Source organism: Mugil cephalus, chromosome 7 (assembly GCF_022458985.1).
Source record: "Mugil cephalus isolate CIBA_MC_2020 chromosome 7, CIBA_Mcephalus_1.1, whole genome shotgun sequence".
Taxonomy (NCBI): Eukaryota; Metazoa; Chordata; class Actinopteri; order Mugiliformes; family Mugilidae; genus Mugil; species Mugil cephalus.
Window position 1 is genome coordinate 1,578,897 of NC_061776.1, and position 139,678 is coordinate 1,718,574.

General features: G+C 43.0%; 7 protein-coding genes, 2 long non-coding RNA genes, 2 other non-coding genes and 1 pseudogene across 11 annotated transcripts in view; 7 read left to right on the top strand and 5 right to left on the bottom strand.

Annotated features, from left to right (window-relative positions):
• Positions 1-2,911: 2,911 nt before the first annotated feature.
• Positions 2,912-69,238, top strand: tmeff1a (transmembrane protein with EGF-like and two follistatin-like domains 1a). The gene is made up of 10 exons (XM_047589987.1): positions 2,912-3,635; positions 35,752-35,861; positions 40,675-40,804; positions 48,797-48,826; positions 57,041-57,137; positions 57,254-57,402; positions 62,856-62,915; positions 66,941-67,064; positions 67,685-67,846; positions 68,516-69,238. The coding sequence occupies exons 1-10, from the start codon at positions 3,482-3,484 to the stop codon at positions 68,598-68,600; spliced, it is 1,101 nt and encodes a 366-aa protein (XP_047445943.1). The 5' UTR covers positions 2,912-3,481; the 3' UTR covers positions 68,601-69,238.
• trnap-agg lies at positions 54,422-54,493 on the top strand. The gene has a single exon. It is a non-coding gene; the product is annotated as a tRNA-Pro (tRNA).
• Positions 66,425-66,496, bottom strand: trnap-agg. Its single transcript has one exon. It is a non-coding gene; the product is annotated as a tRNA-Pro (tRNA).
• A 7,048-nt stretch (positions 69,239-76,286) lies between the features above and the next one.
• Positions 76,287-85,343, top strand: cavin4a (caveolae associated protein 4a). The gene is made up of 2 exons (XM_047590001.1): positions 76,287-76,897; positions 83,481-85,343. Exons 1-2 carry the CDS (start codon positions 76,490-76,492, stop codon positions 84,063-84,065), a joined length of 993 nt encoding a protein of 330 aa, XP_047445957.1. The 5' UTR covers positions 76,287-76,489; the 3' UTR covers positions 84,066-85,343.
• A 7,093-nt stretch (positions 85,344-92,436) lies between these two features.
• ift57 (intraflagellar transport 57 homolog (Chlamydomonas)) lies at positions 92,437-97,725 on the top strand. The gene is made up of 11 exons (XM_047589974.1): positions 92,437-92,962; positions 93,814-93,988; positions 94,641-94,759; positions 94,845-94,935; positions 95,082-95,150; positions 95,651-95,773; positions 96,058-96,129; positions 96,235-96,366; positions 96,507-96,569; positions 96,910-96,976; positions 97,114-97,725. The coding sequence occupies exons 1-11, from the start codon at positions 92,808-92,810 to the stop codon at positions 97,302-97,304; spliced, it is 1,257 nt and encodes a 418-aa protein (XP_047445930.1). The 5' UTR covers positions 92,437-92,807; the 3' UTR covers positions 97,305-97,725.
• Positions 97,726-98,741: 1,016 nt separating this feature from the next.
• On the bottom strand, positions 98,742-99,727 carry LOC125011067. Its single transcript, XR_007113119.1, has 3 exons — positions 99,625-99,727; positions 98,990-99,065; positions 98,742-98,887 (listed from the first exon to the last, which is right to left on the bottom strand). It is a non-coding gene; the product is annotated as an uncharacterized LOC125011067 (long non-coding RNA).
• LOC125011069 lies at positions 98,867-100,293 on the top strand. Its single transcript, XR_007113121.1, has 2 exons — positions 98,867-99,007; positions 99,638-100,293. It is a non-coding gene; the product is annotated as an uncharacterized LOC125011069 (long non-coding RNA).
• A 752-nt stretch (positions 100,294-101,045) lies between these two features.
• Positions 101,046-115,903, top strand: tmem71 (transmembrane protein 71). The gene is made up of 10 exons (XM_047589996.1): positions 101,046-101,603; positions 102,134-102,198; positions 103,141-103,186; positions 103,432-103,641; positions 108,031-108,380; positions 109,787-109,999; positions 110,701-110,767; positions 111,051-111,112; positions 111,211-111,260; positions 112,304-115,903. Exons 2-10 carry the CDS (start codon positions 102,168-102,170, stop codon positions 112,325-112,327), a joined length of 1,053 nt encoding a protein of 350 aa, XP_047445952.1. The 5' UTR covers positions 101,046-101,603; positions 102,134-102,167; the 3' UTR covers positions 112,328-115,903.
• Positions 115,904-117,176: 1,273 nt separating this feature from the next.
• Positions 117,177-119,706, bottom strand: LOC125010995 (zinc finger protein 324B-like). Its single transcript, XM_047589979.1, has 4 exons — positions 118,917-119,706; positions 118,447-118,520; positions 118,280-118,364; positions 117,177-118,017 (listed from the first exon to the last, which is right to left on the bottom strand). The coding sequence occupies exons 1-4, from the start codon at positions 119,224-119,226 to the stop codon at positions 117,278-117,280; spliced, it is 1,209 nt and encodes a 402-aa protein (XP_047445935.1). The 5' UTR covers positions 119,227-119,706; the 3' UTR covers positions 117,177-117,277.
• A 667-nt stretch (positions 119,707-120,373) lies between these two features.
• Positions 120,374-127,273, bottom strand: LOC125010983 (protein sister of odd and bowel-like). Its single transcript, XM_047589961.1, has 3 exons — positions 126,671-127,273; positions 124,344-124,392; positions 120,374-122,730 (listed from the first exon to the last, which is right to left on the bottom strand). The coding sequence occupies exons 1-3, from the start codon at positions 127,046-127,048 to the stop codon at positions 121,835-121,837; spliced, it is 1,323 nt and encodes a 440-aa protein (XP_047445917.1). The 5' UTR covers positions 127,049-127,273; the 3' UTR covers positions 120,374-121,834.
• Positions 127,274-129,773: 2,500 nt separating this feature from the next.
• On the bottom strand, positions 129,774-133,633 carry LOC125011061 (annotated as a pseudogene).
• Positions 133,517-139,678, top strand: part of dnaaf11 (dynein axonemal assembly factor 11) — a 32,295-nt gene continuing 26,133 nt past the window's right edge. The window contains exons 1-6 of the mRNA XM_047589947.1: positions 133,517-133,648; positions 134,206-134,294; positions 135,150-135,317; positions 136,807-136,884; positions 137,630-137,802; positions 138,766-138,971. Of these exons, the coding sequence (XP_047445903.1) occupies positions 134,285-134,294; positions 135,150-135,317; positions 136,807-136,884; positions 137,630-137,802; positions 138,766-138,971 (635 nt within the window). The 5' untranslated portion in view covers positions 133,517-133,648; positions 134,206-134,284. The remainder of the gene's footprint in view (positions 133,649-134,205; positions 134,295-135,149; positions 135,318-136,806; positions 136,885-137,629; positions 137,803-138,765; positions 138,972-139,678) is intronic.

Here is a 139,678-nt window from a genome sequence, read left to right on the forward strand (position 1 = left end):
CAGTATGTCCTTTAAAAGTTTCCATAAAGCTCTTATGAAACTCATCTGCTCTGTGTCGAGGACTGGTTTTTATTTTGGTCTGTTGAAGGAGCAGAGGGGAGGGGGGTTCAGTTTATAAAGGTGTTTCTTAACCTCTCCTTCGGTTCGTCTCAGTTCTGAACTTCCTCATCCTTCTCTTTATTTCACTTCCTCTTCCATCTTTCAGGAACTTTGAGGAAAAGAACCAACGCTTTCTGAGATGTGCCCCCGGGCTCCTCTACCATCATTCACCTACGCATTCCTCTCATCCCTCCATCCATTTCCTTCACGTCCTGTCTGCCAATAAACATCTTTGCCTACATCAAGGTGTGGTCTTTGTTGCTTCTTTGTGTGAACGTCATGTCAGAACTGGTTTCCACGTGAACAGAAAGTAACAAAGTCTGGGTCTTATTTTTCGTCTTCTCCAAGTGCCTTGCTCAGGAGCATCATCATAGCCGGGTGGGGCTTTAAACTGGTGGAAGTCTGCTGCAGAGAGCTCCGGCTCATCGTCGGTCGGACGTGAAATAAATCAGGGAAGACTTCTCTATCTCAGCCGTGGCCTCTGTTTCCACACCTTCTGGAAGGTCTTTAACCTCGTCCAAGGAGCTAATCATAGGAGCCGTGAGTGATTTAGAACAGGCTTGCTCCACTTTACCGTCTGGCAGGCGGTGATAGCGCCCGGGAGAGCTGTTACAGCCGCCGGTGTGGAACCAGCCATGTCCAACAGCACCGCAGAGGACTCCCCACCGCCACCGCCGCTTCCACCATGTCAGGAAGTCTGAGTGTGATGGAGAGGCGACAAACTAACGGCAGCTGGATAAAGGCCCCGAGCCAAATGAGTCCAGTCCGTCTTGGAGGAGAGCCAGCGGCAGCCAGAACGGAGCCGCGAGCCAATGTGAGCTGTGTAAATATTAATCCAGTCAACGCGGAGGGTTTAATGAATCGTGTTCAGTCCTGTTTGCACAATCGGTTCAGGTATCAGCGCTGATGAAAATCCTTTCTGTAAACCGCCAGCGAACAAAAGATCCTTCAGTCAAACGTTGTTGGTTCTGGTTATAAACAAGGATCACGTCAGGACAAACTCATCAGAACCACAGAAAAGATCTGGTGTAGAAAGTAATTTAGTATTTTAACGACGAACTTGTCGGCATGACCAACGTTTTAAGCCGGAGGCGAGAACAAAACAGTGACAAGGGTTTAAATGAATACAGGTGCGTAACTGGATGGAGTGGGTGTCTCTGAGCTGAAGGCTCAACGTTCTTCAGACACAAAAACTTTCAGTAGGTTGGACAAAAGTTAATGTCTGCATCAAGGTGTAATGTTAAACCCCAACAGGTCGGCCTTCCTGGTGCAGGTAGAGGTTCTCTGATGAGGATATTTAAGGCAGGTAGAAGACTGTTACAGACAGGGTGTTACTCAATGCTTAGAGAGCATCTCCAGATCTGCACCACCCGACATGCAGGGCGTCTACATCAGGACCAGCCTCTGTTAGACACAAATCCACTTCGAGGCCTCGTCTCACCTGTGTTTTTTTAGGACACATCATGACCTGAATGACTGAAAACCTCCCCGACAAATCACAATAACAACAACAGAAGGAGTTCATGACTGAAAAGGAGCTTCTTCCTCCAGGCCCTCCAGACCGTGAAATCCATTTCAACTAGGACAGTTACCATTTGCAAAAAGGCGAACGAGCAACATGCAGGACACAAATGAGGAGGGAAGAGGCAGGCTGCAGTGATAGAAGCACATTTAATTTGGCTCAAAAAATGGAGAGAGAAGCTTCTTTGGTTCCTGGTCTGCTTCTGTTATTCTGATCAGTGTCTGGTTCCTGAGGTGGAGCTGAGCATCTCTGGGTTGTTCTCTTGTTTTGGTTGAAAGTTTGGGCCTTAAGAGGTGATTTAGTCGTGCACTTTAGACTCTGATCATTGGTTTTCTAAGAGAAAAACCAGAAACTGAAAACAGTGGAAAATGTGAGGTACACAGATCTGAAGACATGATGAAAACCCCAATAACAGCAGGATTGCAATTGTGCAGAAATACCACATGAATTTCATACATTTAAATCACGTGTGACCCCGCGTCCATGTGTTTTGTGTAATTGTGAAATTCAGTGTGAGGAAACATGTTAAAAGCAAACACATGTTAAATATGTGGAACATGCGTGAAACGTGTATGAGGAAAAGTTTAATGGTTCAGATACTGTGTGTGGATCCCGTGTATCTGTGAAACCGCGCAAAACCCCATGAATGAAAGGTGTATAATTTCTCTACCCAGGCCAAAAATTTTTCCATATTTTAGTATGAAACTTGAGTATTGAGTCAGCAGTGACTCACGGCACCAACGAACCTGTGCCTGAAATAAAACAGTGATGATAGAAACTCGATGTTTAACCCGGAGGAAGTAAAATAAATTAGAAAAAACAAACTCAGTGTTTATGTGCAAACATGCAAAGCAGCTCAGAGGGAAACGAGATGAGAAGTGTGTGCTGCACCTGAGAAAAGAGCAAATGTTCCTGCAGAGAATGAGACGATGAACGTTTACTGCCTCTTATTGATGAGCTGTCCAGAGGATGTGTGTGGTGGCTTAGCAGAGGGGGGGCTGCTGCTTATCTGCTTCCTCAACAGTTACTCGGTTCATACGTATTTTAAACACATCTGGACACATGTTTGGAGAAATCTCACACTTTGAGACTAAGTGCTGGTTATTCAGTCATGCGTGTTGTGTGAGGGCTGCGCTCAGGCGGAGGAGGGTCTGTTAAACGTGATCAGCAGGTTTGTGGTTCTCTCCTCTGACTGCGGCCTTGCTGCGTTTTGTAGGTTACGTTGGTGTTGAGGGTGTGCGTGCGTGTGCGTTGGGGTGGGGGTGGGGGGGAGAGAAGGGGGGGAATGTTGCATCCTCCTCCCACGTGACCAGCCTGCCTCTCTTCTCCTCGCTCCTGCTCTCCACTCCTCTCCTGCTCAGTCCGGATCTCTTTGTTGTGGTTGCAGCAGCTCCTCTCTTTACGCGCCGCGTCGCCTCGGAGCGCAGCGGCGAGCCAGGACGCGGAGGATCCAGACGCGAGCGGCAGCTGATCGACCAGGCCTGGAGGGGGAGAGAAGCCTAGTGTCGGTGCGGAGGAAGGTACGCATGGCGAGGATGCAGCCGCTGTCTCCCCTGCTCGCCCCCTGGACGAACCACCGGAGCGCCTCCGACGCTTCTTGAATCCGTCGCGGAGCTCTCCTCTGTCTTCGCCGCCGCCGCCGCGCCTGCTCCGTCCTCTCCGGCCTCTGGAGACCCTCTCTGCAGCGGGACGCAGCGTGAGGCAGCGTGGGGTGTTTTCTGTTGCTTCGCGCAGGATTACGGCAAAAACCGTTCGCACGCCCTTTTCCCACCTGAACCGAGACCAGAGACCAGGGACCAGAGACCAGAGACCAGAGCCTGGGTTTGTCTGCCGGCGCCTGGAGGTCGCATCGTCTCCATCATGCTGTCAGCCCCTGGGAGGTGTCACCCCGGCGGGGTTGTCCGGTGCCTGGTGTCCGCCTGCCTGCTGTCTGTGCTGCTGTACCTGCCGGAGGCTCAGGCGTCTTATTACCCACAGAGCGGGGAGTGCAAAGGCAAAGGGAAGGACTGCACAGGTAAGACACGCTGCTGCTGCTGCTGCTGCTGTGGTGACGGTGATGGGTCTTTAAAATGATATGCAAGAAAATGCCATTAGTCTTGATTTGAGGCTGACCCAGCTGTAGCGTCCCCCCCGGGACTCCTCTGGTCCCTGATGACTCTGCTGCTCGGTGTTGACTCCACACTGACCTTTGCGTGTCACTTAATGTTGAGGCTTATATTTAACGTGGCCACTCGTTCCTGACTGAAACATGAAGATGACACTCGTGCATGTTGGGTGTTGTGGTCCTGGGTCGACTGTGGTGCGTTTGGGTTCAAATGTGTCCATGAAGAAAAAAAAGAATGAATTCTAAGTAATTAATTTTCCAGCTTCTTCTTCTTGAGCTCAATAATAATTGTGTCAATAGATTAATTGACAGGAGGTGAACGAATAAGAACCATTTCTATTTTGATTGAAGAGTTGAAAATGTTCAACAGTAACTCTCTGGTTTCCACATTTGAGCTGAGCTTGGTTGATTCTTTAAAGTCTCGTCACTAATGAACAGATTAGTCTGGTTCAGGTTCATTTCGACCAGTGGATGAATGGATGAGGTCAGTATCTGGTCTTTAATGGGACCAGGACTCATCGTGTGTCCCAGAACCACCTCCACATGTGGACCGACACCAGATCAGTGTCCACACCAGGACTTTACCGGGTCCACACTGCATCCCCTGTCCCCTGACTCTAACCTTACTGCATCATTTGCCCTAAAAACAAGTCTAAAAAACTTAGGAGGCCCAGAAAATGGCACCACGACACTGGTGAGAGTTTGTCCCTCATAAATTTATAAAACCACACACGGAGACACTGAGATGAAACAGACAACTGGACGTCTTGAAGTCTTCTTTCTTGAAGACGTCTCATCTCAGGTCAGAGTCGGAGGAACAAGCTTCAGATCTGATCACTGTTTGAATACTTCACATTTCTTTGATTAAAACACATTTTCACTCAATTTTTGCATCATTTTCTTGTTGTGCTCTTAAAAAACTGATATTTAGAGTCTAAAACGTACTAAACCTCGTCCTGAGGCCCAAAGTGAGGAACATCTGAGTGCGATCCCCCTGAAACACGAATAAAACGCCATCAGTTATTTACAGCTGAAGATTTGGATGAAACATCTTCTAGAAACCCAACAAGTTGTCCGTGTCTCAGGGTTTTTGTGTTTTATAATATAAACTATGACCTGGACGACTGAGAACCTTTAGTTTGACAGCAACAACAACACAACACATCCAGTAAAACAGTTGAAGACGTCGCTGCGGCTGTGACGGATGCGTGATGACAGCCTCCGTGAGTCATCTGCAAACATCTGGATGTGAGGAGGTCAAGCAGAGACCTGGGTTCCTTTGGTTCCTGGTCTGCTGCTGTTATTCCCATCACTCATCTCTGGGTTGTTTTGGTTGTGGTTTGGCCTCAGGAGGTGATTTACTACAACAACAACAAGAGAAAAACAAGGAAACGACAAAAACAACTAAATGAAAAAGGTGTGAGATACACAGACAGTGATAGTGGAGATGATGAACCAGTGATCAGATGTGAAGTCCTAGTAGATCCTCCACCTCCTGATCCAATACAACGACATTAAAGTCGTAAAAAATGGGTCCATATTTCATCTTTGCTTTTGTTTTAGCTACTAAATTGTTGAACTTAAAGAAAGAAAACCTGAGGAATAAAGCTGAGTTGAGCTGCTGAGCTTCTCCAGAGACTCATCAGCTGCTCTTAATGTGATGGATTGTGACGGGGATGATATCCGCGTTCATGTTTGCACCCCGCCGCTTTAATATCTGACATTCATAAATTCATTATACTGTTATTCTGCTCTTCCTCCTCCTCTATGAAATATGTACAGGAAAAGAACAGCAGTCGTGTAAATGAGTGTTCGCTGTCAGTCCGGTGCAATAACCCTCCTCCCTCCCTCGTCTTTTATTCATGAAGCACCGGGTTATCGTCACGTTTGCGTTGAGAAATGGAGCGTTTCCCCTCGCGGAGCAGAAGGCCGTGCTCTGCACAGGCAAATGAAAGCGTTCCAAGTCACTCAACAAACCAAATACCTCGATTTCTTCCCTTCTTCCTTTTTTATTAGCACAGAAAAATCTAATTCACACGCTCGGCGCCCCATGCATGGCAGCAATAATAATAACGACAACAGATAATCAGCGAGCGCTCTGCAGAATGTGCGTTTGACTCTTTGTTGGGGGCGGGTCGGCCGCTGTGTTCAGGGTTTGGAGGGAATAATGGAGCCCCGGAGAAAACATGAAAACACGTTTATGGCAAACCTCCGCTCACTGGTATTAAGACTGAGCCGTAAAACACCGAGCGTGGAAAAGGAGGAAGAGTTCCCGAGGGACTGGAGAAGTGAGAAGTCTATTTTTTTTTTTTTTTGGAGAAAGAAATTCACACGGGTGCACGTTAAAGTAGCACATGAAGAATGCGACCGGCTGCAGAAACCGTATTTGAAAAAACTACTCGGAGCCTGTTGGGTCCGACTGAGGATGTGCACAAAACACCTCAGAATGGTTCAAGTGTCGACGATGCTGTGACGCAGAGCAGAGAGCTGTGATTGGTCCTTCTGGTAGTAGCGTGTTTCCGGTTGCTTCTCCATCTCCACAGTGTTTGAATTGTATCAATAAAGAATGGGTGAAAGAAGGTTTACTGAGGAGGTTAACCCAGGTTGCTTCAGTGGCCATCTTTGAAAGTGAAACAAAAATTAACCGAGTGGCAAAAAAAAACACAGCGCCACCTAGTGTTTGGGTGGTGTTTTTACAGAATGAGCCCGACTGATGAGGTGAAAGTAGAAATGACTCCCTCCTGTTTCAGTGTTAGCCCTGTGGTAGACGGATGTACTCCACCTCTCAGCCAGTGATGCTAGAACAGGCAAAGCGTTGGATTCCAGGGTTCAGTTCTACACTTTCCATCTTGTTTCCTAAATCTGGATCATGTCTCCAAGTCAACAACCATCCTGTCCCTGGTTCTGGTCCAGTGGAAGGTAGAGATCCAATAGAGGCAGCAGCTGATACAATGTTCTACTGACCACATGGTGGCGCTGCTGCTGATTCACACGCAGACCAGTTCTGTCTGGGGACAAGTTAATGGACACACATTTAAATGAATGAAGACCAGGTGTGAACCAATGGAACTACTTTCAGCGGTGGATTAATCAGCATTTCTAACTTTTGCTCATATCACTTATTGCTGTTGCAGACGTGAGGTCGTTGAGCCCTTAAACTCCTTATTTTACTAAAATGCAGGAAGCATTTTGTTGGTTGGAACATGTACAGTATGTGCCTGTAGCCTTTAGCTTTGTGTCATCCTATTGATTATTTATGTCATGATTAGTAAGACATGTTCAGTGAACCTTGCAGGATTATGAATCCTGCAAAGATCTGCCTGACCAATCAGATCATTTGGGGCGGGGCTTAATGTATTGATGGACAGAAGAGCAGCGGTAGCCATGAGAGACGTGGAGCTAAATTAGCTTACGACTAAATGTCTGGTGTAAACGTAGCGACTGACTGACGTGCAGGATATCGGTTTATTTGTGTGTGTGTGTGTGTGTGTGTGTGTGTGTGTGTGTGTGTGTGTGTGTGTGTGTGTGTGTGTGGCGCTATCATTCCATCAGTCATGACCTCCAGCCTCCACCGCTGGAAACAATCGGATGAAATGATCCCGACCCTTTCAGTCACATGTCAGTGAGGCGTCAGCTGTTTGAGCATTAGCATGCTAACAGCAGCGGCGCGCGGTTACACCAGGGACCAGACAGAAGTCGTCTACGGAGGGAAACCTTATTGATGTCCTGTCCTGCTCTCGTGTCCGTCATCACCCTGAACACTGGGAACAAATGAGAGTCTGAAGCTCCGACTGTGACGTGACTTTAGCCGCGAGCACGTGTTCAAGCTGCAGCTCCGTCCTCCACGTGTTTGTGATTTCGCGGCGTTCTGAGGTTTTCATTCGGGACGTTTGTTCTTCCGGAGGCACATGTGTTCAGCAGAGCCCTCTCTGTATGTGAGGATGTGGTTTGGCTGTTGTTTGGCTCCTTACTGAGCTTTGAGCCTAAAATAAAAGCTTCTTGTAATCTTCTGCGTGGAGATGTTATTACAGGGCCCCTCTTTCATTAAAGAATTTCTCAGGTTTGATTTCTTGGTGAGATTCACTGAGACCCAAATCTGTCTGACTTCTCTCCAGCATGTCTTAGATCTGTGGACGCAGAATAAACTCGAAGCAGTTCTTTGATTTTGAATGGTTTACGTTTTAGTTTCATATTTTGGGGCTAAAACACGGTCTAAACATTCGTTAATCGATGGATAAAATACTCGGAGAACCAGAACACGACAGTAAATCCAGTTCTGAGAGCAGCATCAGGACTTTTCAGAAAAGTTTGGAGCTGGTCTCTCACAACTAGTGATTCACGATAACCGTTTTTGATCCACCGATAAGATAAGCGGTAACTTTTAACATTTTAAGTCTTCATATGCACCTGATGGTAAGAAAGACTGGATGGGACGTAGTGTGCAAAGATTCATTCCCTTGAACATGGTTTAAATCCCTTGTGTGTGACCTGGTTAACTCTTGTGAATGTGTTCGCGTTTTTTTTTTTTTCACTTAGAATTGAGATCACGATTCTTTGGCGCAATTTTTTTTTTACAAAATGTTTATTGCCTCTACCACCTTCACCATCCATTTAACTTTCTTTACCGCTGACTTCTCTCTGCTTCTCTCCGTCACTGTTTCCACACACTCACACATTCTTCCACTGACGGAGTCACGTGTTGTAAAGACGCTTTTCCACAGGTCGAGGGAGGAGTCAGCGGCAGTGCTGCTTTCAGGGGCGCTTTAAAAAATCCAGGAAGAAATGGGAACATTTGTTTGTGATGCTGCTCGTAAAATAAAATGCTTAAGAATCGTTGTGTTTGGAAATGAGATCATGTGTACGTGTGAATCAAGATCGTGATTTTTTTTTTTAACGATTCATCGTGCGGCCCTAGTGCAGTGTATGTCTTTGGGATGTCTTCCACAAAGTTAGCAAGCTCACTGGGTCCGAATGTCTGTGGTAAAACTGATCTCCTGTGCGCTGTTGTCCATCGGACCATGAACGCTAGCTCATTGTACAGTTCTGGTAAACATTTGTCTGCAGAGTCTTGGCACAAGACCAGCCTCAGGCGCGTTCCTGGTGGCTGTTGGTCGATCGGTAGCTTTGGCCGCATGCAGATTTAGCCTTTTCGTATTCCCTCTGTCATAGTGATGATTAAACTTCAGGTGATGCTATCGCACGATGACCAGAATCATAGCAATTTTTTCCAATATCATAATTATCTGCGCTGATAGTTGTCGTGCATCACTGCCCACAGTGTTTATTGGGACACATCGTGACGAGCAGATGCAGGAAATGGCGCGTATTTAAAAAAAATAAAACAAAAAATTGAGCCAAGGGTTTTAATGATTCTCGTCAAATGTTTGAAATCAAGGTCAATTTGAATCTGAGAATAGATTTTTCTCCTTTAAACCCTGAAGCCAACAGAAATGTTTTCATCATGCCTCATGTATTTTTCAGCGTTTGAGTTTGGACCAGAGCTCTCTCAGCGATGCTCTGTGATCTCCTGGTACTCGGGTCAGCTCTTTTTACAAACTTGAGTTAAAACGTTAGCATGCAGTGGAGCGTGGGACTTCCTTCCAACCTCTGTTCACAGGGTCTGTTTTTGTGAAGGCGCCTGGACAGACATGTACAGCTGATTCACACGTCCGTGTAGAAATTTGAGTTTGAGTCCCGTGATTCATGAGCCGAGGAGCTGGATGAAATAAACAGGTCGGTTCAGTAGATTTGAACAGATTCCCACCGCTCCACTGTAGCCGCAGCTCCTGCAGTAAATCTCCTAAAACGACAGATGTTGGCCGAGTGCCCGGATGAGCAGGAACAGTGTGCGGCCCTGAAGAGAAATAAGTCCGGAGCCCAACTCTCTCTCCGCCATGTTGCTTTAGCTGTAGAGTCACCTGAAAACAAGCAAAGCTCGTAGCTCAGGAGGACGTGACACAGGTGACGGTTTGTGATTAAGAGCAGTCGTCTGTTTCTTCGCTTCGGTTCGGTTCGGTCCGGAGCAGCTTCTCTCGTCCGAGCTGAGTCAGGTTGTTCTCCAGGATGGAGCTCGCTCGGCCTCGCCAAGATAAATGAAATCACACCGTCTAATGTGGCCCTCAGCGAATCCTTTAAACGCTCGCCTCCCGGGACGTCCTTCCAGAGTCCTCTCACCCGCCCGCTTGCTGTTTGCTGCTGAGCTCAAACGCGCCAAATATACTCAGGGAAAAAGTGTAACAGCCGTGATTAAATTTGCATCAGGAGCTTTGACGTTAATAGCGGATGAATATTGATGTTCCGTTGATGCTGTTTACACCTCATACTCGTTTAGTCGTTAGAGCTGGAGCCATCATCCACCTGTCACTGGCCGAGGCTGGAGGCAGGAGGATGGAGGATGGAGGCAGGAGGATGGAGGATGGAGGCAGGAGGATGGAGGATGGAGGCAGGAGGATGGAGTCGGGGAGGCCTCAGATACGTTCCGACTGCCTTGAATGGCTCACAACAAAGCCATCGGGCAAAAGCAGAAGTTGCTTTAAACTGTAATTTACCGTGATTAAACAGCTTAAACACTCTCAAAAACACTCAAAGGAACCTCCAGACGCTGAACCGAAGCCTAATCAGACCTAGAGACCAAACCCATCGAACAGAATAAAGAGTAAAACAAACGCTACATAAATAATAGCTCCTTCTCCTGCTCTGGCCTGATTACCACCATTAGCTTCACCTCAGGACATTTAAGCCGTCTTTACCACTTCGACCAACGCAGAGAAACACCTGTAACAGATGTGACCTGCTTTTAAGAAGACGTTGAGGACATCTGTCCCCCAATTAAATATGAACGTGCTTTTTTGACAACCAGACTGAAAACAGGATGTTACTGAATGAGTCTCTATGAGTCAGTTCTTCTAGTTGGACAGAGGGACGTTGTCTCTAGCCGTATAAATGACATCACTCATGTGTTTCCTGAAGGTTTGAAGCTCAGTGTGGCGTCTCCGGTCGTCTCCACCCCAACCCCCAGGTGGAGCTTGAGTGTAGCTGAGGCTAACCACAGCTAGCAAGGTGTGGACACTCAAAGCAGCTAACCGCACCCTAAATTCAGGCAAATGAAGCAAACGCAGTGGAGCTTCAACAAAAAGTCAAAACATTTACTTAAACATCTTTTTTTACTAACTTTGATTGAACAGTAGCAATCAATTGATTGATAAATTGATTGATTGATTGATTGATTGACTTATTGATTGGTCGATTGGTCAGGTGGAGTAGTTGTGTGGTAGTGATAGTTTGATTGATTCATTCATTGACTGGTTGGTCGGTTGGTTGATTAATTGGTCCAGTGGTTGGTTGGTTGGTTGGTTGGTTGATTGATTGATTGATTGATTGATTGATTGATTGATTGATTCACTTGATTGGTTCAGTTGTTGGTTGTTTGGCCAAATGATTGCTTATGTGGTCGTGTGGTTGAGTCATTGGTTGATTGATTGGTCAAGTGGTTGATTGATTGATTCATTGATTCATTGGTTGGTAGGTACACTAGTTTATTGATTGATTGATTGATTGGTCGAGTGGTTGGTTGGTTGTACATTGTTCGTCCTGATGAGACTAGTTTTTCTTGCTTGTTTAAAGAGTCTGAGCTTGGATCTTGTACTAAATACTGGCTGTGGTTGTAGAAATAAATGGCAGGAAATGTTTCAGTATTTTCTGTCATTACTGGACGTCCTTGGACGAGCAGCAGGCGGAGGGGTGGTGTGAAAAACAAACAGAAAGCTGGATTTCGGTTGAAGCTGTGTGGGTTTTTTGTTTTTTTTGGCGATTTAACAAGCGTTGTACGACTACATAATGAAGCCGAAACAAACAGATGATGAACGACAGGATGTTCCTTCTGCTTTCTAAAATATCAATTTATTCACAGGCCAGCAGACAACAGCAGAAACAACAACATTAATCATGTTTCTGGCACGGACACAACCTCCTCCAGGATTTTTACATATCAGGCCCGTTTAAGTGTTTCCATGCAGATCCTGCTGATGGATGACGAGTCCTCGCCGTCGTTGTTTCATAAACACACGGACAGGCGGCGGCGGTGGGAGTCTCTCAGATTATTACACTCAAGTTTTGTTGTTTTGCTGTTTGCACCTCAGAAAAAAAAAATTGTGAGTGACTCACGAGTGTTCATCACCTCCCTCCACAGTCACATTCAGGAAAAGCTGCAGAGACTAAAGTTTGTTTTTTCTTTTTTAAAGTAAGTGATTCCCGAGATTTGTGGCATTTCGACAAACTTTTCTTCCCTCTTTGCTTCGGTCCAGCTCTTCTCTGACCAGACCAGCAAACTCCTTCTAACTAAATGTTTGTGGTAACAGCTGATCAGTGTCCACAGCAGCTCGGAGGAATCTGATCCCATTTCTTCAGTTCTGAGATGTTGGTGGTTTCTTCTCATGAACTGATGCTTCAGGTCCTTCCACTACATTTCTATTGGTTTATCTCCTTTCAGGACTTGTGTGAACATCTTCTGAACCTATTTTTGCAGAAATGTAGAAACTTATCAGTACTGTTCAACATTTCCCAAAGGATGTTTTTGCAAATGTTAATATTTTTCTTAGACTCCAAAAGAAGGACATGTTGTTGCACTGAAAACAAGAAAAGAAATCAAACTTTCTCTCCTTAATTGGACAGCAGTAATTGCTTAATATTTCCATTTTCTCCATCATTTTCTGCGTCATAGTCTTTATTTTAAGATCCCAAATTTCAGTGACAGCAGCAGTTGGAGAGCCGCCAACCTGGATCATGTCTTTTGTGTTTTAAGAGCTGAGGCCTGATTAATAAACGCGAATAAGAACCGAGTCAGCAGTCTTTAACTGCACAACAACGCAAAAGCGACACAGAATAACCCAGATTAATCAGAAATGCACATAATTATTATTCATCACTAAAGTGCTGCTGCTGATTCATAGAACAGTTGGTTAAAATGTTCTATTTTTGAAAACGTTGAAAGTTAAATGAAGCGATCAGGTGAATATATGCACTAATATAAGTGTCCAGATGTTGAAGTGTTCAACTGAAGAACTCAAACCACTTATGAGTTAACGTTTTTTTCTTCCTTTTCTGTTTTGCATCACGATACGAATATTTTTAGACTCTTCATTAGACCTTCAAAGATCCTGAGAAGCTGTGACAAGCATGCCTGCACATCCTATAAACCCAACTTAAATGACAACTGAGGAAAATCATGTACAGTTCTTCCAGTAATGACCGTAATTAGCGGAGGGAGGATTTTGTCTGAGGTCTCAGAGGATGCATTTCAAAGCCTCGTGAGAGCTGCCACTTTCAGAAGATCTGCTCCAAAGTGTGAAACACGGTTTAACACTCTCAGGGTCTTTACATAATGGAGTCTGGAGGGAGACACTGAGCATGCTCACACAGACCTCAGATTGTTGCTTTTGCTTTCCCTATGACTTCTTATTTCTAGAAAGGGTCTGATTAACCACGATGGTGAAGACGAATGTCTAAAAGATGGAAACTCATAGAACGTGGTGTCCACATTCTTTTGTCTGTTGAGCATGTGGTGGACGGGACAGGATGCCAGCTGTGTGGAGTCAGATGGAGTCAGGCTCTGACAAGATGGAGACGTCACTGAGGGTTCATCCACCTTGTAGATACAGCCACAACATTACCACCGCTGACAGGAGGAGTGAATAACATTTAAACCATTTTGTGACAACTCTGGGAAACGTTTGGACCTGGTATTCATTCATGTGCATTTTCCTTAGAGATGTATCACCCAGCTAGACCGGACCAGCCCCCCCCCCATCCCTAAGCAATGACACTCCTTGATGGCAGCATCCATGTCCATGGTCATAATGTTATGCCTGATTGATGGAGGCATTAAGGACGCTGAAGATCCAGCCTTCCCTGTCATTCAAACAGCACTACAACGTTTTATTTTTCATTTCTCTTGTGACATATTTGGGACTCTACAGATATTCAAGTTCCCCAGAGGACGGTTTCTACTAACTGCCATGGTTTCAGCTTCGCCCTGGGGTCTCCATGACTAACACGATTCTCCCCTTCTTTTCTTTAATGTCTGGGTAAACTTCAGCCTCAGGTCATTGTAAAACCCTGACTGAGATAAACCTGTGTTGAGATGTCGGGGTTTGTGGGATGAATTAGAGGCTGAGGTGAAGGTGATCCGTCCTAACTCGGCCTGTAACTAAAGTGCCGGGACAGGCTGCTGGAGTGATTATATTTGCGGAGGACATATTGGATCAAGCTGCGCGTCGTTGTCGTCTTTCACTTTCTGCTCCCCAGCCGAGAGCGAATTATCCACCGATCGGTTTTGAGGGCCGAGTTTAGGGCAAACCAATTACCCGCCGCGCTACAGGGTGACAGACGCTTTTAATTGTCTTTCACGAGGCAATAAAAAGGTGTTTGTCAACTGGCTGGATGTGGACTGTCTAAAGCTTGTTGTGGCTCCGGGAGTTTAATTAAGCCTGGGGGATAAATCTTGTCGTAAAGTCAAGGTGCTCTTTGGGTGAAGCACAGTTGTCTGTCAGGAGCTGACGTCCAACTGTCTGAGATGAAAAACGAAATAATAACAGCACGCGGAGACGCTTTCTAAGCATCATCCTCTGTGTTTAATAGTTCACAAAGTGAAAGAGGTTTGTTTTGCTTTCAGGAAAGAAAAGAAATCCATGAAGTGGCTGTTGAGATATTTCCTCCCTGCAGCTCTGCCAGTAGGGCGGATAAGAAGTGCTCCAGCAGTGTGGGTTTCCTCTGCTTGTTTTTTTCCAAATCCATCATTTTGGCAGCCAGTCGAGGAATTAAGGAGCTTCTTGTTTCTTGGTGTCACAGTTGTTTGTCAGCGGTGTCGCTTCTGTGGCGAGAAAAGGAAAGAGAAACCTCTCGGAAGCGCCGCGAGAGCCGCAGAGCCGACAGGACTTCCATCAACCTGTGCCTGGGCGGAGGCGGCTCCACGTAACGTGATCCTGAAGCTCTGCAGGTGTGCTGTAGCCCCGCGGGCCCTTCAGGTGCTCACAGAGCCGACACCACGTCTCCTTGTAACCCTGCAGCGTGAAACACTGAGGTTTGCACTTCAAACGGGGGCTAATCTCACCCAGCCGACGCCTCAGATCAAGTTCAGTCCCAGTAAATCTTAACGCTGCATGACCGCAGGTGTGACGTTCAGGAGCGGCGGGTTGATCCGCCTCTTTGATCTCGCTCTCGTTAGCTGCGATTATTCTCAGGCAGCTGGAACGGGACGCTCCTGCTTCCCGTGGGTTTGTTTTTCCCCCTGCGTCACCTCGCTGTGAGGTCAGGGGTGAAAGGTCAGGGTCGGCTTCAGGAGAGCGTCACCTCCTCCTCCACACTCGTTCTCATTGATCTGATCACAAGTGACCGTGCAACTTGAGATCCTACCATGTGGTCAGTCTCTGATGGATCTCTACCCACCACTGGACCAGGACCAGGGACAGCTGGTTGTTGACTTGGGGAGATGATGCAGATTTAGGAACAAAACGGAACAGAAATGAAGACTTTGCCTCCTCGCGGAGAAAATGATTTTATGATGCTGGCTGAACGTGTGGGCCGTCGGTTACGGGAGGTAATGCTGAATGCGTGGACGGCTTCACTAGATTAGGTGTGAGTGGCAGGTTTATGAAGCTGGTGGAATTACAGAGACCTCATTTGTCAGATTCAGAGCTGCTCTATATCAGCAGCACTGACGCTCTGTGGGGAATGAAGGCAGGATTCATTTTTCATGGAGCAACTTGCTCAATATTCCACAAGTACCCTCACAGAGTTCATTAAGCATCTCAACAATGCTTCAGTACCTTAATGTGTGAGTAAGGGCTTAAACCATGTGTTTGGATGTTGGTTCTGTTGGTCGTCCATCGCTGATGTTGGCGTCCCTGATGCCTCTGGAAGGTTAAATCTAAATGTGGCCAAATGTAAACCTGGCGTTAATTTGTCAGCACGTATGAACTGTAAGTGTTTAATTTATAGATTGTTATGTGTTATATTCTGAAGTGTTTCCTCCGAGGCAGATGGAAGCGTGTGGCGGTGGAGGAGATGATGATGATGACGATGGTTTATCATCCGAACAGCTGACGTGCCGCTCGGTTTCCTCTCAGAGCTCAGAGTCCCTGGAGGGAAGTTTACAGCTCCGAACGCGTTTACACCAGAGAGCATCTGGGTGCGTCGCACTCACATTAGCCAGGTGTTTGTCTTCTCTGCTGGCGGTTACTCTACGTCTCCATGTTCTGAGAGCAGTTTCTCCAACAACGGACAGAAAAATCAGATATTAGATTCAAATTTTAGAGGTCTCGCATATTTATTAGTTGTCCTGACATTAATAAGTTCACAACCTGCTTGAGGATTCAGTGATAGCTGTCAGGAGCTCCTAATACATCACGTCTTACTGATTACATTTGATTGTAGGCAACATTACGTCTGGTTCATGCAGCCATTTTTAACATTTCACATGTGAGATTTAAGATATTTTGCATCAAAAAACGAAGCGAAATGTTTTGTAAGCGGTAAAAGTTCCTTTAACGTCCACTAGAGGCTCCACCAGCATCTCAGTCACCATTTACCCCCATGTTAAGACTTGTTATCTGCCCCCTGGTGGATTTATCCCGGCTCTGCAGTCAGTAACAGGCTTCTGGCAGCCATTTCCAAAATGGCCGTCTTCACAGACTTTCAGTTTCCTGCAGGAAATTTCTTGGTCATTTTGAAAAGATTACGTTGAACAATGTAATTGAATCATGAATATTACTATATTCACTTCATACTTTATATATCGTGCTCTAATGAAATCATCAGTGGATCAAATATCACACACCAGGTGTATACGTGGCTGTTTTTCTGATTTAGTCAATAATACTGGATTTTTTAAATCCTTCAGAGCGATTCTTCTGTTAAACCTTATGTTGTGACTAGTTATTGTTCTTTGTCATCCTCAGTTTTCACCAAAACAACCTCATAACCTATAATAAACTATATTCACCTTTTCAGAGCAGAACTTCAGAGACACAAACAAATATTTTTTTACTTCATCTTTGCCTGAATAACGACAGAAACTGACAAAAGGCAAATTATCTAATTATAATTTTATTTTCTGTTCCATTTCAATTAAAAACTTGAAGTATTTGAGAAGTATTTGAGTCACTATAACTCACCGATAAATAAAAAAATTCTGAACATTTCAAGTCTTCCAGTGTTCAGCCACACTTTGAATGTGAGTTAACGGTAACTCAGAACCCACAGGCTGTTCGGTTCTAAAGGGTTCAAGTCAAACAAAGATGGAGAAGCTGCACTGAGCTTCAAAACCCTCAGGAAACGTTGACGTTGTTCATCTTCATATATGGTCAATGGAAAAAACAAAACCAGGAGCTATAAGAGGCTGAAACCCTCCTCAGAGTGGATGTGAGTAGCATTAGATGTTTATTATTAGTCATCCATTCCATTTTTCTCAAAATATTATATATAAAACTGCTCTTTGTACGTGTTTCCATTGAAATTCCCTTAAATTCTCGTCACTTTGAGGAAGATGGACTTCAGATCTGAAAAAACGCCTCATGAGAGAGTACGAATGTTTTAGTGATGTTTTTTCCAAATGTGGGCGTTTCCATCACCAGTTTTTTTTTTTTATTATTGAGATATTTGGGTTTTGTGCATTTGTAGGAGAAATGGAAACGCAGCAACTGATGAAGGCGTCTTAAAATGAGAATACCTCGGTCCCTTTGGGATTCATCTATCCAGACGCTCGCCTTCCACCGACAGGCTCGGCATTGTGGGAATCGCCATGGCAACGGAGGGTTCCTGACACTCTTTCCAGCGTGTTGTGTCTGCATTAGAGGAGCTCGTCGTCTTTGTTTGTTCCGTTTTTTTTTGTCCTCCCAGCTCAACAGAAAAAACAAAAAACCTCGACAGCACGTTCAGCCGCTGCAGCTCGGCACATTCCTGGTTTTTTCATTTTCTTTGTGATGCTTTCCACGTCAAGCTGTGGAAATAAATGTCTTTCTGTCCCCTGAAAACCTGAAAAAGGAACAATGAAGGCCTGAGTCTGTGTCTGAGGAAATGGAAAATAAGGAGGAGAGTGACTTCATCAAGTAAACGACTTCGTGTTTGTTCAGTTAAATCTTCATATGACGGAATAAATTCATGGATTTATTTATGTTTATTGACATTTTTCCTCAAAGAAAATACCATTAAATTCTCCCAAACAACATTAGAGCCTTTAATTTTTAATGATGTTTCCCATTCGGTGGCAGCTTTATTGTTTTTAATGGGACGATATTTTCCCCAAAGCATTAGAATTCTTTTAAATGTTATAATCCATTTATTGGTTTGTGAACTTTTTCTCCCAAACATCTAATGAAGACGCTTTGAGGGCGACCACATTCAGAAAACCCTCTATTAGGCACCGATCCATAAATTAATCTACACTTATTTATTAATCCTGGGTTAATTGAACACTTTATTTTCCGCTTTAAATCTTTTTTTCTTTTCGAAGTCTGGCTCAGATTTACTTCATTTTAACGTATTTCTCTCTATGAAATCTTTAAAGCGCGAGGAAAGCCAATTAAACTACAGTATTATAATAAAATTAGAGACGAAGAAACCCCGTGATTAATTGGATTCTTAGTCTTAGGTTTTAATCCCTCAAACAAGGCGATTAATGAACAATTATCCACTAAGGTCCCCATTGAAAACTTTCACCAGATGTTCTAAAAAAAGACATTTTAAAAGCATCACACTGAAATAAAACTGTATTCAAACTGATTTACATAAAGGCTTCAAAGGCTTCTCCGGTTTATTTCATGTGCAGATGCAGCGTCGGTGTCGTCACTGGTGAAATCTGAGCGATAAATATGATCCATTAATAAAAATAATCAAATCATTTAAACTATCAATAATCCGTTATTTATAGGTTTAACTTTGTAATATTATCTGATCAGCAGTTAATTAAGAAATTCTTAAAACTTTCTATATTTCTATCTATAATGCTTATACACCGATCAGCCACAACATTATGACCACAGACATGGAGAAGTGAAGAACGTTTAAACCATCTTGTGACAATTCAGTGTTTCTGCTGGGAAACTTTAGGACCTGGTATTAATTTATGAGGATGTTATTAAGACATGTAGCCCCCACCTAGACCAGACCAGACCACCCCCCCAACCCCATAGCAACGACACTCCCTGATGCCTGTGAAGGTTCTCCAGGTCATCCAGGTCATAGTAATCCAAAAGGTGTTTTAAAAAAGGCAATTGGACAAAAAACTTCAACAAACTCTACAAGTCCAGTTGCCTCTTTTAAAAGCCTTGTGGACACTGTTTGATGGCAGCAGCCTCCCCAGCAGGATGCAGCCTGACACAGACACACAAAACACAAAACCAAAACCAAATCTCTGGCCTCCACCTTCACTAGATCCCAAACTGATCATGTATCTGTGGGATGATCCACTGAGCCCCCCTTCATCCACTAACAGGACCCATGTCCATTCTCTGAAGAGTCACCACAAAGGAGGTGGTCATAATGTTATGCCTGATTGGCTCGGACACCTTTAAAATGTCAAGAAAACCAGAAAACGAAAAAATGTTACAATCAATTAACCTTCTGGTTCCCCCCGTCCTAACTCGGAACCTGCTCAGGAAATGAGTTTATTAAAAACATGCAGGTGTATTTAAGACCAGTTTGAGCCGATTCGTTCTGCTTTTCTCCTTCACAGTGAACTCGTCCTCCAGACTGAGCGCTGTCTTCATGTGCCGTCGCTCCGGTTATTAGCTGGGGGGTAAAGAGCAGCCTCTCGCTGATGGTGATGAATTCCTCGTGACAAACTAAGCCACGGAGGCCCGGTCATACATTTATTTATTCTGCACCAATTGATTGGACCAATACTTCCATGCCAGAGGTGATTCATAATTCAGTGCTTCTGCGTTTTTAATTCTGCAGCCGTCGTACATCATCCTGCCTGTGGTTTGTTGGTATGAGTGTGTATGTGTGCAGCCTTCAGCTCCTCCACTTCTTCCTCTTCAGGGTCTGTTGTGGAGCCATTAGCCACCGCGGCGCGCTGGGTTAGCTGCCCCCGCCATTGATTGTTAGAGAGACCCTCCGGCCCCGAGCCGGGCTTCTTTAAACCCAGAGCTGAAGGCTCCTGTTACCTCAGAGCCAGACGCTGCACGAGGAGGAGGGGGGGGGATGCATTTCACAACCCAAAACACACTCCCAGCTCTGGATCTCTTTGTGCACCAATTAAAATGCATCAAGTGCAAATCACCTGCTGGTTTACGGTTTGAGCTCGGGGGGCCGAGGTCTGGTGTCCTCTGCTGTGCCCAGAATTGGAATGGGGCCTGATTAGTCTCGCTTCACCGGCTCTTTGGGCGAATCCATTCAGCGCAGCGATGGGGGAGTAGGGGGAGGTAAAGGGGGGGGAGGAGATACTGTGAGGCTGAAAAAGTCCTTCACATATAAATCTGCCAGGGAGTTGGCTCGGGGTTTGGGACCAGGATGATTCAGGCCTCACCAGCCTGGAAGCTGCTTTGGTTTTCATTTAAAGAGAAACCGGATATTTCATGGTTTTCAGGGTTTTTTTTAGGGGGGAAACCACATCGCTGTGATCGAGAGTCTGGAAAGTGATGTTGTACGTCCTGGTTGGTGCTAATCAAACAGCTTAATTTCAGCAAATACGTAAAGAATGGGATCAAAGGAGTTCACGAGCTGGGATTTAATCAAATAGAGTATTTATTTTATAACATGTCAGAGGAAAGTCATTTTATTATGACTGAACGTTCTCTTCATTAAGTTTGCTCGCTAAAGGTTAGCCTCTGTGATTTATCGCTGCTAACCGTCGGCCAGACTGACGCGGCCTCTTCAACGTATTGAACTGGAAAACTTGAAATCCCACTCTTCATTTTGAAGAGTGGGATTAGCTGCAGCTAACGGTTATTTTCAGCGTTGATTAATCTGCTAATTATTGGTCGTGAACTCCTCCTGCGCTGGACGCCACAGGTCGGCTCGGTTCCTCCAGCCGTGGTGACTTTGCAGCAGCTTCTCACTGAGACTTTGTTCTGTCAGGATCTCAGAAAACATTTAAACCGGGTCTGACGTTCTGGTTGTCACTGGGAGGACGTTAGCGTTCAGAACTTAGCAGCTAGCCCTCAGAGCAGCCTCACGCAGCAGCTGACACGTCCGTTTAACAAAGACAGACATTTGTCCGACACTAATCTCGTGATCCGGTGCTGCTTTCCATCATAACCGCTCTCTTTGTGTCCCGTCACGCATTGTTTCCGGAGGATGAACTCGTGTTAGTTTAGGAAGTTTGAGGCTGTTCCTCCACAGACCGTGTCCAGATCAGCTGTGATTCGCCTGCAATAAATCTGATTTGTTTATGTGGTGAAGTGCTGCCTTTACTGAGGAAAGCTCTTCAGAGAGATCACACGGAGCCGATCCAGGCCTGAGAGGGGCTTTTGTCTCCTCCAGGCGTTTCTCACAGACTGTTTACGGCCCCTCTGCATGTTGGGACTGTTTATGAGCTCGACGCCAGCCGCGAATCTGTCGCAGGCTGAAGCCCGAACAAAGAGTCCGGCCTCACGTCAGGAACAATACATTTAGAGACCTTCATTATAAAAGAGGTTTGTTTAACGCAGCTGTCAGGAAGTCAAAGAGACCTGACAGGATCTGGCACCGAGGGTCGTCCTGGTTTTTCTGGATCTCGTCTCACATTTGCATTTTCAATTTCCAGCCCTCAGGATGTTTTTATCTTCCTCTCAGCCTCTAACCTCCTCCTCTCCCGAGCCCAAACCAATCACATAAATCTAACAGTGGCCGCGTTAGCGATGCCGCTCGGATACAACGCTGGTGTTGATTCTGAGGTGGCGTCACGTGACATGAGACGCGATCCTTCTCCTCTGGAAGACGAGAGAGTCAGAACATCTTCACAGTCCTTTAAGGAAACTGTTTGACACTAAGTGACAGAACAATACAAACAGAAAGAAAAATAACAGTATTTCTGTGAGATGCTGGAGGTAGAAACTCTACCGCTGCTCCACCGCGTCACGTAAACCATCAACACACAGAAATCTGGTGAGAGAGATTCACAGCCTCCACCGGCAGCAAACGAGAGGAGATTTTAATTCAGACATGCTGCGTTTAAGATGAAGAACAGCTGAGCTGATGGTGCTGTCGTTAGTTTTCTCGCATTTGCTGAAAATGAAAATAAGTCGACAAGTTAAAGTGTTTATCTGACGATGGAGCCGCGGGAAAAGCCTCCAGGATTAATCCTCTGTGCAGAATTTCACGTGTTTTCAGACGTGCTCATTCTAAATGGGACGTCTACATCACCCACGATGCAACGTGTCCACCGTCACCGTCACCTGTTCATTTGAAGATGTTATTTTGAGAGTTTTTAGTTTCAGGTTTGATTCACGTCTGGTTCTGGTTCTCCTGCTTCAGGTTTCACTTCTCTCCAGACGTGATCAGATCCTGTGCAGGTTGAGAAAAGGGCAATGAAACTTTAAATATGTAAAGAAATGGAAATCACATGTGTGGTGTTCAATGATTTATAAACCTGTACCAGGACTTTGGACGGGGCCTTGAGGTTTGTGTTGGACCTGTGGCGGCTGAAGGCTCCATCTCCACTGACTGAACCCAGACCAGAGGCTCTTTCTCAGCTCGTCTGCTCAGCGTCTCCTCGGCTGCTGCTGATTCCTTCCATAAAAGACGGACCGGTCCAGTCCAGTTTCTGGTTCTCTCGTTCATGTACTTATAAGTCCACTGACTCAGTTCCCTGGTTTCCCTCACGACCGGCCGCAGCCAGTGGAACGATAGAATCAGCTCAGCTGATCGTGGAGGAAATGGAAGTCGGATGCAGATGTGCAACGCTGATAATTCAAAATGAAAGTTTTTTTTTATTATTCTTCTCTGTCTGAATGAAGCTCTTTGTGATTTCAGATAGAAACCAGAGCGGTTTGAGGTTGAAGTGTTTTTCTTTTCGAGACAAAAGGAAGGTACAATTAAACTCCTCCACCGCGGTCCGACTAAAGCCTCCACACCAACGCAGCGTGAGCCGCTCTCGCCGCAGCGCTAATTCACCGCCCGTCTTTGTATTGAGACAAACGTGGAACGCCGCGGCGCTGTAATTATGCTAATCACACGGGCGGCCTGCGGTGGGATGGAGACGAGCTGCAGGAGCACGGTGACGAAGCTGCACCTCCGGGACGGAAACATCTGGAGGAAGAGAGAGGAGTCAGCTTAAACATTTACCCCGAACATCTACGATCAGTGGAGCAGAGGCGTCTGTTGCTCTGGTGTCGTGTTCACACTCTGGTTTTATTTGGACTCGGTCCCACCAGAGCAGCCGAGTGCCAGATGAATCCGCCGCTGAAAATAGTTTCCAACAAATGAGCCTGTGATGACGTAGGAGCTTTCACAGGTTCTCCGGTAAGAATCCGTGCAGCCAAAACACGGAAACCGATCACATGGTTTATCTGAGGCCACTTTATTCGGACTCGTTTCCGGGCGGCACAGCTGTGCTGGTTCTCTCTCCGGGTTCCCGGGTTCCTCCCACCGGCCAAACACATGGGCTTCATCGGTGAATCTAAATTGGCTGTAGGTGTGAGTCTCTGTTGGACCTGAGACAGACTGGAGGCCTGTCCGGGGTTGACACCACGTCTCGCCCGGTAACAGCTCAGACAGGCTCCACCCCCCCAACCCTGACCCTCCAGAGGACAAACCGAATGTAGTGCACATCTGGAACAAGTTTGAAAATAATTCAGATGATATTGAACCTTGACTGAAGAAACTAAACCGCGTCTTCTTCTCTGAAAAGTCTGTCCACTCTGAGGGACGACTGGCTCCGACAGACATGTTCATCTGCCATGAAGCTCGGCTGCTGACTTTTATAGTATCGGCTCATTTTCCCGTATAAACAGACGCACGCGTCTAAATCTTATGTCGGCGCAAAGCAGAAGAGACGTCGGCTCTCAGCTTTCCTCCGGAATAAAATAAATACTTTTTAAAAAGTGAAAACGTGTGCAGATGTAAATGAGACGGTCATCCAGGACGTATTTACTGCAGCTCCCGCTGACGGCGCTGTTGTTGTTAATAAAACATTAATAAAACATTACAGCGCTGTGAGAGGTTTATATGTGTGTTTGTAGCTTATAAAGCGGCGCCGCTGTCAAAACGCAGGGATTTTAAGGGATAGCTGAGGGAAAAAGAATCTCATCACAGACACACGGAGAGCTTTAAAATCTCCACATTAAAGACGAATCCCGTCCCGTTCCCGCTTGCGGCCCCCCCCCCCCCCCCCCCCCCCCGCGGGCTCCAGTCAAATCATCTGAAAGGTGCTCACCATCCTTCAGCTTTTACTGCGCATAATGTGAGCCCGCATAATGGCAGGCGAAGCAGACCCTCGCCTGCAAAATAAAAGAGACACAGATTTATAGTGGGAAGTGCTTTATGTCTGCAAATAGCTTTTCCATTAACAGTAACAACAGAAACACGGGGGCCAGTGAATCAGAACATCAGCAGCATTTTGTCGTTATAAGGACGTCTCTTTATTTTCCTCTGTCCTCTTTTTTTTTTTTTTTCCATGAGCAGCGTTTTAAAAATAGAGCTTTAAAATGTCTTTTAAAATACGCCTTCAATGGAGGTGAAACGAAACTGACCCTTTTTTTTTTGTTGTTTTTTCCCCGCGAAACAAATAGAGTCTAATTAAAAAAAGCTCAGAAAGACGCAGTGTTGTCATTTCTGTAACGACTGAAACATTCAGTTCATTTACATCCACAGTTTAATGGAGCTATGCCTGAAATTCAGCCTTCTGAATGTGTTCCTTGTCCTCCTCCTCTACACTAGGTGGCGATATGTGTCTTTTCAGGGGGTTAAATCGACCTATAGTATCATATAATAAACGAGTCGTTGATGCAGGAGACCAGATGGATAATAGTTCAGCTTCTTTAATCTTGTACATAATGTAACATAATGTGTGCGCTACTTCTGGTGCAGATAGATGGCGCTATCTCTCAGACAGTTCTTCTACCGACTCTGTTTATCTTCTTCTGTGACCGGCTTTCTTGGATGTTTTTGTTCCGGGGTCACACGCCTGTGCAGCAGTTGAGTAGCATGTGGACCACGTGTTGTCCAGTTAAAGTCTGATTAAGGTGTATACATGTATGAAAACGATGAAAATCACATTATCTCAACGTCTCAGTTGGAGAAGTCGGAGTAACGTGTTTACATGCACTTGAGTTGTCCAGTTAAAGTCGCATTAAGGCAATAATTAGTTTTTTCATGTGCATGTGAATGTACTGAGTGTTTACCGTCCTGATGAGGATGAGCGGCATCATTAGGTTTGTGAATAGAAGCTTTCATAAGGGGGGGGGGGGGTATAATTAAAGCATCATCGGAGCGAAGCGACAGGAAGCAGATAGAGAGTTTTACTTTGCTGGGTAACGAGCACCTTCAGTGGTCTCGTTTAACGCCTCCGTCTGAAGTCTGTCACACCTCAGCGACTGATTCTCACCTCAGCAGCAACGACACCGAGGAGGAGGAGGAAGAGGAGGAAGAGGAGGAGGAGGAAGAGGAGGAGGAGGAGGGGGAGGAGGAGGAGGAGGAGGAGGAAGAGGAGGAAGAGGAGGAGGAGGCAGGAGGAAGCGAGGAGAGATAGAGAGATGTGGAAGAGATGGGGAAAGCCGTCTAAATCTGTAACAGGATTTGCAAGGAGGAGGACGGAGGTAGGGGAAGAGGAAGTAAGGCAGGAAGGAGGATGCAGATGAGAGGTAGAGGAGTCCAGGGCTCAATAATCACGGCTGTGAGAGACATACGGGGACATGCATCTTCTAAATTTACTTCGTCCTTAGTTTCTGGTCTGATTCCTCGGTTTCAGGCTGAAAGAAGCCTCAGTCAGGTTCTCGATGGACGGTTAAAGAAGTCAGATTCATAACGACATCACCAGGGCGCTTTACATCAGGTGACGTCTAGTGTCGCTGCGTGTTTAGGAGGACGTCAGCGTTGTGACATCATGAAGCAGGTCCTCCCTGGCTTTATCTGCAGGTGACGTTAGTGTCTGTGTATTAAATCAGACGATGGAATACTTTGAAGCTGAGTTTTATGTCAGCGTGTCGTTCACGGCTCTCATCCTGTCACAGGCTTAAATAATCTGCCACGACAACAAGTGAATAAAACAGAACTGAGGCTGGTTTTACTGCGACAGTCACTGTTTACACATATTTACTCTGATACTAGAGCTAACACAGCCTGGAAGGTCCAGGAATGTGCACCTAGATCTTATTTAGTGTAACACAGTGAATGAATGTCACTTAGTTATTTGCAAAGGATTAATTCATTTAGTCAAAAAACTTTTACGAAAGTGTGTTGATTTTCTTTCCCACAGTTGTTAGTGATGGAACAGGTGGACAGTTTAACTTTTATCTTTTTAAGGATCCATTTGTTAAAGATTCCACAATTTTTTAGAGATTTTAAGTATCAGGTGAAATAAACCTGACGTTAGAGATGGTGATAGAATAGAATAGAATAGAATAGAAAAACCTTTATTTGTCCGTCAGTGGGGAAATTGCAGTTTGCAACAGAAACATCGGAGCAGAAAAGTAACAAGAATAAAGAGTGGATGAAAAAATAATGAGATAAAAAAAGTAGAATAGAATAAACAACATACAGTTATTGTCATATATAGAAAAGTAGTGAATTGCAGCACAAAGTAATTGGATCGTGAAACAAAGTGTTGCATGACAAACCCAAAGTGTTGTATTGTTCAACAGAGAGATGCTGCAGAATATTGCACAGTGTTGGACAATACGTAAGTAATGAACTGCAACAAAAAGGAACAGGATTGTAACAAAAAGTATTGAATTACAAACAGATTTATAACAGATATTGTACAGGACTGAACACAGAGAGCAGTGAAATGATGAGAGTATTTAAAACCTTGAGGAGTAATAATATTGTAATAAGTAATGATATTGCAGGTTTTATGAATGTTCGTTGTGGAGCCGAACAGCAGCAACGTTAGTGTTCAAGGGTTAACGAACAAAATCTAAAGCTAAGAGGAGGAGGCTCTGTTACTCAACATCTAATGACTACAAGGACCCCGAGCCCCCGACTCAACGCTCTGATGGAAACTCTTCTAACAACCAGACGGACCAGAACCAGGATCTGAAGCAGGTGTCCTGGTGACGGGCCGGAGGCTGGAGGAGGAACCAGGAAGTCAGACTGACACCGAGCAGAACATCCCACCATGAGCTGAAACATGTCGTCTCCACGTCCTGACCCGTTCATCCTCCTCCTCCCTGCACCTTGTGAGCAGGTGAAGCCAAAGTAACAGAAATGACACGAGTATCAAACACAGACTCCGACTTTCTCTGCAGAGCAGATGAAAAGACTCGGGATGATTAATGAGTAATTAGTTGCATCCTGTTTTCTCAGGAGGAGCCTCTTCCTTCAGAGCATCACGCAGCCAATCTGAGGATTTATCGCCTTGTTAGTAACAAAGTGAAGTGTACTCCGGCCTCGCTGACCCCACTCGTCAGAGCGACCTTCCCCGGAGGTCAATTACTCGGTGGCGCCCGTGCGTCAGACTCTAAGATGAGCCTGGAAGGAGTTTCTTTGTGTCGCTGGAAATCTGTTGAACATGAATAAAACATCAAAGCTGTTATCTCCGCGCTGCACTCCCGCCGCTTCCCAGGTGAAGATTAGTCTGCAACGAGCCGAGAGGCTGTCGCTCCTCCAGGCCACTCGCAGCTCGCTCGGCCCTCCAGGAAGTAACGGGAAAAAAAACATCGGGGGAGGGGGGGGGCGTAATTAGACAGCAGGTCTTTCTGCAGCATCTGCTCCGTGTCAGCGCTGAGGTGGAACATTCAGACTCTGGCGTTTTCACATCAGCAGTGGACGGTTTCACGTTTAGAAATAACTGGTTATGATCAGAAAAACTCGAATGATTCATTTCCTCCAGGTGAAAAACACGTGTCTGGTCCGAGTCGATCTGAAAACCAGCGACAACGAGGAGAAACGAAGACGTTTCATCCCAGTAACGTCTCCGATTTCAGATAAAGACAGATGTTTATCTACATATACACAATATAACACAACATACACTAACATTGTGCAGGGCTCCTTTGTGGTGACTCTTCAGAGGATGGACATGGGTCTTCTGAGGGTGCTGAGTGTGGTTAGTGGGGGGGTCTTTGAGGGGAGGGGCCTCTGTGGATGTGGTGAATGGAGGCCAGGTCAACACCTTGAGATGTTCTTCAGGTTTTTTCGAGCTGTTCCTAAAGTGTTGTGTCATTGCTATGGTGTGGGAGGGGGGGGGGGGGCTACGTGTCTAAGTAACATCCACATGAATGAAGTTTCCCAGCAGAAACACTGAATTGTCAGAAGATGGTTTGAATGTCATTCACTTCTCCTGTCAGTGGTCATAATGTTGTGGCTGATCGGTGTATCTCAGGCCCACTTCATATTTTATGCTCTTACATAGTTTGTATGTAATTTTCTATGTGTTTTGCTTTTCTCTAGATTTGTACATAATTATGTCCAGTACACCATGTTTATCGAGTGTTTTATAGACTCTTAAACTTTTCTCCTTTTCTATAGTTTGATTTCCAAAAACCTAAATCCATCTTTCTACAGCCAGTTCATACTTTTCCTCTCTGCTTCCACGAAGACTTTTCTGGTTGCATCATAAAAACCCACCTCACTAAAACGTCCTGAAGGCCAGTGACACCATGAAAAACATGCAAAATATTCAGGTTAAAGACGTCAGCGTCCGTGCGTCGCCCGTGGCAACAAGGAGGAGGAGGAGGAGGAGGAGGAGGAGGAGGAGGAGGAGGCAGCCAAGGTTTCATGTTTTATTCAGAGAACAGGAGAAGAAGAAGAGAGGAAAAGCTCTTCTTCTCTTCATGCAGCTGATGAGGGAACAACACGAGTGTTTAGTGTTAGAACGAACGGAGCTTCACATCCTTCATCACTTCATCCCACCGCTACCTCCTCGCCTCCTCACCTCCTCGCCTCCTCGCCTCCTCACCTCCTCTTTCATTCTTATTTCATTTAGGACGGTATCTTTAAAAATATAAAAAGGATGAAAACGAGCGGACGCTTTGTTCCAGTCTGAATTTCCAAGGTTTGATTGTAAAGACGAGACAAACCATCACATCGCTGGTCTCTGGACGGTCCAGGCTCTGGTTGCCGTGGTAACCCTCCTTGTGTATTTTCCACCACAGCAGTTCCTGAGTGAAACGGTCTGTGGGGACGGTGGACGCCGGAACAGCTGCTCAGACCGAATCCAGAACCATCATTTACTTTATTTATACGACCGGAGTGTTGGAGGAACTCTGGGGCGGCACGGTGGCGCAGCGTTTAGCACAGCTAGAAGGTTCTGGGTTCGGATCTGGGTTTGGGTCATAGGTTCAGTGGTGATTCTGAGGCCACGTCCACGATCGATTTTTTTCTCTGGTTTTCTTGGCGCTGGTTTGAGAATTTCTCCGTAAAGACGGATCCATCACAAAACCTCCTCAAGTTGTATCAGGGCTCACTATGTGATGCAGTACCGTCACCAGCCTGTAGGCCGCCGCTGATGAGGGTGTTGTTATGAGTTGTCGGGGGCCAGAGGGGCGATGATATCGTTGTCTTTCTATCAGGCGTCCACACGAATGAAAACATAAACCCTCCGTGGATCCATCGATGCACCGCGAGCTGCAGATATTTCAGAGCCGTGGACGAGGCCGTGGATCCGAGCAGCACGATCAATGAGTCAGGCAGACTCATCCATCCTGTTACCCCCCCTCTCTCTACTACCAGGGAGCGGGGGGGTGTCAGGTTAACAAGGGGAATGTGTTTAACAAGGAGGATGACCCCCCCACCCCACCCCACTCCACTCCTCTCCGAATCACCTGCTGGTCAGACTCTTTGGTTTCTTCCATCTGCAGAGCCGCGATAGTAGAAAGTAGCATCAACGTGAGATTAGACTTCGAGTTAGATCGACTTTAATGATCCACGAGGGAAAATGTCTGGTCACAGTAGCTCCACATAAAAGAAACGCTCTTAAGAACCATATAATAAAGTAGAAAACAGTGTAAGCAAAGAGGAAATGTACAGAATTAGCATATGAACAAATGTACAAGAAACAGAGAAGGAAGGATACACAGTGTATTTATATATATAAGTAGGAAAATAGTATCTATGAACTCACTTTAATATGTTCTAACACGTCTGTGTTAGTTTATCCAAATAAAACCAGCTCAAACAAGAGCGACTACAGCTTCGTGAACATGTTTCATCCAAGTGTTCGCTTCTAAAAGTTCTGGTATAAATAGTGAAGAAAACTGCAGCTGTGACCAGACTCTACTGTCCTGGAGGAGGAGGCGTCTGGTTTGGTGGGAGGACACATCTGTGGAGACGCTCAGTCCTCCAGGTCACGGTTCATCCAAACAGGACTGGGACAGTTTCTTCAAGACGTTTCAACCTGGTCTTCAAGTGTCGTCAGTGACCAGACGGATAAAATGTGGAAAAGCAGAAATGCTAAACGTGCCTTTGGTTTGGTCCTTTAATGTTTCAACCAGGAAGCACAAAGAGAAGTAAAGGAGAGAACAGCAGATATTAGATTCAGATGAAAGGAGAAGTTTTTGAAAGTGAAAGAAGAAGAAGAAGAAGAAGAAGAAGGAGACGACGACGCTGGAACAATACTCAGATGTAATTTTAGACCTGGACCAGTCGTCACCGTGGTGCAGACTACTTCCTGGACCAGAGAGATCTGAACCAGTGAAGTTCACCACAGGATAAACAACATTAAGAATAAGATTAACTTTACCTTCACTTTGAAATTAAATAAAAGAAAAGAATGTATTTAAAATTTAAAATCAAATAAAAGTTGTTTTTCTGGTTTATAATCCTGAAAAAGGAGCGAGTCCTGAGTCTCGGCCTCCAGCGTAAAGTGTCTTTACTGTCGTTAAAGTTCATTAAACCAGAATCAGACTGACATTAGTCAGAGTTTATTTCTAGCAGCTAATATTTTACATTCGTTCTGTCACGTGACGTCTTCAGAGTTAAAATGTAGAAACTAATAAACTGAGAAGGTGCTGATCATACCGAACCGACCTGAAGTTTCTTCAGAGACGTTTGTGTGTCTGAGCGTGATGGAGGTTTGAGGTCCCATCATGCATCACTGGCGCTGATATTTTACATGAATGTCACGCCTCCTCCAGGACTCGGCTCAGAGTAACTTCTCCGCTCTCAGGGAAGCGAATCGATTCGCCTCAGTCCTTGAGAAGGTTGCTCTTCTCTGTGAAACCAAAGCTCTGTCTGGAGATACCGGCCTCTCTCTGTTTATCGGACGCTCCGGTTTGTGTGAAACTATCGAGGTCTGGTTTCTTTGAAATGATCTGTTGTCGGGGTAGAAAGGAGGAGAGAGTATTCAGCAGCGCTCAGATGTTTTTTTTTTTCCAGACGCTATGATCTGAAACCTGAAGCATCGATTATCTGGTCCTCTCAGTCTGTTACTCTAAATTTAAATGGAGACATCAGAGACATTTATGGACATTTAAAGTCCTACCGACGCAGGACTAGTTTAACCAGAGGACGTCTAGTAACTTATAATAATCTCGTCTTTATTGGCACAGAACTAGTTTCATTTAGAAATGACTTCGCTGTTTCTATCCGTGGTTGTGACTCTGCTACTTCCCTACTTTTTTTTTTTTTTTAAATAAAACATGATGTGATGATGCTTTTGATCCTTACGAAGAAATAACCAAGAGTCTGTCAGTATTTAAATCAGCTCTGCTCCCTAACATCTGTCCACACTTTGATTTATTGAACATCCTTCATGATTCTTAAGAGACAAGAGGCAGAAAAATAAGAGACGCTGATTCACTCTGGATTAGTTTTATCTCGGGACCTTTGTGTTAGGAGAAATACACCAGGTCATTTATGGTGCAATCTTTATTATTAGAAACTACTAGAGGTCTTTGTGTTGGTCTGTGGTTTGGACAATGACATGTTTCTCCAAACACAGATGAACTGAAATAAAAAATAACTGTGTGTTTTCTAAAGAGTTTTGTTTGATTCGCACCTTTTTTTTTTGCCTCTATCATAAAATCTGTTCTAAATCAAAGTTTGGACAGATGTCCAGCGTTCAGCCCGTCAGGAGGAGGAGGAGGAGGAGGAGGAGGATGTGATGGTTTTATGTAGCTGAAGTAACTGAATCTGTCAGAAAGAGTAGAGGGATGAAAGGTTTAATATTAATCTGTCGTGTGGAGGAGACGTCAGATAAAGAGTTTCAGTCAGTAAATAGTTCATATTAGTTCCTGGATATTATTAGTTTCTAGATCCAGATAAAACTGAGCGTAGTCGTACGGGTTATTTTTTATTTTTGTGTTGTTGTTGCTACTGAAAATCAGCTCCATGTGTCGCAGCTGGTGGAGGTGTTGATTTTAAAACGTAGTGTGTAGTTATGTACAAATTCTGTTTCCACTTTCATGTAAGGAATAAATAAATAAATAAAAACTTTATCGAGCTATCGCTTCAAAACATGTTGTGAGAAATAAATGAAACTCATGTCGTGTAAACACGATGGATTCGAACCCATAGTCGACGTCATCTAGAAGCAGAAACTCAGCGACAGATCTGGTTCCTACGACTCAGAGCTGTAGAGACGAGGACTGATATCAGCTGATTAGTATTATTATTATTAGTTCCCTCATCGTAACTTCTGCTCAATGATTCAGATTAATCTCAAAGTTCTCCATACGAGGCGCGTACACATCCAGGTACAGGACGGTGCTTTGAACCTGAATAAATCTGAATGATGACTCTGAGGCCTTGAGGGAATCAGAAAGAGTCTAAAGTCGTAAAATAAAAAGCGCGTCTGAGTCGAGAGGCTTCAGAGACCGGGGGAAGATGAGGTATCGACGTCGGCCTCTCGGAGTCGGGGCTGCGGTGGAGGAGGTGGAGGGAACGAAGGGGAGGGTGGGGCAGGCGTGCGTGGGGGGGTAGATAAGGACTGGGTGGCCATGACGACCGGGTCCAGCTCGGGGGATTTGCTCGGTGGTGGATGCTGCTGCTACGCTCCGTCAGCTTCTTTAGTTCTGCTCCGGACCAAAAGAGGGAATTATGTGCATCTGAAAATCCCTGTTTCTGTTGTGACATGGATGAAGGGACCTGAACGCAACACGCACACACACACACACACACACACACACACACACACTGAAAACAGACGTCTGCGTCTCATGTCGTCGGCGTGATTCCTAAATTGTCCCGGTTCTAAATCGTGCGTAAACCTGCAGACAGGAAGCAGCTCCGCGCTCATTCAGCTGATGGAGGCGTCCGTCGGCCTCCGGGCTCCACTTCATTAGTTAGTAAACGAGCTGCAGATCCGCACAGAGCTTCTAGTGACGACGCTCTACCTTATCAGTTAATACCTGATTAGAAGAAGAAGAAGAAGAAGAGCTTGAATTTCTGTATCGTCTTTCAAAGTACCCAAGATGCTTCACATTGAGCGTGAGGAAACAATGAGTTTCTGTTTCCTCCGCTTCGTCCCTCATGGTTCCACCACAGTCTTCTTCTGCTGCATAACAAACTGATTAACTAGTTCATTACATGCGTTAGCGCCTCCCGTGGAGACGGGTGGTATTACACGTGTCGCTGTGTCGCAGATTGAACCAGGCCTGAGAGCGTTGGGTCTTCAGAGAGGACTTGGAGACGTCCGGGGTTGGAGCGCTGCAGGTATCAGGAGGGAGGGAGTTCCACAAGCTCCATGAACAGAAGAAACCATCAGACACAAAATCAGAACCATCTTTACCGACGTCATGTTCATGACTCATTTCTACTCATTTCTACTGGCTTTAACAAGTCAAGGTTTCATAAACGTGTCCAGACCGACAGCACAACTAATGAATTAATCCTGAGCTTCGTGTCATGTCTTCGACCTTTAACGTCTTTTTAAACCATTTCTCGCTTCATTTTCAAATAGAAAATCAAAATATTTAGGATTTTGAGTTTTTTTTTTATCAGTTGATGTCCTGTTGCTATGGGTTGTGGTTTGGGAAATCAGGAAGTGATCAAGCAGCAGCAGGAATGTGAGCCTGTAGCGTCTAAAGCGGTGAAAATCCAAAAAGAGGCAGAAGAAGGAAAGGAGGAAAGAGAAGATAGAAATGTGACTTTATACGGACGAGTTCAGCTTGTAGTTCCTGTGGGATGTTTCTCTGCGTTTAAACTCGATGTGACTGAGTCATGATGCGTTCAGGGAGCTTTCTGATCCGAGGAGACGTTGATAAGACGTAACACAAACATGAGTAACATCCCTTCCAGGTCCGTACGTAACAGTGAGATTAATGCGCATGAATCAAATAAAATGACACAGCATGAAATAAATTTAGTTTACACTGCGAGAAGAATGAAGCAACAACCGTAAAGCAGCATCGGTCTGTTTTGAATGGTGCTGTTGATGCGTTTAAGGAGCCTCGTCTTTTCTTTGAATCTGAAGGTCGGTCTCCTCGTTTGAAGCCTCAGCTGCAGCTTCGCGTCTCTGCGTTTCCTCCTCGGCCGCGGAGCTTCAGGGTTTTGGCCGCGGCGGTTGTTGTTGCCGCGGTCAGCGGCGGCCATTTTTAGGGTCGGGGAGGTTTGCAGAGCCTAATTACAGGCCATTATGAATCTCCTCACCACCACATGTGTGCGGTGGCGGAGGCCTGTTATTATCAGAGTCGGTCCTCCAGATGAGAAAACAACCATCAATAATCTCCTCATGACATTTTATTAACTGATCAGCTGTAGAACGTTAAAGGCCAGAACTGATTCGGGATAAGAAGCGGCTCCGAGATTAAAAACCTCAGCAGGATCCGGCCTGGAAGGAATCCTCTGGCATTTAGTTCTCTATTTAATACTTTGTGAAAAGAACTTTTCTTTTACTGAGTGATTGGACAAGTTTGACTTGAAATCAATGTTTGACTCTTATAAGAGGTGTCACAATGAGTGCAGCATCTCCTGAGACCCTGCGTCCTCATATGGGGACATTAAGTTTTAGGTTTGTGGCAGCTTATTCTAAACATGTCGCTCCTATAAGTGGACTCTTAGTCTGGTCAAAGGGTCAATCCACTAGACTCATTTATGAAATCTTGCTTCAGTTTAGAGAAAAAATGTTTGTCTCGTGATTTTGTGTTTATTTAAAAAAAAATCTGCAATAATTTATTTAGTTTATAAGCAAACAGGAGAAATGAGCTGAGTTCTTACAGCGCCCTCTGTAACTCTTCAAGATGGTTAATTAACTCAACAAGGTACAAAACCTCAACAAACTCAAGGTGGAAACTTGTTATTGTTATTTATTTAATTAACATTTCTAGTTTTATATGACACACATTTAATAAATTCTACCGATGGCGACGAGCTACGACGCCGCTAATTAGCAAGTACTCGTTTGAAGACGTTGGGACTTCGTTGTATGCAATTCTGTCTTTGCACAGACATGTTCAGGTGTTAAAATGAACAGCAGTGAGAAGTTTTATCTTGAAACAGTGGAAAGAAGGTGGTTGTCTACACGGGAAATGTTAAAATAAACGGCTTTAGACAGTGTTACACCTTGTGTCCACATATGAGGACATAATTATTATCTTATATTTCTTATGTCCTGCTGAGAGAAGAGGAAATATTTCCACACACTATAATTAGTGCAGCGGTGTCACTTAGGTCGTACTAATCCCAAACACCTTGAAGGAATTAATAATGCAAAAACCAAACCGTATCTCCTGAGACCTGAAGCCTCTGGTCTCAGGAGATTAGACCCCGGACCATTGTGTGAAGGTGGGAGGAGGAATCACGGAGCCAGCAGAGAACACCAGGGTTACACATTTACATAATTAGACAAGAGGTTCATCAAAGTCAGGCACAGAGCTCACTGGTCCGTAACCGCGACTCTAGTCCACCAGCTCTAATAAACCATCTCACCTTCTTCTTCTTCTTCTGCTGTCCTTAATCACGTGGACTGTTTCTTCATGTAAAACCTCTGCCTTGGTCTGTGTCTCCGCTGTAGATTTGTCAGAGAAGAAGAGCGACCTGAGGGTCTGCGACGACTCCACCTGCCGATACGGAGGCGTCTGCAGAGACGACGGAGCTCAGCTCAAATGTGTCTGCCAGTTCCAGGTAGAGGACCCCCTTTCTCCTTCTTCTTCTTCTTCTTCTTCTTCTTCTTCTTTATTGTTTGGTCACAAAACACTTAACTGATGCACACAACACTGATTCAGACCTGGAATCACGACAGGTCGCAGCAAACGATGGAAAATGGCTTAGGCTGAGCTGCCAGCACAAGTGAAACCTAATGACACAGTCAGGCCTCCTCTGAAGTGGGGTGAAGTTTTCTACAAGCCCCAAACATGTGTGAAGAGTTTATGATGTAACCCAAAGCGAAGAATGTCACATTCACCTTCTCTCATTAACATTCAGCAGTCACCGTGTGGATGGTGTGAAATACTCCAGAGCCGACAGGAGCAGGAAGAGAAAGACGCTGACATCATATAATCTAGACCAGGGGTGTCAAACATACGGCCCGGGGGTGAAAAACTGGATTACAATCAGATTACACTTAAAATATCATCTGAAATCATTCAATAAAATAAGAAACTGCACTTGCACCCTGCACTTCTTAAGAAATGTACAGTTGTTCAGTACATGTACTTGTACTTCTTTACGCTAAAGTAAGGGGGAAACATCTGGAGTTGTCGTTATTTATAAGTTAATAAGCTGTTGTGTTACTGGTCCAGCCCCCCTGAGTGTGGCCCCTGAACTAAAACCAGTTTGACCCCCCTGATCTAGACTCTACAGGGACCTTTAGCAAAAATGTCCAACCTGGACTTGGGCTGTTCTGCTCTGCAAGCTCCGTTAGCTAATGCTAATGGAAGGAGGAGCCAGGGAACACATGGGAGGCTAGTGGGCGTTGTTTTATTCTGTTAACGGATAAAACCAGACAAGCAGCGCTGAGTTAGAGCAGGAAGTGATGGTTGTAACGCTGTGGAAAGCAAATAGAACCTAAAATGTGCCTTTACCTGAGGGTTCAGAGTTCTTTCACCTGCTCCTGCTCTGGTTTTATGAGCTAAAATGAAGAGAAACACCGTGAAGTTCAGTCTGATGACACGAACGTTTGAAACCGATGTGAAAGAAAATAGAATTACTCTGCGGTCGCTCGCGTTTGTTGCAGATTTGAATAACAGCAGCAGCAGCAGCAGCGTGAAGGGCAACGTCTGGAAGACAGATTCACCAGCATCGCTGTTTAACTCCGGCCGTCACGCTCCGTGGTCTGAAAGCTAAACCTGAATTATGCACAAAGAGAGGAGCCCACACATGCCTCAGTTTTATTTATAGAGCGTCAATAACAATACAAATGAACTTAAGATGCTTTTTACTGAAACCTGGAGCAGAACCCGGCTCACATCTGTCATCTCCCTCCAGTGAGGAGGAAAAACAGTTTTAGCTTCCTCCGTGTGGGAGATGACGTCACGTCGTTTAGAGTTTGTGTCGGCTAAAGACAAAAAACAGCATGAACGTGGAGGCAAAGTTCTACATAGCTTCAAATGTCCAAGTTGGAATTTCTGAGTTTTAGTGAAGGCATCTGCGTTTTTTTAAAAAATAGTATAAATAATAATAATGATAAATGTTAGGATGTAAATTTTGAAATTTAGAGTTAGAAGGTTTTTTTATATAATTCTTTGGTTAAATTTCTTTACCTTAAGGCGTGAATTCTGCCTCTTTAATTAAAACATGTTTTTTTTTGGTCAGGAAATATTTTTTAAGTCAAAACTGTTACAAATGCACCTCCAGTGAAGTGAATATTAGCAAAACTGTTGAGGCAGCAGGAGGTGGGGTAACGTTTAATCTAACGTAGTTACTTTTAAAACCGTAAAGTAACTACTTTTTGAAGGAGTACTCAGTAATCTGATTACTTTTTCAAGGTAACTGTGGGGATACCGGATGTAGCTGATGATGTTACATGACAGTTTGAGGGTTTAAGAGGTTAAACAGGTTGGAGGCCGTGAAGATGGATGGATGGATGGATGGATGGATGGATGGATGGATGGATGGATGGATGGATGGATGGATGGATGGATGGATGGATGAGGAGAGAAGAGGAGGAGAAGGATGAGGAGGAGGAGGAGGAGGAGGAGAGGAGAGGAGGAGAACCAGCCTGAAGCCTCCTCCTTCTTTCACATTTAAACCTCGATGTTGTCGGACTGAAGCTGTGAAGCTGCGACAGTCGAGGGTTTTTGGTGCCGTCGGTTTATTGTCAGGTTGTTTTCTGTTCTTCTTATTATTTTAAAAGTCGGCCATTAAAACAAAGTAACCTCTTCCACCCTGGATCATCTCCGCGTGCTGTTTGTCGTGCTTCGCTCTGAGTTCGTTGGAGCTGCAGCGAAATCTTTAAAACGGATTCAGTGACTTCAGTTTGTGTTGACTCACTGCTGTGAAGCTGATGTCTAATCTGTGGGTCACAAACTCATTGCTCTGGAGGCAGTTTGACAGCTCTGGGTCTCTTCAACCCGAGGACACCTCGGTTTATTTAGTCACAACTCTTCTGCAAACACAGTAAATCTGCATCTGCTCCTCGTCCACTGACCAGATTCATTGGCTTCCCAGTGAAGCTACGAGGCCTCAGGAGATATTCTGCCTGCTCTCTGCTCTTATTTTGAAGGATCTGCACCTTTTCCTCTGTGACTGCTCGTAGCATTTTTCAGCTGCGTGGAAGTAAAACGTATCTGACAGCTCACGTCGGTTAATGCAGACGCATAAATCTGAGGCTGGGGCCTGAGTCAGCAGTCTGCAGGAGAATTATCTGACAGCGCGTCTCGAGATTAGAACTTATTCACTTATTTTTATTATTTTTTTTCTTTGCAGGTGTGTGTGTGTGTCGCTGTAAACCAGTCACAGTTTGCACACACATTTCCCTGTGTGTGTTATGTTTTCTCAGAATGAGTCTCACTAAAGTCACTGATGGAAACTCCTTCCATCTGCTCCACCCGCCCACCTGTCGGCCACCGAACCAAACATCCACCTCCATCTGAAAACCCGCCACGCGTCATTTAAAGCAGTAATCTGTTACACTTCCACATGAATAAATCAGTACCTGCTGGAAGCCGCGGGGCTCCGTCTATTTCCTGATCCTCCTCCTAACAGACGAAAGCTTGTGTGGTGCTGATTAGTGCTGACGGCGATAATGAGCTGCAGCACGATGTCACGTTACTACAAATACTTCACCCCATGAGAACAGAAACATGTCTGACAGATTATTTTAGGAAACTGCTGACAAAAAAAAAATAAATCTGACAGGACAAAGGTCAGAAACTGCCCACACTCCTGACTGTGTTGTCGTCGTGTTTTTAATAAAGACGTGTTTTTTCTGTCCGATATGAACCTGAACTGCTTGTGTGGGCTCAGCTGGAGGTCACCGGGGGTCAGGCCTTCGGGGGGGGGGGTTGGTGTCCTGCTAAATGATTGATGGCTGTGGGTTAATAGAATATGGATTGTTGAGCACTGATATGTGTCCTTGGCAGCAGAGTGGAGCTGGGCTACGCTAACCCTCGCGCACAATGAATGAAACCAGCTAACTCACTGCAGATGTGACGTCTCACCAGCTTCCTGAAGCAGCAAACATCAGAGGAATCTCCCCCGTGCTTTTCCTTTACGAGGAGTTCCCACGTGTGGCTGCTTCTCCTTCGAGTCTGAGCTCCACCTCAAACCATCTGAGCCTGGTTTAGATGCATCCATCCCTCAAACCGCCTTCTCCAGAGTCTGGAGATCTGGGTGAAGAACTACTGAAGGTCCCAAACCAGATGGGACGGTGTTGTCTCTGCAGGACGCTGTGGTTCCTTTGGTCTAACGTCCATTGCTACTTCTTCTCGTGTTTCTTAGTCATGATTTCTTTGAAGTCTTCTCCAACTGCACATGCAGGATGAGACCACCCAGCAATCAACAACATCTCTCGGAGCAGGTCTCAGGATAAACAAGGAGACAAAACTGATGAGAACAACAGATCTATCAAAGAAGTCAACTCCTTCTTCTACCCTGGCAGCACAGGCAGTGATGTCAGAGCCAGGGAAATAACTACAGCAATCAGTAGCTTCTTCATCTGACTCTGAAGAACTGAAGACGTCTTCAAGAAATTCTACAAGTCCTGTTGCCTTATTCACACACATGTGCATCCTAAACTCTAATGTTAAATGCATCCTTCTCCATGATTCAGACACGTGAAGAATGACAAAAAAAGACGTTGCAGAGGATCCAGACATTCATTAACAGCTGTCTGAGGAATCAGAATCAGTGGAGCCGGTGGAGAGTCCGATCCAATCCTGGTCTTCTATTTCCGGGGAAACGAGAACAAGAAGAAACCTTCCTGAAATGTTCTGGATGATGTAGTACGACAACAACATGTACATTTGACACAGCAGATATGTCAAAAGACCCTTGTGTGTCTGTTCATCTCCGGTTGTGGCCACGCAGGAAAATGAGGCAAAACAAAGTCTGATGTTGGATCGTCAGAGGTTTAGGAATTATTTAAACTCGCAGATTTCAAATAAGCAAAATGATCTAACCTTTGTAAATGTATTTGGGATCAAAACACTAAGCATTATCTTGGAAACAAGCCTTTATTTAAGATATTTCATCTCAGTTAGATTTACCACACTAATGGTGACGCTAGTGATGATGCTAATGGTGATGCTAATGGAGGTGCTGCTTTCCAGTGCATTCACAAACAAACAAACAGCCAGGAACCAGTTTGCAGATTTCCCAGGGTGCATTGGTTCTTTCCTTAACAATGAAATTAGTGTGAATCATGTTGAGTTTCATCCACGTTTATTATAAAACTAGAGCTGAAGGTGCAGAGAGCAGAACTCCTCACGCCGGCGCCGACTCTCTGGGCTGGTTTTGATTTTTACCGAACTAAACGTGGCCTGTGTTTGGTTTCCAGTGCCACAAAAACTACATCCCCGTGTGCGGCTCCAACGGTGACACCTACCAGAACGAGTGCTACAGGCGACAGGCGTCCTGCAAACAGCAGAGGCTGATCTCCAGGGTGTCGGACGGGCCCTGCTCCAGCGGTGAGTTTGTTTTCAGGAAATACACGGTACCGACTGGTCGATGGACTGATTGTCTTGTGATAAAAGTGAATTATAATACTTCATTTGTTGATATTGAGCTGTGGTGGTGAGGGCGTCCGTCGGTGTTTAAAGGTTTCAGATTGTCTCCTCGTTAGACGACACGCAGCCCGTCTTCGCTTCGTTCCATCTCTCATGTTGGAATGGTCTTTTTTTAATTGAAACTGTGGAGATAAGACTCCGTCAGACACTAATGACACGACTGTTATTAAGGAGAAGAAACAAGCCAGTGTCATTAGTATTTTAATGTGAAGTCGTGGAATATAATCCAGGTGAGTGCAATCAGGTTCAAGTGCTGTTTATCTGTGCACATAATTACCAGCTGATAGTCTCTAAACCATCTGCAGCCTTTTCAAATACAACAGAGGTGAATGAATGAATAAAAAATCTTAGCGTCTTAGCTTTAAGTTCTCAGCTGGAAACAAACATTTATTATGATGCACATTAATGAACAATTCTCCAGAAACCAGAATATCCACTTGACTGGAAACACAAAGAGTTGGTCAAATTAAATTTTTTGTCCCGTTTTACTAAGAATCAGAGTCTGGTATCGCACCATCTGGACCATCTCTCACTCTTCTGTCCATCACCACATTAAGCCCCGCCCACATGATCTGATTGGCAGAATCAGACTCCAGAAAACAAATTGTAGGTGCAGGATGTTGGTCTGGGTTCTAGTATAGCTGAACCCTGTGTGATTTGTAATTCCTCTAATGTCCACTAGAGGCTTCACCAACAAGTCTGTCCCCACCAACGTCCGTGTTAAATAACTCAAATAACAGGAATAAACATGTTTACAGCTTTGCACAAGAACAGATATGTTTAATAGAGCTACTGTCTCCATTCATGGTGGATTTTTATAGAGCTGTTTAAATTATATAGAGGCTTAAGGTTCTGCAGAATCAAGGGGCGTGGCTCCTTTCAGCGACAACTCCGCCTCTTTGACCGGTCATAAATAAGTTGGAGTCGTGCACTGTTGATGTCGTGGAGGGTTCATCCATCTTTATTTAACCTCCTTACACCCTGTGTCCTCACGTTAACTTTTAGGTTTGTGGCTTCTTATTCTGCATTCTGCTTATTTTAGACCCGTTGTCCACATAAGTGGACACGTTTGTCGTTTGTAGCAAAGTGTCAATTCACTAATCGGTGTAAAAACACGATCATTCTGCAGCACAAAGTTCAAAAACTCATCACGTTTTCAGGTGAAATGTGTTTATTTATGCTTAATTAACTTTTGTAGTTTGATATCATATGGAAATTTAACAAATTCTGTCACGACAATGTCCCAGTGTCCACTTATGAGGACGTCGTACTTCCTGTTTAAAGATTACATTTTTTTTTTACTTTTTCGGGTCCTACTCGTCCCAAATACTCTGGAGAAATTAAAAACGCGCAGCAAACCAAAGTTCAGGTGTGAGGAGGATGAAGTGGAGGAGAATCCACCAGAGAAAAGGTTTTTATGAATAAAAAAGGCCGAGGCCTGAACGGCTGCTCTGCGTCGCCGGTGTTTTTAATTACGGTCGCTCCGTGGCCGTTAGGTTCAGTGTCATTATGTTTTTAATTGACTGAACATCAAACGCTGAGAGCTCGTCCTCGATTTTTCCTCTGAACTCCTGCACGGCGTCACCAGTCGCATTGATTTCAGAGAACGAGCAAGTTAATCAACCGCTGATCAATTTTAATTAGGAGCTGTGGATGGGAGTCATTAAAATCCTCCCAGAGCTCGGTGCTTCTAAAACCGCGGGGCCCGGTCCCGACAGAGGCCGTTCAGGGGCTTCAGGAGGGACCAAAGGGAAACGAGGACTCCTGTGATCCTTAATCCAGGAGACACTCATCGGCACTGAGAGACTTAATGTGAATATAGTTTAATGATCCTTCATGAGGAAACTGAGTCAGAACGACAGGTCTTCATTTTCATCTACACGTGTTGTTGTGTAGACGTGATGGAGGTTACGAGTGGACGCAGCAGTAGTTAATGCCTGAGGTGGTGGTGGATGAGGTTAAATATTGTCTCACCATCTTTCTTTGATCCCAGACAAACCTGCGGAGACATTATCCTGCCGACCTGGAAGCTATGGCACAAACACGTTGTCGAATACGTCCAGTAACAACGTTTCCTCATTAACGTTCGCGGTTCAGGAGACGATGAATCTGCTGTGGGAACCACGGCATGAAAAACGTTGTGTGGTGACGGAGAAGCTCTTTGGTTTCCACTTCCACCGTGTTGCTGCTGCTTTGTTGGTTGTAATAACAGGTTTAACACGTGTCAGTTAATCCAGTGGTTCCCGACCTGTCACAGCTCAGGGCTGAACCAAAAAACACGGCGGAAACTCCCGCGATCATGAACGCAGCATTTGTCAGTACCACAGATTCAAGGAGCTGTCCATCAGCACCACGCAGCGTCAGACAAGTTAGTGAACAAATCATTCACAAATAACAGGATCCTTCAACAATGGAGAAATTAATTCTCATATTTAAAAGTTTGTCATCAGATCCAAATATTAGCAGATCAAAAATAATCAACTTAATGCTGACGAATAAACACAAACCTCAAATAAAGATGATGTAAATTCAGCTCAGGTCTACACAGATGAAACTTCAACTTAAGAATTATTATCCTTTTTAAAAAAAACACCAAAAAAAACATATTTTTTGTATTATTACAACAAAAAAGGAAAATCTGAAAACAGACAGACGGGGTCATATATCATATATGTACCATAAGAACCAGGAAGTTTACCAGTAACTTACAAAGGTACAAACAGAATAAACAGGGAGAAGTGAGTCACATCAGGGAGGACAAAACTGTGTCTTTCACGTCCTTAATGGACAATTAAAACAAAATAAACAAAAAAATAAATGAATACGTAAATAAATAATCCTTGTAAACATAAATTAATTAAAATAAGCCAAAACATCCACTTTTTCCAATTTTTCTTCTCCTTTTTTGGTGGGAAAATATAATTTGTTTGTTTGTTCTATGAATTTCCTGAATTATTTTTTTCCCACATGTTGTGAATCACTGAATGAATCATTAAAATATATTGATAAATGAGGCTCGCCCACCCCCCCACACACCCACCTCTACGTCCTTTAGCATCAATTTAATCATTCTGCTCTTAAAGCCCCACACGGAGGTTTAATGGATCAGATTGCGACAATAAGCCGATTACTTAAATTCTAAGTTGTTTTTAAGACACTTAAGATTCTGATCAGAGGAAGTTTACTGCGTCTCTGTGAGAGATTAAAGTTCATTGTTCCTTCTTTTCTCTGTCTCTGCACCAACATTTAAACCGTCCTGGACCCAGCGAGCGGCATCACAGGGTTCATTAACGCTGAGCAGTGACTGAGTCTCTCCTCCAGATGTTGTGTGGTGGAAAAAAAGACAAGTAAATATCTTCAAACAGACAGAAGTGTCGTCCTCCTGCAGAGGCTACGTTTAGATGGACTCCTCCAGGTGGGTTAGGGTGTTAGGGTGAAGGTTAACTCTGGAAGCTGCCAGTCAAATGCTGCACAGCTGGTTGATCTACACCCCCCCATGCTAAGGCGCTAACGGGTTAGCAGGGATCCTCTGGACTGGCTGGTCTCAGCAGGAGGCTCAGGGTTCATGTTCTCATCCCGCTCTGGAGAAACGAGTCGGGGAAACTTGGAAGGCGGCGTCGGAGGCGACGGTGAAGTCCATCTGTAGGGGCAGTGGCCTAATTTCCCAGGAGGCGACGCCTGGCGCTCTGCTCTTATTACCCGCTACACCAGGGATCCGGTGCCTCTGCATGCCCTCCACCTCCCTCCACCTCCCTCCACCTCCCTCCTCTCCTCCTGCAATTTCCTCTGCACAAGATTTATGCTTCCTGTAATTGGAGCGTTGGGCGGCGGTGAGCCAAGACGACGGCGCGAATACGCCAAAGAGTTTATTTCAACGAAGCAGGAGGAGCAGGAGGAGGAGGAGGAGGAGGAGGAGCAGGAGGAGGAGGAGGAGGAGGAGGATGAGGAGGAGGAGGAGGAACAGGAGGAGGATTGGAGCATTTGGATGTGAGGCGATGTGAGGTGGGACGCTGGGACTCTGATCAGAGGTCAGCGCTGAGGGACTGGACCTCACCAGCCTCAGGCCACAGTTACTCTAAGACTCCTGTGTTTGGTCACAGAGCAGCGGGATTAGAAGAACATGATGTGAGTCTGTGACCTTTACTTTGATTTCCCAAACCAGATTTACACCATAAAATAAGAAGCAGTGGAGCCAGTGAGCGCTGAGCGACGCTCAGACCAGGAGCAGAGCGACCTGGACGTCACATTAACCCTCTGGAGTCCAGTCACGTGACCGGTTTAAGACGCAGCGTCACCGAGTCTCTGTTTAAACTTTTTGCTCTTGTTGTTGTTTTTTTTGCTTCTTTGTCTATTTGTGTTCATGTTTGTGGGCTGATTCTCCTCCAGGCGGATGCACAGGACGCCGTGATCACGCGCTTACTGAACCGTAAATAGCTCCTCCTGGTGGCTACTGGTTGTTCTGATGCGATACCTGAACGGCCCAGAGAGGCGGATGTGTCATTTTAATGTGCATAAATATGAATAAAGAAACTTAAAATAAAAAGAAAGTTCTAACTACAACCTGGATATCAGTTTTTAAACAGTGGAGGACCAATCCTGACACAATAAAAAAGAACTAAATAAATGAATAAATACAGATAGACGCCATAAATAATGAAATAAATAACTAAATATATGACATAAACAAGGAAATGTTAGTAAATAAAAACAGAGCTGTACAGATGTGTGTATATATATATATATACACGTGTATATAAGTGAGTCACCATCGTACTGACTCACTGCAGTGGAGCTGAGTTAGTTTACAGCTAAATGTCTCTGATTGGTTGTTGGTTGATTATTTTCTCTCCATAATGAAAATGTCATAAAACAAAGTGTGTTCACAACAGAGTTAATCAAATTAAAAATATGGTTCAAGAGGATTAAATTATCATTAAAGTAATATTGGAATAAGTAACGATGTGGACGGATGGAGGAGGAAAGGAAATACAATTTATTAACGCTGATGAAATTATGATCTAAAATCCGTTTCAAAAGTATTGAAATATTAAAGTAAAACTGTTTCCAGGTCATAATTCACTGGTGTCGTTTTATTTAAGTCATGTTTCTCGTATCGTGTGAAACATAAATGAAGTAAATGTGCGTGTAACAGGAAGAAGCTTCTAGAATTGGTAAGTAAACACATGTATAAAGTGTATTTACTGAGGAATTAAATCACTGATTGATGGAGGAGTTAAATGAGTTTTTAACTCGCCCCCTTTCAGGCATGTGGACTGAAAGTCAGGAAGCCTCTAGTGGCCATTAGAGGAACTGCAGCTTTTGAAACTTAACTCGTTTACGAACGTCTCAGTTCACTCAGACTCATGATTCATTTATTTTAGAGCAAATAATCAGCTCCCGACACAGACACGTGTCTGAAACAATCATTTTTTTCTTTATCCACAGACACTTTTCAAAGTTGCAGCATCTAAACTTTCGTTCCTGTCGTTGTCAAATAACAGACGACATAATGAAAGTTGTGTCCTTGTAGAATAAAAAAAAAAAAAAACCTCCCCGAGAGGTTTTGTGTCTGAGGACGGAACAGAAAATTGAACGTGGAATTGGATTACAAGTGACCTTGTGTTTGCTTTGGGGAAACGCTGCTGAATGATTTCTCTTATTTTTTTGTGGATTAAAGCGTCAGCGCGTCCAGATGTTCAGCGTCAGGCCTCAGTCTCTAAACTCTCACCCTGTTACCATAAAAACAGAAAAGGATATTTAGACCACGGGGGTCAAACTTATTCTAGTTCAGTGTTTGAACACGTTCGTTTTAAAGAGTTGCTGCTGTTTCTATGGGAAACGTTTGTATTAGGATTTAATATATTTCAGTTTTTTAACTTTTGTTTTTGAATTGTTCATGTTTCAAACCAGTTCACTCAGCTTAACTGTGGTTTTTGTTCTATAATTTGTGTATTTCTGGGTAAACTACGTTAATAACGTGGGTTAAAGTGAAGAATAAAGGAGCAGCTGATGTCAGTGAAGTAAACAGTAACGTTGCCTTAAATCCTTCTGTGTCAGTTTAACTGAACCGAAGCTGTTTCCTCATTTGATTCAGAGACAGTTTGAGGTTTATTGATCAGGAGGAGTTCGTCTCTCAGCTCCTCTGATCAGACGCGTCTTAACTTTTAAGCCTTCGCCTCCTTTTCTTTCTCAAAGTTTGATCGAGTTCTAAAACTAAACTCATTTTTCCATCAGTGAAACTCTCTCATGTTTTATTCATTTGTCCGTGAACGTCTGTTCATTCCTCTAATCACATTAAAGCCTCAGACCAGGAGCAGGAGGAGGAGGAGGAGGTTGTGATGGTGGTAACCACGGTAACCGCTACTCATCATCTCCTAATAAATAAATGAATGAATGAATGAATGAATGAACATCAGGTTGAGAAGTTTCCAGGAGGAAGAAAAACAAAGATGAACCAAAACTGGAATCAGTGAGGACATGGAGACATCTTCCTCTTCCTCCTCCTCCTCCTCTTCTTCCTCCTCCTCCTCCTCCTCCTCCTCTTCTTCCTCCTCCTCCTTTTTCTTCATCTTGTCCTCCTCCTCTTTGTTCTCCTCCTCCTCCTCCTCTGTTCCCAGTCGATGTGATGCTCGTCTCCATCAGTCCAGATGTTTTGATGTGAACTCGTGTATCTTTTCCGTCTCCATGGCAACGGTCCATCTCTGATCGGAGGCATCGATCGACCAGGTCTCTGTCGCTGAACCTCCTGGTCCTCGGTAACCGGAGGAGGAGCAGCTCCTTCTCTGGCTTCAGCTCCGGGTTGAAACCAAACTCTGGTCGTTGGGTCAATAACCCGCCGACACGTCCATTAACGTCTCCGTCTCATCGTGACTTTGTGGAGCGGTGACATTTAACCGGCTCCATTTCTTAATGCAGCGAACAGCCTCGAGCCAGAAACTCCGTCCGCTCCATCCATTTTCTTAATTCTACACCTCGACGCCAAGTTTCACAGCGTCGCTTTATTTCCTGATGGAGCGACAGAGAAAGATCCAAGAGACGAAAGAAGCATCAAACCAGAGACGCTCCAGCGTTACATATTATATATTATATATTATATAATAATAATAAGTCAACTCTTTTTAATTAAGGCTCATAGGACAGAATGTAATAAGAACATTTCAACAACAGTTATTTTATTTTATTTTATTTTATTACTCAGAACCAACATAAATGCAGTTCTTTGCATTTTGAAAATCAGTTTTGTTCTTTATTTTCTCCACATATAATCCTTTTTATTGTTTTATTGGGAAAAACTGTTTGTTAATGTATTTAAATCTAAACCTGTTTTGCTTCTGCAGGTTCCTCCTTATTTTAAGTGTTGGATTTTAGGCTGAAACTTTTACTTTAACCTTCGCGTGAAATAAACGAAAAGAACGAGTCATCATCATTTCAACATGATCATTTATTTATTTATTTATCGTTCTTGAGCTGAAATAAATCCAGTTCATTGTATTTGATTTGATTTGTACTTTCTGCTCAGACAACGATGGTCTGAAAAGACACTAATGACATAAACGATACTGTTATCGTAACATTTTCAGAAATAACAAGAATTTCCCCACAAATAACAGGGGAGTCCATGAAGGCGGCCATCTTGGAAACGGCTGCCAAAAGTCAGCTGTTACTGATGCGAGATAAAGAAAGCTTAATTAATCCGTCTGAGCTCATTGTGAAGATGTTGTAGGTTTGTCGTCCTGATGAGAGGTTGTTGTTTCGTATCTAGCACTCTGAATCTGCCGCTGTCTCAAATAAAAAGGAACATGAGGACTTAAATTAGTTTGTAAATGATGACAAAGTCTGGAAGAGTTTTAATGAGGCCTCAGTGACTGATGACTGTCTCTTCTGTCCTCACAGATCCTGGTTCTGGTTCAGGAGACGGAGACGGTGAGTTGTTCCTCTCTTTCTATTTCTTTATTGAAACGTTTAATTTCCTGTTTCACTTCTGCAGCAGAGTCAAAGTCAAACACGAATCGATTGCAGCCGAGTCTTTATCTGCCCTCTACAAACATTAGCCGCCGGTACGAGTCCTCTCTGATATGAACAATCAGCGCTGAGCTCTAAACGAGGCCTTTTATTCAGCCCCCCATGAGCTCCTCTAATAAAGGCAGCGAGGAGGTGTCTTCAGCTCCTTCCTCTTCTCTGCCGTGGGAGTCCAGCTCAAAGCCGTTGCCAAATTTGGCAACAGAGACATTTTGCAACCATCTGCAGCAACAACGGTGTCTGTTGTTTGATTTGGCTTCTTGTGGGACGGCACAGGGGGGTTAATGGGAGGCGACTGGAGGAGAGAGACTCTACCGCTGCCATCTGCATGATGGTGGAGTCGATGAGGTGCTGGTTCTGCAGATGAAATATTAACATTGACTTCTGTTTGTCTTCTTCTTCTTCAAACACGTTCTCACCTGTCGACCACGAGTTAAAGGTTTAAAGACGTTTCGCTCCGTTGATTTTGTCCCCTCACAAATCGTTCACGGGAATAATTTATACTAAAAGTCCGTCAAAAGGCAAAGTCTGACCGAAGTTTCTGCAGATGGACTCAGATCAGTTCAGTTCTCTGTGGCATCACTCAACAAGTTAACACTCAACAACCACTCAAGACAAACTCCCACTGATCCAGGAGAAATATGAAACGTAAAAACTCCAACGCTGCAGTTAAATCCAACTCCTTATGTGTTCAACATGTAACCCCATGTTTCAAGGACGGTTTCTGTCGTTTTAGGTAGTTAATATGATGATGATGATGATCCACATTCAAATGTAATTTAGATAAGTTTCATTTTAGTTCATTATTTCACACCAGAGAAAAAGGATGTGACATAATGGTGACTACCAGTTGCCATGCCAACCGGTCCGTTGGCATGGCCTTGTAGTATTAATTAAAGGAAAAGGTGAGTGAGTCTGGAGGAAGTGTTGACGGGGCATCAACTCATCAGACTCTGGATCCAAAGTCAGGAGACGGTGCTGGAAATAGTGTCGGTTTGGCCAAAGCTAGGAAGTGGAGACACTTCACCATGTTTATATACAGTCTGTGGCAAAGATGCTGCCGCTTCATCTGGGTTCACACGTCGGTATCTTCATGGTGAAGGTGGTGAAGGTAGGAACTGAAATGGTGGACGGTGTTTCCTTGGGGTTAATCTTTTGTGTCGGTTGTAAGATTGGTAGTGTTTAAACATGGGACCCGCCCACTTTGTGTCAGCAAAATTTTACTGCTATTCCAGATAAATTCTTCTTCTTCTTCGAGGGGACATTAAAAATACTGCAATGAGGTGAATCTGATGGTGGATGGTGTTTCCTTCAGGTAAATGTTTGGAGGGACTCTTAAAAATGTTTACTCTTCTATCCATGACTACGTTAATAATGTAACTAAAGATAAAGAGCTGTGATTGGTCGTCTTGGTAGTGGTGTGTTTCCTCTTGAGTATTTCCGGCAACTCTGTGATTTCGGAATCGGAAATTTTGGATTAATAAGGAGTCGACACGGTTGACTGAGGAGATACAGACTCGTGTTCAACCGAAAGTTGGGAGAAATTTTCAGTCGCCATTGTTGAGAGTGAAGAGATTACTGGATTCAGCGCCACCTAGTGTTTGGGAGGTATTATTGCAGATACAAGTAGAAATGACTCATACTGGCGTAGGCTACATATGAAGCTATGATCTTAACAAAGAGCTGGTACTGAGTCCTGAATATATTTATATTATATATATATATATATATATATATATATATATATATATATATATATATATATATATATATATATATATATTTAAATTGTTCATATAAACGAGTCACTTTCATTTAACCCGTCCACTCTGTGGAAACCAGGTAGAAACCTGTAGTGTTATTAAATAAATGAATATTTACAGATTATCAAACAGATTCACTCTCATCTCCTCTCTTCTGAAGCTAAATCTGGAGTCGACAGCGTAGGCAACTGCAGCTATTTTTAGACGATCATGAGGAAAGTTTGCTCAAGATTGTTGTTGGGAAACATTGGTCTCATAAAATAAAACTGCCAGATTCCCTCATGGCTCAAATAAACCCTCACATATTCTAAAAAGGCTCAATAGCAGCAGGCCCTCGCTGCTTTCACATCGTTTCTCAGGAGGAAGACGTGCATCTGTTGGGCTCTGATAAAAATGAGGCCTGACATTCACAAACAGAGCGGTTAAACAAGCTGTGAATAATTAACGCGGTGAATAATGTCTGACTTGTAACAGCTCAAAGAAAAATAACCGCTGTTTGGACGTTTAATCTATGCAGCCTAATTCACTTTTTTGGGGACAGTTTAGCCACCGAAGCTGTTTGATTTTTAGTTGGCGACGCTGAGAAGTGATCGCAAATCAACTAATTAGCAACAGGAATGTTTTTCTTTTAAAATGACTCTGATGAAATATCAGACGACCCAAATCCAAACCATCCTCACAATCTGCCTTTAAAAAGCAAGGAAACCTTTGTTTTTACGTCTCGTTGAGATCGAAAACATCTCCGGAGAAACCAAACGTCTGTTAACGGGATCTGAATGCGGTGGTTTCGTTAAATGTGTGTGCAGAGCTCAGAGCTGATTCATGTGTGGTGACGCGCTGCTCTCCATCCTGAGCTGTCAGTTTGATCCTTTAACCTTTTCAGTTGACGTCTAATTAGCCTCCCTCTGCCTCCTTAATGTGAAGATCGTGTGTGTGTTTCCTCTGCTTCTTTGTGTGTCGTCTCCATGTTGTAGCCTCAGCGCCTCCCTCTTTGAATCTGAACTGATGTCAGAGATGTGACAACCGGAGCTCTCTGCAGAATTAAAACCTGGTTCTGGACTCATAAGAGTCTTAAGTCCATTCTTTTCAGAATATGAGTCTGATTGTTGTCCATCTGGATTCCAGAGCGATGCACAGAAAGCATTTTGTTGAGAATTCAAAGAAATATTGGATTATACACTAAACTTATTTGTGAATTTCGTTTTTCCTACTGTCACTTTCCTGTGGATCTGCTTTACGGGGTGGTTGTCAGTGGCAACTGTCAATCATCGTGATGTCACATCCTGTTTCTGTTGAGCCAAATAACTAAAAGGAATCTCCCCAGAAAAACTTGACACTTGAACGTCCATCAAATCATACTAGCTACCTAAAATGACAGAAAATATGTTTGGAAAAACAAAAATGTGAAAAATCTGACGTGCATTTTAGTGTCTCAGTTTGGCCCAACAACATGAACATGAAGGGGGCGGAGCTTATATGACCTATTCTGCAGCCAGCCACCAGGGGGAGCTCTACTTGCTTTAGCTTCAGTTTAGAGCAGGTGGCAACCTGATGAAGCCAATGAGTGACCCCTCGAGACTCCAATTTAGAGCAATAGTAAACATGTTTACAGCATACAGTATATATACTATATAATATATATATATATATATATATATATATATATATATATATATATATGTGTATATATATATATATATATATATATATATATATATATATATATATATACTACTGTATAATCGCATAATTAAGTAGCAGGCGGTAGCTAACAGGAGCTAACAGGTAGCAGAGAGTTGGGAGGGTGGGTCTGAACACCTACACTGCTTTAGCTCTGCCCAAACATGACGCCCATGTCTTTATTTGGATTTATCCAAATGTGGGCGGAGTAAAGTTCACCACGGGCTCCGCCCACTTTGAGCTTCATTTTTGAGGTTCAGAATCCAACGGGTGACGCCACGATGGGTTTGTCCATAGTATAAACAGTCACTGCTTTAGACGACCTGTCCTGTCGTCCATATTTAATTTACAGCCTATGAGAAAAAGCATTTCATTGGATGTAAAATAAGGACACGCCCCCCAGTGCACAACGAGTCGCCAGCATTTTTAAATCATTTTCAGACACTGTGAGAATATAAATGAACTCGTGTTTCTGCAGCTTCTTCCGTTCAGACACACCATATGTCCGTGGATGGGTGGGATGTGAGGTGGGTGAGGTGGGTGAGGAGTGGGTGGGGTCGGTGAAGCAGCGGCGTCCTGCTGTCCACAGACACAAACAGAAACAAAGAAGCTTCTCTGCTGCGGATCCTCGTCAATCGATCGTCAGCCTCCGAGAACCAAGCTGAGCTCTCCATGTCCAATACATCCACACCCAGCAGGCCAATCTGTCAGCCAGCGGGCTCCCTACCCCCTTCCTCCCCCCTTCCTCCCTCCCCTCACACTTTGTCTTCACCAGGCTTTTTAATCACGTCCTCGCTCCTAAAGTCATGAGTCTCTTACAACCAGTGGGAAATAACCACAGTGAGGCCGCTTCCCAATAATATGCACACCTCTTCAGTTTATTTTATTGAAATATGTGCGTTTTGTTTCATTTAGTTTCATTTTTCTGTAAAATAAAAGAAAGGACAAGACGGTGGAGCAGTGCGTCCAGATGAAGAGTTTCATTTTCCTCATCTTGTATCTTGTCTTGTTAAACAAAAGAAGAAATGAATCAGCAGAGCTTCAGGTTCTGTAGTAAAGTATTGGAGTTGTTGGTAAAACTACGGCATCGGCCTCTTATTCAAAATGACCCACATTTACATGACATTACAAGGAGGCATGCAGTTTGTTGGACGATAAAATACTTTAACTGAAATGAAACTGTTCAACCCGTTCACTACGTCCTGTGGTCTCAGACGCGCTGTGATCTTTATTAATCTCATGCGACGGGTTTTAATCACCTTCCCGCAGCCTGAAGCCGAACAGAAGCAGCGAGCCCTTTGCTCACGTTGTCTGCTGACAGTTCAGTAAAGGTTATTCAAACAAAGGCAGCGCTGCTTCATCAGTCTTCCTCTGACCGCGCAGTGGATCTAAAGACTTAAGGAACAAATATTTGCGCTTGTCATCTCCATCCAGGAAGATATTGTCACAGATTAATAAGCAAAGATGATGTTTCATTCTAGTTCTGAAAGACTAACGGAGAGTTTGGCTTTAAATAGGAGCATCTGTGAGTGTCACATCACTAAAGTCTGTTAATGATACAGTCTGTACATCTGTTCCCAAAAAGTCTCTTGAGTCTCTTGACATTAATGGTTCATCATGAACCTGTTTGTTGGAAACAGGATCAAAACACATCCCTCACTATGGGTGAGTAACTGGTGCTGATCTGTAAAGAGTCTGGAAGCCACAAATAATCCACAGAGAGTCAGACAGACTGAAGACGACTGTTCGTCCACCAACAAACATCACTCCATCATAGTGGGAGAGGAACCAGAGGAACCCAGGGGAACTTCTAAGCAGCTAAAGGCCTCTCTCACATTGGCTGATGTTCATGTTGATGAATCCACTCAACAACCAAAGACACTGCTCTCTGTCCACAAAGAACATGTGGGACAATGTTTAGTGGACAGATGAGACCAGAGTAGAATAGTTTGGTTTCAATGTTTGGAGATGAACCAACACTGCATTCCAGCATCAGAACCTCATCCCTCCATGACACATGGGGGCGCTAATGTCCTGGTCTAGACATGGTTCATATGGCTCGTTGGTCTAGGGGTATGATTCTCGCTTAGGGTGCGAGAGGTCCCGGGTTCAAATCCCGGACGAGCCCATAGTTGATGTTGTGCTATTTTGCTTTAGTTCATGTGAAGAGAAACTGGGTCATGGAGGAAGACGACGATTCCAAGAACACCAGTGGTTCTCCAGAAGAACCAGATGAATGTTTAGGAACAAGTCAAAGTCCTGACCTTCATCAAACAGGAAACCGCCAACATCTCAGAACTGAACTGGTTCTGTTTTGGATGGGATCAAACTCCTCCACTGATCAGCTGTTACCACCAACATTCAGTTACAAGGAGCTCACAGCAGATACTGGAAACACAAGGACTCACTGAGTTTAACAAATGATTCATTGTCTTTAATATTTCCGTTTAATTTGTTTGAATTCTCTTTGTCTCCTTTCAGGACTCGTGTGATAGTCTGTCGATGTTTTGAGTCGTTTTTTGAAGCAGTAAAGTAGAGAATTCTGAGGGATGCAAACACTGGAAAGCAGCTCTGTAGATTAAGTTCCATGTCATGAGATTACTGAATGATCTCATCCTCTTATCGGAGACATTCTTACAGGGGATTTTGTTTCTTATCTTTTTAAGAAAAACAAAGTTAGGTTGAGGTTGAACGGCTGCAGCTCTCGGGACGGTTGTTACGTTCACTGTGGATTAATTTCCATTCCCAGAGCTTTTCCTCTATTACATGACAAAATTACCTCCTGATGAATCTAGGAAGCGGCTCTGGTGATGAAAGGCAGCCATGAATAATCCCTGCGGCTCTTTGATATTTGATGCTGTGGTTGTTACCGGCTCATCTCTTCTAGAAAATGGACGCCGCCATGCGAGGTGGTATTAAACGCATCCCCTGTAATGACGATAATAATAATAATAATATCATAAGATGATAATGCTTTTTCCATTTGGCCGATAAGCTCCAGGAGTCTGTTCACACACTCGTCTGTGTCTGATAGAAAAGTGCGTTGGCCGCGTCGCAGCCGGCGCAAGATGGAGATGAAATCAAGTCGCTGTTGTGGAAAAAAAGTGCACAAAATAATAATAATAAAGGCAGATTATGTCGTTCAAGGATGAAAGGTCTGAATATTGAGAGTCGGCAGAGCAGTGCAGACAGCGAGGTTAAATTAAAAACAGATTTTTTTTTCAAGTGTTGGAGGAGAAAAGGGTGATTACAGTCGAAGCCAATGCAACAAGCAAAGCATCAGAGGTGAATAATGATTCACATTTCTCTGAACTCGGCTTCACTGTGACTTTGAACTCCAGAATTAGAGTCTGTTTGTGTTCTGACAGTGAACACAACACGTCTTCAAGTGGTCCTTTTTTCAACTGTCTGCACCTTCTCTCTCCTTTAGGTTCGTTTGGGCAAACATCTCCACTTAAATGCAACGATTCAATCAGAAATTCATTAAAACGTCACAGTTTCAGACAGAAGAACTACATTTAAAAAGGTTTTAGGGAAATAAATGTTCGAAGAAGAACAAGATGAGCGTTTAGGAACGGCCAAGTCAAAGTCTTGACCTTAATCCAATAGTAATGTTGTTTGTGGTCAACATCATGTGGACGAGCCAGAAGACTGTTGGGACAATGTTTAGTGGACAGATGAGACCAGAGTAGAATAGTTTGGTTTAAATGTTTGGAGATGAACCAACACTGCATTCCAGCATCAGAACCTCATCCCTCCATGACACATGGGGGCGCTAGTGTCCTGGTTTGGGCCTGTTCTGCTGCATCTGCTCATCATTGATGGACCAATAAACTGTGAATTCTCCCAGTGAACTCTGAAAGAAAATGTCAGGACATGAGTCCATGAGCTGAATGTGAAGAGAAACTGGGTCATGGAGGAAGACAAGGAGCCCAAGAACACCAGTGGTTCTCCAGAAGAACCAGATGAATGTTTAGGAACAAGTCAAAGTCCTGACCTTCATCCAGTAGAACTGAACTGGCTCTGGTCTGAATGGGATCAAACTCATCCACTCATCAGCTGTTACCACAAACATTTAGTTTGGAGCTCACAGCAGATACTGGACACAAGGACTCACCACCTTTTGCAGATATGAACACATGATAAAATTTCTTAAATGAATAAATGCTCAAGTATAATGTCATGTTCAGACAGTAGAAGACAATTTAAAGGGTTTCAGGAACAACAACAATAAATCCTGCATTCAATCCTGCTGCAGGACTGTGAGCTTCAGGAAGTCCTTTGTCCCCCACAGCCATCAGACTCTGTTTAATGTTCCTTTTAAAAAATACCCGGTTAACTTCCAAAAATAGCTTAGAACCACCGCTACTCGGACACATTTATTTGCTCTGCTGTCGCTCTTTTTGCACGATCATGCACATTAATACAGTCGTATATATATGACTGTATTGCACTGCTCTTCTTATTTGTTTTTGCTGTTATTTTGTTATTCTGTTCTATGGACAATATTAAGACTAAATAGTGTAGTAGTTCTTTTATTGTGAACAGAATTTGAACAACTGTATATTTTGTTCATGAGGATCTCTCTCCAAGTTTCTTTGGATATATACTGTGACCCGGTGACCGAGAACCTTCACGGACACGTTGTTAACTCAGTTTCATCTCTGTCTTCCAGACGATGAAGGTTCAGGCTCTGACGTTGGGAAGAAGTTCACCAAGTGCAGCACATGTAAATACGGAGCGGAGTGTGACGAAGACTCGGAGGACGTCTGGTGAGTGTTCGATTCCGACATTAACCTCGACGACCAGAAGCCCCAGATTCCAGACTCCCCTGGTTCCTCTGTTTGCAGTGTGGCGGAAACGTTAACATTTGTCTTCGTCTCCTCAGGTGCATATGTAACATCGACTGCAGCGGCCACAATGAAAACCCGGTGTGCGCCACCGACGGAAACTCCTACAACAACCCCTGCCTGGTCCGAGAGGCGTCGTGCATGAAGCAGGAGCAGATCGACGTCAAACACCTGGGCCGGTGTCCCGGTAAGTTCGATCTCGGTCAAATGTATCGGGACCTTTTCCACTGTGGAAGCCTTTAATTTTAGGGATTTCCTCATCGGTAACTGGGCCAATCCAAGTATTTTAAAATGGTCGGATGGGAATCAGGCTTCGAGCAAACTTGAGGTTTTGTAGTTAGTTGTTTCAGTTTTGTCATAAAACAAAACCACTTTCACACGTAGCAACAAAACGTCTTCTTCTGCATCTTAGTGCAGAATCACTTCCCAATCGAGAGCTGATTTATCTTTATTCATTATCCCTCCTTTTACTTGTATCTGTTTTTCATCCTAGCTTTGTCTTGATCCTTATATCTCTCTCCATCTTTCATCCTTCAACTTAAAATCTCCCTCCTACAGCATTTAACAGCTCATCCTTCCTCCTTCCTCGCGCTTCATTTCTTTGTCTCATTTGTTTTTCCTCTCACTCATTCCACCGTTCTTTTCCTTCATTCCTTATTTCCGCTTCCCTCTTCTGTTTGATGTGTCGACTCTGCTCATTATTTCACATTATGCTGCTGACGTGGTAAAAAGCAGAAATGATGACGGCCGGGGACTGTGACCGTTTCATAAATCAGCCTCGTTATCGAAGCCGTGTCGGACAAATGAATGCGTCTAATCACCAGTGTTTTCAATTAAGGCCCAAACCAAGCGTGCAGCAGCAGAGACATTAATCCACACCTTGTTAGCATCGCTGCTAATCTGACACCAACACAGACTGCGGCTTTAAATCCAATATTTACCTTTAGTTGGACATCACATTAGCAACCGAGAACAATCAGAGCTGAAAAATCTTTTACTTAAATCTGTGTTATCTGATTTTTTTTTTTTTTGACCAATTCTGCAGCGGAAACTCTGCTAATGAGCTAAATGCATAATTAGCACATATGTCAGCTGGTAATTTTCACATTCAGCGGTTAGATCCTGAGGGGAAAAGTTTGTCTCGTTCGCTGTTAAATGTTGCTCCCTGCTATCAGTGACAGTAAACTGTGGATCAGGCTTCTTCCAGTGCATCCCACAGATACTTGAGCAGGTCACCACCTTTTTGAGTTGTTCCTAAAGCATTTGTGTGTGTGTGTGATGACTGCTGCCATCATGGAGTGTCATTGCTATGGGCTGGTGGGGGCTAAATATCTAAGTAACATCCACATGAATAGATGCCAGGTCCCGAAGTTTCTCGGCAGAAAACCCACAAGTTCATGAGGAAGCCACGTAGATACAGAAAACCACTAATGCTCTGGGGGTTTTAGGCTTTGGGTTCTGATTGGCCACACTCACAGATGTTTTCTATTTTAAAATTCAACCCCTCTCTTCAACAAACTCAACAAATCCAGTTGCTTTTCTTTAACTTCTGTTTTTTTTTTTAGATATACCATGAGCTGGATGCCTGAGAACCTTTAGAGACGTGAAGTGCTGTTATTGACACTATATAAATGAAACTGCTTTTAATTAAACCATTCACAAAGGTGGATAGCACTGCTAACATTAGCCATCAAGTGTGACAACGCTGCTGCTGCTAGGCAACTGCATGTAGATGCCACTGAACAGTTTAGCAAGTTAAGGAGTGGGTGCTCAAATGTAATGGAAGTGGTCTTCCTTCATCGCCTTCCTTCCTTCAGGCCACTGTCGGTTCAGTTTCAATATATTTAATTCCACGTTTCATTTTAGAACAAACTGATTTTAATGAGGAAGATGAGTCACTCACTAGTTCTTCTGATCCATTGATTCTTCTCCTCTCAGAGGAGGAGGAGGAGAGAGTGTGAGATACAAACCTCATTTGCAGTCACAGTTTGCCGTCGGATGTTCTTCAGCGTCTGTGCCAACACCCAGAGCTCCTGCAACACAAAAAATAAAAAATAAATAAATAGCTCAGAGTCTCTCCTCAGCTATGATTCACGTTTATGGACTCACCTTGAATCACAAGGTGTCGTCATGCCGGAGACGTTGTCTCTGCAGTTGTTGGCAGGAGATCGTAACCCGACAGAATTTCTAGATTTAATGTGGCCGGTGTCCAAGCGTCTGATTGGCTCAGGGACGTGGCTGGTGATAGGGGGGATATGTGGGTGTCTAGCACCCTGAGGTGAAGAGCACCTGCCCCTGGTCCTGATCTGACGTCCCCTCGGGTCGTCGGTCCAACACCGTGGTCCACAGAGCACCAGAAATCTAATTCTGAGGATTAAAACTGTTTTCAGAGGAAATGCATCCAGTTATTTCACTGCCGTCAAAAAGCAGAGCCTGAACTTTAATGTGTAAATACAAGGCTTAGTCAAAACACAACATTTAATCCTGATACAGTTCATCCATGCATGATTCATTATTTCTCATTAGGGACAATCACAGATGTCTTTACTCTGTGCATATATAATAAACTGATAAATCAAAACAGTGTAGCTCAATATGTTGACAGCTGAGTCCACAAATATCTGCCACTTAGAAAATACTGACGTTATTATACAGCTTTACAGTAGAGTCATCTTCATTCTGCAAAATAAATTAACAGTAAAGGAACTAAAACGATAGTTACTAAAATATATTTATCCAAATGGAGAGTGGGCCTGGTTCTGTTTTGACTAGAACCCTTGTAGAATATATGAGCTTTGTGATATTCCTATAAACTCTTGGTCCAGTTCCAGTCAAAGGGTTTGATGGATGAGTTCAGAATGATGTCAGAGCTATCAGGATGTTTTCTGCTCTTTAATCTAGAATACATTTAAGACCATCACTAATTAATCAGACACAGTGTTACTGACACTAAAGTCTGACCCATCCATAGAGACCAGGGTCCATAGAGACCAGGGTCCATAGTGACCAGGGTCCATAGAGACCAGGGTCCAAAGAGACCAGGGTCCATAGAGACCAGGGTCCATAGAGACCAGGGTCCATAGAGACCGGGGTCCATAGTGACTGGGGTCCATAGAGACCAGAGTCCATAGTGACCGGGGTCCATAGTGACCAGGGTCCATAGAGACCGGGGTCCATAGTGACTGGGGTCCATAGAGACCAGAGTCCATAGTGACCGGGGTCCATAGTGACCAGGGTCCATAGAGACTAGGATCCATAGAGACCAGAGTCCATAGAGACCAGGGTCCATAGAGACCAGGATCCATAGAGACCAGAGTCCATAGAGACCAGGGTCCATAGAGACCAGGATCCATAGAGACCAGAGTCCATAGAGACCAGGGTCCATAGAGACCAGGGTTCATAGTGACCAGGGTTCATAGTGACCAGGGTCCATAAAGACCAGGGTCCATAGAGACTAGGATCCATAGTAACCAGGGTCCATAGAGACCAGGGTCCATAAAGACCAGGGTCTATAGAGACCAGGGTCCATAGAGACTAGGATCCATAGTGACCAGGGTCCATAGAGACCAGGTGTCAGGAACATAGACCTGATGGCTCTGGAGCGATTCCAGATTTACTTGGGGTTAGCTTCACCTCCCTTCACCCTGGGGCTTAAATTGGACAGACTCCATTGCTCTTCCCATGCGTTTCTACCGAGACTTCTTAGCATTGTACATTAAATTAAACCTATTAAATCCAAAAGCTTTTTTATTGTGTTTTTTAATCAGGTAATTTAGATAAAAATAATCTGTACTCAAGTCTGCTACACCCCTTGTTAACAAACCACTATAGTATGTAAGACAATGAAAGACTTTAAACTAGTATAATTGAATGAATTACTGATGTGAAATAACATTTTAATGCAGAGAGTCTGAGCTCGGTGCTCTGGTGCGGTTCAGTGGATATGATGGAAATAAATATGCAGCTTATACAGCAGCGTTAGTCACAGATACCTGGGCATCCACATACTTTTGGTCGTCATACATCATTAGATTATGCTAATTGGATATTTGTCTTGTTATGTAGTTATTTAGTCACTGCATGCAGGACGTCATGCAGCATTTTTCTTCTCAGCGCAAACAAAGACGGAGCAAGAAAGAAAGATGAGATGACGGAGGTATGGAGGTATGGAGGGCAGGAGAGCGAGACAAAGAGACTGAGAGTTCTGTCAATATTTCCTCTGGAATGATGGAGCATTAAAAATGGATGAGTGTGTTTGTTTCTTACCTTCCTGTCGTTGTGAGCTAATGTAGCCGTCTTAGTGAGGACGTTTTGTCTCGTTCCTACGCTCAGACCCAAGGCGCTGCTGTTCGAGGCTACAAGGTTAAGGTTAGTGTTAGTTTCAGTGTGTGGTTAAAGGTGAAGACCGAGCTGTAAGGAGATCAGAAACGCGTTGTTTCAGGGACTGTCCTCTAGGGGGCAGTGAGATAAACGTGTGTGAGTGTATGTTTGTATTTTAATCAATACGAGGACCTAAAGCGGTTTAAGACCTTGTGTGGACAGTTTTGCCAGTTCTCACTTTGGGTTCATTCAGAGGTTAGAGTCAGGTTTCTAACTAACTAACATGACAACCATGTATAAAACACTGGTCTAGTTTCTACAAATGAAATATTTATTCTCTAAATTACATCTCATCTCATTAAGCTGTAAAATGTGTCCACACCTGGTCCTCATTCATTTAAATGTGTCTCCATTAACTCGTCCTCAGACAGAACTGGAAGGAAGGAAGGAAGGAAGGAAGGAAGGAAGGAAGGAAGGAAGTTTGTTCTCAGCTCCAGGTCCAGAATATTTTAAAGTCTCGTCACTAATGAACAGACGTCTCTGATTCAGGCTCATTTCTACCAGTGGATGAATGGATGAGTCAGTATCTGGTCTTTAATGGGACCAGGACTCGTCGTGGGGTCACATGGGTCCTAGACCACCTCCACATGTGGACTGACTCCGGATCAGCATTCACACTTGGACTCTAGAGATAATCCGTCCAAACTTTTACTGCAATAATATTTTATATTTGTACTTGTCATTTAGTCTTAATCACCAGACAAAGCCTCCATACGTCATCACATATAAATACTGAGCCGCCTGCGTCGCTAACTCAGGGTTCAGGTGCTGCTCATTCACATGTGCAGTGTAAACATAGACGTGTGTGTGTGTGTGTGTGTGTGTGTCCTGTTTAATATTCTCAGCAGCTCCTCCACCAGACAGCACGAAGACATGAAGCCTGTCGACAGGAAAATAACCACAACCACTCACCCACTCACCAAAACAAACGCTGCTGCTGCTGCTGCTTCTCCGTTTGTGGTTTTCTTTTTTTTTTTTTGGCAGCAGCCTCCATCGCCGCCGCCGTCTGAACACACAAAAACACACAGCCAGGCTCAGATTGACCCTTCAACACCTCGACTCTGACAAACAGAGCGAGACTCAGACGGCGAGTAAACATCCCCCGACATCCTTGGCTTCCTTTTGTCCGTCTCCACCAGTAAACAACGCAGTCAATGAACGGTTTAGAGAGAAGTTCGGTAGCAGGATGGAAATGACAAGCTGTTCATTTATATTTAAGGAACGTCTAAATAAAACTGTCATTGTGTTTTTCTTCCACAGCTGATAAAGAAAGAATGGGCAAGAAAGACGACAGCAGCCCTTACAAGGTCAACGTCCTGGGTAAGAAAAAAACTTTCAGTAACAATGACTGTTTATTCTGCAGCTTATTTTAACCTATTTCAATCATGCAGACGTTAAACTCTGCTCTACCACGCGTGAATATGAGCACAAGCTTCCTGTTGCATCCAAAAATGTCTAATTGATTCCTATGTGACACAGTGTCACAACCATAGACTGTGTAATGATGGGCGGTGGAAGTCTTCCTCTAAAGTGAAGCCATAGCACGTACAGCTCCCCCTGGTGGCTGGCTGCAGTATAGGTCATAAGCTCCACCCCCTCCATGTTAGTGGGCGGGACTTTTTAAATCTTGAAGTGTGAATTTAGTGAAGCATTAAAGGGAAACACAACAGTGTGAAATAAACCAGAGTAATGATTTTCTACGAGACGTCTTTATTGGCTGCAGTGACCGATCGGTTTTCATTCGATCATTCATCATTATTCCAGAGTTTACCAACACACAGAAGACAAATCTGACAAACCAGTCCACTCTCACGACAAGGGTCAAGTTTTAAACATCTACCAACGTGAAATTTGGAAAAAGAAAGAAGAAAGAGAATAAAAAATAAAAATGTGCATGTGTTGTTGGGTGGTTCGTGGGTTTAGTTTCCTCATCCAAAAAAGTCAGACGCTACTTTTCGGTTGAACAATCTCACCATGATTAAAAAAAACTAATTTGGCCCTGAAGTATTTCGCTGTGAACGTCCACAGGCCTCATCTCGTTTTACCTCACTGTGAATCCACTTTATCAATGGAGCTGACAGTAAAACTTCCCGTGGCCTTTTAGGAGCCCGTTAACCGGCGTCTGAACCTGCAGAGGAGCAATAACTGCAGGATAAGACCTCATGAAAGGCTCCTTAATACACAATAATGTTCCAACAGCAGCAAAAACAAAGCAGCGGACGCTAATCACTCGCGTCTCTGAGTGTGATTCTGATCCTGGTGGGACGACGTCGTTCCTCCGAAGCAAACGCAGGTTAACGGAGCAGAACGAGGCGTTTTTCAGCGTCACACATCCAACGTAAAGCTCGGAGATCAAAGAGGAGATGAAACCGAATCCGGGGGGTTTTATTATCCGCAGCTCTTCCCCGGCAGTGATATCACCAACTGAACCGTCTCAGGAGTTTCTCATCCAGACTCTCAGGAGAACGATGGGAGGATCGGGTGAACGGCTGCAGTGTCAACATGATGAACAGCGAAGGACACGTTTGTGCCTCTGGGGGCGGAGAGAAGAGCAGAGAGAAGAACGGAAAGAAGAGCAGAGAGAAGAACGGAGAGAAGAACGAAGAGAAGAGCAGAGAGAAGAGCGAAGAGAAGAACGAAGAGAAGAGAAGAGCGAAGAGAAGAGCAGAGAGAAGAGCGGAGAGAAAAACGGAAAGAAGAGCAGAGAGAAGAGCAGAGAGAAGAGCGAAGAGAAGAGCAAAGAGAAGAGCGGAGAGAAGAACGGAAAGAAGAGCAGAGAGAAGAACGGAAAGAAGAGCAGAGAGAAGAACGAAGAGAAGAGCAGAGAGAAGAGCGAAGAGAAGAGCAGAGAGAAGAGCGGAGAGAAGAACGGAAAGAAGAGCGAAGAGAAGAGCAGAGAGAAGAGCGGAGAGAAGAACGTAAAGAAGAGCAGAGAGAAGAGCAGAGATAAGAGCGAAGAGAAGAGCAGAGAGAAGAGCAGAGATAAGAGCGAAGAGAAGAGCGGAGAGAAGAACGGAAAGAAGAGCAGAGAGAAGAGCAGAGATAAGAGCGAAGAGAAGAGCAGAGAGAAGAGCAGAGAGAAGAAGGGAGAGGAGAGCGGAGAGAAGAGCAGAGAGAAGAGCAGAGAGAAGAGCGGAGAGAGGCGGCGTCTCCATCTCCGCTCCGTCCAGGTCACCATGACGACCTTCATCACACTAACGCTCGTCCTTCACGGAAACCAATCACTCAGAGCCAGTGACAGATGAATCAAAGCTCCCATCGTAACCTTCGCTCTGCGCTGTCATCACGTACAAACGCTTCCAGCTGAAGGCTGAAGGAGAAACGCTTCACTCTGGATTAACGCGTGACAGTAAACAACAGTGGGAATTAAAACTCAAAGATGAAGCGTTTGGTTTTAAGAAGTGATTCAAGTGTGAGGTCATGGGACTGCAACTTAAAAAAAAATTAAAAAACAGTGGTAATGTTTCCATCAGACCACGGGAAGATTTTCAGACTTTTAAACTATATAGTGACCTATATAGTGAAACTATATAGTTTTTGTTTTTATTTGTATTTATTTATTTTATTATCTTCACAGCTCAAATCATCTGATGAAACACACAAGTCGTTTTGTCGTTATTAATATTTAAACACTTTTTCTGATGCTGGAGTTTCTCTGGAGATATTTCTGTTGTTTTCCTTCATTTCCTTGTGTTTCATCTTCTTGCATATACATATTTTTTTTCTTATTTCTGGCCTGATATTAACATCTATCTTGAGTTATCTGATCGTTCGCAGCGTTGATGCAAACAGCTGATTGGTTTCCAGCCTAAAAGCTGCTCCGAAGCCTCTGAAACTCACGTAAAACCGGTGGATTACACGGATGCAGCCAAACGTAGAATATAAAGCAGCTGAAGCATGTGTGCGGTCAGGACGTCTTCGCCTTTTAAAAACCTAAAAACCACGTTTGAGCTCTGGAAAAACAGCTTCACGTCTCTGAGTTCTTCTTCATAATAATCTGACGATTTGACACGTTCCAACGTTTGATCCCAACACAAACTCCACACGGGTTTTTAAGCTCCTCAGTCCCAGATGTGTCACAGCTGCAGCCTCCACGCAGGGTTTGTTATTAGGAGCTTTCTTCATGTTAATGCACTAAATTCCGTTTGAAAGAGCGGCTCAGATTGACTAGCGCGACGTTTCTGTGCGGCTGTGGTGAGTTATGGAGACGGCTCGGTGTGATGGAGGATCCCTTCATGTCATTCTGTGATTTATCCGCTCACGCTGCAGAGCAGCTGACTGAGGGAAACTCACACACATCAAAACCTTATTACTGTTGTCACAAAACACACATTTATTATTTACTACTTTTTAGATTATATTTAGTGTTTTTAGCTCTTTTGTTTTCGGACGTTTTTCCTTCGTGAACTCATGTGTCTTTGTAAAATCAGCTTAAAATGAAAAGATGAAGCATGATGTGGGTTAAACATTGTTACTAATTAAATACGTGCTCATTCACCCGATAATTAATTACTTAATGTGGTTTATGATATACAGAGCTGCTTAAAAGTCCTCACACACCTCAGAGTTTTCTACATATGTGCATAAAACTGACAAAGAACCTGATCCCCCACAAAAATGAAAACTTAGAGTTGTACATTTGTTTCTTGAAGTTGGTTTATTCATATCAGCTGTTTTCTCTAAACGTCTGATTAAGGTCCTTCCACAATGTTTCTGTCGGATTATTGTCAGACTATGACTAAACATTCATCTCAGAAACACTTACGCATGATGAATTACTCAGTTTCACATGAAATAAGCAAAGTCAAACCAAATGCAACAACAACAAAGGGCTCGTCCGGGATTTGAACCCGGGACCTCTCGCACCCTAAGCGAGAATCATACCCCTAGACCAACGAGCCACGTATGAGATGGTTCTAGATCCTGGTGCTCATCTTCACATTCAGGTCATGGATTCATGTCCTGACATTTTCTTTCAGAGTTCACTGGTAGAATTCACAGTTCATTGGTCCATCAATGATGAGCAGATGCAGCAGAACAGGCCCAAACCAGGACATTAGCGCCCCCATGTTTCATGGAGGGATGAGGTTCTGATGCTGGAATGCAGTGTTGGTTCATCTCCAAACATTTAAACCAAACTATTCTACTCTGGTCTCATCTGTCCACTAAACATTGTCCCAACAGTTTTCTGACCAAACTGCAGGAGATGATGGAGACTCTTTGTCGACTTTCAGGACCTGAAAACCTGATGTTCTGAGTCATTTTTATGAAGAAATGTAAATAAATCTGACCCGATACTCTCACACCTGTGATAATCTTTCCCTTTGTGCTTCCTTTTCTATTAGAAACCACTGGTCTGGATCACGGAGACGGGTTCTACGCTGGGATGCCGATTCCTTGTGCCGACAGCGCCGCCGGGTTCTGTGTTCACGGGAAATGTGAGATCAAGTACAACATGGCCACCTGCAGGTTTGTGAACCTAAAGTGGGAAGGTTGTGACACGCCAAGTCCCTTCTTAGCCTCCCAGCTAACTGTGGCTATTCCTAGCCTCCCAGCTAATAGTAGCTCTACCTAGCCTCCCAGCTAACTGTGGCTATTCCTAGCCTCCCAGCTAACTGTGGCTTTACTTAGCCTCCCAGCTAACTGTGGCTATTCCTAGCCTCCCAGCTAACAGTGGCTCTTCCTAGCCTCCCAGCTAATAGTAGCTCTACCTAGCCTCCCAGCTAACAGTAGCTCTACCTAGCCTCCCAGCTAACTATGGCTCTACCTAGCCTCCCAGCTAATAGTAGCTCTACCTAGCCTCCCAGCTAACAGTAGCTCTACCTAACCTCCCAGCTAACTGTGGCTATTCCTAGCCTCCGAGCTAATAGTAGCTCTACCTAGCCTCCCAGCTAACTGTGGCTATTCCTAGCCTCCCAGCTAATAGTAACTCTACCTAGCCTCCCAGCTAATAGTGGCTCTACCTAGCCTCCCAGCTAACTGTGGCTCTTCCTAGCCTCCCAGCTAATAGTAGCCCTGCGTAGCTTCCTCGTCCTTGCTCTGGCTCTGCTAACGTGCTGCGTTCACTGTCCTTCACGTTTGCGTCCCAGGTGCGACGCTGGCTACAAAGGCGAACAGTGCGACGAGCCTCAAGACTTCAACATCCTGTACGTGGTTCCCAGCGGCCAGAAGCTGCACTACGTCCTCATCGCCGCCATCATCGGCGCCGTGCAGATCGCCATCATCGTTGCCGTGGTGATGTGCATCACAAGGTGCCTTCAGCTGAATTTAACTAGTGAACCACTGAAGGAAGTTTTGATCATTCTGGGGATTTATATTCAGTATTTGCTGTGTACTTAGTTCAGATTAATGCAGGAGTGGCTCCACTTGAACTTCTTTTTAAATAAATGAATGGTTTATATTATGTTCAAATTATCTCGTCTTTTTATACGTTTGAAAAAGCCGCTGCAGCTGAAAACGTACATTCACTCCGGTCTTTTCAGCACTGTCACTATTCTCTCTTAACTCTGGTTAAATGTTTTATTTTCTAGTGAATCCACTTAATTTTTGCATCTTTCCATTATTTACACGTTTATAGTTTTTTCTGAACAGTCCTCCTTTTAAAAACTAATTTTTTATCTGCTTCCATCAAACCTTTAACTCAGACGTGGGCTGCTGGGGTTGTGCGTTAGTTCTGAAAGTGTGTGAACATGATATTATGTGTGTTGTTCAACGTGAGTTCAAGATTTCATTTATTTACCGCTGTGATTTTTGTGGTTGATCAGAGATATTTATGTGAACAAGATGAGTTTAAACAAGAGGGCAGTAAATAATGTTGAAGAAAGATAAATATATAAAATGTAACAGGACTCCGCTGCCTTTGTGTTCAGGTTTTGTAGAATCCAGGTTAGTAAATTCAATCCTCTGTCCCTTTTCTTCAGGAAATGCCCGAAAAACAACAGAGGTCGCCGACAGAAACAAAACCTCGGACACTTTGCCTCAGACACTAACTCCAGGATGGTATAGCCGCGTCTGCCGCTGGTTCTTTTTTGATAACTTTCTTTCTTACGGCGTGGGAGGACCATTTTTTAACAGTAGGTGTGGTAATATTTTATTTTTATTTTTATTGTTTTTGCCTCCTTTCGGATACCATTAAAAGAAGGATATTTATTTAAGGGGCCTTATTTCCCTCCTTTGCTTTTTTTTTTTTTCTTGTTTTTTGGATGGATTCTTTTTTTATTTTTTCCATTTCTTTCTGCGAGACCAAGTACGTGGAGGAGCCGAAATAACGCGACCCGCTGTCACTTTCCATGTCTTAATTATCTGTAGCTGCTTCGTTGGGGGTTTTGTTGAATGCTTTAAGGTCCTGGCTGACGTCCCTCTAAGGAATGTGCTGTTTGTTCAGTATTTTGTTTTCTACTAATAATGTGCAGCTGATCACCAAATGCAGTTTGTTATATTTTAGTTATTTTTGTAGGAGGTGAGAGGGGCCAGCCAGTCGCATAGAAACTTTTAAAACGTATGAAATTCGTGTCTTTTTTTTAATTATTATTATTATTATTATTATTATTTTGTGCGTGTTCAAACAAACTAATAATTTATTTTCGATCATTCTTTCCTTGGAAGTAGTTTTTAACTGGAGCTTTTTATTTTTAGCTTTTATTCCAAATTCTAGTTCCTGTAAATTCGCATGACTTGTGAAAACTGTTGTACTGTGGTGTAATTTTAACTTTATAAAGGGAAAAAAAAGGCTCGGAGGAGGAGTCTGAGGAGAGGAGGAGGGAGGTGTCGCTCAGTGTTTTTAAAAACAGGAATGTGTAACGGAAAAACAACAAAAAAAAAACAAGAACATTTGGAAAAAGCGCGGCCACCGAGACTCTGAGGATGTTGGTACGATGTGAAGAATGTAACGGATGGAGGCGTTTTTCATGGAAGTCTTGGCCGTTTATCAGGACTTTGTTTCTTTGAATGTGAGAGAATCATTTTGTCTTTTGTTGCTGTCGTTCCTTTTCTTCTCCGAGCACAGAGGAGCTTCTTAATCGAACACGCAACGTAAAAAATGACCTGAAGAACCCATTTCCTTTGGTTTTTAGGAAGTTGTGCGAGAGAACGTTCAAGATCTCAAAGTCCTTAGTTCGCTGATAACATCTAAAAGAATCATGAGGTTTTTTAGGGAACCAATGGGACACACGGCTGTGAAGGTTCTCAGTCGTCCCGGTCGTGGTGGAACCAAAAAGAGTTTAAGAAAGTTTGTTTTTTTGGTCACAAAAGCAAAAATCTAACAGAAGAAGCTAATCAAACAGGAGACATGGTTAGCAAACTAAACACTGAAGATTAGCTCTAGCAACAACCAGTCAGCGCGCACGTAATTCTCCACATTAACCTCCTGAGACCCTGCGTCCTCATATGGGGACATTAGGTTTTAGGTTTGTTGCAGCTTATTCTGCTACATTTAGACCTGTTGTCCTCATAAGGAGACACTTTTGTCTTGTCAGCAAAGGGTCAATACACTTGTTTTTTTATACTTATTAACTTTTCTAGTTTGATGTGACATACAGTCCTCGTACGAGGACGTTGGGATATTAAAATAAACATCTCTGGCTACGTAACATCGAGAGTAAAACGTAAATTCCTCAATAATTAGAGAAATGAGGAAAAGACGAAGTGACACGACAGAGAAGAACTTCTGAGACGCCACCACAGCCACAGACGTTCCTATTTAAACCTCAACATGCTTGTTTGATGTTCCACCTCCTCTAGAGGAGACAGAAAAACAAACTTTGGACAAAGATCTTTTTCCTTAAAGACCACTAAGATCTGGACCAGTCAGACCAGCCCTGGAACCAGTGACTTCTGTCTCCTTAGTCATGTCCTCTCTGGTGATGTGCTCTGATTGGATCTATTGTCCTGTTTCTTACGTCTCATCATGTTTTTGTGTTTTGTGAAGCCACTCTCGGGGGGAAACGTCTTCTCCAAAAAAAACTCTACAAGTCCCTTCATCTTTATTTGTGGACACAATGGGACACATGAGAACAGAACCATGAGTCTATTATTATTATTATTAGTTCTCCAGTCATTTCATCTTCTCTAAATGCAGAACTGTCTCGTTTTTCTTGTTGTTCCTGACCGTTATTTATTTTTCTTTATGTTGTTGTTTTATATCAGTTTTTACAAAAATGTCTCATTCTTAGGTCCCTTATTCACAGACAGACGTGTTCACACCAATCAGGCATAACATTATGACCACCTTCCTAATATTGTTTAGGTGACTCATCAGAGGATGGACATGGGTCTTCTGAGGGTGGTTCATGTTGTTAGTGGGGGGGTCTTTTAGGGGAGGGGCCTCTGTGGATCATCCCACAGATACTTGATCAGTTTGGGATCTAGTGAATTTGGAGATCAGGTCAACACCTTGTGCTGCTCTTCATGTTTGTTTGAGTTGAGTTTTTGTTTTGCTGCATCCTGCTGGGGATGACTGCTGCCATCAAGGAGGGTCATTGCTACGGGGTTGGGGGGTCTGGTCTGGTCTGGTCTGGTCTAGGTGGGTGCTACATGTCTGAGTAACATCCACATGAATGAATACCAGGTTCAAATGTTTGTCACCAAACGGTCTAAATGTTCTTCACTTCTCCTGTCAGTGGTCATAATGTTGTGGCTGATCGGTGTGTGCTGTATTTGTTGTGCTCAGTATTCAGTTAACTATGCATTCCACGTTCCACCGTGTGCTCGACGTCACAGCTCAGAATAAGGCCTTTGGTTTTAAAACGCTCAGATTCAGATCTGGTATTTCTTTGGAGCGGTCCACACAGAAACCTCCTCTGAGGAGATGATGTTTCACGGTACGGCCTCCGCTGAAGGGTGGTCCTGTATGTTTGAGACCATCCACCATCAGTTAGAAGTTATAAATACGACTGCGACGACTCGACAACTATGCAAACACGTGGATTTGCATAGACACTTGTTGCACGAGATGCTTGTAAATAATTGTATCCTGCAGAGGCAGTGGCATGAAACCAGTAGCTCAAACAGAGAAGACGAGGTGGACGCACACTCGCTAAGACTGAAACAACGACCAACATTTGAACTATTCAACGGTTGGTTGGTGGTCGGAGCCTGTTGTGTCTTCATCGGCTATTTCAGAGAAAAGACGAGACGTCCGAACGGATGCTAATGGTGATGCTAATGGTGATGCTAATGGTTAGCGTGTCAGCTCTTCTTTCCATCAGTTTGTTTGTGCTCTTATAAACCTCCTCTCAATCTAAAACCAGGTAGATTTCCATGGACTTTCCACTTTAAGTGGACGTTGGTAATTATTGTTCTATATTCTACTGGTTGAATAGATAATAATAATAATAAGTTGACTTCAAATGTGAAATGGGTTCTTCATTCATAGATATCGTGTTCAAACATGTTTGAATAAAATGTATCTGGAATGTATCTGTTATATTTTAAAAACCGTATTCTGAAAAATAATTGATAAAATAGTCGACTAATTGGAAAAAATAACTGATTTGTTTCAGCCCTAGTTCTAAAAACTCGTCTTAATTATGTGACACTAAGAAGCGTTCATTGGTAAAATTAAACCAACAACCCGTACAAGAGGTGGTGGGAGGAGTTACCTGATCATTACCTGGAGGACGGACCAGAGTTGGGAGGAGTTAGCCAGAGCCCTGCAGGCCAACATCAACTTTTTTATTCTGTTACAAGCTTGAAGAAATGTGTGAAAATTGGACACTTACCTTTTTTTTCTTTTTGGATGTCGACCCAAACCAAGAGAACCAGAAGAAGCCAGAGAAAGTTGAGACCAGTGACCAGTAACGTTAAAGATGTTAATGAATTCTCGTGGCCACTAAAATGAGGACGAATGGTGACGTCTGATTTAAACTGTACGAGGCGTCGGGGAGGTTTGTCTTTTCTGTGTGTTCATGATTTCAATTTTCTGTCACAGGAGTTTTTTTTGTTTGTTTGTTTTTTTTGTATCGTCTTAGTCTACGTTTCCAGGTCGTAGGTCAAACCCTCTATCCCCCCACCCCCCCACCGCCCCCCCTCTGCTGAGCGATGTGTTTCTACTTGTCGTCAACCATGGCTGCCGTGACTTCTCTAAATGTGACTAGAATGTGTTTGACATGTTAATATTCTGCATGTAGACTCTGAGGGGCTGTTTTTGGTCTCTGTCAAAAATAAAACAAAAGGAAAATGTTTTTTTTAATGTACGCTGAGTCCTGTGCGGTTTCTCTTTGATCCGTCCACGTCCTGAGATGAGTTAACTTTTTAGAGGAAAACGTGTTTGTGTGTCTGGATTTTCCTGCAGAAATACAAAGTATTGAAACGACCTCTGTGACCACACGAGAGAAAAACATCTGTATTCCACACAAACTAATATTAAATGGTATAAACCAACTTCTATTGTTGACACGGTCCATAAATACTAAACATAATATTAACCTTAGAAGTCCGACATGTCCTTAAATCAATAAATGAAATCTAAACCAAACTACTGACACCAACTTTTTTGTCCCCCACAGAGCTAACGTTGTTTTAGCTAGCTAGTTAATTACTTTAATTCACTGCCGATCTCATGAAGCTAAAGTTTGAATAAACTGCAATTCATTAATACACAGGACAAGATGTTACAATCCCTTGTGCCGTGATCTGAGGCAAAACTCATTTAGAAGCCACGTCCAACTGAAAAACCGACCAGCAGTCAGATACTAGCCTAGCCTAGCCTAGCATAGCTTAGCCTAGCCTAGCCAGCAGTAGTAGGTAAAAGAGGTGATGGGACATGCAACTTCACTTCAACCAACACCTCTTCCTTCTGCAAAGATCAGAAAATAGATGCTACCAGACACCAGCTAGCTAGCCTGGTCCACAGCAAAGATCCTTCACATCCCTGATGTTGGTTTTATAACAAATGATGTCACCATGACGTCACTTCCTGTTCGTATAGCTTATTTAAAATCATCTAGGAAAAAAAATCTAAATTAACTAAAATTTTAGTGTTTTAGTTTGGTCCCATCTGCTAACAAGGAGGAGGCTGAGCTTATGACCTGTACTGCAGCCTCCAGCCACCAGGGGGAGCCCCACTGGCTTCAGTTAAGAGGAGGTGTCATGACGTCCACTTTTTATTACAGTCTATATACTATCTAGTGTTCATGCAAACTGAAGAAGGAGGCTGTTGTGTTGCTATCAGCGCTAGCTATGCAGCCCTCCAAGGCTACAATCACAATCTGTCCTTGGTGCTTGGTCCTTGGTGCATTGGTTTAGGTGCTATAAATCAACTCAACCCGCACAGTGTTTGATCTTTGACCTCAACATTATATGCTTTTAAATTTCAATCAGGTCGACAGATGAGGTTTAACGCGGCCTTCGTTATCAGGCTCGGCCCACTGGTCAGGGCAGAGGCTGCATCATTTAATTGTCTAAATCTAAAACATCGCTGCCTCATCACCTGGAAATAACCCAACTCCACCGTGTGTGTGTTGCACATTTCTGCCGGAGGCCGGGCCTCAGGCGCGCTGGCCAGTTATGCACATATATATATAGAGTTACAGCCTGGAGGAGGAGGAGGAGGGTGGATGTGTGTGGTGGGTGGTGGTGGGGGGGGAACAGCTGCTGACTTCTGTCTCAGTCTCAGATTCTGCAGTCGGCTCCAAACTAGAACTTCCCCCAGGATCTAACGTTCATTCATTCAACAGACTCTGATCCTGACGCTGTTGCCTCCATCACAAACCAACTTTAAAGCTGCACCGAATAAAAGCTCCGGCTACCAGGGGTGTAACAACACAGTTCAGTTCACAGCTTTGGAGCCACGGCTCCGTTTGATTCCCTGTGGGTGTCGAGCACAGGTGTCAAACACACGGCCTGTGGGCCAAAAGCGGCCACCAGAGGGTCTAATCTGGCCCAAAATAACATAGAAGACTGTAGTTCTTCATAGAAAATAACTTCTGTCCCCAATTTGTCACGTTTTATTAAAAAACACTGTATTTCTTTTTTTTAAAGAGAGTTTATTAGATGTAACTTACTTGATTTTTCATTGCACTAACACAATTGGGAAAATCGTGAATTCTCGTTATTTGTAAGTTATTATTCTGTTGTGCTACTCATCCCGTCCACTTGAGATCAAACTGGGCTAAATGTGGCCCCTCAAATTAAATGAACCTGAATCCCAACGATGCAAACAAACAAACAAACAAACAGATTTATTTTTAATAATAAAAAACTATAATAACAAAAATTTTTATTAAAATATGAACAAATTTATCAAAATAAATGTAACCATAATTGTCCCTGTTTCTTCATTTTATCTTGATAACATTTAATTACTGTAAATGTCCCCAGATTCCATTTCAGAAATCTGGTCACCTTAATTTAAGTGTATCTAGCTCACATTTTCCCCTTATTTGGTTCCTTTGACCTGCGTAGCTGTGTTAGCCTAGCATGGCGCTGCTGAGAAGCTAACTCTGCCCCCTCGTTTCATTATGACTTTGCATTTCCTACGCCTTCACGTTACCTGGCCGTTAGCTTGCTAACTGACGTCTCTCTTACGGCTTTTTCTACCATTTAAACGCCATTTTGTGTGAAACAAGTTCACGAGCTCCACTTTAACGCAGCATGTGATTAATGACTCTCATAAATTTGCCATTTGAAGTAACCTACAAGTAAGCAAACATTAGGTTTAGCGTCGTTGTATTTTATTGTTAAGAGCAGTGATGAAATAAAGCATTGAGTGAAGTAAAATAAAAGACATCTACACAACTTCTTTGAGCAATCAGCATAGTTGGCTAGCTAGCGAGAAAGCATTCTGGTCCTTAATCAGTCCTGCTGTTAAATTATTTACTGGTCACTGTGGCGTCCAAGTACTAAATTATTAATTAATATCCAGGACCTTTTATACTTTGGGTCTTACGCCCTGATCGATACTGTTTTAAGTAGATTGACTGCTCTGGATCTAATCTTCTCTGCGATTAAATATGTATGATGAATTTAAACATGTGATTGTAAAACTAAGCCTCACTCTCAAGATGAAATAAAAATAATGATACTAATAATAATAATTGCGGCAGGTGAGGGTCATAAACCTCAGACTGCTGCTAAACTGACTACAGGTAAGTCTCTATATGATTTACCAAAGAAAGCTTCACGTCCACCAAACGTCCATTAACGGTCCATTAAATAAACCGCCCTGTGTGGTGGTTCAGAGGAGTCAGAGTAAAAATACTGTGACTCTGATTCTCCTCCTCACGCTCTGGAGCCGTCAGTCATCGCTATAAAGAGCTGCAGATCTCAATCTCAGCCAACGTGTGGACTCTGGTGCCCGGGGGAAAGTAAAAAGGGCAGAGCTGCAGCGTTTAATCCCCTGAAAAACATTCCTGCGCTGTGGCTTCGATGCATCTGTCACTGCGGCGCTGCGGCACGACTCCCGAGCTGTTGTTGATTTACATGTTTCACAGCTGCTGCGCGAGCGTATGAGCAAACAGCGGAAAATTAGGAATCCGTCTGCATGTGTCTAACAAAGCAGAGCGGGACTTGGATGGGGATTTCCATCAGCCCCTGCTCTGCATCTTCCCAAAATGTCAGGGTGTCTCCTTACAAAGAGTTTTTATTTTTAGTAGGAGGGGGGTTTCGTGTGAGCTTTGCCGCTCCCCTCTGAGTTTATCGGATGGCCCACATCCCGATGGGGGCTGAATCCTGGTTCCCTTTGGACCCTGAAGCCTTTTTTTAAAAGGGGGTAGGTGGAGTTTCCCCCTCTCTCCTGTCCTCAGACCTGAGTTTGGGTCACAGCGGTTGGGTGTTTCCATTCTCCTGTGTCCCTCCTGGTAACCCCTTCCCCTAAAAGTTAACCACAAATCTGCAACTTTTCATCAAGTTTAGGACAAATCCAAGAGGTTTAGAGCTCGACTCATCGAAATATTGCAATGGATCAGCACAAGTATCGCACGGCAGGCGTCCAGGAGAAGCTGGAGATCATCGGGGTGGAGGACGAGGCCGGCAACCCAATCAGCGCCCTGACCATCCTGTCCCTGCTGGAGCGCGTCGCCGGCATCATCGACAACGTCCAGTCCAGCCAGCAGCGCATGGAGGAGCGTCAGCAGGACCTGGAGAACAACATCAAGACCATCCAGGGGGACGTCCTGAAGCTGGCCAAGGACCACACGGACACCAGCGGCACGGTGGAGAAGCTCCTGCAGAAAACCCGCAAGGTCAGCGCCAACGTCAAGGAGGTCCGGGCGCGCGTCGAGAAGCAAAACGTCCGGGTCAAAAAGGTTGAAACGACGCAGGATGAGCTGCTCACCCGCAACAAGTTCAGAGTCGTCATCTACCAGGTGAGACAAGGTCCAAGGTGTCGCCGTGGTGGTTTGACTTCTGCAATAATTTGAGATCTTGAATATCTGTGACAGAGGGTTCCAAGGGGACAAAGCTTTGGGGGAAAGGTTGGGATTAATTGATTGACAATTATAATTAGTCAAATCAGGTTCAAGAGGTCACGTAACCATTTCAGTCCAAAAACCTCCTTCACAGCTCAGGAAGTCAATGAAAACTACATAAAATATCCTTAAGAAATCAAAGTTTCTGTTTATGTGCAACTGGGGCTCAATTAAGCATCAGAGATAAAGTAGAGTACACCGTGCCATGCCGCAAGATCTCAGCTCAGAGTTCATTAGACCAGTGGACGCAGTGAGAGGGCAAGGAAATGAAGGGCGGATTAAGTTGAAGCCTTTAAGAGCCCTCCACTGTGCAACACTGGCAATTTACAGAAAAGCGTGCTCGCGTCGAGTGGCGACGCTCTCATCCAGAGTGTGGACGACCTTAATCAGGTCGACTGAAGCGTAGGAAAGCAAGGTGATTCACTTCAGAGTTTTAATGGCAATCGGCTGAACACTCGACTAATTATGGGGTGACACTAGAAACCACGGCAACGTTGGACTGAGCAAATATTCCTGTTGAGGCTTTTAACGTGAAGAATTTGGAGGTAAACCAGAACACTTTGTCTAAGAAACGAGTACTCGTGCCGAATAATAGCATTAAATTGGAGGGACTTTCTGTGGAAACATTTGGTTGGATGACGAACAGGATTTTTCATGGTAAAAGCCGTTGTTCACCATCGGCGTTTTGAGCTAAAATAACAGAAATCCTTACATTTTTACGCTAAAAACACAAGTTAAATAAGTACTTGTTGCAGTAGGAGGAGCTCTGTCATCCGTCCAAGTTAAAGTCAAATGTTTTGTCGACCCATCTATCCACCCTGACCTCCATCCAGTTAATCACGGCAATGACTTCATGCCAAACAAAAACTATTTAGCATTTTAGTAGCAACAATGGCTAGTCATCAAACGGAAGAGGACAGTTTGGGTCGATCATATTTTGGTTTGGATCCAGTTTTTAAATCTTAATTTCTTTTCGTGGAAGCCCAACGTTGTTGAAAGGTCACTGGTCGTAGGTGGAGTGTGTGCATCACGTTTTAAAGACACATTATCTAGTTTGAAAGCGTCTTGTTAAGCTGAACAGGTTTTGGTAAAACTATTATTATCATTATACCAGACTTGGTGTGAAATCGAGTCTGGTCAGAGGCAGATGGCCGCCCTGACCGGTCATCTTTACGCTCAGAGGCAGCCGGTGTTAGATGGAGCTTCTGTCTTCACCAGCGTCTGGATGGTTCAGAATAGAAACCGGAGCTCTATGTGCAGCCAACAGCTGCTGTGGATCCGTGACACAGGCTCCTATTCTGGGATCTCGACATTCTCCGTCGCTGCCAGCGGGAACACGCCATAAACTGCTGTCGGCCTGAATCAGGGTCTGAAATGGCAGCTTATCATCAGGGGTCAGAGTAGAGAGAGACGGCGGATCAGTCAACCTGAAACTACATCAAAAAAAGGTTTTTAAAAGACTGGAGCTCAAAACCAGTCATGAGGCTTATTTGACAAAGGAGAAGAAGGAGAATGATGGAAGTGACATAAACCCAACTGGAGTTGGTTTGGGAGGTTTTGTAGCTAAGACCTGGGACCCAAACGAAAGGACAATAATATTTAGTTTAATGAGGAATCACATGAAGTCCCAAGAAAATTCCAAAATCCAAAAGGAAACACAGTATTTATTTAGTTTAAGGATCTGGAGACGTCCTCGTTTCTCATTGGCCGACAGGACTTCATTCATAACCCAACTCCATCCAGCTGCTCTGCTACTCTCCTTCCTGTAACAGATAACACCATGTTATTAATGTGAACGCTCCTCCACCCACATTACTGCTTCTTGTTCATTTATCTACCATCTTTATAATATGTTTTTTTTTTTTTTACCATCTTCACCTACTTTTCTTTTTATTAGTGCTTCCCAAGAGTGACGTTTTTGTTTGTTTTTAGAGGCCAAGGTTTTTCCCCTTGTGGGTGAATAAAGTCTCAGTCAGGTGTCTGGTGTTAAAATCAAGTCTAAACTGCGCTTCCACTAAAATCAGTTAGTTTTTTATTGTTATTATTGTTATTTCCGTCTCTGAGTCTCTGCAGGGCCCTCCACTCATTAGCAGCAATTGTTTTCACAATCAGTGACAATTATAACTTTTTGAATGATCAATTAAATCAAACTCAATGAGCCCCCTCACCCTCCCAACTAAAGCGACTTTATTGTTTCTTTTGCGTTTACATGAATCTCGGTTTAAACTGTGCAGAGATACTGAGAATGTGCATGAACGCATGAGATTTATTTCAGACCCGTCCTCGTCCTCCGGCCTGAATTCAGCTCACGTCACTTCTTCCAATGTCAGAATGTGATTCATAAATCGCCCCCCACCGTTGAGCAGATGCTTTGGTGTCAATGTCCAACCCGGTCGCCTCAGCTTTTGGCGGCAGGACACACAAATCTCCATCGAGGAGGTCGGGGTGGATGGACGGGTCGACAAAACGTCGTGATGAGACGCGCTGTTTGTTTATCTGGTTTTAATCCAAATACTGTTTTACCTTAACCACAAATCATTTGTATCATGACAAATCGTGAAAAATTATAGGGTTTGTGTTATTTTTTTTTTGCAATTCTGATAATGAACAACAAAGGTTTCATCCAGTTTACGGAGATTTTCAAAGTTTTACCGTCAAACCGTGGGCTTTCTAAATGAATATTCAAATTACAGCAAATGAATAATCGCTGAGCTTTATGCCTAAGATCAGTTACTGTTAGCTAATAAGGCTAATGTTTAAGATTTTAATGTAATTTCTCTTGTCTTTGTGAAGCACCTTGACTAATCAGTCCCACACAGACTTTCCTGAGTCACTGAATCACTGAATAACTTTGTAATTTTGCCTTTAATTATTAGTTGATTATGATAAAACACAGGATAAATATTTAAGGCAAATAATCCTGTTTTTATTACCTAATTACAATATAAAACAATTATTTAATTAATCCCTTTTACTACACACAGTTGTTTTAGAAAAAAAAAGTCATTGGTGAAAAGCAAGAAAATGGAACAATGGAATGAAAATTGACTCATCCATTTTCCTCCAAAGAACAGAGTCTGCATCTCTTCTGGGTATCGACACATTTCAATGACAGCATCAGTTCCAGCTGTGTGACGCTGCTGTGATACTAGGATTTAGTGTCAGACTCTGTCCATGTCCACCTTTTACTACAGGTGAGGATGGAGACTTAGAGAGAAGCTACATTAACTCTATGAGGAGTAATTTACTGGATGTATAGAAGAGAAACTGGAACAAAAGCATCAATCTCATCACTCCAGTATCGATCCGACACCGATACTAGCCATGGTATCGATACTATCGATATATGTTACATAGAGTCATAGCGGAAGTCGGTTTTGCTCTGCGCTACGTTTCCATGGTTTCAGTAGTTGGAGACATCACAGTAAACTTTGGCTTTTAGCTGATAACAAGAGAAATAGACAAAAAAGTCGTGGGCAGTTGTGTGACACTGCCTCATGTCATTTCTCATGGACTTTTAGGTGACTTGAAGGCATAACCAGGCATTAGCTACATCATACGGTGCAATATTTGCCTCTGAGATGTAATGAGCCAGAAGTAGAAAGTAAAATAATACAAATAGTAAATGTCATTTGTGATATTAATGTTCATCCATTTGGGTAAATTTTACAGTTAGTTTATCTGAGATTAAGACCAGTGACGAATCATTTTAAGATGAATTCAGTTCTTCGGACGTTTAAGTGGTAGCAGCAAACATACACTCTCTTCGGGGGATATTTTAGTTTTAAAGTCGCAAGTCACGCTTTTAGTTTAAGCTAACGTCTGTGACTGTTCTCAGTCGTCCAGGTCCAGTTCAAGGTTTTTCTTTGAGTCGCCTTCCTTCAGCTTTGTCTTTGTTTAGACATTGAGCTTTCACCTGTTTTCTCCCTTATGCTAAGCTAAGCTATGCACATATATATATATGAATGTGTGATTGTGGAGTACAGTAGATGGATCCGTATTCTGAACCCTGGGTCCAGGTTTAGTCGGGTCGCGCCTGCAGAGGAGACGGTTCCCGTGTTGAGTTTCCTCATGACTGATGTGCTGTCGGTTATTCTGAGGCCTCCGGTCGTCTCCTAATATAGAACCTCAGCTTCAACCAGGAGGACGCTTTGTTAGAGACACAGCGGCTGAATAATGGTGGGGGGGGGGGGGGGGGGGGGGGGGGGGGGACGGGGGGGGTAATAAGGAAAAGATAAATGGCTCCAGGTTTGGACGTGGGGACGTTGGTGTTTACGTCCCTGGACGTTAGAGGACGACGTCTAGTTTTAGTGTTAGAGGAGTTCACAGCTTCTGGTTTGTGATGTTTGTGAGACGCAGAACTGACAAACACAATCAGTGGAGGTCACACAGCATTGTGTATCTGTGTGTATCTGTGTGTAATATTCACTGCACCGAGCTCAGAGTCATCGGCTCAATGGTTTATTTGTCCCTTTGTGGTTAGTTTGTGTTTGAAGCTGTTTTGTGTCACCAGGTGATCTTTGTGGTTATTTTGTGTCTCTTTGTGGTCCCGTTTGCTCACCTTATGCAGTCATTTCCCATTTCATTGTGGTAGTTTTGTGTCTTTTTGTGTTCAGTTTGCAGTTTGTGTCGTCATGGGATTTCTCTTTGTGGTCATTTTGTGTCTGTTTGTGTGTCTTTTGTGGTTGTGTTTGGTCACTTTGTGCAGTAACTTCCCATTTCTCTGCGCTTGTTTTGTGTCTTTGTGTAGTCTGATTGCAGTTGTCCATCCATTTTGCATAGTTTTGTGTCTGCTTGTGGTCATCTTGTGTCTCTGTGTCGTTGTGGAATATTTCTTTGTGGCAGTTTTGTGTCTTTTTTGTGGTCAGTTAAGTTCATTTTGCACAGTTTTGTGTCTCTTTGAGGTCACTATATATTTCTTTGTGGCTGTTTTGTGTCTCTTTGTTGTCGTGGAGTCTTTCTTTGCAGCCATCTTGTGTCTTTAATGTTGACTTTTCAGTGTTGAGAGTTATTTGTGCAGGTTTGTGTCTCATTGTGGTTGTTTTGTGTCTCTTTGTAGGTTGTTTTTCAGTTGCTTATATGCATTATTCATACTTTGTGTCTCCTTGGTGTCATTTCAAATTACCTCAGAGTTCTTTTGTATCTTTCTGTGCTTATAAACTATGTCGTTTAGGTTATTGTGTATTTCTTTGTGGGTTTTTTTGTGTCTCTTCGGTGTCATCTTCTGTCTGAGGCTCGTTGTCTCTCAGCGTTTGTTCAGTAAAGTGTAACGAGACTTTGATGAGTCCCCGGTTGTTCTTAACTTAATTACGTCCTGTGAACTTGGCGTCACCAGTGAGGTTATTAAAACGCTCTTTGACCCACATTCCCAACACGCCGCTGTAATTATTGTGTCTGGACGCGCTCTGACGCCTCCTCCCTGATTAATGAGCGCCATCATCACAGGTGGCCACAGCTTAATTAGGATTAATTGGCTTTCACATCCAAAGTCACCTGTAGGGCGCAGCAGGTGGAGCCGGCCCGCCACCACTTTAATCATTTTAACTCATTTTAACTTCTTATAACGCATCAAAACAAGGTTTGACTTTTTTGATTATTTCAAAACAAAGAAAGAGGAAAAATTTGCAAAAATCAAAAGACAATAACTGTGACAGTAATAATCTTATTTTAGTCCATTAACGTTAACTAAAAAATATATAACGTAATACATAGAAACGTTTTTTGACCACATAGACTCCCAGCTGTGTCCAGATGTAAATGATGGTGATGAGGTTCATGTTCATGATGCTAGCAGAGCCTCCATCTCCTCGATTAGACACAGTAATTTATCCATGATGGCTGGAAGAGACAGACTGATCTCGGTTTGATGGGCGTGGCCAGATCAGAGCCAATCGGTTTGGTTGGGCGGGGCTTAGTGCAGTGATGGATGCAAAAGACAAATAAGTACAGCTATTTTCATGGGGATATGGGCGGCGCCATCTTGTGGCTTTGGAACCAGAGTCTGATCAGTGAGCTATGAGGGCGGGGCCACGATATTGATGCCCCGCCCCCACGCTTCCTTCAGACTCACTTGCGTTTTGGTTTAATTAATGCTAATGCTGATCTACCTTCACCAGCTACGAGGACACGTTGGATTACACACTGAACTTATTTTGAAAACTTTACGGAGTGGTTGGCATGGCAACTGGTGGTCGCTATTATGTCACAGCCTGTTTCTATAGCGCCAAATAACAAATGAAATCGAAAAAAAAAATTCATCAACATTAAATTAACCAACTAAAATGACAGAAACCTTGAAATCCTTGAAAAAACATATTTGATGTGTATTTTAGTGTTTTAGTTGACACTAACGTGGAGGGGGAGGAGCTTATGAGCCATAGTGCAGCCTCCAAAACCTCCAGACGTTGTTGTTTAACTTGCATCTTGGCAACATGTGGTCTGAGGTAGATCTCCAGATTAAATGTCTCTCCTCTCCTTGCAGGGTGAGACAGAGATCCCCTCAGTGGCCGTCACCAAGTCTCCCAAAGGACTCGGCCTGGAGGGGCTGGACATCGAGCCCGACACCTACGACGTCCCCGCCGACCTCTCCTCCGACGAGGAGGGCCTGAGCGCCGAGGACGCCGACCCCTCCAGAGCCGCTCGACTCAAGAAGTCCATGGTGAAGAGCACGGAGTCCCTGAAGGCCGCCTTCTCCAAGGAGAACATGAGCAAAACCAAGGGCAACCTGGGCACCAGGTTCCACAACCTGGGCGAGAAGGTGATGCCCCCCGAGCGCCGGGAGAAGATGCACCAGGCCGGCGAGCGGCTGAAGCAGTCCGGCGAGAGGCTGAAGGAAAACATCGCCAAGAAGGCTCCCACCAAGGAGACCTTCCGCATCAAGCTGAAGAAGGAGCGGGCCGTGGCCGAGGGCCAGGAGGGGGCCGAGGCCGAGGCCGAGCTCCAGGGCCAGGCCAAGGGGGAGGGGTCCGCCGGCATCACCTACACCGAGGTCGCCATGGAATCCAAGAGGGAGGGGCCTGTGGAGGAGGCCGGCGCCACCAGGATAACAGAAGATTACAGGAAGTAGAGGAAAGATCTGACACGAAAGACGAAGCAGGACACTGGGAAAAAAAAAAAAAGAAGTTGTGAACGGAGTTAGAGAGAAGGTCTGTGATTGGTCCACATCAAAGCCGGTGACATGTTCAGTAGTTTTAGATTCAAAGTTCCCAAGGTTTGTGTGTGATTGGCTAATTTGTGAGTGGTGGTCGTTAACAGGTGCAGATGAGTTTTAATTTGCACGGAAAAGGAAAGAGAGGACGAGTGGGTTAATTAAGAGAAGGGTGAAGAATGTTGGTCTTTTATGTGGATGTAAATATAATGTTCCAAAAACTGGGAGGGTGAACCAGGCCTCAGCTGGTCTCTGAGGAGCCTGAGAAGAGATAAAAGAAACTAACACCGGCCCCGTTCAGACCTTCACGCTGACATCCAGCCTCTCCAGAGTCCAGGTGTGAACAGTGATCTGTGGAGGGGGCAGTTGGAGGTGGTGGACCGGGTGCAGATCAGATCTCTCAGGGTGGATGTTGAAGGTCTGGAGGTCTGAACGGGGCCGCGGAGTCGACGTCAGACTGGTTTCTGAACGCAGAGTGGGGGGGGAGGAGGTGGGGGGACCTCGTGGTGCTAGGAGGCAACATCAGTGAGCGCTCGGGTAGAAAGGAGGTGAAGAGCCTTAACTGGACCTCAGGTGGCATCAACGATGCTCGTTGTTCCAGCTCTTCATGTTTACACTGGGTTAAATGTTTAAACGCAAAAATGATAGAACGGAGGAATCCACGGGCGCTACCTCGTGCACATTCCTCCTTCAGTTTAACCGACTCATAAACTAATGAAACTTTGCATGAGCTTCAGAGAAACGCGTCAGCTCTAGACAGTAGCTGCTAGAGTGGAAGTGAGTGTGCTGGATTTAAGGTGGTCTGAGCTTTTTGTTTTTTTTTTGGGCACTTCTACGTTTTGCTGAATGAATGTTTTATTTAATTAACTTATTGTTTTGCTGCTTGATGTTTATAGTTTCTTTTAAAGCTGAGCGAGCACGCGGAGGCCACCGCCATTTTTAACTTTTCAGTCGTCAGATAATATATAACCTTTAGAGGCTTTAGCTTCCATAGCGCTGCTGCTATTAACCTTTAGTACAGAGTCTTATTCTTCTCCTGTCTCATTTCATACTTCTGTTCCTGTTCCTGTATTTGTAGCTGCTGAGTGGGTTTAACAGTAGTTTGATGGTATCCGGGTTCAGACTGGAACGTGACTGTACTCACCTTGTTTTTGTATAAATAAAGCTCTCACACGACCTCCAGGAACCGTGACACACCACGTGACTTCTGTTTTCTTTCCTTCCTGATAATTAACACCTTTTTTTTTGGGAGTAATCAGGTCTCTGAAGAGAAGAGACAAGCAATCAGCAATCAGCAGATCTAGGACACATCAGCGAGCGATTAGTCAATTCAAACTCCAATTAGAGTTAAACTAAAGACACTGATTATTTACTGTTGTTTGTAGAAAAGTCCTGAGCTCTTGCAGCCAGACTGGGATCTTATGTGGTGTCTCTCCATCTGGATTTTATCGCCAGAAGCGAGAAATTTCTTTTCGATAATAGAATGGTGTCCTATTCTGTCATTGGTCAGAAATCGAAAGTGGGCGTGGCTGATGGGGAAAGCTAGCAGCCACTCTGTGATTATTATGTATTCTTCTTATTCTTATTTCTATATTATTTATTGTTATTATTTTCATCCAGAAATAATAAGAAAAGTGCTTCTTGTCATCCATCTCCCACAATGCTTAGCGCCTGTGACATATGCTGCAGGGGGAGGGGCCTATTAGGACTTTGGCACTTGAATTTCTCGTTCAAATAACTGCAGCAAACTTTGTTCTTGCTCACCTCAAGAACAAGAACAAATTTCTGTCATCTCTCTCAGAGCTTTACTCCGCATTAGGCCCCGCCCACATTGACCTGATTGGGGCGGGGCATTATCAGTTCCCATCAGAGAGACTCCAGATCAACTTACCACCATAAAAAAATATAGTAGGTGGAGCAAGTCCAGGCTATGGAAGCCTCCATGTTCTTCTTTAATGTCATGAACCTTTGTAGAAAACCTTCGTATAAACACAGGAAGTCAAAAAGAAATGCAGAAATTCTAAGTGCACAATGACGCACTTAGAATTTCTGCTGAAACTCCCAGGGTGGAGGCACTCAGGTGGTGTCCTCACCTTGAATGATCTTCTTAGGAATTTTATGTATAGTTTGAAAAAATTTAAAATGAAATTACTAAAGCTCTAGCCATGACAGCAGTACCACGTACTTCTGTGTTTGTACGTCTATAAGGCACTGATAGTTTTATTCTTCTTGATTTATTTCATTTTCTTTCTCTGGCTGTTTGTGTTTGTCTCTTGTAATATATTTTATATGGACCGATCAGAGTCTGAAATAAAAATTAATGATGATTAACCCTGTAAGAGAGTGCACGCTCTCTTTCTTCGAAGTGTTTCTTGGAAATAAAATTATGGACAGAACAGTAATTAACAGAAATTATGGAAATCAAAAGGAGCATGATGATGCCCTTTGCACTTCCGACATTAAATTAACCGGTCGTTAGCTTCTAAATGCACCACTTCTCATGTCGTGACCACAAGCAGAAAGTAACGAAGGCAGCAGCAAATCAGAACGATTCCCACAACGTGAGAGCTGTAAAAAGAATTTTAAAAACAAGTCGAATGTACAATCCAACTGGAGAGTCTGGAGCAGGCATCAACCTCCGGGACTGAGCGATGAAGCCTGTGTGAAGTGTCAAAGACTTCAGTTCATCGAGTGGCCACTAGAGGCTCCCATGTTAAAAAGACCAACTTTACAGCATTATTAGACATGTTCACAGCCTGGTACAGAAAATGAGTTTGGTCTCAATCGTTTATTTCACTGTTCATGTACAGGAGATGCTTTTTATTTTAACTCATTTGTTAAATTAAGGGTGTTCCCATTTTGAGTGAGAGGTGGGTGGGCGGAGCTAACAGGCAGCGGAGAGTTATGTGGGCGGGTCTCGGTCTCTTTGGACCGTACTGATCAGATAATGGCTGCAAACTTGCAAGATGGAGCTGCCTCTGTTCTTAGGAAAACAGCATCAGTTTGGACCAACAAGAGGAAGTGGAGACACGTTGTCCATATTTATATACATTCTATGCTCCGAACTTTGATTTATACCACAGCCCTCATCATTACTGAGTAAAAAGAGGCAGGAAAAAAAAAAGTAGAAAATCAGACAAAAGTTTAAGACAAAGCTGTGGATTACAGCTTTTTAAATGACTGACTCTTGTGAGGATGTGTTCAAGTGCTGTTGCAATCTGCAGCCTCACCACTAGGTGTCACTGAAAGCCACACACTGGTCCTTTAATGTCCTCAAATTTAATCCAGACAGGAAACAGGATGTTACAGAACAAGTGAGGAGAAGGTGGAGAACAGGTAGCTGATAATGCTAATGCTAATGCTAATGCTAATGCCAGGTGAGTAGGTTCCAGAAACAAGAACGTCAGCTGTAGTCGTCCAACAAACAATCAGAGTGAAATAAATTTTAGCCATGGTAACATAACTAGGACTTATCTGCTCATCTCGATGATGAATACGCTCCCAGTTTTCAGCCAAATCATTTCTAATGGTTAAACATGTCTTTGCTGCACAGTAACTGTTTTGTTTTCTGCATAAACGTCACCAGATTGGCAGATCTGTAACTCGGAGCCACGCGGTGGTTGAGTCCCTCCAAAAAAAACAACAAAAAAAAAAAAAAACATAACTGTGATTTATTCCAGCGCTGCGGAGAGAAAGACATGGAGACGCCCGCTCGGCAGTGATTGCAGCCGGCTCCATCTGTTTGTTATGCATTAGCCGAGAAACAACTGAGCTCTTCAAGCAATCTGCTGCAGAGACGTGGCCTCGGGTGAAGAATTAAGACGCTTTCATTTTCTCCTTCAGAGTGTGAACACTTGAACAACTTGCAGAGATTTATCTCTTTTTTTGTGTGTGTGTTTTTTTTTTTTTCCTGAGGAGCTTCTCTGAGATGAACTTTGATATTATATTATTTATTTTCCGTGGCAGAGGGACAGCGGGACAGTGTCTCCTCAGCCGACCTGCAACAAAACAGACTGACGTAGAATATTCTGCAGCATCTCGTTACTACTTTGCTTCGTCTTCTCATCCTTTTTTCTTCTTGTTCTGCTTCTGTTCATCCTCCTCCACCTTCTTCTTCTTCTTCTCTTTTATTTCCAGGAGATGTGATGCTCCTCATCCTCCCCACTCTTCTACAGTGATTGATGTTTTGACGTAAACTCGTGCATCCGATCACATCCTTTGATTCGGTCTCCATGGAAACGGCTCATCTCGCTGAGGAAACACTGAACGTCTCAAACAGCTGCCGTTGACGTTTCGTGATTCGTGGGTAAATATGAAAAGAGGGAATTACATTTTCTCCACAAGCGTATTTCTACCTCCGGTCATAATGTCACCTCTGGGCTTCCGTACGGTGAGAAAGTGTCTGGATGAGGCATCATTAGAAGTTTATACTCTGGTGTTTCCTAGTTGCAGCTCAGTGGACTGACTGGCTTCCCACTCAGAGACCCACTCCACTCAGTGTGTGGGAACTAATAGCTTTGCCTGTCAGTCAGCATTCAGGGAACATAACGACTCGTCACGCTGGGAAGGAAGGAAGGAGGGAAGGAAGGAAGGAAGGAAAGAAGGGTTTTTACCCTCCAAATATGACAAAAATCAGGGTTGACATTGAGAATGTCCAAGTGTTTCAGTGAGTGTCCTACAAAGGGTTAACCTATAAATAACAACTCCAAATTTCCAAGTTTCTCTTTGTTTTAGTGCAAATGAAAATGATTAAATGATTTGATGAACTCCCCTATAACAGAACATGTGTGAACCCAAGGAAAAGCAGCTACTCTTGCTGGAAACATTGCGTTTAACGTTTCCAGTGTAATCGGGCCGGACTAGACCCCAATCTGGGCCGTTTCTGGCCCTCGGGCCACATGTTTGACACCAATGCCTTAGCACAGATCTCCCAAACTGATGGAGAGATTAAGAAGGGACCCCCCACCTAATATATATGTTCTATATTAAACTCGGCCTAGTGCTGGTAATAAATATACATTATTATTATCATGTCGCATTTTATATTAAGCTATATAAGCTATATAAGCTTATCCCTTTATGAAATAAGTTGATGTCATGTTAATTTGTATTTAAATTAATTTAAATTTGTGGAGGAACATTAAAACGAAACAAACAAAACACTGCGGCCGCGCTGCAGTGCCTCCGCGGACCCCCTAGGGGTCACGGACCTCCTGTTGAAGACCTATGCTGATGCTGCAGCCGCTTAGCAGTGATGTTAGCACCTGGAAGCTAAACCTTTTTTATTTTCCTGTTTTTTTATTTGTCCTCAGTAGATTTTCCGCCGTTTTTTTTTCTCCGGACAGTGAAACCAAAACAAGCAGCTAAAAGAGGCTAAAGTTCACCGCCTCGTTTAACAAGCCGTTCGTTATCGGAGCTTTAATTGAAGCCTGACTGGGAGCGTTATCTCCCCCCCCACCACACATATCCTATCACCGGGGCAGAGCTGTGGAGACGTCGCCTCTCTCCCCTTTTAGAAAGTATCCGGTGAAATAACGACGCTCAGATAACAGTTATTTTTGTGAATATGGTCTTTGTGAATGACGCCCGGCAGGCAGATAAGCCCCCCCCCCCCCCCCCGGCCCTCAGGCGAGGACTCCTCATTACCACCTCGGTTAGGTTAAGCCGTGGATCCACCTCTGCCTCTCCTCCCAATTACCTCCCCGTCCAACTCAGGTAAAGCCAGAGAAGGAGGCCACACTCCGTCTGTCCGTCCGTCCGTCCGTCTGTGGAGGCCTCGTAATCAGAGCTGAAGCTGAGTTTGCTTTCCCTGCAGGTTGTTTAGAGTCGGGAGGAGATTCATTAGCAGCTGTGCAGCCTCCATGTGAACGGTGGCAATTAAGTCCTCAGCTTAATCCTCCACGTTGACACTTAATCTAAGGCGGCGGGTTCAGCCTCCCAGACAATATTTCATTGATTAATCGTCACACTTGGCCTCAGACTCAGATATCTTTGGTTTTTATTGAACATTAACAAACTCCTAAACTTGATGATGCTTTCTGTGAAGCTTCTCAGTCATCAAGCTTTTAAACTGCAACTGGACGTGTAGAGTTTTGAGAAGACGTTTCATACGAGCAGCTTGTTCACTTATAAGAGCTTAGGAAGCTACTCGTACGGATGTTTATATTGCTCTTATCACACAATTAAATATTCACTGTATGAGTTTAGCTCAAAGCTAGCGGTTTCCTCCTGCTTCCCTAGCTTATGCTAAGCTACGCTATGCATGTTATCGACGACCCGCTCACATATAAAGAAACGTCAGATTATACGGTGCCGTGGAAGCTGTCAATCACCATGATGTCACATCCTGTCTTACAGCAACAAATAACAAAAGTTTGACTTTCGTGCACTTTCTTGTTGTAGTTTGGCCCAAGTCCCACCCACTAACACGGAGGGGGCGTGGCTTATATGACCTACACTTCAGGAGCTGTCATGGTGTCCACTTTTCCTGCAGTCTTTAACACTCACTTTAATACTCAATAGACTAAAGCACATTTTATAGACAGAGTTCTGCTCTTATAAATAATATATAACACTCCTGACAAATGTGAGCATTTAAGAATAAAATACGATGCTCGTTTTTTGTAGCACAGGCGCCTTCATTCTGTGGCTCATGATGTCATGGGGTTGATTCCCATAGAAGACAGTGAAAGACAGATGGTTTTAATCAGATGGTGAAAGATATATTTAGTAAAAAGTAAATAGACACCAGGTAGTGTTCTCGTCAAACTACCACTTCTTCCACTCTTAGTGGTTCCACGTCGTATCGGTTCTAAAGCATAACTTATAGGATTTATACGAGGCTCAGGATTTCTTTCCATTTCATCCTCGTCCGTTTCCAAAGTCTCCAAACATCTCTGTGGCGTATTCGATTACTTCACTTCAAAATGGAGACGCTCTAGAAGGTAAGTCAAGTGGAAATGGCCAAAAATAAACTTCTTAAATATTTGATTTTAGCAATTTTTTAGTAACTGACTTTAGCAAAGGTGTTATTTCACATACAGTTTGCAGTACAAGGAGCAATAAACATACGTTTCATTTCCCCTTTAAGGCAGAGTTCACTGTTTCTAGTATCTATCTAGTTCAAAACACTGATACTGACACTGACACCGTGAGATATTTTCCAAAAACTCCTCTTTATATATTGATGTGTGTGTGTGAGTGAGTCACACCCACGTCTCTGAGCGCTGTTGCCTCTTTGTATGATTTCATTCCTGGGCTTCGGACGAGCGGCTCGGATCGCAGAGCGTCATCATCGATGCATCGATGCAGCAGGCCTGTCAATCACAGCCGGTCGCCGGGGAGCTCCACCTGTGTGAGGCAGGCAGGGAGCAGCATGCAGATGAAACAAACACCCCCTCCCTCCACACACAGCACACTGCACCACAGGAGGCGTGAATTATTCACCAGCACATACACGCAGGTTAAAAACTGTGCAGCGCGCTTTGTTAAAGAAGGTCACGAGGTTGAACTGAGGTTGGATTTATATGCAAGAAATTCAAGGAGTGACAACGATATATGAGCATTTGATCCAGACGATTTTACAGTAAAGTTAACATCACTTAACCACGATTAATGCTTCAAATGGAAGGTGAAATTCACACATAATTTCCTTAATTGACACTTAGAGATTCCTGAGGACGTCTGTGAAGGTTCTCGGTCAACCAGGTATCCAGGTACATCCAAAGGGCGTTTTAAAAAAGGAAAGTGGATTTGTAGAATTTATAGAGAAGACATTTCTTCTGAGTAGCTCTATTATTGACCTATTTCTTGATTTATTAAGAAGGGAAGGGCTGAAATAAGTCCACTTCCTCCCACTCCATTTCCGATATGTAGAGGATGGTTTATTCAGTTTACGTTTACATTATTTTTATTTATTTTAAACTAACTAACAAACTAACTAACTAGCTTCTTCAGTTTTAAAGGACTGGTGGGGAATTTGAGGTTTAATTAGGAAACTCTGTGGGTAAAAACTCATCAGAAACTTGACTGCCTTTTTTTTTTTTACCCTTTTCTCAGAATGGAGCTTTTGTTGTATTTCACTGCTGTTGGGTCAAAACCCATTTATCTCATTGTAAAATAATAAAATATGTATTAAAAAAAAAAAGCTTGAGAACTTTGTTTTCTAATCGAGGAACATTTATTTAAGGCGACAAACAGATGTTTTCTCACTATTTATCCGGGAAAACAAATGTGCAGTCTGCGTGTAAGCTTTTAATTTGAACACAGGAAGGAAGAAGACGGCGGAAACCAAGACTTTTATTCCGAAGGTTCGACCGGAAATTGTTATTTTCTACTGTTCCAACTGCAGCGTAAAGCGGAGTGACTTTATTTGATTTAAATGACATACTTTTAAATTCAGACATGTCTCTGGCCTGTAGACATGCTACACGCTGATACAAAATCTGTTTTTGATGAAGCAGAAATGTAAATCTAAGTCTGAAACGCGACGTCGCTGGCGGCTAATGCTAGTTAGCTACGTAGCGCTCCTCGGTTGCCTGGCAACGGAGAGCAAGCCCCAGCTCACAGCTAGCGGCCTTAGCTGCTAACAAACTGATTTAATTTCTTATCCAAACGTTTTTATTTCGTCTTTTTTTTTTGTTTGGGAGGAGAGTAAACACTATGGCGGACGACGGTAGACGGGGAGAGGAGGAGGACCGCGGCCCCGGAGCGGCTCACCAGGTGTTTGTGGTGATGGAGTGTTTACTGGAAAAGTTAAAGGTTTTAAACTTTGAGGAGGAAGTTTTAGCCAAACACAACATGAAGAACCTGTCCAGGTGAGACACAAGCAGGTAGTCGTTCATCTGACGGCTTTAAAATAACATTTTATCATCTAATAACTGAGATCAAGCGGCGAGTCTGGCCAGTTCATCAGGTACACCTGTTTAACCTGTTTAACACCTGTTTAACCTGTTTATCACCTGTTTAACCTGTTTAACACCTGTTTAAACTTCCTTCCTTGGGTTTTGTCCATTCTCCATTCTTTGCTTCCTTCCTTCCTAACGTTTTTCGTAAAATTCCTTTTCTGCCTTCCTTCCTTCCTTCCTTCCTTCCTTCCTTCCTTTTGTCCTTCCTCCATGTCGTCCTTACTTCTGTCCTTCCTTCATTCTCTCTTCCTTTCTTTGCTTCCTTCATTCTTAGCGTTTTTCCTTCATCTACATTCCTTTCCATCTTTTTCTTTCTTTCCCTCCTTCCTCTCTTCCTTCCTTCCTTCCTTCCTTCCTAAGTTTTTCCTTCCTTCTCTAAAAACTTTTTTGAGGAGGAAGTTCTGACCAAACACAATGTGAATAAGTCCAGGTGAGGCCGGGAGAAAATGTCTTGTTGAAGCCAGAGGTCAAAGAAACTTTGGGAGTTTGGGAGATTCTCATCATTACGGACGTTCAACTGTGTGATGTTATTTGTGTCCATATGGACCAAACTCTTGGTTTAATCTGTGGCTCTGAATTAAGATAAAACAGGTTTATAACCCAGTACTAACTAACAAGCTGGACTATAAATAAAATCATGTAAAACCTGTTCATTGTTGGTGTGAAGCCAGAACCTTTCAGACGTCTTTATTTTAGTTCCAGTTAAAAATGAATAAATGGATCCATGTCTCTGATCTCGTCTCTCTGCTCTGCTTCCTCAGACATTACTTCGTGTCCAGCCCATACCTGGCGTCCAACCCTGGCGAGCAGTTCTACATGTTCACCATCATCGCGTCGTGGCTCATCAACGTGGCGGGGAGGCCGTTCACCGAGCCCCAGGAGTACGACGAGCCCAACGCCACCGTGGCCAACGTCCTGGCCGAGCTCAGGGCCTTCGTGAGTCGCACGGACGCAAAGACACGCACTCGTTCATCACTTACTGGGTTTTATCTTAGGGCTGTTTGCACGTCCAGAACAATAAATCTAGAGTAAAGTTAGTTTCACTGCAATAACATTAAAACACATCTAAAGCATGTTTTTATTTGAGAGTCAGATACGGATCTAATCATGTACTAAAAGCCAAGTAGTAAAACTAAAAGCTACGTGAACTAAGAAAAATCTTTTTGGTTCTTTAAACCTCAGTGATTTTCATGTTGGACGAATTATGGGTCCCATTAAAGACCAGATACTGACTCATCCATTCATCCACTGGTAGAAATGAGCCTGAATCAGACTAATCTGTTCATTAGTGACGAGACTTTAAAAGAGTCTGGACCTGGAGCTGAGAAATAAACTAAACTAGAACCTGAACCAGAATCTACTCAGGAAATGACATCACTCTGAGGATGGAAGCTTCCTTCCTTCCTTCCTTCCTTCCTTGTGCTCCTGGTTCTGGTCCAGTGGTAGGTAGAGATCCATACTGACCACATGGTGGCGCTGCTGCTGCTGACTGACACACAGACTGAGACCAGATCTCCAGTTAATGGAGACACATTTTAGTGACTGAGGACCAGGTGAGACTCCCATGTCTCCTCATCGTGTCTTCCAGGGAGTGAAGGTGGATTTCCCTCCGTCCAAACTGAAGTCGGGTTCAGGAGAGTTCGTCTGCTACGTGTTGGACCGACTGGCCGAGGAGGCTCTGAAGAGGAGGGGGTTCACCTTCAAGAGGTGCTGCAGAGTTTAGCTCCACGTTTGATCAAAATGAAACTATCGCTAGAGTTTCTGCTTCCTGTCCTGTTTCCTCTTCTTTCAGGCCAAACTACCCGGCAGAAAACCCAGAGGAAGAGTCTGTGGTGGAGGACGACGCAGAGCTCACGCTCAGTAAAGTAGAGGAGGAGATGATAGTAGGTCCCAGATATTTACCTTCATCCTAAACCTGTAAAATAAACTAAACTCCAACTTCACACCAAGAGCAATGAAAGTAAACACGTAGATTCATCAGTGACTTGAACACTTGATAAATATTAGTGGTGTTTCTGTGTGAACTCAGGAGGAGGCTGATGATGACGAGGAGAACGTGATGGACCTGGAGGCTCTGAAGCTACGAACCAGCCACAGTGTGAGCGTCGACTCGCTTTCCTCCATCTCTGTCTCCGTAGACTGTATATAAAGACGTCTCCTCGTCCTCTCACGGGTCAAACTCATGCTGTTTTCCTATTTACCGTCATGTGACTTTAGAGCCCGAGTCTGGTCACTACGGTCTGAGGGCGGAGCCACAATATCGAGGCCCCGCCCACACTTCCTCCAGACTCAGTCTTGTTTTCATTAAATTAGCACGACGCTCTACACACGATGGATTATATATTGGACTAATTTGTACAAATAGTTTTTACATCTCTCACGGTCCCGCCTCTCTCTGGAGCGGTTGGCATGGCAACTTATTTCTATAGCGTCACTAACTAGAATGAAACGTATATTTAAGGGGCGAAACTTGGGCTCCAGCCACCAGGGGGCGCTCTACTGACTCTGTTGTCGTTTGTCTTTACTTACGGTCTATGGTTTGAGCAGGAACTCGCCGTCCATCGATCCTGATTCCTGACTTTTGTCGTCTGTCCACAGGAAACTGAATCTTCCACCAAACCCGACGAGATCCTGGAGGCGACGGTGGACGCGGCCGAGTGGAACCTGGAGGTGGAGAGAGTCCTGCCTCAGCTCAAAGTCACCATCAGGACGGACAACAAGGTACGAGCTGGGTCCACAGTATTTTATCAGTCTGTTAATTATAACCGCACAACCCAGAGGTCCCTGAAGGCAACACTTTTTTTATGGGAATAATCACAAATACGAGGCATGAGTCCATTTTTAGCTTCAGATAGTGAATAAGTGGACGATAAAAGAGGAAACAGAGAGAGAACTGGTAGGAAGAAACTTTATGGAGACGACTTTATTTAGATGGTAAATAAGTGGAGACGGGGACAGTGAACGTTACGAGTCTCTGGTGGTGATTCTGAGTCTTGGTTCTGCAGGACTGGAGGATCCACGTGGACCAGATGCATCAGCACCGAGACGGGATCAAGTCCTCACTCAAAGAGGCCAAGGTCTGTGGACTCCTGGAGCCTTCCTTCCTTCCTTCCTTCCTTCCTTCTCTAAAATAAAGGAGACCTTAACGTGTGAGAGACCTTGGTTGTGGTGGTTTTCTGCAGAGCTACCTGGACAAGCTTCAGGAGGACATCGGTCGGACGCTGGAGAAAGTGAGCAGCAGAGAGAAGTACATCAACAACCAGCTGGAGCATCTGATCCAGGACTATCGCAGCGCTCAGGCTAAACTCAGCGAGGTAACACGGGCCTCATCAGACATCCAGGATTTATAATCAAATAAAATACAAAATATGTGTAAAAATCTAATTTATAATGTGCACGTATAAAAATTAATTCATTCATTAATGATCCATTATAATAAGTCTGTGTCTCTCAGGCTAAGGAGCGCTACCAACAGGCCAGTGGAGGAGTGACGGAGAGAACTCGAGTCCTGGCTGAGGTCAGTGAATGCATCACGCTACTGTTTTAATGAGTAATGAGAACAGACTAAATAAAGGGCTCAATATAAAACCAATAATATGTTAAAGATAAATACAGTAAAACTAGACAGAGGAGAGAAGGAAACATTAAAAATAAAAAATAAAAATCTGGTTTCAGGTCACATGGCGCCACCATGTGGCTGAAACACGTCACCACACGCTTCCTTCCTTCCTTCCTTTCCTTCCTTCTTTCCTTCCTCCCTCTCCTACGTAGACGTCAGCTGGTCCTGGTTCTGTTGTGTTATTATTATTATTATTATTTACTGTCTGTGTAATGTTTTAATCTGTGTGTGTTTTCAGGTCAGTGAGGAGCTGGAGAAGGTGAAGCAGGAGATGGAGGAGAAAGGAAGCAGCATGTCTGACGGAGGTGAAACTACCTGGTTATCACAAATCTAATGTCCTGTTGTAAACCTGGTCCTGGTGTAAACCTGGTCCTGGTGTAAACCTGGTCCTGTTGTAAACCTGGTCCCGTTGTAAACCTGGTCCCGTGTGCGTCCCCCTCAGCTCCGGTGGTGAAGATCAAGCAGAGTCTGACGAAGCTGAAGCAGGAGATCGTGCAGATGGACGTGAGGATCGGGGTGGTGGAGCACACGCTGCTTCAGGCCAAACTCAAGGAGAAGTCCAACATGACGCGGGACATGAACGCCACCAACATCCCGGAGAACGCCGCCCCCCCGACCGGAGCCTTCGCCTGAGGAACCCGTCACATCCAGACACATTCATCATCGTTAATCCTCCTTTAGTTCATGGTTTATTTATGGGAACGAATAATAAATTTTGATACAAGAGACAAAGTGTTTTTATTTGTTTCTGTTATTTTTTTGTTAAGATAAAACTTTCAGTTTTTTCAAGGAGATTTACTAAAGAAGAAACTCAACTAGAATCTTTCCTTCCTTCCTTCCTTCCTTCCTTCCTTCCTTCCTTCATATTTTGTCCAAACCTATATAAACATTTATCGTCATTTTTTTTATTTGTATCATTTAGTTTGTTTATCTGAACGAAAGAATAAATTCCAACACCTTTGATCCTAGATGATAAATAGCTGCTACAACAAGAAATATACATGTTTGTTTGCTTCTGTTTTGTTTCGAAGTTAAACTGTCGTGAGAAACCATGTTCACTTTGTGTTGTGAGACTTTTTGTCTCGTTTTGTTAATGAGGTTTAACCCACAAGTTTCAGTATAAGAGTCGGGTAAGTTCTGATTTATCAAGATACTTTTCAGTGTGAGACACATTTCATGATGGGGAAAACTTACATTTAATATTCTGTTTATATTTAATTAATAATATGTATGTATCAATTAGTTTTTAACTGCAACAGAAAAATAGATTATATTCTCATTGGTTGTTTGTTTTCTCACTCATATCTAACGTGTTTTACTTTATAATAGCTCAAACATAAACAATTAAAACACCTGTTAATGAACAATAGTATTTATATATAATTCATTAACATATCGTTAGCCTCGTGGCATAATTTCCGAAGTCTTACTGAACATTTTTCAAATAAAAAAAACAAGAATAAACTATTTTTTACTTAGCATACCATAACCCTAACCCTGCTGGAAATTAGCTTAATTAGCTAAAGCTGCGCTTTTTACTCCCACAGTTATTTAATAGGGACAATGAACTAATATGGTAATAATAATAAATAAACATCGTAGTCTTTTAAATTATTTTTTTTTATTGATATTAAAACAGTAAGTCAAGTAAATAAAGATGGACGATGGAGTAACTCCTCTAAAGCGAAGCCAAAGCTAGTAGAGCTCCCCCTGGTGACTGGAGGCTGCAGTGTAGGTCATTAGCTCCACCCCTCGACGTTAGTGGGCGGGACTTGGGCCAAACTAAATTTCACGCCAGATACTTTTTATTTTCAAGGATGGTTTGTGCCATTTTAAAGCGTTAATATAATGTCGATGCACGTTCAAGTGTCAAACGTTTTAGTTTAGTTTTTTGTCGCTATAGAAACAGGACGTGACATAATGGCGACCGCCAGTTGCCATGACGACCGCTCTGTAAAAATAAATAAATAAATCCAGTGTATAATCCACCGTTTCCGTGTAACTGGTGGAGGTAAAGTAGAGCGTTTAGTGTTAATTTAACCGAAACGCGAAAGAATCTGGAGGAAGTGTGGGCGGGGCGTCGATGCCGTGGCTCCGCCCTCGGACCATACTGCGCAGACTCAGGATCCAAATTCACAAGATGGCGCCGCCTGTTTTCCTGGGGTGTGTTGGTTCCGTTGGTTCAGACCGTGACAGCTGAAGACTTCACCTCCTTCCTTTTATTAAACCAGAGCAAAGAAAACAACATCAAACTGGACATTAAGGATTAAAACGAGAAGAATTAATCCGTTAAAGAGGCGAAGAAGACTTTTATTTACTTCCAGAGGAGGAAAGTGGTGAGTTGAGCTTTGTGCCGTTATCTCTTCTTCTTTGTCTGGTTTTGTGCAGCTGATCCTGTTTAAAATATATATTTAGAAATTATTAAAACCAGATTCTGATGCAGTTCATACACATTTAAAACGAATTTAATAATTGTTGCACATTTATTTAATGCAAATAAATATTTATTATAGTAATTTGGCTGCAAAATAAAGCCCTTTTCCATATTAACCCTGTAACAAATTAAATATTTATTAAAGTTTCAAGTTTAGTCTTTGTTATAATAATGTGATCTATATAGTAGAAAACTAAAAGACCAACCAGACATTGTTTATTGTGTGGAAACTGCAGGAATGCAGCTTAAACAAACAGGTTGAAACAACAACGAGTTCATTATATCAGAGAGAATAAGAGGATAAAAATATTTAAATAATATTAATGAGATGCTAAGAGAATTTAAAACACTATTATAACTAAATGATTAGAAAAAATTAACTTCTGACCAGTTTAAAATGTTAAAATGTTTAATAATGAGGATTAGAGGAATTATACCATAATAAGATTAATACGAACACCAGACATTTAATAAGCCCCAATAAAACATTATAATTAAATAAGACTAATCAGTAAAAACCATTAAATCCCAGTAAAGAGACGTGATGCTGAGGCTCAAATGGTTTGATCCATCGACGCGTTTTCCTCCAACATCAGCAGCTCCCAGGGCATCCTGCTGCAAGGCATGCTGGGAAACACAGGAGCAGGCCTGCTGCAAGGCATGCTGGGAAACACAGGAGCAGGAGGAGGAGGGGGTTTAATATTTAATTAATAAGGGATGAAGCCCTTTTACTTATTGCACAGATTCAGATATTATTATATTTATCGTTTTTATTAAATCCTGATTCATTGTTTTCTCTGTAAAACCATTAAAAACATTATCACCATCTGACACGTAAATTATTAAATAACCAAAATATAAATGTTTTGTTAGTTAAAAAATGCTGAGATAATGTAAATATTAAACAAATAGACGCGTAAATGGTGATAATCACACTGTGACATTAATGTCATTTTAACTGTAATTATTTTTCTTTGTGGGTTTTAAATCAGTGCTTTTTCCACCTCAAACGTATTAATTTATGTCATTTCCAGTTAGAATTTATTATTTACTGTCTGAAACGACTAATAATCATCTACTTAATATTTAAAATGTCATAAATCCTCGTAAACACAGACTCAACGTCGACCAGTTCCCTGTTTGTCATGTTTTATTTCTTATTGTAGCTAATAAATGAATATTAATGGGGGATTTTGATTTATTTAGGTTGTTTTTAAAACTGCTTCAGGAATGAACTGAATAAAATTACTTTTTTCTCTCATTAGAAATGATATAAAGTGGAAGTTAACAAACCCAGATGTTACTTTAATTAGTTTTTAAGGAATTCTTCATGTGTATTTTTTTTCCATCATATTGAACATTTTCATATTTTTGTTTCTGTTGGAAAACTTGAGAGTAAACTGGTTTTATCAAATATTTATGGTTTGAAGGTAAAAGACGCCTTTTAACAATTAACCAGTAAAATCATGGATTTAATGTTTCTGCCTTTTAGTAAAACGGACGTAAAGTAACTGGTCTCAGAGAGACTCACAGAGTTTAGAAAGAATAAAATGTGTCATTTTCTTTAATTGAATCAGTTCTTCTGATCATTGCAGTTTTTTTGGGAGCGTCATTCACAAAGAAAATAAAAACACACTCGTGTCCTGCTGCAGAATATTCACTGATAAATACTCAAAATGTAAATAGAGAATATAATATTATATAATGTGTGTGATTTAAAGCATCATTATTACCATTTTGCATTAAATATTAAACTATTTGTGGGAAAAAATATATAAAAAATATCTAATCAACCAAAGATTTTGCGATGCAGTACCTCCTCAGAGCCTCTAGGGGGCCGCGTTTCCCCTGTTAAGCATGAGCAGAGAGGAGGAGCTTTAACACCTTATAACATGAAATTTTTAACGTTTTTATTGATGAATGATTTAACTCTAACCCAGATTTTAACGGAGGAAACATCCATCATAGAGTCAGACTTGATCCTTTCCTCCTTTGTTCATCTCACGCTCATGAAGTTCTGACCCGACTGGTTTTTCTCGGCGTTTATCAGACGTGGAGAAGCTGCAGAGGTGGAAACTCCCTGAAGTTTCTCAGTCTGAAGCATCTTTCTAGTTCCACGTTAGAGGCTCAGCTCACATCATCATCATCATCATTATTATTATTATTAGATCCTCAAACATATTAAAAAAACACAATAAACGACGGCGGAGGAAGAAAACTCTGGAGGTAACGGACGCGTTGATTCAGATTCTCCTGTTTGAGGAAGCAGCCGACGAAGAGTTAACAGGAAACATGAGCTCAGAGTCTCAGCGTCGGTTTTTCTTTGCTTCTGCAGTTCGTTTCTCAGGCGGTTGTTGCTGCTGCTGCAGGATGTGAGAGACAGAAACCTGGATAGAAGACAGAGGACAGAGGACAGAGGACAGAAGACAGAAGACAGAAGACAGAAGACAGAGGACAGAGGACAGAAGACATAAGACAGCAGCGGAGACGCTTTGAAGGTAAACGCACTGAAACCAGCTTTGGTTTGGATTAGATTCAAACCACACGTCACTGTTCAAAAGGACAAAAAAACTTCAGATTTGAACCATGACAAACGTAGAACAACATGTCTCCGCCACAAACCAGAGACACAGAGACATTCTGTTCTCAGTTTGTCCCCAGGGTCCAACGTCGTCCTCGGGACGGAGACAGCAGAGACTGTAGCCAGAGGATGGACCTGTTCTAACTTATAAACTTCACAGTGTTAAAAATCAAATGATGCTGGAACAGAATGAACACGTGAAAGAAAAAGAGACGCAGGAATTTTCCTCCAGGGACGAAGACTTGGAGGAAGTCGAGTTCATGAACCAGCAGCGACAGAAGGAAACGAACAATGTGCAGCAGGAGTTTAGTTTGGTCTGTTTACGGTGTGTGTGTGTGTGTGTGTGTGTGTGTGTGTGTGTGTGTGTGTGTGTGTGTGTGTGTGTGTGTTGACTGTAATAAAAGTGTCTCTCGGACGAGTTTCCGTTAATTAACGTCTCTTCAACAGATCAACACGAGACGACGAGACGCTGCAGACAAACATGGCTCTGTTCTTCTCTGGAGCCGTTACGAGTACGTCACACACACACATTACATCACACACACACACACACACACACACACACAGTACATCACACACACATTACATCACACACACACACACACACATTACATCACACACACACACACACACGCACACACACACAGGGGAACAGTGGCTCCACATGTCCTGATATGAGGTTTCTAAAAACGTGTCGATGTCAAAGTTTAACTGTAAAATGAATGGAAAGACTTTTTATTGGCGTTTCCCTGGAGGTGACTCGGGGTCATGTGACCAGGTCATGTGACCAGGTCATGTGACCAGGTCATGTGACCAGGTCATCTTCTGAGAGAATTATGGGACGTCGCGTAAAGTCGCAGCTCAGTCACTAAACACTTTTCACTGGAAACAAAGACAGAAACATGACTTTTATTTTGGAAACGCAGCCGGAGAATAAGACACTGTTAGAAATAAGAGACGTCCTGGAGAAGAAGACTGATCGCTCTTCTTCTTCTTCTTCTTCTTTGGTTTTTAGTGGCGGTTTTCTAGTGTCAAAGCTAAAAATCCAAGAAGAAGAACTAGAACTAGAAGTAGTTCTGTTAGTAACCAGTGTGATGTGGATGTGGCAGCAGCAGATCATCTAAACACAATCCATGGAGTCACTCAGGTCAAAGGCTGCAAACAAACAACAACAACAACAACAACAACAACAACAACAACAACAAACACTGATGCTGCAGCGTTTACAAGAAGAGAAAGTTCATTTTTCCAGAGGGTTGGGAGTTTATGGAACCAGCTCTAGGACGTTAAAGATTCGGATCTAAAAAAACCTTTGAGATTCAAGTCAGCGTTTGTCTCCGTGTCCTCGGCTCAGAGGACACGTCTGGTTCTCTGCGCTGATAAGAGTCGTCTTTATTTAGAACCCGTGGGCTGTTCCTCCGTGTGACTCCGCCTCTTTTCTATCACCTGTGCAGGTTCCCCCATAAAGAGAAGGTCCAGGTCCAGTCACACCTGTCACAGGTGAGACCTGTTTTTATTCTGTGTGAACGGCAAGATTTTATACGTCAATGAGACAAACCTGGTTTATTATTATTATTATTATTATTATTATTATTATTATTATGTAAACTACTTTATTTATATAACACGTTACAACAGAACCAGAAACGACGATTAAATTCATTCATCTTCATTTTCTCCATGAAAATTAAAAAAATCTAGTAAAAAAGTCGTCTCACGTGTTATTGATTGTCTTCGTCCTCCAGCCTGGACGTGTCCCTCCTGTCCCCCGACTCCTCCTACGTCTGTTACTCCTCGTTGGACGGCGGCGACTCCTCCTGCTGCCGCCGCTCCCCGCGCCTCCTCACCAACGGCTACTACGAGGTGACGGAGGACAGCTTCTCCTGGGACGAGCAGGGCAACGTGTCCCTGACGCCCTGCAAGACCAGCGTGTCCTACAAGGAGAACCTGGTCCGGTAGGAGACTAGAACTGGACCCAGACACAACTCACATGTTCTACAAGGTTCTAGTAAAACCAGAACCAGGTCCACGTTCCATGTGGACATTTGGACCAAACCAAAGAACCCAACATGTTCCTAAACGTCTGGCTCCAAAATGCTACTGATTCACTGCAGGAGGCAATGCTAAGCTAACAGTCACCAAGGCTACATGCTACACATCAATGCTAATGTACAGTCAGCAAGGCTACATGCTACACATCAATGCTAAGCTAACAGTCACCAAGGCTACATGCTACCCATCAATGCTAAGCTAACAGTCACCAAGGCCACATGCTACCTATCAATGCTAAGCTAACAGTCACTAAGGCCACATGCTACACATCAATGCTAAGCTAACAGTCACTAAGGCCACATGCTACCCATCAATGCTAAGCTAACAGTCACTAAGGCCACATGCTACACATCAATGCTAAGCTAACAGTCACCGAGATTACATGCTACACATCAATGCTAAGCTAACAGTCACCAAGGCTACATGCTACACATCAATGCTAATGTACAGTCAGCAAGGCTACATGCTACACATCAATGCTAAGCTAACAGTCACCAAGGCTACATGCTACACATCAATGCTAAGCTAACAGTCACCAAGGCCACATGCTACCCATCAATGCTAAGCTAACAGTCACTAAGGCCACATGCTACACATCAATGCTAAGCTAACAGTCACCGAGATTACATGCTACACATCAATGCTAAGCTAACAGTCACCGAGATTACATGCTACACATATTAATGCTAAGCTAACAGTCACCAAGGCTACATGCTACACATCAATGCTAAGCTACCAGTCATCGAGATTACATGCTACACATCAATGCTAAGCTACCAGTCATCGAGATTACATGCTACACATCAATGCTAAGCTAACAGTCACCGAGATTACATGTTACACATCAATGCTAAGCTAACAGTCACCAAGACTACATGTTACACATCACTGCTAAGCTAACATTCACCAAGACTACATGCTACACATCACTTCTAAGCTAACAGTCACCGAAACTACATGCTACACATCAATGCTAAGCTAACAGTCACCAAGGCCACATGCTACCCATCAATGCTAAACTAACAGTCACTAAGGCCACATGCTACACATCAATGCTAAGCTAACAGTCACCGAGATTACATGCTACACATCAATGCTAAGCTAACAGTCACCGAGATTACATGCTACACATATTAATGCTAAGCTAACAGTCACCAAGGCTACATGCTACACATCAATGCTAAGCTACCAGTCATCGAGATTACATGCTACACATCAATGCTAAGCTAACAGTCACCAAGACTACATGTTACACATCAATGCTAAGCTAACAGTCACCAAGACTACATGCTACACATCACTTCTAAGCTAACAGTCACCGAAACTACATGATACACATCAATGCTAAGCTAACAGTCACCGAAACTACATGCTACACATCAATGCTAAGCTAACAGTCACCAAGGCCACATGCTACCCATCAATGCTAAGCTAACAGTCACTAAGGCCACATGCTACACATCAATGCTAAGCTACCAGTCATCGAGATTACATGCTACACATCAATGCTAAGCTAACAGTCACCGAGATTACATGCTACACATATTAATGCTAAGCTAACAGTCACCAAGGCTACATGCTACACATCAATGCTAAGCTACCAGTCATCGAGATTACATGCTACACATCAATGCTAAGCTAACAGTCACCAAGACTACATGTTACACATCAATGCTAAGCTAACAGTCACCAAGACTACATGTTACACATCAATGCTAAGCTAACAGTCACCAAGACTACATGCTGCACATCACTTCTAAGCTAACAGTCACCGAAACTACATGCTACACATCAATGCTAAGCTACCAGTCACCAAGGCTACATGCTACACATCAATGCTAAGCTACCAGTCATCGAGATTACATGCTACACATCAATGCTAAGCTAACAGTCACCAAGGCCACATGCTACCCATCAATGCTAAGCTAACAGTCACCAAGGCCACATGCTACACATCAATGCTAAGCTACCAGTCACGAGATTACATGCTACACATCAATGCTAAGTTAACAGTCACCGAAACTACATGCTACACATATTAATGCTAAGCTAACAGTCACCAAGGCCACATGCTACACATCAATGCTAAGCTACCAGTCACCGAGATTACATGCTACACATCAATGCTAAGTTAACAGTCACCGAAACTACATGCTACACATATTAATGCTAAGCTAACAGTCACCAAGGCTACATAGAAGACGACTAAATACTGTTCGTTTTCTCTTCACCTTTAAACCAATAGATGGATGAAAACATTTGAAACTGAGGAGCCGGTTCAGATTCTGGCTCCATGTTGTGCAGAGACACAAAAGGAAACAATAAATATGTAATAAGATGAAATATTCAGACCTAAGAAGAAGAAATTCAGACCAGCTGATCATGACTTTCAAAGTTTCTGACATGAAAAGATTCTGTAAATGTTTATTTTGACAGTGAAATAAGTTACGTAACTGGAACTGGGCAGTTACGTAACTATTGTTGCTCAGAGTTTTCTAACTTTGCTGCTGAATATCTGCGACTTCCTTATTACAGAAATAGACTCGATCATCTTTTAAACATCTGTCGACCTTAAACAAACGAACAGAGGGAAACGAATCTGTTTGTTCGGGACTATTTTCAGCGGCGGATTAATCCACGTTTAGTTGGATTAGATAGTGGCAGCGGATACAGTTTGTTTGTTATGATTTATAAATGATTAAAACTTTAAATAGTTGAATTTATTTAGTATCTGAGGTTTAGTTTGCAGCATATCCAGCTCTTTTCTCTCTGAGGGTGAAATAACCAAGGACTTGAAGAAGCTGGACCGGTTTAAACGAAGGAACAAACATGAGCTCACCTCTTTACAGACCTGAGATCACCCTCAGCAGCCAATCAGAGCGCGGCGCTCGCCACAAGTCGTCCAGGATCCAAAGCTGTAAATTCCTCACATCTGACATCAGCTGCGTTCAGGGACCGGGGGGCGTGACGTCGTCGGTCACGGTTGCTACGAGACCCCGGTGTTATTGAACGCATCACCATCAACACGTTTGACGAGGCCTGATCCCCGCGGGCACATGGCAATAATTTATTAGCTGCATTCATCAAAATGGAGAATATAAAATGAAGTTAAACATTAACGCTTTAGGGGACGAGGAACCATATTTAATAACTTTAGCTTTAAAAGTCTAACTCATTTTAGTTCATTCAGACCAGTAACACAACAGACTATCAACCTATAAACAACAACAACTCCAAATGGATGGATGAGTTGAAGACATTTTTCTCGCTGTAGAGTCACAACTATGGTTTGACATCATTACCCAGAATGCACTGTGACGTGAACAACAATGGCGACCTATGAGAGAAATTACATCAGATTATACTTATGAAGATTTCATGTAATTATAACTTCCTGAGACCCCTTGTCCTCATACGGGGACGTTAAGTTTTAGGTTTTATTGCATCTTATTCTGCTTCATTTGAACCCGTTGTCCTCATTAATGGACGCTCTAGTCTGCCATCTAGTGGTAGCAAAGTTCAAAGCTTATTTCTTATATTCTTATATATCGATAGCGACGAGCTACAGCGTCGCTAATTAGCAAGTACTTGTTTGAGGACATTGAGACTTCGTTGTTGGCAGTTCTGTCTTTGCTCAGTCATGTTCAGGCATTAAAATAAACAGTTTTATATTTTGTAATATGACTTTATTGTAATATAAATAATGCACATATGACAACATTGTTTCCATTTTCAAAAACTGCTACTTCCTGTTCAAAGATGGAGAATTTAAAAAGTGCAAATACCAAATAAAAGCTCAGAGGAACCATATACAGTAAATTCATTAACCTCCTCAGAACAAAACATTTGTTTGGAATCCATCTATAGTTTTTGAAAACAGAAATGTGGACAAATTATTATATATAAATTCACTGTATATTACAATTTAAGTCAATGTGCCTCAATGTGTCACCAAAATATAAAACTGTTCATTTTGATGCAAAAGCAGAACTGGAAACGATGAAATCCCAACGTCCTCAAACGAGTCCTGCACGTCAAATCAAACTAGGAAAGTTAATATGAATAATTATTGACCTGCTAAAGAGACAAACGTGTCTCCGTATGAGGACAACGGGACTAAATGAAGCAGAATAAGCTGCAATAAAACCTAAAACTTAATGTCCCCATATGAGGACGCCGGGTTTCAGGAGGTTATTTATCTCTGTTTTCTTTGAAAAGTTTCAGAAAAGTGAATCAGGTTTCTGGTTTCCTACGATGATGTGAACGTCCGGGTCCGTTTTTTCCGTCCTCAGGGTTTTCCGGCGCCGGCGGAGGCCTCGTAACTCTCTGGTTCGTTTAATCAGCGACGTCACCGAGAGCTGCCAGTCCTGGCTGGACGAGAAAGTCTTCAGAGGTGTGTTCAGGACGGGAAAGAACCAGGACCAGGAGCAGGACCAGGACCAGGAGCAGGACCAGAATCAAGACCAGAACCAGGACCAGGACCATAACCAGAACCAGAGCCAGGATCATGATCTGGATTTGGACCTGGACCTGGACCTGGACCGGACCATAAGGAGCCACGCGGGACCAGTTCTCCTGGACCAGTCGTCCTGGTCTGGACTGAAGAGCACGGAGCTGGAAGAAAACTGCTGCTTCACATACGGTCGGTTCATGCTTCACTGCTCAAATAAGACGAGATGAAACGAAATGAGATAGTTTAACTCCAGCTTTTAATCTGCAGAGAAACGTTCAGCCTCCTAGAAATCAGGATGATAATGGAAACATTCACATTTCTAAAAAAAAAACCTCTCAAATGTCTGAAACTAAAACACTTCTACGTTCTCACGAGGAGGTTTTTCAGACGTATCGATATAAAAGTTCATGTTAAATCTGCACTGGAAACAGTTTGTTGGCGTTTACCTGGAGATTTATGGGACGTCACAGCTCACGAGTTACAGCTCATTCACTAAACAGCTGGAAACAAAGAGCAGCTGGACTTTATTTAAGTTTTAGGAAACATCACAGCTGCTGTTTGGTTCCAGAGTCGGGTTAAAGTCGGGTTAAAGTCGGGTTAGAGTCGGGTTAAAGTCAGGTTAGAGTCGGGTTAAAGTCAGGTTAGAGTCGGGTTAGAGTCGGGTTAAAGTCAGGTTAGAGTCGGGTTAAAGTCAGGTTAGAGTCGGGTTAGAGTCGGGTTAAAGTCGGGTTAAAGTCGGGTTAAAGTCGGGTTAAAGTCAGGTTAGAGTCGGGTTAGAGTCGGGTTAAAGTCGGGTTAGAGTCGGGTTAAAGTCGGGTTAGAGTCAGGTTAGAGTCGGGTTAAAGTCGGGTTAGAGTCGGGTTAAAGTCAGGTTAGAGTCGGGTTAGAGTCGGGTTAAAGTCAGGTTAAAGCCTCTGAGACGTCAGATTATGAGATAAATAACAAATAAGATGAGAAGAGACAAAACACACGCTGAGATAAAGTGAGAGTAAGATGTTAGTGTGTTTCTATTGATACTATCAAACAGATAAATAACAGGAGATTAGATGAGAGGGATCAGATTATTGGCTGTTTACTGGAAGTATAATAAATAAAACAGCATAAAGCATCATGAGGAATAAATACTGGTCAGTATCAGGAGAGTAGAATAAGTAAAACAGAATCTAGAAGAGTAAAGAAGAGTAAACTCTAGATAGATGAAATGATTTATAACATACGTTAGTCACACTTTATATTCTGCTTGCTTTCCACCGGCACTTCCATCACTTCCTGGTTTAATAAGAGGATGTTTCTTAACGGGTTTTTTTGCTGCTTTTATTTTGTCATCAGCCTCAGATTTACAAAAATAACTTAGAAGCACCATCATAAATAACTAGTAGTTAGTATTTCATACCCTAGAATAAGTAAAACAGAATCTACTGCAGTAAAGAAACGAATAATCCTGATTTAAACTGTGGAATAAAAATAGTTTAAATTGAAACCAGCTGATGGTTGTTAAGTGGAAACGTTTAAAACCAGACCAGATCTCTCCTCCTCCTCCTCCTCCTCCTCCTCCTCCTCCGTGGAGTCACCGAGCTTCTCGTTCCCTCTTTCAGACCCCACTGAGGCCCCGCCCCCTCCAGACAAACTGGCCCCGCCCCCTCCAGACAAACTGGCCCCGCCCCCCATCATGCGGGAGGAGATCTGCTCTGAGATCTGTGAGTCGAAGGAGCGCTTCACCCAGTCGCTGGGGGGTCTGTCTGAGGTCCTCCCCCCTTCACCGTTCTACAGCAACACCTGCTGCTGCCAGGCCTCACCTGAGGACCCAGGTAACGTCACATGACCACTGACCCACCACTCACCTGCAGCCGTAGTCATTAGATAACTCCTCATGTTCCTCTGTCTGATGCTTTCATTTCATTTATGTATGAAACCAACAATTATATAAAAAACATAATGGACCAAGAACCAGAGAGTATGTATCAGATTAAGAAACATATTCAGACTATTTGGGTCCATGTCTGTTTTTATTGTCGTCTCAGTTTCTGATGTGTGGTGGTAACTTGTTCCTGTTGTTTTAACTTTAGTCCTTTTGGTAAAATGTTTGAAGAATCATTATAAAGTCAAAGTTGTTACAACAACAAAGCAAGAAGAGTCATTCGCCACTAAAAACCATTAGCGATTAGCCATTAGGCTAAAGCTCAAAGCTAAAGCAACGTGTTGCTATGAGGCGGATCCAGCTAATGATGTTCATGTGTTTGGTTCTTCACACGGGAACATGGTTAAAAAGTGTTTTTATCTCTTTATCTAAACCGAAAAATAAATAAAAGTTTCAGCAGACTCTAACATTCAGTCGCGTTATTGCTAACGTTGATTCGCCTTGAAGCAAATTAATCTGTTTTAAATGTATTTACTATGACCGCGCTTTGGGTTTTCTGTATTTGACCTAGTAACAGAAGCTCAGGAACGAACAGGACGAAGCGTCTCTTCCTGCCTCTGGTTCTGATTCGGGTCTTTGTTCGTGTTTCAGGGTTCAGCATGAAGACCCTCCTCCTCCTCGGCTTCACCGTCTTCATCTTCACTGCTCTGGTCTCAGGGTAAAGCTGCAGTTTTATTTCCAGCTTAAACTAGCATCGCAGCGCTAACCAGGTAGCATCGGCTAATGGAGCTGGAGGATTGTTTCTCCATCTGCTATGAACCACATGATGAACCTTAGATTCATTTCAGTTGTGGAACTCTAGCACCACCTGGTGGTCACATAGTGGTACTGTAGAAACCAGGGTCCTGCTGTGTTCTGGGTCTTTTTAGACTCTGGTTTTCCAGGACTGGTGATTAGATCTGAAGTCTTTGTTCTCATGAGTTTTTATTTCCTCCCTGCAGGTCTCTGTGGTGGAGCAGCTCCGTGACATCCACCATGTTCCTGATGGTCACAGCTTTCATGGGTGATTATTGATTCATTTATTTATTTTTATTAAATCCCTTCTCTGGGACCTGAAAGTGAAATCTGACACCGAGCTAAAACAAATCTGGTCCCTTTCAGTCGTCACCAAGTCTGGTCCGATGGGCGAGTGGAGGAAGGCCAAGACCGAGGTGAGTCAGAAACTTTTTACTTCATGCAAACGCTGCAGAACGAACATTAAAAGGAACGTACGAACGTTTCAGAAACACGGCAACAAGAAGACAATAAGGGTTTTATTTAGATTAGTTTTCCATTTCTATTTATTTTATTTAAAAGATGGACATTGATTGACTTTGATGACAACTTAGGTCCGACCGATATCGTTTTTTAGAGCTGATGCAGATTCCAACATTGGGGCATAAAAAAAATTACAATAACGACTTATCAGCTGATTAAATCAAAAGAAGTAGGAAGAGGTTTGTTCACGACGGTCACTGACTTCAGTCTGAAATACACAAGGTTTAGCTTTTATTTACACAGTGTTAATAACAATATAAATTGTCTCCAGATGCTTTACGAAAACTTTCTTGAAATGAAAAATACGATTATGGAGGTGAAAGCGTACCGGTCACTAGCTAGCTAGCTAACATTAAGTTAACTAACGCAAGTTAGACTCTAATAATACTAATATTCTCCAACAGTAACCGTAACTTTGATATACAGCTTTGTATATATGAGCATCATGCTAGCTTGATTTTAGCTAGCAAATGATCCAAGTGTTCCTGGAGGCTGATGGTTAATAAAGGACGTTGTTTGGTCCCAGCCCACTGGGTTCTTTGTACTAAGGCTAAGTAAGGCTAAGGCTACGGCTACGGCTACAGCTAAGGCTACGGCTAAGGCTACAGCTAAGGCTACGGCTAAGGCTACGGCTACAGCTAAGGCTACGGCTAAGGCTACGGCTATGGCTACAGCTACAGCTAAGGCTACAGCTAGGTACCTCACAGTGGTCACGTCTGGTTCAGATGCACATTTTAGTTTTTCAGCATCTCTTTGATTCATAAATGGTTGCTCTTTGTTTCTGAGGTGGAAAAATGACGTCTTCATCACCTTATTTAGACCTGAAGTTAAGATCTGAGTCCAGACCTCAGTGACCTCAGATTTAATCGACAGAGCTAATTTCCTGAGATCGCTGGCTCAGCTTATCGCTCATCATCCGACCGATTCTTTGTTTCAGGACATCACATCAAGGAATGAGTAAAGGGAAACGAGGACGGCGTCTGGGTTCGCTGCGATAAACTGGAAGAGGATCACAAGAAGAAAAAGGTCGAACGGGACTCAGTAGAAATATCGTGTTAGTTCTTATTTCATTTATCTGTTTGCATGTGAGTTGCACTTAAAGGGCAAAAGTAGCTCTGAGCTCTGGAGAACATTTCACAGCAGCGTCAGTGTCGTTTTTTAGAGAGAGAAAACTCCTCCTGAGATGAATTTAAAGTTTTAAGCATGTTAGCTTCAGGCTAATGCTAAATGAGACGTGATCGAACGTTTAAAACGAACCAGCATCACGTGCTGGATGTTCGTTTCTAATTAAAGCTGCTGCCAAAGTGTCGAAGGAGCTCAGAGAGAAAGAGGAATTAAATATAAAGATGTATTTTAAGCGTATCTTCTGTCGTTAGGGGTGAAACTTGGAGCTTTTTTCAGAAGAAGTGACCAAACATCAGACTTTTCATGTCTGCAGCAACAATTCAGGTTTAAACTGTAAAACAAAAACAAAAAACTACCTTCTGTTTCAAATAAGAGCTGTGACTTAAAATATAATGCACAAAGGTGAGGATTGTATTTACAACCGTGGGAGAAAAAAGCAGCATTTGTTTTTCTGAAGGAACTGAATGAAGAGTTTTAATCTAAAAAGGCCACAAACGCATTAAAGCTGCATCAGCTCAGATTTAAGAAGTAAAAGACTATTTCTGCACAAGGACTTTTTCAGACTTCCTGAAAGTCTGTTCTTTTTTTTTTTTGTTATGATAAAATTAGGATCATCATGCTGAGACTTTAATAAGTCACATGATTGACAGGTGAGTGGGCGGGGCCACAGATTAAAGGTGCATCCTCTAGACTAATTATTTTTATTACTACTGATAGAACGGGTGGTGGTGAGATCAGGCCAAAGACCAACAGGCCACTGGTTTATGTTTCTGCATAAATTTTACGTGGTTGCTACGGTTACAGCCCAGACATTCACGTCGTAGCACAAACCACCAGAAATGTAACTACGAAAGAGCTGTGATTGGTCGTCTTCGTAGTAGCATGTTTCCTGTTTCTCCGTCTCCGCGTCATGAATCAGTGATTTTACCTGAGGAGGTTCGGAGGTGCAGACGTTTGTGCGACGAATCTTTGCCGAAATGAAACAAAAATTAGCGCCAACTAGTGTTTGAGTGGAGTCATTACAGAGCGAGACAGACTGACGAGGTACGAGTAGAAATGGCTACGTGAGCTAGTGCTATAAAAGCAGCACTATAAAAGAGGCTTTTAATGTTTTCTTAGCGACGCTGGTGCAGCTTTAGATGTGAAAGTTGTTCTCGCAGCATTTTGTGGTGAAACTCTTCTTTTCCTAAGTGCCTTTACACCAGCAACATAATAATAATTAAATAATAACACAGGGACACGTGAGAAGTTAATATCTCACCTTTAATCTTAAATATGAAGCTCTTATTTTGAAACATTTGTCTTTGAGGGAGCAATAATTCCTGGAAATGGAAGGAACCAGGAAAAAGGTTCCGTGGATTTAAATCCACAGAACCAAGAGAAACGTAAATAATTGTTTCCAACAGGAAAAGTTTGGCAAAACAAACAAACAAACTCGTCTTTAGGACTCGACGAGGGGTCGGACCTCATGAAGAATCATGTTTGGGCCTCGAGCTTCCACCGCGACGAGGAGCTGGACGTGGAGAATTAGTTCAACCCGTGAGGAAACAAAACGCAGACGAGTTGTTTTTTTGTTTTTTTCATCATGCACCTGGAGAACAAAGTCAGTTTGTTCTTCCTCTGTTCGCTCACAAACACGGAGTCGTTCTCAGTATCAGGACGTTAAAACTGCGACTTTTCCAACGTATGAACCAAACAAGTTTGGCTTCATTCTGAAATATGAATAGTTGTAAATAAATGAATAAAAACATGGCTGTGGCCCTGAGGCTGTGCCATTAATCGACTTTTAATCGTGATTTTGGTTGATTAAATGAACCTGGTGATATTTAAATTTAAAATGTGGGCTCTGCTGCACATCTGATCCAACCACCAGGGGGCGAACTCATGTTTGCAGCTTCATTAAGCTAAATAAATAACAAGCAGCCTCAGACTATGATCGTCATCATGTCGAGGGAAGAAGGCATCATGGTGAAGAGCTAGCGCCTCGAAAGGAAACCGCGTCCACTGATCGGACTCGTGCTGTCTCAAAATTATATTTGGACTTTTTTCTCAAAATTATATTTGGACTTTTTTCTCAAAATTATATTTGGACTTTTTCCTCAAAATTATATTTGGACTTTTTTCTCAAAATTATATTTGGACCTTCTAGAAATTTTTGACTTTTTTCTCAACATTTCGACTTTTTTCTCAACATCGTATTTCAAATTTTTTCTCAAAATTGGAATTAAATTTTTTTTTTCAACATTTCAAGTTTATTCTCGTCATTTATACTTAAATTGCATGATGAAAAAAAATCTGCCTCTTCATTTTCTTCCTCATGGGTGAGACTAATCCACTTCATAGATGTGGGATCAGCTCTTCTTCTGTTTGTGTTTTTTTTATCGGTGTCAAACCGGACGAGCAGAAAAATCTCCTCACGTCGTGATTATCGCGCTGCGTTCATGTCACGTGGGGATTCGCAGTCTCCAGCATCTCAGCCGAGATGTGTTTGTGAATATCGTCAACGCTTTTCCGTCTCGTAGGACGTGAACGCAGCATCATGAAGGTTTGAGATCTGGTCGCACCAGGAGGATAATCTGGTTTATATATATATATTTTTACAGTTTGTCTGAAAATCTGATTAAAACAACAACATTTACCACGATTTCTGTTTTTAAACCCTGGTGTGACCAAACTCTGTCTCCGTCGTGGTTTTATCAAGTGCCAAATTTCTCTTTACATGTCAGAGTAGGTCAGAGAACAAAGAAAATCAACGTGTTACTGATATTTTTTACATTTTTCATACTTCTCTCGCTCTACTTTGTATTTTAAGCTGCATTTCAAATCAGTATTTTATATAAATGATGGGTCACGTTGTGTCTCAGAGTACGAAGCTCTGTCTGTAGCTTCTTTTAGCTCCACGTCTCGGATAAATCACGTCATATCTGTTCCTCGGTTGTCGGAGGAGACCAAACGGTAACGGTGGCGCCCCCTGGTGGGTCAGAAATCAATGAACGCAGCTTTAAAGGAACAAAGTTTAGATGTTTTCTCTGTTTAGCTACTGAACATGTTGTTAATAGTGATGTAAATAGTGGTTTTTATTTTTTGTTTCCATCGACTGCACTTATTTCCGTAGGTGGAAACGTGAACTTATTACGTAACGTTTTTATTATCGTGTTCATGTTAATCAGCTGTAAAACTGTAAAATTAAACCTTAACCGAGGCGCCGACTAGACTTTAATATAATAAGAGTGTAACTATATTATTCTACATATTTAAAATCTGCTTCCAAACTAACATTTAAAACAGTGTTTATCCGCCTGTAGGTGGCGCCGTGTGTTTTAAGATTTAACTTTACAGTGTTTTGTATCTTTGTCTCCTGAATGAAATCTGTAAATGTTTAGGATTCATTAAACACGTCATTAAAGGCAAACTGTGTTTCTGTCTGTGTGACAACGTGGAGACAGGAAGACAGGAAGTAAGTCCAAACATGGAGGAGGACGAGGACATTCATTTAAATGTGTCTCCAATTAACTGAGACCTGGTCTCAGTCTGTGTCAATCAGCAGCAGCGCCACCATGTGGTCAGTACGATATTATATCAGCTGATGCCTCTGATGGATCTTTAACTACCACTGGACCAGAACCAGGGAGGGAGGAAGGAAAGGAAGGAAGGAAGGAAGGAGGAAACAAAAGAAAGAAGGAAGGAGGAAACAAAAGAAAGAAGGAAGGAAGGAAAGATGGAAGTAGGAAGGAAGGAGGAAACAAAGGAAGGAAGGAAGGAAGGAAGGAAGGAATGAAAGATGGAAGTAGGAAGGAAGGAGGAAACAAAAGAAGGAAGGAAGGAAGGAAGGAAGGAAGGAAGGAAGGAAGGAAGGAAAGATGGAAGTAGGAAGGAAGGAGGAAACAAAAGAAGGAAGGAAGGAAGGAAACAAAGGAAGGAAGGAAAGATGGAAGAAAGGAAGGAAGGAAGGAAGGAAAGATGGAAGGAAGGAAAGATGGAAGTAGGAAGGAAGGAAGGAGGAAACAAAAGAAGGAAGGAAGGAAGGAAGGAAGGAAGGAAAGATGGAAGTAGGAAGGAAGGAAGGAGGAAACAAAAGAAGGAAGGAAGGAAGGAAGGAAAGATGGAAGTAGGAAGGAAGGAAGGAAGGTAGGGAGGAAGGAGGAAACAAAAGAACGAAGGAAGGACGGAAGGAATGAAGGAGGAAACAAAAGAAGGAAGGAAGGAAGGAAGGAAGGAGGAAACGAAGGAAGGAAGGAAGGAAGGAAGGAGGAAACGAAGGAAGGAAGGAAGGAAGGAAGGAAGGAAGGAAGGAAGGAAGGAAAGGAAGGGAGATTAGAACTGAGCCTTTTAAAGTTTTTTCTCTCTGAGGAAACAAACGTCTGATGATGAAGGAAATGAAGACGTCTCCTCCCGTTCAAACATTTTCTAGTTTATATTTATTTCTCATTTAATTCGTTAAGAGGAAAAAGAAGAATAAACAGAACATGAAGGAGAAGGAGGATGAAGGAGAATCAGAGGAAAATAAAACGATGCTGGAAATAAAACAGCGTCTTCAGAGTCTCCGTGTCCTCCAGCTTTGGTCCATCGTTGTTCTTCTACTCATGTGTCCCTCAACGTGGAGGGACGGAAGTCAACGCCCGTCCTCTGTCCCGTGACGAACGTGTCTTAAACGTGGAGAGGACATGAAGTCATCACTGTCCTCCGTGGACAGAGACGTGTCTCCTCAAACGTGGAGAGGACATGAAGTCATCACTGTCCTCCGTGGACAGAGACGTGTCTCCTCAAACGTGGAGAGGACGTTAAATTAAACGCCCCCCGTCCTCTGTCCCCCGTGGACGGAGACGTGTCTCCTCAGGTGACTGACGGATATGAACGTCTTGCTGCAGCAGGGACACCTGAACTCTTTGCAGTCCGTGTGGACGCTCATGTGGACCTTGAGCGAGCCGGACTGGGCGAAGCGTTTCCCGCAGTGGACGCAGCCGTAGCGCTTCTCGCCCGTGTGGACGCTCTGGTGGCGTTTGAGGTTGCTGGGGTCGGAGAATCGCTTCCCGCAGAGCGAGCAGCCGAACGGCTTCTCCCCCGTGTGGACCCTCATGTGGGTTTTCAGGTTCTTCAGACACGCCAGCGTTTTCCCACAGTGGCTGCAGACGAACGTCTTCCCCGCGGAGTCGTCCCTGCCGCCCCCGTCCTGGTGTCTCCACTGTCCCCCGGGGGCGGGACCCCCGAGCAGCGGCGTCCTCTGTAGAGTCCCCTCGGCGAGGACGAACCCGCCGCCGCCGCCTGAGTCGCCAGAGACGGTTTGGTTCAGCGCCGACGAGCAGCTGGGATCTGAACCCACAGGACTCGGCAGCTCAAACACCAGACTGGGTTCAGGTCTCGGCTTCGCTGTCGCTGCCGGCGTCTTCTGTCCCGACGTGGACGTGGACGTGGACGTGGACGTGGACGTGGACGTGGAGCTGAGCGGAGCTGCTGCTGCTGCTGCTTCCTGTTTCACCCGGCGCGATGGAGACAAGTCTTTCCGTCCTTCAACAACCCGACAAAAACCTGAGAGAAGAAGAAGAAGAGAAGGTTTGAAACAACATTTGTAGTTTCTGGACAATTAAAATTTTATTGTAGGACATAAAAAGTCTTTTTTAGCTAAATGACGTTTTATCGTAGGGAACAAGGAGACTGTTTTACTCTAATAACATAATTTATTTATTTATTTTAATAAGATATATAAGAAGACTTTTTAAAATGTGCTTAAGTTACCAGATATAGTTCCTCGCCCTGTAAAGGGTCAAATCTTTAAAAGCTTTTAACTCACTTTCAGGCTCCGACCGGGACCAGGACTCGTCCTCGTCCTCGTCCTCGTCCTCCACCTTGATGACTGCACTCGTTTCACCCGCAGACTAAAAACCACAGAAGAAGAAGAAGAAGAAGAATCAGGTCAGAAACTCTTCCTCGTCTTCCTCCTCTTCCTCCTCTACTCACCCTCCTCTTCGTCGGTTCCTGTCCGGAGTCGGAAGCTGGCTCCTGATTGGACGATCTGGACAGAGCTGCTTCACCTGGAGGGTGTTGAGTGGAGACGATGCATTTAAAGGACATAGTTTATTTCACCGTCGAGTTTCTATTCATGTGTATATAAAACCTCACAATAAAGTTAGAAAGTAAATAAATATTTGAGGTATTTGAGGGTCAGCGCCACATTTTCAGCTTTAGAAAATGTGATAAATGTTTTATAGGACAGATTTATTTAATAACGGCTGGAAATATGAACTTTTGGTTATTTTAATTCTTAATTTAAATCGTACAATATGAGTTAAACGTGGTTTTTAATGCTTGGTTTTTGGATGAAAGTGCAGTTTATGTTAATTTAGTTACGTCGATTAAACGGTTCATCTTTAACGGTTTTAACGGTCGAACTTCATCGGTTCAACGGTTTAACGGTTTTTAACGGTTACCTGCTGCTCCGCTCCGCCTCATCTGGTTGCCCGCGAACACCTGAGCACGCGCGCGGCCGCTCGCGTGCAGCAGTGCGGCGCCGCTCGCGGTGGCCACGGCCGCTCGCAGTGCGGTCGCGCGTGCGGCTCTCAGCTCCACGAGCCGCAGCTTCCGCCGCAGCGCCTCGTTCTCTTTGCGACTCCGCGTGATCTCCAGCTGCAGCACCGAGTAGCCGCTGTCCACGAGCTCGCAGATCTCCGCCACGGCCGCGTTCGCGAGGACCTCCATGATGGAGGCGAGCTGCGCGTGGATGCCCGCGGCCGGGGACATCTTCGTCGGAAGTCTCGCGTGCGTGTTTTTGAGCTGCGGAACGAGCCAAGTGAGAAAACACACGGAGACGCACGCGCCCGCTATAATCGCTTGCTCGCAGCGTCTCACGTGAAGCCGAAGAGTGAATTCTTTAGTTTTAGTTTCAGTCCGTGACAACAAGACTCGACTCAAACCAGGAAGTGAAGCGACTGGAGCCTCTAGTACGCATGCGTCAATTTTTTTTTTTAACAAAATCCAGAAAAACAGGTAAAAACGTCTTTTAACTGAGATAATACTTTATAAAAGAAGGACATGTTTACTTTATTACTGCAAATAATCTTTTTAAGTCATTTTACTAATTTCAAGTCTTTTTTGTTTTTGTTTTTTTTTGTTTTGCTGGGGTCATTTTTAAAAATCTCCTTTTAAATTCTTCACGTGAGTAAAATAATATATTTTTTTAAAAAAATCAACAAATCTTTTTCATAGTTTTAAATCTCTTCTGTCATTTTAGGTCTTTTTTGCTGCTTCTTTACAGTAATTTTACCGTTTTCTTTTTCAATCTTTTTTTCCACATTTATTTTGTCATTTTCAGACTTTCTGTAGTTTTTATCTCCTTATACGTGTTTCACCTATAACACATGCATTTTGTTTAAAAACATAGAAACTATTTTCATTGTTTTGATAGTTTTTGTCACACACTTTAAATCCTGCAACAATACATTTTGTATCTTCTTTATAATCATTTTACTATTGTGTTGTTGTGTTGTTATTCCTTTTGATAAATGTTGACCTGAGTGAAATGCTGGCACAGGGGAAATACTAATTAATGAAAAAAATATAAGAGCTGATCTCTAGCAGTTTGGATTCAAATTTATTTAAATTCATATTTTCTTAAATAAAACATCTTTAATGTAAGTTTCATTGTTGCAAATGATTTTCAGTCATTTTAAGTCTTTTGTTGTAGATTCTTTGTAGTAATTTTTATCATTTTGTGCATTTTTACCAACAATATCGTGGTTGTTTTACATATTTGTCATTTCTTTAAGAACAATATCTCAGTCATTTTCTACCAGTGTTCAGTTGTCATGATTAATATTTACAGTTTATTTAAAGAAAGCGCTTTCACACCTTCAACAAACACACATTTAATTCCACAAAGGACAAAACGAACACAAAATAATTTTATTGGTCAATTTATTTACAAAAACTGACACATGATAAAACCTTTGATACACTGAACTCGTCTATGACGTGAACTTTAACAGCGGAGAACGAGACAAATCTTCCAGAAATGCACCGGCCTCGTAGTTTCTTTAAGTCCAGGTGCTTTTCTGTAGGATCTGATTAGTGTGAACTGTACGACTGGAAACCTTCACTGACAGAAGGAGATTAGCTTTATTTTTACTTTGAAAACAGTAAAGTCTGACAAAAACCTTTTAGTTTAAAATGAACAGAAAAACTTCACATCTGAGACGTCGGACATCAAGAATAAAAAGAAAAAAAAAACAGGTAAGAAAAATAAATATTAGACAAAATGTTAAACGTTTTCCTTTTTTAACCCTCCTATTATCTTTGTTTGATGTTTTTAAATATGTGATTAACATATTTATTTCACGTTTTGTGATTGAATGTGGACATTGGCCCCAACATGATACAGTTTTTCATACAAAATGTCATAGATAACAAAAATATATATATATATATTAGAAATGCTATGAAGGTGAATCAGGAATAGATGTGAGGGGTTTGTTTTTTATTTAAAGTGTATGTAGGTATCCAGCCAAAGACTTAGACGACCAAGAACTGGTCCTGGGGTTTAGTAAATAAATGCACTGGAGCCGTTTACAGAAAGGGACAAAGTCCTTTTAAAGACGCTTCGTCCTTTTAACATTTAAACCTTTTCTAACTCTGTTGAGGCTGAATAAGCTGATTTAAAACCTGCTGCATTAGAGGTTTTTCAGGAGGAGAAAACCTCTAGGAGCTTTTTAACTGTTTGTAGTAATTATCCCTAATATTGTGTTTATATGTTTATTTATTTCTACTCATTCAAAATGTAAAACTTTTAAGAGCTTCACTAATGAGGAACAGAGCCGGGTAATAACTTATCTTATTACACGATTCACGGCCAAAAACACAAACCCCCCACGACGGGAATTTACCACTTCGTCTGTGGCTGAAACGCGGCTAAAGATAGAAACACGACAGATTTATTCCACCACGAGTCACGAGCAGCAGCCACATCCTCCGGTAAAATTAGGGAAACCAGATGTCACAGATTTATGGGGACAGTCCAAAAAAAATGTCCCCAAATTTTAGCGTTTTTAATGAATGAGGGGAAGAAAAAAAAAGAATTTGCACGCAGACTACAGTTATTACGGTATCTGGTCACAGACACAGTTTAAACATGTGGAAATAAACGAAACCGTAATTGTCTCTTTCACATTTCATCTTGATAACAGTTTTTTTTTTATCTCCAAGATGAAAATTGTAGTTTCCTCCACAACTTCCTACTTAAATCTGTAGTTTATTTGACTCTAACTGGTCAGTATGAGACAGAATGTTGTTTTTTTTTCAGCCCGTATCTGTTTTTTAGCGCTCAGTGATGGACCCGACGGTAACAGGAAGCTGCTCACAGGACGTTGGGGTGACACTTCTTCATGTGCAGCTTGAGGCTGTATTTGACGATGAAGCTGCGGGCGCAGACGGCGCAGGAGTACGGTCTCTCTCCCGTGTGGATGCTCATGTGCGACTTGAGATGCGCCGACTGCGTGAACTTCTTCCCGCACTGGCTGCAGCTGAAGGGCCTCTCGCCCGTGTGGATGCGCATGTGCACCTCCAGGTTCTGGGTGGTGGCGTACGTCCGGTTGCAGACGGAGCAGATGAAGCGCTTCCCCCGGGGGAACCCGCCCCCGGCGCCGGCGCCGCCCCGGCCCCCGGACTGCTCCCGGTACAGGGCCAAGTTCATGACCACGTCGCCGTCCTCGAAGTCGAAGGCGGCGGCGCCGCCGCCCTCGGACGCGTCCCCGCAGTCCGCGGGCGCCGAACCCGAGACGCTGACGAGCTTCAGCCCGAACGCCTCCGCGTTCTCGCTCTGGTGGAACTGAGCGAAGGACGTCTGGGCTTTGGTCTGCGTGGACCAGGACGGGTCCAGGCCCAGGTCCAGCTCCGCCCTGGTGGACGGGGACTCGATCAGGGCGCCGCCGCTGAAGAACATGGACCTGGCGGAGCCCGGGGGGACCAGAGGACACTCCTGGACCAGCTGGACGTCCGGGTCCACCTGGGACGAGTAGGAGCAGACCGAGTCTCCGGCCTCCGCCTCGTCCCGGATCTGGACGGGCCGGCCCGGCTCGCTGCCGGGCGAGTCCAGGCTGTAGAGGGACGCCGTCTTCTTCGTGGACGTTTTCTGGACGAGCTGCTCGGACGGGGACGACTTCTCTGGGTCTTCATTTCCCGGCCAACGTCTCTTCATCCGCCGAGACCGGACCCCGTCCTGGACTGAAGCTCCGTCAGACGGAGTCTTAGCAGCTGGAAGGAAACGCACAAAGATAAAGCTAAAGATGCTAAAGAGGCTAAAGATGTTAAAGAGGCTAAAGGAGCTAAAGATGCTAAAGGAACTAAACAAGCTAAAGACGCTAAAGGAGCTAACAAAGACGTTAAAGACACTAAAGATGCTTAAGGAGCTAAAGATGCTAAAGAAGCTAAAGGAACTCAAGATGCTTAAGACGATAAAGACACTAAAGAAGCTATAGATGCTAAAGGAACTAAACAACTTAAAGATGCTAAAGAAGCTAAAGATGCTAAAGGAACTAAACAAGTTAAAGACGCTAAAGAAGCTAAAGATGCATAAGGAGCAAAAGACGCTAAAGATGCTAAAGATGCATAAGGAGCAAAAGACGCTAAAGATGATAAAGAGGCTAAAGACGCCAAAGAGGTTAAATAAGCTAAACAAGCTAAAGACGCTAAAGGAGCTAAAGATGCTGAAGACGATAAAGACGTGTTTTCCCTTAGAAATGAACCCTCTAACATTCCTCTGGGTGGAATATGGGGCCACAGTAGAACCATAGAGTCCACAGAGACCAGGGTCCTTACAGACCAGGGTCTTTACTGACCAGGGTCCACAGAGACCAGGGTCCACAGAGACCAGGGTCCACAGAGACCAGGGTCCACAGAGACCAGGGTCCTGACAGACCAGGGTCCTTACAGACCAGGGTCCTTACAGATCGGGGTCCACAGAGACCAGGGTCCATAGAGACCAGGGTCCACAGAGACCAGGGTCCACAGAGACCAGGGTCCTTATAGACCAGGGTCCACAGAGACCAGGGTCCACAGAGACCAGGGTCCTTATAGACCAGGGTCCATAGAGACCAGGGTCCACAGTAGAACCATAGAGTCCACAGAGACCGGGGTCCTTATAGACCAGGGTCCTTATAGACCAGGGTCCACAGAGACCGGGGTCCTTATAGACCAGGGTCCTTACAGATCGGGGTCCACAGAGACCAGGGTCCATAGAGACCAGGGTCCACAGAGACCAGGGTCCTTATAGACCAGGGTCCACAGAGACCAGGGTCCACAGAGACCAGGGTCCTTACAGATCGGGGTCCACAGAGACCAGGGTCCACAGAGACCAGGGTCCTTATAGACCAGGGTCCACAGAGACCAGGGTCCACAGAGACCAGGGTCCTTATAGACCAGGGTCCTTATAGACCAGGGTCCACAGAGACCAGGGTCCACAGAGACCAGGGTCCTTATAGACCAGGGTCCATAGAGACCAGGGTCCACAGTAGAACCATAGAGTCCACAGAGACCGGGGTCCTTATAGACCAGGGTCCTTATAGACCAGGGTCCACAGAGACCGGGGTCCTTATAGACCGGGGTCCTTATAGACCAGGGTCCTTACAGACCGGGGTCCTTACAGACCGGGGTCCACAGAGACCAGGGTCCATAGAGACCAGGGTCCTTACAGACCGGGGTCCATAGAGACCAGGGTCCTTATAGACCAGGGTCCACAGAGACCAGGGTCCTTACAGACCAGGGTCTTTACTGACCAGGGTCCACAGAGACCAGGGTCCAGATAAACCAGGGTCCTGGTCCCTGGTTTATCTGGTCCAGAGTAATAATCAGAAGTCGTCTCCACTCACGTTCCTCGTTGTCCGAGTCTTCGTCTTTGATCAGAACCACGTCTGGAAACTGGAGACGACACAAACACCAGGTCAGTCATTTATTTTATTTTATTTTATTTCATTTATTACAAAAAGGATAAATGGACCAATCAGGAGATGATGTGTCAACAGTTGCTATGGAGACAGGAGACGGTTCAGAGACGGGACATGTTTGGGACATTTAGATTATTACTGACTGATGGTTATAAATAACTTTGATGTTGCTGCTTTGGATTTTTGTTCTAACTCATAAAAGTGGTTTATTATTTATTTCATTCATTGATTAAAAACAAAACAAGAAATAAATAATAATAATAAAACAACTGTCACCCAACACTGAGTGTCACGTTTTGTATAATTTATAGAAGTCGTACGAACAAAACAAACCAAAATGAAATGTTCGTAGACGTGTCATGAAAACACAACGAGTACGACAATGAAACGTAACATGTTTTCTAACTTTTAGTTTGTTTTTAGGTCCAATGTGTTAACACAGTTTGTTAAAATGAAAATAACTGGAAAGTCACATGTGAGTAAAGAACGAAACCAAAGAGGACGAACAGTTTTTAACGTGGAACAGAAACAAGAACCAAAAGGCTCCAAACAGGGACAGTTTACACTCATCAACTTTATTTCTTTCCTGTTTTATTAAACCAAAGTTCATACATTTGAGTTTTGTTTCATCACTTTTTGTCCGTTTCATGATTTTCCATCAATTAACAGTTTAAATATAAATTGTGTAGTTGGATAAAAGTCAGATTAATTATTAATGAGGAGAATCTTCAATGTTTTATGTTGTTTCCTCTTTAGAAACTGATCATGTAAATAAATAAACCAACAGGCTGACGATCAAATACGTTTTTAAATGATTGATATTTTTAAAGTTGGTTTAATTAAATGAAACTAGTCTTGTTCTGCAGGAACGTGACTATGAACCACGTCCTGGTCCACGACTTCATTTACGTTTCTATGGGAGAATAATTAAAAATGCAGAACGTGTGGAACCGGATTATAAATATTAATTAAAGAGACCAGAGAGTTCACCTTCTTCCCCGTTTCTTTTCATCATCCCGTTATCTCCACGTCCCTTATCTCTGCAGACGCCTTTTGGTTTCTCACAATAAGAAGATAATTAACACGACTGTGAGACAATAAACATCCACTGTTTATCTCGGAGCCCGAGCACATTATTACGTCCTGATGTAGAGATTAAACAGACGACGCTGACCCTGTTAAAGGCTCATTCAGTCCACAAACCTGGTGTTTAAACCCCGTTCTTTAAATAATAAAACACTTTTACAACGTTTTTCTAGGTAGAAAGTGGGAAGAAAATAAAAACATCGTCTATTCTTTCACTTCCAGTTACATCAGTTTGTTTATTGTCGACTCGAATACAGAGAAACACTGAAAAATAACTTTATTAGTCAATTACAGTGAAAGTGAACAGATTAACGACGTTTATAATCAGAGTTAATTTGCAGGTTTGTAAATTTATTTCTCACAGGTTATTAGTTCATATAAATGTAGAATTCTAGTTGTTTTTCTAGTTTTATAGACTAAACGATTAATCGGTTGAATACATTGATTTTATTATTTAATGTTACTATAAATTTATGTAGGCTAAGTATTTTTTATCATGAATTAACGTATAAGGAAACAAATGATCAATTAATTGGCTGATTGATTAAGCTCCAGATGTTTTTAAAACTATTTACACAATTATTATTATTATTACTGAATGCATTACAGTTATTATTATTGTTATTATTTAATAAATTATAAACATATGCACTATTTACACTTATTAAATATTTAAATGATTTACTCATTTATTATTATTATTACTGAATGCATTAGTTATTATTATTGTTATTATTTAATAAATTATACACTATTTACACTTATTAAATATTTTAATTATTTACTAATTTATTATTATTACTGAATACATTGCAGTTATTATTATTAATATTTAATAAATTATACACTATTAACACTACTTAAATATTTAAATTATTTACTCATTTATTATTATTATTACTGAATACGTTATAAAAATTATTTATAATAAATATAATTAATAATATTTAGTTATTCGTTATTATTATTGTTATTATTTAATAAATTATAAACATATACACTATTTACACTAGTATTATTACTACGGAATACATTATAAATATTATTTATAATAAATATAATTAATAATATTGAGTTATTCCTTATTATTCCTATTTAATAAATGATAAACATGTAATTTATTCACCCAGCGCAGGACACACGGGTGCAGCTCCAGGTGTGTTTACCTCCACCTCCGCGGCTCCACCAGCGGCTTCCTGCCCGCTCCCGTCCCGCTGCGGCTCCACCGTTCCCGGCGGCTGAGGCGCAGCCTCCTCGGTCATCGCCGCCGCCGCCTCCTCCGCCGCCGCCGCCTCCTCCTCCTCCTCCTCCACCGACGCCGCCGCCGTCGTCGCCGCCCTCTCCCCGCGGACGACGATGGACTCGATGAGGTGCAGCTTCTTCCTCAGGTCCTGGTTCTCCTTGTGGCTGCGGCTGATCTCCATCTGCAGCACCGCGTAGCCCTCGTCCACCAGCTCGCAGATCTCCGCCACGGCCGCCTTGGTCAGAGCGGCCATGATGATGGACAGCTGGTCCTGGAGGGCCCGGCTACTGAGGACCGACATGGCGACGAGACCCGGACAACCTCGAACACGGACCCGGCGAAAAAAAAAAACCCACAGAACCCGGATCCGAACCCGACGTTCCCCGCGGAGCTCGCTCTGAAGTCGGAGCCGTTGGAAAACACAAAGAGGACCGGAAGTTGTTGTTCTTCGTTTCCGCTTCACTTCCGCAACAACACGGTCGCTTCAAAATAAGAGTCTGCTGCACAATTATTATTATTTAATAATTTATAAATTAATTATATTATATTATATTATATTATATTATATTATATTATATTATATTATATTATATTATATTATATTATTAATTATTATTATTATTGTTATTATTATTATTATTATTTCCCGTTGGCTATGAAAATATCGCTGAGGGAACGTTAACCCATTCCCCTTGTTTCAGATAGAGACTTTATGATCTATTTTATATTTAGATGTATTTATTTTTTAGATATACTTAATATAATTATTACCTTTTAAACACCTGACATCAAGTTGCTAATTACGGAGCACCTAAGGGGACATGGTGGGGAAAAAAATAAATTAAAAAAAGGAGATATCAGGATGTATCTCGTGCTCGAGCTGCCTCTAGAGGCTGCACAAGATGATGAATGTATTTGCACGCGACTAGTTTCACCTGGTTTCAGTGTTGGGGGTAACGCGTTACAAAGTAACGGGTTACTGTAACGAGATTACTTTTTTTCATCTGGAGGAGTCGATGAGCAGCCGACCCCGCCTCAACAGGTAAAGCTTTTATTTTTAAGTGTGTTGGAGCGCAGAAGCTGGTAACGCCAGTGACGGCTGGCCAATAGAGGGCGCTACTTAACACTCACCACATTACCTTGAATAAGACATAAAAAATTTAAATAAAAATAAAATAATAAATAAAATATTTCTAAATACATGCATATTTATATATTTATTTTAGATGTGCAAAATAAATATTTTATAGTTAATGATGAGTAAAGTTATTTCGTTCATCGACGTTGTCTGATTGGTGACGTATTTCCGCTGTAGAGCGGAAGTGTTGCACTTGCGCAGTAACTCCTCTTAGGACCGAGCCGGGTCGCACGTCTTCTGCGCCCAGAGCTGAATGCAGCCTAATTTGCATACCACCACCCTCCCGCCATGGGGCTGACGTCATAAAGTGTGACTGATTGGACAGGCCGAGCCGCGGGAGTTAGAGACGAACAGACAGATGCAAAATGGTGAAAGAGAAATTAAATAGTAAAGTGAAGTCGCCTAAAACAAAACCTTTTGAGAGGAGAAGCTCGACGTGAAAGAGCTCGGACCTGATCATCACAGTTAATCATCAGTCCAAAGACAGAGGGAGACAGACAGGACGCTGGTTTAGCAACAAGGCTAGGCTAACTGCTAGTAGCGAGGCTAATGCTTTATTCTGCTTTTCCTTTTCCAATCCTTCCTTTTTCAAACGTCAGGACCTGAGCCAGCACGGATTAAAACAGGTATGACTGATTTAAAGCACTTTAAAAGAAAAGTCAATAAAGTATCAACAACCTGGGATCCACATGGAAAATGCGACTAGCCGCGTTTAGCTGTTTAGCTACATGACATTATAATGTTGTTTTTGTTGTTTTCATTAATGTAAATACTCTGGTATAGAATATGTTTGCTTGTTTTTTGTTATATGTCTCATTTTGGAGTCATATAGTAATAATAATAATAGTGATGATTATTATTGTGTAAGCAATTTATGTATTTATTATTTATTAACTTATAAAGAAAAAATATTAGAATAATAGCTGTAGAAAACGTTTTGAAATATTTTAATTAAAAAAATTATTAAACTAAGAACAATATAGCACATTTGGCAGATAAAATAATGTTGAAGAATAATGAACTGATTAAAGAATTAAATTATTAAGAGGTAGAAAACCAAGTATCGGTATGGAAAAAATATGCTACACGAACAACTAAAAAATAATATGTAACAAAAGCTTGGATTAAAAAATACTTCACAATTTTAAATTAAGCCCGAAAAATTTACAGAGAAAATAAATGAAACTTAATGAAATATAAAAATAATTTTAAATCTGTAGTAAACTAAAGTAAGTATTTGAGTATAACTTTTTGAAACTGACCTAAAGATGTGTAGGATAAAGTTTTGTAGATAGAATAAAAGCTAAATATAATAATAACCATTGAACAGATCACAGTGAATACCTTAGAGAATAAATATGCTACAAGCACAACTAAAGAAATAAGAAAAAAAAAATAAGTTTTTAATCATTATTTGTTTCTCTTGTTTTACAATTGTAACGTAGATGATTTTAATCTAAATAATCTCTCATGTTCTTGGTGTTGGAAGCTACAGAGAAAGAGTCGCCTCCATGTGATTCTTCCTCTCAGATGTCGTGAATGTCGATACAGACGAGATTAGAGGACGTGATTAACAGCCGAACATGATAAACAACTGATAAGGTCACGTTAACCCTTAAAGATGCTGAATAATGCATCTAATCTCTCACTACTTTAATCTTTGTACTGAAGGAAACTGATCATTTAAGGTCCCACAACACGATTGTTTTCTCATTTGCGACATTTTCTTGGAAAGGAATTACAATTTTGACCTTATATGTTATTTCTTGAACTTTTCTCATAAAAAAACTCAACACTTTGACCAACAATCCCAACTGTGTTGATATGAACTAAACATGAAGAGATGGAAATGAAGCAGCAGCTGATCCGCATCAAACCAAACGATTCGTGAAAGATTTCACACTTTTATTTCCAGATATTCACCAACCAGAGAATTTCACACGATTCTTACGAGGGCCCGACCGACATATCGGACGATAAGAGCCAATTAGAGGAGTTAACGTGTATTTTTCACAAATAAAATTCAGGTTTTCATCAGAGATGACGTCCTTGTGCTACGTAGCCACTAGAGGGCGCTACACAGTCACGGCCCACAGAGCGAAGTTTCCCACGTTTTGTCGCGTTTGACTGACATGTTAGTGAGCTAAAGTTAGGCTACGCTTAGTCTAGCTTAAAAATTACCTTGCTAATCACTTTCACCGAGTCAGTAGTGGCTAAAGTTAGCATAACGCTAGGGTAACTAGCTTAAATATTACCTCGCTGAAGACTTTAACTGAGTCAGTAATGGCTAAAGTTAGCATAACGCTAGGGTAACTAGCTTAAATATTACCTCGCTGAAGACTTTAACTGAGTCAGTAATGGCTAAAGTTAGCATAACGCTAGGATAACTAGCTTAAATATTACCTTGCTAATCACTTTAACCAAGTCAGTAACAGCACAATAAAGGTTAACGGCATCACACTCACTCAGGCAGCTACATGCTACGTCATTAGATAAGAGCTAATTAGCATAAAGGGCTAAACTAACTCCAGCAGACTGTGTTTTTTTAAGGAGGAAAAGGTGTTTCTGGTCAAATTGATTTATATTTATGATGTTTTTTTAATTTATTTTAAATTTATTTTATGTTTAAAATGTTCTCTACAATAGTCCTTCATAATAAAAGCATTTAAAAATAGTAAAATGTTCCCCTTCGATTTATATCTTTGTAACACGTGTTTGGAACCATCTTTATTTTTAATTGAATCGACTCAAACATCAGTTATCAGAGTTTTTTTTAATGCACTAATATCAGAATCCGTATCGGTCGGGCCCTTGTTCTCCGACGGCTCGAACCGATCCGGATCAGGTTCTGGTTCTGGTTCTGGTTGGCTCCTGCAGAGTTCGTCTTCAGGTCTAACGAAGTCCCGGTGGTCGTGTTAAAGAGGAGCTGGCGTCTGTTCGCCCACGTGATGTTTCTGCTGGTGGATCCTGAGGTTCTGCTTCCCGGCGAATCTTTTCCCGCAGTGTTGGCATCCGAAGGGTCTCTCGCCCGTGTGGACGCTCTGGTGCGTCTTCAGGTGACCCGACTGCGTGAAGCGCTTCCCGCACTGGGCGCAGCTGTACGGTCTCTCCCCCGTGTGGACGCGGACGTGCGTCTCCAGGCTCCGGGACGACGTGAAGCACTTCCCGCAGTAGCTGCAGACGAAGCGCCGGTCCCTGCAGAACCGGTTCAGGTCCAGAGGGTCCAGCCTGGACCCGCCGAGGCCCAGCGCCAGCGGGAACCCGGCCGGGTTCAGCTCAGACGTCTTGTCCAGAGCCGTGGTCGTCGTCGGCCGGTGGTCCGGGTTCAGGTAGGGCCGGTGGGCGACGGGGACCATGCTGGGGAGGCCCTGGCCGGTCCAGGAGGAGCTCAGGTCCAGCTCGGCGTCGTAGGGGAAGGAGCCGATCGGACCCTGCTTCAGCGACGCCGGGCTTCCTCCAGAACCCAGCAGGAACGGCTTCCTGGACGGGTCCGACTCCAGGACGAAGACCTCGTCCGAGGAGCTGCTTTCCGCCACCGCCCCCCTGGGCCCGGAGAACCCGGAGACTCTCCGTGATCCAGACGCTCCGACAGCCCGCTGAAGTTCTGGTCCCACGGCGCCGAGGCGGAGATCCTGGACCCGGACGGGCCCTCGTCCTGGTCCTCGGCCTCAGTCCCTTCACACAAACAGACCAGTCACATCAGGGTGGAGATGCACTTCCTACTTTTCTCTCTTTCTCTTTCTTACCGTCCTCGTTCAGGAGCAGCTCGTCCGACGTCTGCTCATCGTCGTCGTCCCCGTCATCGTTCGCCTCCTCCTTCGCCGCCTCCTCCTTGATCAGAACCACGTCCGGGTCGGGACAAAGACCCGACTCGTCTGCAGGAGAATCCTAAAGGGAAGAGGAGCTGGTTCACGTCTCCTGGAGGAAACGACCCTTCAAACTAAAACACTGAGGAAGTCTTGAGTTTAGAGATGAGGTGGTTCTCACCTCCGTGGATGCAGGAGTCGCCTCCGCGGTCGCCTCCAGCACCGGGACCCGTCCACACCTCCTCGGGTTCGGGGCTGTCAGCTGCAGGGTGGAGGGTCCGGAGGGTCCGGAGGGTCCGGAGGGTAAGACACGATCCGGGAGCTCTGAGAGACAAACACGACGTTTAAAAAGCTGCTTCATCACGACTGTCGCTGTCTCTGCAGGTTCGGTTTATTCAATGGGTGAAGTTCAGTTCAAGAAACTTAAAATTTAACATGTATCCTCATATAAAGTCTCATAACTATTATTATTAAGTTTCTCTACACTGTCCTTGTTCAGCGACGCTGCCTCAGTGCATCTCATCGCTTCCTCTTGCCTATGAATTTCCTCCACTAACGTTATAATTATCATTAAATGTTCACATTCTTCATGTTTGTGACTCCTTTATGTCAAGTATTTAATATGGAATAAACAATTAAGAGGATTGTTTTTAGTTTTTATTGACTAATGTCCCCGTCAGTCATTCTTGAGTCAAGTATTTAATTCCACATGTACAATTAAAAGGAAAATATTTCCTCATGAAGCTTTAATTTGTCAATGGGTGAAGCTCAGTTCAAAAAAACTTTACAATCACATAAAGTCATAAATATTATTAAATGTTCATATGTTTTATTTTAAGTTAAGTATTTCATTCGCATACAAAAAAATGAATAGACTCTTTCTCTGAATGACTTTTTTATAGGAAAAATTCAGTTCAGAAAACTTAAAATTTAAAACTGACTTGCACAAGAAGCCACGTGGTCCTTGTTAAATTTCTCTGTGGTTCATTTTCCCCACTGTTCAAAGTCCATTATTAAATTCGGCAGACACAAATAAAAGAAAAAAGTTGAGTTTGATCATTTTTTTGCTGGATTTGCATCTCGGTGTAAACTAGCTACGAGGTAACGGGAGGCACCAGTTGAACAAAGTTGCCCCAGAGTGCAGTTTAAACTTTTTCCTCCTAAGCCGAATTTAAAGGCGAAATTTAAGGATTTTACACTAGAAAAGAGGGAATCAGAATGTTTTACGCAGTAGAAATGAGGCGTTTTAATCACATTTTCCCAATGGAGTCTGGCTCAAATCGCTTTGTTTACATGCGGAAGAACGTTCGCGCACATCCTGCAACAATCATCCGCGTGTCTTTCATTTAAAAACACGGGGAAAAAAGGGTGAAATATCCGCAGCTGCTGTTTTACTAAAAGTCACAAAAAGCTAAAAATGCTACTCCCGTAAACTCACCGGTAGTGAAAGCCACTAGTCCCCCGCCGACCCGGCCGCCGCCGCCGCCGCCGCCGCCGCCCTCCTCCAGCACCTCCACCGGAGCCGGGCCGCCGCCGTAGTCCAGCACATCGGCGGAGTTCGCCCCGCGATGACCCCGAGCGATGATGGACTCGATGAGCTCCAGCTTCCTCCTCAGGTCCTGGTTCTCCTTGTGGCTGCGGCTGAGCTCCAGCTGCAGGACGGCGTAGCTGTCCCCCACCAGCTCGCAGATCTCCGCCACCGCCGCTTTGGCCAGAGCCTCCATGATGGACGTCAGCTGGGAGTGAAACGCCTTGTAAGTCGTCATGTCGAGCCGCCGGAGAGTGGATTGGTGAACGGCGGTGACTTAAATCGACATTGGGGGAAAAAAAAAACGCGTTCGGGAGAAAAATAACAGAAGTCTCTCTCGGGGGGGAAGCTCGTCCTTCTCCAGCCCGAGAACGGAGCCTCCGAGCGGGGATGGAAGCAGCGGTGTAGCCCCGGTGGTGATGCCTTTAGGTACGGCTCGGATATATTAGCTTCAATTACGAAAAAACTACTTTCATACACAAGACACGAGGAGACAAGATAAGATTCTGGTTGCCGTTGTTTACTTACATGCGTGCATAATGTTTATTGATGTGTGTATTTCAGCAAAATAATAAAATAACGATAATTATAATAAGATATGACACGAGATGAGACGATGACATTTGACAAGACGAGATGCGACAACACTCCAGTAATGTTAGATTAGATGTTCCTGTTTCTCCTTAGTTTGGTAGCCAAGTTACGAATAGTCTCTCTAAGTCTGTCCTAATGCAAAGCATCTGTGAAGTCACTTTTTTTTCTCCCGTTACAATAATAATAATAATAATGAAACAGAGACAAGAAGCTACCTTTGGTTTGTGAATCAGATTCATGTTCACATTTCCCATAAATCGCCCAATTAAAATCTGTCAAGTGCGAAAAACGTTGGTTCCAGCGTATAACGCAGTCCCCACGTTGCCCTATTTTTATTATTTATTCATTTATTTGCCTCTCTAGGTGGATTTTATATACTTTTTGTTTTGTAGTTGTAGGATTTCCCACAGCACCTCCAACGCAGCAGCAGGTTGGTTTCCGTAGCAACGGCTGACAACAGAGGAGAAGAAGATGGTTCACAGTAAGTTAAAACACAAATAACAACCCCTTAAACGAAATAACGCGTCTATCTGTAACTACCATTAACGGGATTAATCTTTTTTCTTATTAAATTTTATAATAATATGTTTATTTATTTATTTATTTTTATCAATAATTACGTTTTTAATCGGTTTCCCGTTAAGTTTTCCATCATGCAGGAAGCCGATGCGCCGCCATCTTTGTTTTGTTTCAGTCAAATATTTTTATCAAAAGTCAATGGAAGGAATGTTTTTCTTTTTTCACCCCTAATAAAATAGACTTTAATTATGTTTACAGAACAATGCGTTTTCTCAAATGGAATATTTTCTACGTCACAGGCAGAAAAGAGCCCAGATTACAGTTATTTTTCTTTAGAATTATGTTTTTGAAGGATACTTTACTAAATGTTAATATTCTCCTAGTTTATTTGTTGTTGTTCTTTGGTCCAACACAAGTGAAATCGTGAATTCTACAGTAATTAAAGTGAGGATGTTAACATGCTACCACCGGTTCCAGCGCTGCTGATATGCTCCCTACTCCCAAAAAGAGCCTTAATTTGAATGCTAAGTGTATTTTTTGTGTTGATAAAAGTTAAGAGAGTTGAACTGTATGAAATATGTCAATAAGTAGTGTTGGGGTGAATATAACACATTAAAACAAGTTTTTGATTTGCTGATGATGCTTTTAAATCTGTGAATCAAAGATCCGGGTCAAGGCTACGTTTATTATTAGCTGCAAAGAAAATCAATTGTAATATATATACATATATATACACCTGCTGTGGTAAAAGAACCTGCTCTGTTGTGGTGTAATCTTAACAAACCTGCCCCTTTATTGGTGTGTTGGTTCTGTCCAGTCACGGAGGACATGATTCGCCGTCGCGCCGAGCACAACGAGTGTGAGATCTTCTCCCTGGAGGAGGTTTCTCTGCACCAGCAGGACATCGAGAGGATCGAACACATCGACAGGTGGTGCCGAGACCTGAGGATCCTCTACCTGCAGAACAACCTCATCCCCAGGATAGGTGAGCTCAGGGAACGCATATAAACCGAGACGTTAGCTGCCTGGTCAGTGGTTGGACCAACTTTAGCTTTGATTTATTTCCATCCAGTATTTCTAATTAATTTTCCACCAAGATCTTGTGTTGATGATGCGAGAGTCTTACTACTGCACTAAGTCTTCTCCAGCACATCCCAAAGATTCTCAGTGGGGTTCAGGTCTGGACTCGGTACTGAAACTGATCCACTCTTTCACTATTTGAGCCCCATCGATCCTGATGGTGTCGTCTTGGAACATGGAAGAGAAACTCCATGGATGGAATAACCTGGTCATTCAGTACATTCAGGGAGTCAGCTGACCTCATTCTTTGGGACCAGTGTTGATGAACCCCACATGATAGCACTTTAGCAACAGTCAGCTAAAAAACAGTTAGCTAAAATATGGTTAGATAAAAACAGCTAGTATCTGAAAAACAATTGGCTAAAAATGATTAGTTATAAAACAGTGAACTAAATAAACAGCTAAAAGCTAAAAAAAAAAAACAGTTAGCTAAAAAAACAGTAGCTAAAAAACCCCAGTTAGCTAAATAAACTAGTAAAACCAGTCAGCTGAAAAAACAGGTACCTAAAACAGTGAGAAAAAGTTAGCTAAAATGGCTAAACATGACTAAAATGGCTAGCTAAAAATGGTTCGCTGAAAAAAAGCTAAAACAATAATCTAAAAATAAGGGTTAGCTAAAAATAATTAGCTAAAAAATGGTTAGCAAAAAAAAAAAAAAAGAAAAACAACGACAAAAACTGTTAAACATCTAAAACAGTTAGCTAATTACACAGCTAAAAAACGTTAGCTGAAAAAACAGGTAGCTTGAAAGAGTTGGCTAAAAAAAATGGCTAAAAATAGTAGCCAAACAACAGCTAAAACGGTTGGATAAAATAAACAGCTAAAACTGTTAGCTAAAAATGGTTAGATAAAATAAACAGCAGAAAAATGGCTAGCTAAAAACGGTTCGCTGAAAAGAAGCTAAAACAATTATCTAAAAATAAGGGTTAGCTAAAAACGATTAGCTAAAAAACGGTTAGCAAAAAAAAAAAACAGCTGAAAAAAACAACTAGAAAAACCGTTAAACATCTTAAACAGCTAAAAAAACGTTAGCTGAAAAAACAGGTAGCTTGAAAGAGTTAGCTAAAAATAGTAGCCAAAACAACAGCTAAAACGGGTGGATAAAATAAACAGCTAAAACTGTTAGCTAAAAAGCGGATATTGACGGATCTTGATCTATTTTAAGTCAGTGGTTGTTGAAGACTTTAGAAGCATCAGTTGGGCTGAAATAACTTGTTGGAAACAAGATCATCACCATGAACTAATTATCCAGCAGGAGGCTCTGAACTCTTCGCTGAGATAAATCCAGACGTATTAAAACTGTTCAGTGTTTCCTACATGTGAAGAAACAAAAGAAACAAGCCTGACAGAGAGAATCCAGCTGATGGTTTGTTGACTTGTCTCTGTTGGTCCAGAGAATCTGGGACGCCTGAAGAAGCTGGAGTATCTGAATCTTGCCTTGAACAACGTTGAAGTCATTGAAAACCTTGAAGGTGAGTGAGGAAGAAGAAGATGAGACGTTGCCTCTCGTTCTGACTAATTGACCGAAGCCCTGAGGGAAGTGGAGGCTGATGAGTGACGGGAGCCGCTGATTTTATTTCTCTCTGCTACATGTTTGTGGAATAATTTGCGTAGTTGCGGACGCAGTGACCTGAATGTGTCTGCATGATGAGTCCGATCTTTGATCACGACTCCGCCGCTGCAGCGTAGAAGATGTTCACCACAGCTCACAGTCGAGTTTTCTGACTGAGGCAGCAACAAACTGTTCATGTATTATTTTATGTGTGTGAATAATTCATCACACAGCACGTAGAGAGAAGACTCACATGGTATAAAGATGGATGGATGGATGGATACAGGAGGTTTAATACGTCTTTACACGTCCCCACAGTTATTTAACCTCTGTTTTACATGTTGTTGTGTTTATATGTGACCAGTCTGAAAGAAATACTGAATCTCCTCACATGTTTTCTGCTGCTTCATCTTCCTCCATTCTAGTTTATACATGAACTAGAATTATATAATGAAACCAGACCAGGTCTTGGTTGAGATTAGGGGGTTTGGGAAGTTTTTAGATTTGAGTCAAAGTCTTTCTGAGGTGATGGAAGTTGTTCAAACACGTTTAGTCCGTCTCTCAGTCCCTGTGGATGCAGATCAAAGCTCCACTCAGTGTAATAAACGAAACCAAAACGTTGGTCGTCACCGTGACCCTCGTCCTCCTGTGTTTCCCGCCTTCAGGCTGCGAGAGCCTCCAGAAGCTGGATCTGACGGTGAACTTCGTGGGTCGTCTGAGCAGCGTCGAGTCCCTGAAGCAGAACGTCCGCCTCCGAGAACTGTTCCTGGTGGGGAACCCGTGCACCGAGTACGACGGATACCGACGCTACGTGGTGGCAGCTCTGCCTCAGCTCCAGGTAACGGCAGCTCCAGCTCTGCAGGATGAAGATGCTCCTGGTTCTAGACCAGACTTTATACATTTTAATACGATGGTTATAGAAACAAACACACGATAAAACAGGATGTTTTATATCACATAGAGAGATGAATGTCTATTACTGAAGCAAGAAACTCAAACAAATACTAAACATCAAAACGTTAACAACAGATGAACATGAACCACCAGAAAACTAGTTTTTATTGTGAAGGTCCAGGAATTATTTTTTATTCAGGATTTATTTACTTTTGTTTAATTATTTCGTTCAGTATATTATGTGTAGATACTGTTTACATTCACATACGTTAGCGTAGCTTAGCTTATGGTGCGTCTCCTTATTACAGTTATACAGTTTTACCTTTAATAAGAAAGAAAGAAACACGCTCATAGTGTGTTTAAAAGGTTCCAAGGCAGGAAAACCCTTTGGTTCATAATTTAGTTTTATATTGACTAATAATATTATTTTTTAAATATATTATTAAATCTATTTAATATAGTTTTTTCTATGAATTTACACCATTAATCATATTTTGTGCAGTTTTAAAGTATCGATATAGCATCAATGTATTTAAGGACCTGTTTATTTATGAATAATGGGTTTAAACGCGCTCGGTGACCTGCTCTGTTAATTATTCTTATTGCTCTCTGTTAATATAAAAACTGAATTAGTGATTGTTTTGTGCGTTTGTCCCCAGATGTCCACACAGTAAATGATGTCTGGGTCCATGAAAGAGTGAAAATATGAGCGGATAAAAACCCTAAAGTTACACTGAGAGACAGACAAGACACGACATGATCATCTAATGATCTGAGATAAAAGTTTAGTCCGGTAGAGAGACTCTGTGACGTCCTGACGTCCTGATGTCCCGATGTCCTTATGTTCCTGCCACTGTGGAGACGAATGAAACTCCAGGATAAGAGTCTGGTTTGTGTTGGTCCTCAGTGTTTGGACGGGACCGAGATCAGTCGGTCTGAGAGGATCCGAGCGTCTCAGGGTCTGGAGGAGACGAGGAGACGAGTCGGGGAGCAGGAGAGGAGTTACCTGAGGAGGAGAGAGGAGGAGAAGGAGGAGGCGCAGAGGAAAGGAAGCAAGGAGAGGAGGACGGGGTTGGACGGACGCTGTTTCACAGACATCAGCAACACAACGACGTGAGAGAAATAATAGGTTTAACTTTTACTGCGAGAAATGATTGAACAGTTTATTTAAGGAACGAGGGAAACGAGAGGTTTAGATGTTTGGAGATAAATTAAATCTAATCAACAACTGAAGCCACTAATGCGTCCGTTCTCTTTTAAATCTCTAATCTCTGCACGATAAAAACCAAATAAACATGTTCTTCAGAGAAAGAGCAGATTAATAACAGGATGAGATACGAAGGAACCAGGATTCATTTAGATACGAACACAAAGAACGAAAGAGAAACACAGAGAACAACACTGGAGATAAAACTAAAGTTCAATCAATATAAAATAAATACATGTTATTTATATAAATGTATTTAATCTACAGATTTATTGTCAATAGATTTTCTTTCATTCATCTAAAGCACAAGGTTCAAACAGCATTAATTTAAATTACACAGACTTTAATTCATCAAAAGTAGCTTCTATTAATAATTTGTCCACGGTTTTAGTCAAAGAAGAGACAGAAAACATCACGGAGACGTGGAACTAAACAGCAACGAGTCCAAATTACACTTTAAATCTAGTTTTAATGTAAAGTTACTTAAATGTAAACCTTTAATTTATACATATAATAATATATAATATTTAAAAATATTTAATCTATGGAATAAATCTGGAGCTGTTGTTATTATTTATCGGTTATTGTTCTGTTATTTCACTGACCCTCAAAT

Coding starts and splice junctions, on each gene's coding strand:
- cavin4a (XM_047590001.1), top strand. CDS start 76,490: ATGGATCAGCACAAGTATCGCACGGCAGGCGTCCAGGAGAAGCTGGAG. Junction 76,898..83,480: donor TCAGAGTCGTCATCTACCAG/GTGAGACAAGGT, acceptor CTCTCCTTGCAG/GGTGAGACAGAGATCCCCTC.
- tmeff1a (XM_047589987.1), top strand. CDS start 3,482: ATGCTGTCAGCCCCTGGGAGGTGTCACCCCGGCGGGGTTGTCCGGTGC. Junction 40,805..48,796: donor GGACGGGCCCTGCTCCAGCG/GTGAGTTTGTTT, acceptor CTGTCCTCACAG/ATCCTGGTTCTGGTTCAGGA. Junction 57,403..62,855: donor ACACCTGGGCCGGTGTCCCG/GTAAGTTCGATC, acceptor TTTCTTCCACAG/CTGATAAAGAAAGAATGGGC.
- LOC125010983 (XM_047589961.1), bottom strand. CDS start 127,048: ATGTCGGTCCTCAGTAGCCGGGCCCTCCAGGACCAGCTGTCCATCATC. Junction 124,393..126,670: donor GTGGAGCCGCGGAGGTGGAG/GTAAACACACCT, acceptor TGTCGTCTCCAG/TTTCCAGACGTGGTTCTGAT. Junction 122,731..124,343: donor AGACTCGGACAACGAGGAAC/GTGAGTGGAGAC, acceptor GTTTCCTTCCAG/CTGCTAAGACTCCGTCTGAC.
- ift57 (XM_047589974.1), top strand. CDS start 92,808: ATGGCGGACGACGGTAGACGGGGAGAGGAGGAGGACCGCGGCCCCGGA. Junction 93,989..94,640: donor TGGCCGAGCTCAGGGCCTTC/GTGAGTCGCACG, acceptor CGTGTCTTCCAG/GGAGTGAAGGTGGATTTCCC. Junction 96,570..96,909: donor GAACTCGAGTCCTGGCTGAG/GTCAGTGAATGC, acceptor GTGTGTTTTCAG/GTCAGTGAGGAGCTGGAGAA.
- LOC125010995 (XM_047589979.1), bottom strand. CDS start 119,226: ATGTCCCCGGCCGCGGGCATCCACGCGCAGCTCGCCTCCATCATGGAG. Junction 118,521..118,916: donor GAGGCGGAGCGGAGCAGCAG/GTAACCGTTAAA, acceptor AACACCCTCCAG/GTGAAGCAGCTCTGTCCAGA. Junction 118,365..118,446: donor AGGAACCGACGAAGAGGAGG/GTGAGTAGAGGA, acceptor TGTGGTTTTTAG/TCTGCGGGTGAAACGAGTGC.
- tmem71 (XM_047589996.1), top strand. CDS start 102,168: ATGGCTCTGTTCTTCTCTGGAGCCGTTACGA. Junction 103,642..108,030: donor TACAAGGAGAACCTGGTCCG/GTAGGAGACTAG, acceptor TTCCGTCCTCAG/GGTTTTCCGGCGCCGGCGGA. Junction 111,113..111,210: donor GATGGTCACAGCTTTCATGG/GTGATTATTGAT, acceptor GGTCCCTTTCAG/TCGTCACCAAGTCTGGTCCG.